Here is a 144,179-nt window from a genome sequence, read left to right as displayed (position 1 = left end):
CGCCATAACTGTTTAGATTTTCTTCCGGATTCATCGCATTGGGTTCGTTTCTGCAATCGCCATAACTGTTTAGATCTTCTTCCGGATTCATCGCATTCGGTTCGTTTCTGTGATCGCCATAACTATTTAGATTTTCTTTTGGATTCATTGCATTGGGTTCATTTCTGCGATCGCCATAACTATTTACCTCATCTTCCGGATTCATCGCATTCGGTTCGTTTCTACGATCGCCATAACTATTTAGACATTCTTCCGAATTCATCGCATTCGGTTCGTTTCTGCGATCGCCATAACTGTTTAGATCGTCTTCCGAATTCATCGCATTCAGTTCGATTCTGTGATCACCATAATTGTTTAGATCATCTTCCGGATTCATCGCATGTTTAGATATTCTTCTGGATTCATCGCATTGGGATCGTTTCTACGATCGCCAAAACTGTTTAGATCTTCCGGATTGATCGCATTGGGTTCATCTCTGCGATCGCCAAAACTGTTTAGATCTTCTTCTGGATTCATCGCATTGGGTTCGTTTCTGCGATCGCCAAAACTGTTTAGATCTTCTTCCGGATTCGTCGCATTGGGTTTGTTTCTGCAATTGCCATAACTGTTTAGATCTTCTTTCGGATTTATCGCATTCGGTTTGTTTCTGCGATCAATATAACTGTTTAGATCTTCTTCCGGATTCATTGCATTGGGTTTGTTTCTGCGATAGACATAACTGTTTAGATCTTCTTCCGGATTCATCGCATTCGGTTCGTTTCTGCTATTGCCAGAACTGTTTAGATCTTCTTCCGGATTCATCGCATTCAGTTCGTTTTTGCGATCGCCATAACTGTTTAGATCTTCTTCCCGATTCATCGCATTGGGTTCGTTTCTGCGATCACCATAATTGTTTAGATCTTCTTCCGTTTTCATCGCATTGAGTTGTTTCTACGATAGCCATAACTGTGTAGATCTTATTCTGGATTCATCGCACTACGTTCATTTCTGCGATCACCATAACTGTTTAGATCTTCTTCCAAATTCATCGCGTTCAGTTCGTTTCTGCGATCGCCATAACTGTTTAGATCTTCTTCCGAATTCATCGCGTTTGGTTCGTTTCTGCGATCGCCATAATTGTTTATATCTTCTTCCGGATTCCTCGCATTCGGTTTGTTTCTGCGATTGCCATAATTGCTTAGAACTTCTTCCGGATTCATCGTGTTCAGTTCGTTTCTGTGATCGCCATAACTGTTTAGATCTTCTTCCGAATTCATCGCAATGGGTTCGTTTCTGTGATCGCCATAACTATTTAGATCTTCTTCCGGATTCATCATATTGGGTTCATTTCTGCGATCGCCATAACTGTTTAGATCTTCTTCCGGATTCATCACATTGGGTTCGTTTCTGCGATCGCCATAACTGTCTAAATCTTCTTCCAAATTCATCGCATTGGGTTCGTTTCTGCGATCACCATAATTGTTTATATCTTCTTCTGGATTCATCGCATTGGGTTCCTTTCTGTGATCGCCATAACTGTTTAGATCTTCTTCCAGATTCATCGCATTGGGTTCATTTCTGCGATCACCATAATTGTTTATATCTTCTTCCGGATTCATCGAATTGGGTTCGTTTCTGCGATCGCCATAATTATTTAGATCTTCTTCCGGATTCATCGCATTGGGTTCGTTTCTACGATCGCCATAACTGTTTATATCTTCTTCCGTATTCTTCGCATTCGGTTGGTTTTTGCGATCCCCATAACTGTTTAGATCTTCTTCCGGATTCATCGCATTGGGTTCGTTTCTGCGATCTCCATAACTGTTTAGATCTTCTTCCGGATTCATCACATTCGGTTCGTTTTTGTGATCGCCATAGCTGTTTAGGTCATCTTCAGGTCATCGCATGTTTAGATCTTCTTCCAGATTCATCACATTGGGTTCATTTCTGTGATCGCCAAAACTATTTAGATCTTCTTCCGGATTCATCGCATTAAGTTCATTTTCACGATCGCCAAAACTGTTTAGATCTTCTTCCGAATTCATCGCATTGGGTTCGTTTCTGCGATCGCCAAAACTGTTTAGATCTTCTTCCGGATTCATCGCATTGGGTTCGTTTCTGTGATTGCCATAACTGTTTAGATCTTTTTTCGAATTCATCGCATTCGGTTTGTTTCTGCGATCAATATAACTATTTAGATCTTATTCCGTGTTCATCGCATTGGGTTCGTTTCTACAACCACCATAATTGTTTATATCTTCTTCCGGATTCATCGCATTCGGTTCATTTCTACGATCACCAGAGCTATTTAGATCTTCTTCCGGATTCATCGCATTAGGTTCGTTTCTGCGATCGACATAACTGTTTAAATCTTCTTATGGATTCATCGCATTGGGTTCATTTTTGCGATCACCATAACTTTTTAGATCTTCCTCTGGATTCATCGCATTGGGTTCGTTTCTGAGATCACCATAACTGTTTAGATATTCTTCCGGATTCATCACATTGGGTTCGTTTCTGCGATCGCCATAACTGTTTAGATCTTTTTCCGGATTCATTGCATAGGGTTCGTTTCTGCGATCACCATAACTGTTTAGATCTTCCTCCGGATTCATCGTGTTCGGTTTGTTTCTGCGATTTCCATAACTGTTTATATTTTCTTCCCGATTCATCGCGTTCGGTTCGTTTCTGCGATCGCCATAACTGTTTATATCTTCTTCTAGATTCATCGCGTTCGGTTCGATTCTGCGATCGCCATAACTGTTTAGATCTTCTTCCGGATTCATCGCGTTCGGTTCGTTTCTGAGATCGCCATAACTGTTTAGATCTTCCAGATTCATCGCATTTGGTTCGTTTCTGCGATCACCATAACTGTTTAGATCTTCTTCCAGATTCATCGCATTGGGTTCGTTTCTGCGATCGCCATAACTGTTTAGATCTTCTTCTGGATTCATCGCATTGGGTTCGTTTCTGCGATCGCCATAACTGTTTAGATCTTCTTCCGGATTCATCGCATTGGGTTCGTTTCTGCGATCGCCATAACTGTTTAGATCTTCTTCCGGATTCATCGCATTGGGTTCATTTTTGCGATCGCCATAACTGTTTAGATCTTCTTCCAGATTCATCGCATTGGGTTCGTTTCTGCGATCGCCATAACTGTTTAGATCTTCTTCCGGATTCATCGCATTGGGTTCGTTTCTGCAATCGCCATAACTATTTAGATCTTCCTCCGGATTCGTTTCTGCAATCATCATAACTCTTTATATCTTCTTCCAGATTCGTTTCTGCGATCGCCATAACTGTTTAGATCTTCTTTCGGATTCATCGCATTGGGTTCGTTTCTGCGATCGCCATAACTATTTAGATCTTCTTTCGGATTCATCGCATTGGGTTCGTTTCTGCAATCGCCATTGCTGTTTAGATCTTCTTCCGGATTCATCGCATTGGGTTCGTTTCTGTGATCACCATTGTTGTTTAGATCTTCTTCCAGATTCATCGCATTCGGTTCGTTTCTACAATCGCCATAGCTGTTTAGATCTTCTTCCGTATTCATCGCATTGGGTTCGTTTCTCCGATCGCCGTAGCAATTTAGATCTTCTTCCTGATTCATCGCGTTGGGTTCGTTTCTGCGATCGCCATAGCTGTTTAGATCTTCTTCCGGATTCATCGCATTGGGTTCTTTTTTGTGATCGCCATAGCTATTTAGATCTTCTTCTGTATTCATCGCCTTGGGTTCGTTTCTGTGATCGACATAGCTGTTTCGATCTTCTTCCGGATTCATCGCATTGGGTTCGTTTCTGCGATTGCCAAACTGTTTAGATCTTCTTCCGGATTCATCGCATTGGGTTCGTTTCTGCGATTGTCATAACTGTTTAGATCTTCTTCCGTATTCATCGCATTTGGTTCGTTTCTGCGATCGCCATAACTGTTTAGATATTCTTCCGGATTCATCGCATTGGGTTCGTTTCTGTGATCGCCATAACTGTTTAGATCTTCTTCCAGATTCATCGCATTTGGTTCATTTCTGCGATCGCCATAGCCGTTTAGATCTTCTTCCTTATTCATCACATTGGGTTCGTTTCTGCGATCACCATAACTGTTTAGATCTTCTTCCGGATTCATCGCTTTCGGTTCATTTCCGCAATCGCCATAACTGTTTAGATCTTCTTCCAAATTCATCACATCGGTTCATTTCTGCGATCGCCATAACTATTTAGATCTTCTTCCAGATTCATCGCATTTGATTCGTTTCTGAGATCGCCATAACTGTTTAGATCTTCTTCCGGATTCATCACATTCGGTTCGTTTCTGCGATCTCCATAACTGTTTAGATCTTCTTCCGGATTCATCGCATTGGGTTCGTTTCTGCGATCACCATAACTGTTTAGATCTTCTTCTGGATTCATCTCATTCAGATCATTTCTACGATCGCCATAACTGTCTAGATCTTCTTCCGGATTCATCGCATTGGGTTTGTTTCTGCGATTGCCATAACTGTTTAGATCTTCTTCGGGATTCATCGCATTGGGTTCATTTCTGCGATAGCCATAACTCTTTAGATCTTCTTACGGATTCATCGCATTCGGTTTGTTTCTGCGATAGCCATAACTGTTTAGATCTTCTTCCGGATTCATCGCATTGGGTTCGTTTCTACGATCGCCATAACTGTTTAGATCTTCTTCCGGATTCATCGCATTCGATTCGTTTCTGCGATCGCAATAACTGTGTAGATCTTCTTCCGTATTCATCGCATTGGGTTCATTTCTGTGATCACCATAACTGTTTACATCTTCTTTCGGATTCATCACATTGGGTTCATTTCTATGATTGCCATAACTGTTTAGATGTTCTTCCAGATTCAGCTCATTAGGTTCGTTTCTGCGATCGCCATAACTGCTTAGATCTTCTTCCGGATTCATTGCATTGGGTTTGTTTCTGCGATCGCCATAACTGTTTAGATCTTCTTCCAGATTCATCGCATTCGATTCGTTTCTGCGATCACCATAACTATTTAGATCTTCTTCCGGATTCATCGCATTCGGTTCGTTTCTGGGATCGCCATAACTGTTTAGATCTTCTTCCGAATTCATCGCATTGGGTCCATTTCTGCGATCGCCATAACTGTTTAGATCTTCTTACGGATTCATCGCATTCGGTTCTTTTCTGCGATCGCCATAACTATTTAGATCTTCTTCCGGATTCATCGCATTCGGTTCATTTCTATGATTGCCATAATTGTTTAGATCTTCTTCCGGATTCATCGCATTGGGTTCGTTTCTGCGATCGCCATAACTGTTTAGATATTTTTCCAGATTCATCGCATTCGGTTTGTTTCTGCGATCAACATAACTGTTAAGATCTTCTGCTGGATTCATCGCATTGGGTTCATTTCTGCGATCGCTATAACTGTTTACATCTTCTTCCAGATTCATCGCATTCGGTCGTTTCTGCGATTGCCATAACTGTTTAGATCTTCTTCAGGATTCATCGCATTCGGTTCGTTTCTGCGATTGCTATAACTGTTTAGATTTTCTTTCGGATTCATCGCATCTGGTTCGTTTATGTGATCACCATAACTGTTTAGATCATCTTCCGAATTCATCGCATTGGGTTCGTTTCTACGATCGCCAAAACTGTTTAGATCTTCTTCTGGACTCATCGCATTCGGTTCGTTTCTGCGATCACCAAAACTATTTAGATCTTCTTCCGGATTCATCGTATTGGGTTCGTTTCTGTGATCGCCATAACTGTTTAGATCTTCTTCCGGATTCATCGCATTCAGTTCATTTCTGCGATCACCATAACTGTTTAGATCTTCTTCCGGATTCACCGCATTGGGTTCGTTTCGGCGATCGCCATAACTGTTTAGATCTTCTTCCAGATTCATCGCATTGGGCTAATTTATGCGATCACCATAACTGTTTAGATCTTCTTCCAGATTCATCGCATTGGGTTTGTTTCTGCGATCACCATAACTGTTTAGATCTTCTTCCAGATTCATGGCATTGGGTTCATTTCTGCGATCGCCATAACTGTTTAGATCTTCTTCTGGATTCATCGCATTGGGTTCGTTTTTGCGATCGCCATAACTGTTTAGATATTCTTTCGGATTCATCGCGTTCGGTTCATTTCTGCGATCGCCATAACTGTTTAGATCTTCATCCAGATTCATCCCGTTGGGTTCATTTTTGCGATCGCCATAACTGTTTAGATCTTCTTCCGGATTCATCGCGTTCGGTTCGTTTCTATGATCGCCATAACTGTTTAGATCTTCTTCCGAATTAATCGCATTGGATTCATTTCTGCGATCGCCATAACTTTTTATATATTCTTCCGGATTCATCGCATTGAGTTCGTTTCTGCGATCGACATAACTGTTTAGATCTTCTTCCGGATTCATCGCATTGGGTTCGTTTCTGCGATCGTCGTAACTGTTTATATCTTCTTCCAGATTCATCGAATTAGGTTCGTTTCTGCGATCGCCATAACTGTTTAGATCTTCTTCCGGATTCATCGAATTGGATTCATTTCTGCGATCACCATAACTATTTAGATCTTCTTCCGGATTCATCGCGTTCGGTTCGTTTCTACGATCGCCATCACTGTTTAGATCTTCTTCCGGATTCATCGTGTTCAGTTCGTTTCTGCGATTGCCATAATTGTTTAGATCTTCTTCCGGATTCATCGCGTTCGGTTCGTTTCTGTGATCGCCATAATTGTTTAGATCTTCCGGATTCATCGCGTTCGGTTCGTTTCTGCGATCGCCATAACTGTTTATATTTTCTTCTGGATTCATCGTGTTCGATTCGTTTCTGCAATCACCATGACTGTTTAGATCTTCTTCCAGATTCATCGTGTTCGGTTCGTTTCTGCGATCACCATAACTTTTTAGATCTTCTGCCAGATTCATCGCATTGCATCGTTTCTGTGATCACCATAACTGTTTATATCTTCTTCTGGATTCATCGCATTGGGTTCATTTCTGCGATCACCATAACTGTTTAGATCTTCTTCCGGATTCATCACATTGGGTTCGTTTCTGCGATCGCCATAACTATTTAGATCTTCTTCCAGATTCATCGCATTGGGTTCGTTTCTGCGATCACCATAACTGTTTAGATCTTCTTCTGGATTCATCGCATTCGGTTCGTTTCTGCGATCGCCATAACTGTTTAGATCTTCTTCCAGATTCATCGCATTGGGTTCGTTTCTGCGATCACCATAACTGTTTAGATCTTCTTTTGGATTCATCGAATTGGGCTCGTTTCTGCGATCGTCATTGCTGTTTAGAGCTTCTTTCGTATTCATCCGAATTTGTCGAATTGGGTTCGTTTCTGCGATCGCCATAACTGTTTAAATCTTCTTCAGGATTCATCGCATTGTGTTCGTTTCTGCGATCTCCATTTCTGTTTAGATATTCTTCCGGATTCATCTCATTGGGTTCATTTCTGTGGTCGCCATAGCTGTTTATATCTTCTTCCAGATTCATCGCAATGGGTTCATTTCTGCGATCTCCATAACTGTTTAGATCTTCTTCCAGATTCATCGCGTTGGGTTCGTTTCTGCGATCACCATAGCTGTTTAGATCTTCTTTCGGATTCATCGCGTTGGGTTCGTTTCTGCGATCGCCATAGCTGTTTAGATCTTCTTCCAGATTCATCGCGTTGGGTTCGTTTCTGTGATCGCCATTGCTGTTTAGATCTTCTTCCAGATTCATCGCATTGGGTTTGTTTCAGCGATCCCTATAGCTGTTTAGATCTTCTTCCAGATTCATCGCATTGGGTTAGTTTCTACGATCACCATAGCTGTTTAGATCTTCTTCCGGATTCATCGCATTGGGTTCATTTCTACGATCGCCATAACTGTTTAGATCTTCTTCCGGATTCATCGCATTGGGTTCATTTGTGCGATCGCCATAACTATTTAGATCTTCTTCCGGATACATCGAATTGGGTTCGTTTATGCGATTGCCATAACTGTTTAGATCTTCTTCCGGATGGATCACATTGGGTTCGTTTCTGCGATCGCCATAACTGTTTAGATCTTCTTCCAGATTCATCGCATTGGGTTCGTTTCTACGATCGCCATAACTGTTTAGATCTTCTTCCGGATTCATCACATTGGGTTTGTTTCTGCGATCGCCATAACTGTTTAGATCTTCTTCCGGATTCATCGCATTGGGGTCATTTCTGCGATCACCATAACTGTTTAGGGTTGTTTCTGCGATCGCCATAACTGTTTAGATCTTCTTCCGGATTCATCGCATTGGGTTCGTTTCTGCGATCGCCATAGCTGTTTAGATCTTCCGGATTCATCGCATTGGGTTCGTTTCTGCGATCACCATAGCTATTTAGATCTTCTTCCGGATTCATCGCATTGGGTTCATTTCTGCGATCGCCATAGCTGTTTAGATCTTCTTCCGGATTCATCGCATTGGGTTCGTTTCTGCGATCGCCATAGCTGTTTAGATCTTCTTCCGGATTCATCGCATTGGGTTCGTTTCTGCGATCGCCATAGCTGTTTAGATCTTCTTCCGGATTCATCGCATTGGGTTCATTTCTGCGATCGCCATAACTGTTTAGATCTTCTTCCGGATTCATCGCATTGGGTTCATTTCTGCGATCGCCATAACTGTTTAGATCTTCTTCCGGATGCATCGCATTGGGTTTGTTTCTGCGATCGCCATAACTTTTTAGATCTTCTTCTGGATTCATCGCATTGGGTTCATTTCTACGATCGCCATAACTGTTTAGATCTTCTTCCAGATTCATCGCATTGGGTTCATTTTTGCGATTGCCATAACTCTTTAGATCTTCTTCTGGATTCATCGCATTGGGTTCGTTTCTACAATCACCATAACTGTTTAGATCTTCTTCCGGATTCATCGCATTGGGTTCGTTTCTGCGATCGCCATAACTGTTTAGATCTTCTTCCGGATTCATCGCATTGGGTTTGTTTCTACGATTTCCATAACTGTTTAGATCTTCTTTCGGATTCATCGCATTGGGTTCATTTCTGCGATCGCCATAACTGTTTATATCTTCTTCCGGGTTCATCGCATTGGGTTCGTTTCTGCGATCACCATAACTGTTTAGATCTTCTTCCGTATTCATCGCATTGGGTCCGTTTCCGCGATCGCCATAATTGTTTAGATCTTCTTCCATATTCATCGCATTGGGTTCGTTTCTGCGATCGTCATCACTGTTTAGATCTTCTTCCGTATTCATCGCATTGTGTTCGTTTCTGCGATCGTCATCACTATTTAGATCTTCTTCCAGATTCATCGTATTGGGTTCGTTTCTGCGATCGTCATAACTGTTTAGATCTTCTTCCGGATTCATCACATTGGGTTCATTTCTGCGGTCGTCATAACTGTTTAGATCTTCTTCCGGATTCATCGCATTGGGTTCGTTTCTACGATCGTCATAATTGTTTAGATCTTCTTCCGGATTCATCGCATTGGGTTCGTTTCTGCAATCGTCATAACTATTTAGATCTTCTTCCGGATTCATCGCGATTGTCATAATTGTTTAGATCTTCTTTCGGATTCATCGCATTATGTTTTCTTCTGCGATCGTCATAATTGTTTAGATCTTCTTCCGTATTAATCGCATTAGGTTTGTTTCTGTGATCATCATAATAGTTTAGATCTTCATCGCATTAGGTTTGTTGTTGATGGTGGATACCCTATCTAGGATTTAGCAGCATTCCAAGTGTCCTAGTATTTTCCAAGCTTAATGGACATGTTGTGCCAACTTTTGATAAGCTAGTTGGTATGTACTTGTAACTTCATTTGTTGTATAACGAAAATACCCTGATGTCCACACATTTTCTACATGTAGATCTGACTTTTAGAGTATATTCCCATGGAAATTAAGAAGTTTCTAATGTTGGGTACAAATGCTAATTTAATATAATAATGAGTAGAATTTGTTGAGTAAGATGATTGGACAATTGGATGCTTGAATCAGACAACAAGGATCCTTTCTATAAGAAGTGCTTGACATTTGGAACCCATGCTTGGAGAGTCCAACACCTGAGGATTGATCTCTTGACATGTGTACACCTTGGAGAGTGAGAGCTTGACTCTTTCTCTTGTATATTGCAATGGCCCTTGGATGTCATTCATTAGACACCCTTAGTTTAAGGCTATGGGCCACATTAGTGTTAGTGGGCGCCCACTAACAATAATGTGGTCCATAGCCTTAAACTAAGGGTGTCTAATGAATGACATCCAAGGGTCGTTGCATCCCTACATCAAGCTTTGCCAATATTTCTCCAAAAGGTAATAAGGTGGCAACAATTAGCATATCTCCATTAGGATCATATGTTAGGCAGAGCAGCCAACTCAACAACATCCACCTTAAGAATTCCTTGGCAACAAAAATAAGAAATCGCCAACACATCCACAACATTCCCCTTTAACATTCTCGTGGGGAATCAAATATGGAATTTTGGCCTAAAGGATATTTGACCAAGTAAATATTATATCGCATTGGAGCATATGCGTTGAGTAAGAGCATCCGTGCACTATATGTTCAGCTTGGACAACAAGAATCCTCATCATGTGAATTGTCTAACACTTCAAGCCCATTAATGTAGAGAGCATCACTGGAGGATTTATCTCTTTACATGTGTACAAGTTGGAAAGTGAACGCTTGAATTCGATACCTTATATTTTAGATTAGGCACATGATTCAAGAAATTAAAGAAAATTCAAAAAATTTGGCAAACATTTTGATTGTTTTACTCGTTTAATCAAATCTACTTGTAACGAAGTTTTGTAACTGTATTTAGACATACGGGCCTCCCCTTTGTAGCTCTGCTTCACTAAAAGATAACTTCTTGTACTAATTGAGGTTCCTTATTTCACATTGGACACAAACTAGCTTGCATGACTTGCCCTAAACACCTAGAATGCATCTTAGTCCCCAATTAGGCCCTGGATTATTCACGTGGATCCTTGGATCACTATGCTGGAAGAGATTTTATAATGTAAACTTAGAAAATCTCCTAGAGGACTTGGATGATATAAGTGAGAAATTAATGATGGACTTGGTGGTATTCATGCTAGTTTGGTGTGCACCCTTTGACGTGGCTACAAGTGGCTTAGTGTGATGCCTCGCTAGACCATGTTTTCTAGTTATGGTTTGTTGTTGATGGTGGATACCCTAGCTAGGGTTTGGAAGCATTCCAGGTGTCCACATTGTTCTTTTTCTTTCAACAATGGGTCATCCCCGAGTTGGGGCTTCGACACCATTGGGTAATAACTCAGCCAAATCCACGTACACATCTGGTACCATTAACATACTAAGGTGCCAAACCGTAGGAACCTCCAACCTATAGGCTCACACCCCCAATCAACCTGCACCCAAGAATGCACACCCTTCTCTGCACTTGCAATCCCTCAACCTATGCCACTACCTCCACGGAATCTTACTCAACTGGAAAGAGATGTTCTCAGAATCCTGCGGCTCAAAAAGTTGTTGCTGCTCTTTGACCTTGCCAAGTATACTCCAAGTCCTTATATCAAACCCTTGAATCCTCCAACCTCTTGGTTCACATCCCCCATCAACTTGCACATAGCCAATGTACACCCTTTTCTACACCTAAGGTTTGTCGGGCTATGCATGTGGGGAATCAAGGGTGGACTTGCAGGTATTCATGCGAGTTTGTTGTTCACTCTTTGAAGTGGCTACAAGTATCTTAGCATGATGCCTTGCTAGCCCATCTTCACTAGCTATGGTTTCTTGTTGATGGTGGATGCCCTAGCTAGTGTTTGGAAACATTTGAAGTGTCCTATCCTATGACAAGCATGAACGACATGTACCAACTTGTCATAGGCTAATTGGCCTGTACTTCTAACTTTATTGTTTGTAGAAATGAAGTACATTGCTATCCACAATTTCTGTAGTTGATGATCTAATTGTTACCATATATTCACATTGATATTAGAGTAGTTTATGGTGTTGCTCATATATGCTAATTTAGCATCTTGTGCCCATCATTGTAAATTGAATATAGGAGTCAACAAATAATTGTGTTTCGTTAATGAGACTATATTAGAGTTGTTATTGTATTGATGTGAGGGTTGAAGGAGCTAGGGTTTGTGACAACCAAAATCTAGAGAAGACATGATCTACTAGGGTTTGATATATTTGGGTGACAAGGAACTAGGATATGTGGCAAAGAGATAAGTGAGAAATTAATGTTCGGCTTGGTGGTATTCATTCTAGTTTGTTGGGCACCCTTTGAAATGGCTACAAGTGGCTTGGTGAGATGCCTTCCAATACCATGTTTGCTAGTTATTGTTTGTTGTTGATGGTGGATACCCTATCTAGGATTTAGAAGCATTCCAAGTGTCCTAGTATTTTTCAAGCTTAATGGACATGTTGTGCCAAATTTTGATAAGCTAGTTGGTATGTACTTGTAACTTCATTTGTTTTATAATGAAAGTACCCTGATGTCCACACATTGTGTACATGTAGATCTGACTTTTAGAGTATATTGCCATGGAAATTAAGAATTTTCTAATTTTGGGTACAAAGGCTAATTTAATATAATAGTGAGTAGAATTTATTCATTAAGATGATTGGATGATTGGATGCTTGAATTAGACAACAAGGATCCTTTCTATGAGAAGTGCTTGACATTTGGAACCCATGCTTGGAGAGTCCAACACCTGAGGATTGATCTCTTGACATGTGTACACCTTGGAGAGTGAGAGCCTGACTCTTTCTCTTCTATATTGCAATGGCCCTTGGATTTCATTCACTAGAAACCCTTAGTTTAAGGCTATGGGCCACATTAGTGTTAGTGGGTGCCCATTAACAATAATGTGGTCCATAGCCTTAAACTAAGGATGTCTAAAGAATGACATCCAAGGCTCGTTGCATCCCTACGTCAAGCTTTGCCAATATTTATCCAAAAGGTAATAAGGTGGAAACAATTAGCATATCTCCATTAGGATCATATGTTAGGCAAAGCAGCCAACTCAATAACATCCACCTTAAGAATTCCTTAGCAACAAAAATAAGAAATCGCCAACACATCCACAACATTCCCCTTTAACATTCTCATGGGGAATCAAATATGGAATTTTGGCCCAAAGGATATTTGACCAAGTAAATATTATATCGCATTGGAGCATATGCGTTGAGTAAGAGCATCCGTGCACTATATGTTCAGCTTGGACAACAAGAATCCTCATCATGTGAATTGTCTAACACTTCAAGCCCATTAATGTAGAGAGCATCACTAGAGGATTTATCTCTTTACATGTGTACAAGTTGGAAAGTGAACACTTGAATTCAATATCTTATCTTGTAGATTAGGCACATGATTCAAGAAATTAAAGAAAATTCAGAAAATTTGGCAAACATTTCGATTGTTTTACTCCTCTAATCAAATCTACTTGTAACGAAGTTTTGTAACTGTATTTAGACATACAGGCCTCCCCTTTGTAGCTCTGCTTAACTAAAATATAACTTCTTGTACTAATTGAGGCTCCTTATTTCACATTGGACACAAACTAGCTTGCATGACTTGCCCTAAACACCTAGAATGCATCTTAGCCCCCAATTAGGCCTTGGATTATTCACATGGATCCTTGGATCACTATGCTGGAAGAGCTTTTATAATGTAAACTTAGAAAATCTCCTAGAGGACTTGGATGATATAAGTGAGAAATTAATGATGGACTTGGTGGTATTGATGCTAGTTTGGTGTGCGCCCTTTGACATGGCTACAAGTGGCTTAGTGTGATGGCTTGCTAGACCATGTTTTATGGTTATGGTTTATTGTTGATGGTGGATACCCTAGCTAGGGTTTGGAAGCATTCCAAGTGTCCACATTGTTCTTTTTATTTCAACAATGGGTCATCCCCGAGTTGGGGCTTCGACACCATTGGGTAATAACTCAGCCAAATCCGTGTACACATCTGGTACCATTAACATACTAAGGTGCCAAACCATAGGAACCTCCAACCTATAGGCTCACACCCCCAATCAACCTGCACCCAAGAATGCACACCCTTCTCTGCACTTGCGATCCCTCAACCTATGCCACTACCTCCAAGGAATCTTACTCAACCGGAAAGAGACGTTCTCAAACTCCTGCGGCTCGAAGAGTTCTTGCTGCTCTTTGACCTTGCCAAGTATGCTCCAAGTCCTTGTATCAAATCCTTGAATCCTCCAACCTCCTGGTTCACATCCCCCATCAACCTGCACATAGGCAATGTACACCCTTTTCTGCACCTAAGTTTCGTCAGGCTATGCATGTGGAGAATCAAGGGTGGACTTGTAGGTATTCATGCGAGTTTGTTGTTCACTCTTTGAAGTGGCTACAAGTACCTTAGTGTGATGCCTTTCTAGGCCATCTTCACTAGTTATGGTTTCTTGTTGATGGTGGATGCCCTAGCTAGTGTTTGGAAACATTTGAAGTGTCCTATCCTATGACAAGCATGAACGACATGTACCAACTTGTCATAGGCTAATTGGCCTGTACTTCTAACTTTATTGTTTGTAGAAATGAAGTACATTGCTATCCACAACTTCTTTAGTTGAGGATCTAATTTTTACCATATATTCACATAGAGATTAGAGTAGTTTATGGTGTTGCTCATATATGCTAATTTAGCATCTTGTGCCCATCATTGTAAATTAAATATAGGAGTCAAAAAATAATTGTGTTTCGTTAATGAGACTATATTAGAGTCGTTATAATCGTATTGATGTGAGGGTTGAAGGAGCTAGGGTTTGTGACAAACAAAATCTAGAGAAGACATGATCTACCAAGGTTTGATATATTTGGGTGACAAGGAACTAGGATATGTGGCAAAGAGATAAGTGAGAAATTAATGGTCGGCTTGGTGGTATTCATGCTAGTTTGTTGGGCATCCTTTGAAGTGGCTACAAGTGGCTTATTGAGATGCCTTCCTATACCATGTTTGCTAGTTATTGTTTGTTGTTCATGGTGGATACCCTATCTAGGATTTAGAAGCATTCCAAGTGTCCTAGTATTTTTCAAGCTTAGTGGACATGTTGTGACAACTTTTGATAAGCTAGTTGGTATGTACTTGTAACTTCATTTGTTGTATAACGAAAGTACACTGATGTCCACACATTTTATACATGTAGATCTGACTTTTAGAGTATATTCCCATGGAAATTAAGAAGTTTCTAATGTTGGGTACAAATGCTAATTTAATATAATAGTGAGTAGAATTTGTTGAGAAAGATGATTGGAGGATTGGATGCTTGAATCAGACAACAAGGATCCTTTCTATGAGAAGTGCTTGACATTTGGAACCCATGCTTGGAGAGTCCAACACTTGAGGATTGATCTCTTGACATGTGTACACCTTGGAGAGTGAGAGACTGACTCTTTCTCTTTTATATTGCAATGGCCCTTGGATGTCATTCATTAGACACCCTTAGTTTAAGGCTATGGGCCACATTAGTGTTAGTGGGCGCCCACTAACAATAATGTGGTCCATAGCCTTAAACTAAGGGTGTCTAATGAATGACATCCAAGAGTCGTTGCATCCCAACGTCAAGCTTTGCCAATATTTCTCCAAAAGGTAATAAGGTGGCAACAATTAGCATATCTCCATTAGCATCATATGTTAGGCAGAGCAGCCAACTCAACAACATCCACCTTAAGAATTCCTTGGCAACAAAAATAAGAAATCGCCAACACATCCACAACATTCCCCTTTAACATTCTTGTGGAGAATCAAATATGGAATTTTGGCATAAAGGATATTTGACCAAGTAAATATTATATCGCATTAGAGTATATGCATTGAGTAAGAGCATCCGTGCACTATATGTTCAGCTTGGACAACAAGAATCCTCATCATGTGAATTGTCTAACACTTCAAGCCCATTAATGTAAACAACATCACTGGAGGATTTATCTCTTTACATGTGTACAAGTTGGAAAGTGAACACTTGAAATCGATACCTTACCTTGTAGATTAGGCACATGATTCAAGAAATTAAAGAAAATTCAGAAAATTTGGCAAACATTTCGATTGTTTTACTCCTCTAATCAAATCTACTTGTAACGAAGTTTTGTAACTATATTTAGACATACGGGCCTCCCCTTTGTAGCTCTGCTTCACTAAAAGATAACTTCTTGTACTAATTGAGGTTCCTTATTTCACATTGGACTCAAACTAGCTTGCATGACTTGCCCTAAACACCTAGAAAGCCTCTTCGCCAAAAATTAGGCCCTAGATTATTCATGTGGATCCTTGGATCACTATGCTGGAAGAGATTTTATAATGTAAACTTAGAAAATCTCCTAGAGGACTTGGATGATATAAGTGAGAAATTAATGATGGACTTGGTGGTATTCATGCTAGTTTGGTGTGCACCCTTTGACGTGGCTACAAGTGGTTTAGTGTGATGCCTCGCTAGACCATGTTTTCTAGTTATGGTTTGTTGTTGATGGTGGATACCCTAGCAATGGTTTGGAAGCATTCCAAGTATCCACATTGTTCTTTTTATTTCAACAATGGGTCATCCCTGAGTTGGGGTTTCGACACCATTGGGTAATAACTCAGCCAAATCCGCGTACACATCTGGTACCATTAACATACTAAGGTGCCAAACCGTAGGAACCTCCAACCCCCAATCAACCTGCACCCAAGAATGCACACCCTTCTCTGCACTTGTGATCCCTCAACCTATGCCACTACCTCCAGGGCATCTTACTCAACCGTAAAGAGACGTTCTCAGACTCATGCGGCTCGAAGAGTTCTTGCTGCTCTTTGACCTTGCCAAGTATGCTCCAAGTCCTTATATCAAACCCTTGAATCCTCCAACCTCCTGGTTCACATCCCCCATCAACCTGCACATAGGCAATGTACACCCTTTTTTGCACCTAAGGTTCGTCGGGCTATGCATGTGGGGAATCAAGGGTGGACTTGTAGGTATTCATGCGAGTTTGTTGTTCACTATTTGAAGTGGCTAAAAGTATCTTAGTGTGATGCCTTGCTAGGCCATCTTCACTAGTTATGGTTTCTTGTTGATGGTGGATGCCCTAGCTAGTGTTTGGAAACATTTGAAGTGTCCTATCCTATGACAAGCATGAACGACATGTACCAACTTGTCATAGGATAATTGGCTAGTAATTCTAACTTTATTGTTTGTAGAAATGAAGTACATTGCTATCCACAATTTCTGTAGTTGAAGATCTAATTTTTACCATATATTCACATAGAGATTAGAGTAGTTTATGGTGTTGCTCATATATGCTAATTTAGCATCTTGTGCCCATCATTGTAAATTGAATATAGGAGTCAACAAATAATTGTGTTTCGTTAATGAGACTATATTAAAGTTGTTATAATTGTATATATGTGAGGGTTGAAGGAGCTAGGATTTGTGACCAGTGTTGATAATATCGGTATCGGGAAAATATCGGCGAGGGTCCAGAAAATATCTTATTGGCAATATCGGCAAAATATCGGCAAATATCGGCAAGCATAAAAAATGCATAATATATTCATTTTTTTTTCAGATTTTTAAACATATAAAGCAATAACAACATGAAATAAACACATTGTCACATAAATATGAAGAAAATACTGATATATATGATGTCAAATAGAAATGATACATCAAAGGTGATACCAAATCCTGCTGATCCCTGATAATTGTCCATTCAAGGACTCAAATGTGGAGAACCAATAAAAAATAACATCACATATATAAAAGTATCTCATCATCATGAGTTATATGTAGCACAACAAATAAAACTAGCAGCTATCTATCTGAAATCACTACCCTCTCCCCCTTTTACAGGAAAACATGATGGGTTGTTTGCCAGGCCTGCCCCTAGTAGTAGGAGGCCCTGACCCCTCTGCACCTAATGTCAAATAATGAGTGCTAGGTGTTATCACTGAAAATGCTGTTGCCAAAAAATTTTTAGCCTAGTTTAAAGACCGGGTGTTTTCGCAGCGCCTGAATTCTGTTTAGCAGTTTCGCAGTGTATAAATTCGTTAGCAGTTTAGCAGCGCTACCTGTTTAGTGGTTTCGTAGCACGCTACAAAACTGGGAATTTGTCCGAAACCATAACTCACCCATATCACTTTTGTCTCCTATGGGTTCTGTGGGAATGTCTGGCGCAACATGTCACAGTGCAGGTTATTATCATCAATATACAAATAATACTGCTGTGTTTTTCATCTTCAAGGCTTTCTCTATAATCCCACCATATTGGTCAAAGTTCTGGTATCTAGTGGAGGTCAATATCATAGCGTGCCTATTATACAGAGTTCTGCTTTCTTTCAGAAATCTGCATCAAGTGGGAATCTCACAGGAAATGGCACAAGTATTTAGGACATAAATCCAGCTTTTGGTTACCCAACATCCAATAGGATTTGTAGCAGTGGAAAATTCTTTATATGGGATTATACCTTCTTATTTGGGGGAAGGCTGCAAACCTACGGTTTATGCCAGAGTGCCTCTGTTATATCTACCATCATATGGCATTTGAGCTGTATGGGATGTTAGCTGGCATGGTGAGTCCTACAACAGGGGAAAATGTAAAGCCAGCATTTGGAGGTGATGAGGAGTCCTCTCTCAGAAAAGCTGTGACCATCATCTATGAACTCATTGCAATGGAAGCCAAGAGAAGCAAAGATGGCACTGCAAAACATTCTCAATGGAGGAATTATGATGATCTGAATGAATATTTCTGGTTAGTGGATTGTTTTCGGCTAGGATGGCCAATGCGTGCAGATACAGATTTTGTTTTTATATGCTACCAGGAGATGGCTGTAACTCTAAAGGAAAGCTTTTAACTGATAGAAACAGATGGCTGGGCAAGATGAACTTTGTTGAAATCCGTTCCTTCTGGCACATTCTTAGAAGCTTTGATCGAATGAGGATCTTCCATATTTTGTCTTTACAGGGAATGATAATTCTTTTCTGGAATGGATCGAGCCAGCCAACTGGAATCTTTAATGAAGTTGTTTTTAGAAAAGATCTTGAGTATTGTTATCACAGCCGCAATATTAAAGCTTGTTCAAGCTATTCTAAATATAATTCTTAGCTGGAAAGCAAGGAAAGCCATGAAGTCATCAGAAATTCTAAGATATGTTTTGAAAGTTATCGTTGCTGATGCATGAGTAATCATTCTCCCAGTCTCTGTTATGTTCACGCATGGATAACCCAATTGGTCTTGGCAAAATTTTCAAGAACCGGTTTGGTGACAAGTGGGAAAGCCCTTCATTATACATTTCTGCAATCGTGTTCTAATCTGGTTCTTAATATAAATGGCGCATTGCGAATATCCTGATGTGGTGGGCACGGCCTTGACTTTATGTTGGTTGGGCAATGCACGAAAGTCAGTTTTCTCTTTGCAAATACACAATGTTCTGGATCCTACTTCTTGTAACCAAACTGGCATTCAGCTATTACGATGAGATTCATTCATTGATTGGGCCTACAAAGGCTATCGTGACAATGCATATTACTGCATTCGAATGGCATGAATTTCTCCAAACGCAAAAAACAACATTGCGGTGGTCATAAAGTGGACATAATGCACTTTTAAATAAGAACCGAAATTTCAGGTCGTTGGTTTGGCACCGACATGAGTGATAATACAGATGGCGCTGAAGGAGTTAGGTTTGGCCTTTTGGCTGATCTATATGCGTCCACATAATCGGTATCATGATAGATCGGATCCTCATGACCGTGAACGGTGTTAAGGAGCGCATAAGAAAGGGCCTGCAATTTTATTCTCCGGAGCTTACAGAATCGTATTTGTCAAATCCAAACTTTGGAGAGGGTTTACAAGTAACTGTTAGTGTGTTTGAGGGCTTTTCAATTCATATGCGGGACGCTTGAGCGTTGCTCACATCTTGAATTTGTCTGTTGCTGCGTGCCCAGGAGATAATAGATAGGAGCCCGAGTATTTTGCAAAGTTGGGTTGTATTTTTATGTACATGGAGTAGGATGGCGGAGAGTTCAGGTAGCAGACAACAAAACAAGTGAATCTCATTTGGCGATTCATTTGCAACTCGTACCCAACCTTATGATCTCTTCCAAGCAGCAAATACTCTACCTGATGTGACTTCTCAGAAAGGAAGTTCATTTGTTCATGATATATTACAGAGAAGATCGAAGTTGCTTCCAGAAGAAACAAATGGATCCTCGGGTCTACTTAATTCACCGGTTCATATCACAGCTCTGAAATTTGAGAATAAAATTAACCAAGCTCTTCATGGCCTAAAAAATAAAGTCTCAAGAAGCAGAATATAAGTTTGCCCAAGAAAAACTATATTCCTAGAAAGATTTTCTATTGTTCCTCTTTCAGGAGCTAGACATAGCAAACAATGAATTTACAAATGTTTCATCCTCATCCTCTTTGGAAAACTTTGATAATTTGCTTGTAGGTGTTTCAGATCGAGTTGGAAGACTGAGGAAAGAGAGCTGGGACTAAATACTAAACTAGTAAACTATGTTCCAGCCAAAGTATCTCCAGAAAGCAGAGGAATCCGGGCATGCTGTTTGAGTTTGTTTTAGGAAAAACTATTGACATTGAAGCCTGGCAGCTAAACAGGATTACTTGCAAATTGTTGTTCATTTGTTGGAATGAGGAGATAGTCTGCTAGATAAAAAGTGTAAAGTTGGGGTGGCTGAACTTCATGCATGTTTTCATATCTGTTGAAGCAAAAATGAGATCTTACAGAACCAGTCTTCCAGTTTCAACATTTTAGCTTCTAACTAGATGCAGTTTGGATGTTTGATGCGCGGTTTGAGCCATATTCAATCTCATTTTGTGCAATCTCATAAGATCACCATGGTTGATAGCTAAGAACAGTGTGCTTCATGGCTACAACAGTGTGCTCCATGATTTTCTTATGAAGGCTTGATTTATTTGTGGTATGTGACAAATCTATCTCCTTCAGATGTGAGGAGTATCTTGAGCAAAAGGTTATGTAAATTTAGAATCGATTCAGAGATAGTGTATATGTCCTTCAAAAATATACATCAAGAGATGGTGATGCAGGATCCAATGGCTTCAGGTAATGGTAATGAACCACTAGATTCTACTGTAAGGCATAAAGGAAGAATAGATGAACCCTAAAGGTAGGGTAGCATGTGAAATGTTTTAAGCAGTACCATCATCATGACAGAGCAAATCAAGCAAAAAACTTCACCAGCTGCCCTTGCACTAACTGTAAATGTGTTAAACGCTGTGCAGAAAGGTTGAGGCTATTAATCATGCTTATTTACAAGTTTTCCTCATAACCTTGTCCAAAGCATCAATTAGGCATAATGAATTTTTAAAGGCAGAGAGGAAGAGTGTATTTTTTAAATCACACAGCAGTTTCGTAGCGCGCTACGAAACTGCTATAGGTGATGATTTTAGGCGCAGAGCGGCTATTGTGATACTGTGAGCAGGAGTTGAGGAAAAGAAACACCTGTCTATCAATACCACCTACAGCACATCAGAAACATGGCAGCATTCCATGCCTGGGGTTATTAAAAGATTTGGGAACATGCTGCTATACTTTGGGAGAATGTGGGAGACAAAGACCGTGAAAACAGAGCATTCCTCTTGATCAATTAATAAGCATACACGTAACTAGAATCCAAAGCTAGTTCGTTCTGTGTACTCTCCTTCAAAGATACTTCAACCTAAACAGCCAAAGGACATGTGTCAAAAGCCAGAAAAGCATCATGCGACAAGGAGCAAAGATTTAGGATTTTGATTAAATGAAAACCATTTGTGATTTCAGTTTAGACATTTTGTAATTAATAAATTAGTTATGCACTAGATAGGGATAGTCAATAGCCACCTTCGAGGCTCCCCTCATGCTGGAGGAGGAAGCTCGAGGTGGTTAAGCTTGTTTGCCTATATATGGATCAATAGGAGATGTAGAAGGGGTTGGACATTATATACAAAAACAGAGTTATTTGGGCCATTGTAAGACTTGTGACAGTAATAGTAAAACAGTGTTGATTTCTTCTCAATATTCTCGATGGATTATTGTGTTCAAATATAATGGTGGTGTTTTATATTATATGTTCTTTTACAGCCTTGTTATAGTACAATCACTCAGAATTCATATCCTATGCTCTGACTTCCTGTGTATTTGGCAAGCTGTGGTTTTTATGGAATATGTTTGGACATTTAATGCAAAGAGCCTTGACTTCCATGAAATGACTATGTTTTCTTGTTTACTTAGTGTATGAGACTCCATAGCCCAATGAAGACCAGTTTGATATGTATCCAACCAGCTTTTGCTTTCATGAATGAGTAAAGAGTTAGCCATCTGTTGTAGTGAAGGATTTTTATTAAGAGTTTGTGAGAGAGCCCTCTCTGATCAAAGAGGCTAATCTTTGATCTAAAGTTAGGTTGAAAGAGTTACATGAAATCTTGCTTGGTTGCAGCCCTCAGTAGTGATTTTGTGATAACACTAGGTATGGGGCTATGCTCTCCTATATCTATAGCATATGGTGTTGACACTGATGCTCTCGTAGTGTCCTCCTCTGAGTGCTGCTGCTCCTCTGACTCTGAGTCCTCCTCTTGCTACCCCTGCTCTAATGGATCATCTGCCACTGGCTCTAACCATGAAGGTGACTCCTGCAAGAGGGGCTCCTCAGACTCCACCCTCGACGGAGACAATACATCAATATTGTCTAAGCTAAGTCACATGACACAAGGACACGAGACACAGAGGACACATAAATACGAGTATTCAATACGAAACACAACGACCTGGAAACAAGACACGGGGGACACGTTATATATATATATATATATATACCAAAATATAGTTTTTTATCCATATTAAATTGCAGGTTGCAGCTTATCTAATCAAATTAAAATATAATTACTTCTTAAAGTTCATAGTTCACTTTAAAAAAATAAATAGAACCAAAATTTACTATTTAGAAATTAGAATGTGATATGCTTGGTCTTGATTCTTGAATATTCAATGTTCATTGTTCATGTACAACTTACAAGCACATAAGACAATAACTAAAGTCTAATCCTATTGATTTCCTCTGCCCCTCTTGCGAGAAAATGCCACAGCTTTCCCTTTCCCTCTAGATGTAGATGTTGGTGCTGGTGGAGTTGGCAGTGGAGTTTGCTATGCTCTAGAAGCTGAAGAACTAGAAGTAGGAGCTATAGGAGGTAGACAACGTCCTCTACTGGTGGCAGGGGTAGCCTGGGCAGGTGGTGTCACCTAGAAACATTACAATCTCCCAATCCTGAAATCCTAAAAAACTGATAAGTCTGTTGCATTTTGAATGAAATCTAAAATTCTACTTTCTCCATATGAAATCCAATGAGGTTGGAACCACTCTCAAACATCCTGAGTCATTTCATGGTAATGTTAAAATTTAAGTAAAATGATGAAAATGAAGATTAAGGAGAATGTCACTTTTACTTTAAGAATTTAACATTACCATGAATAGCATATCAATACTAGGGCCTAGAACGCTCAAACCCTCCTTGGCAGCAACCACATAGCTCTCCCCTTCCTTCTCCAGCAATCAGAAATTAAAATGATTTAAAAAAAAACCAAAATTGGATTTCTATAGGCCGTGCAGAAATTTTTTACAGTCACCGGGCGATATTTTTGATTGTCGCGTGATATTTTCCAAAATATCGGCGATATTTCGGAAATCGTGCGATATTTTCAAAATCCGAAAATATCACGATATTTTGTCGGTGATATATCGGCTCGCCGAAAATATCGCGATATTTCCGAATATCGCTGATATCTCAGCGATATTATCAACATTGTTTCTGACAACCAAAATCTAGAGAAGACATGATCTACTAGGGCTTGATATCTTCGTGTGACAAGGAACTAGGATATGTGGCAAACAGATAAGTGAGAAATTAATGGTCGGCTTGGTGGTATTCATGCTAGTTTGTTGGGCACCCTTTGAATTGGCTACAAATGGCTTAGTGAGATGCCTTCCTATACCATGTTTGCTAGTTATTGTTTTTTGTTCATGGTGGATACCCTATCTAGGATTTAAAAGCAATCCAAGTGTCCTAGTATTTTTCAAGCTTAATGGACATGTTGTGCCAACTTTTGATAAGCTAGTTGGTATGTACTTGTAACTTCATTTGTTGTATAATGAAAGTACCTTGATGTCCACACATTTTATACATGTAGATCTAACTTTTAGAGTATATTCCCATGGAAATTAAGAAGTTTCTAATGTTGGGTACAAATGGTAATTTAATATAATAGTGAGTAGAATTTGTTGAGTAAGATGATTGGACGATTGGATGCTTGAATCAAACAACAAGGATCCTTTCTATGAGAAGTGCTTGACATTTGGAACCCATGCTTGGAGAGTCCAACACTTGAGGATTGATATTTTGACATGTGTACACCTTGGAGAGTGAGAGCCTGACTCTTTCTCTTGTATATTGCAATGGCCCTTGGATGTCATTCATTAGACACCCTTAGTTTAAGGCTATGGGCCACACTAGTGTTAGTGGGCACCCACTAACAATAATGTGGTCCATAGCCTTAAACTAAGGGTGTCTAATGAATGACATCCAAGGGTCATTGCATCCCTATGTTATGCTTCGCCAACATTTCTCCAAAAGGTAATAAGGTGGCAACAATTAGCATATCTCCATTAGGATCATATATTAGGCAGAGCAGCCAACTCAGCAACATCCACCTTAAGAATTCCTTGGCAACAAAATTAAGAAATCGCCAACACATCCATAACATTTCCCTTTAAACTTATCGTGGGGAATCAAATATGGAATTTTGGCCTAAAGGATATTTGGCCAAGTAAATATTATATCCCATTGGAGCATTTACGTTGAGCAAGAGCATTCGTGCACTATATGTTCGGCTTGGACAACAAGAATCCTTATCATGTGAATTGTCTAACACTTCAAGTCCATTAATGTAAAGAGCATCACTGGAGGATTTATCTCTTTAAATGTGCACAACTTGGAAAGTGAACGCTTGAATTGGATATCTTATCTTGTAGATTAGGCACATGATTCAAGAAATTAATGAAAATTCTGAAAAAATAGCAAACATTTCGATTGTTTTACTCCTCTAATCAAATCTAGTTGTAACGAAGTTTTGTAACTATATTTAGACATATGGACCTCCCGTGTGCAGCTCTGCTTCACTAAACGATAACTTCTTCTACTACTTCAAGTTTCTTAGTTCACATTGGACATGAACTAGATTGCATGACTTCCCCTAAACACCTAACATGCATGTTAGTCCCCACTTAGGCTTTGGATTACTCACGTGGGTACTTGGATCACTATGCTTGAAGAGATTGTATAATGTAAGCTTAGAGAATCTCCTAGAGGACTTGGATGATATAAGTGAGAAATTAATGGTGGACTTGGTGGTATTCTTGCTAGTTTGGTCACCCTTTGAGGTGGCTACAAGTGAGTTAATGTGATTCCTCGCTAGACCACGTTTTCTAGTTATGGTTTGTTGTTGATGGTGGATACCCTAGCTAGGGTTTGGAAGAATTCCAAGTGTCCACATTGTTCTTTTTCTTTCAACAACAGGTCATCCCCTAGATGGGGCTTCGACACCATTGGGTAATAGCTCAGCCAAATCCACATACACACCAGGTACCATTAACAGACTAAGGTGTTGAACCGTAGGAAAGTCCAACCTATAGGCTCACACCCCCAATCAACCTACACCCAAGAATTCACACACTTCTCTGCACTTGCGATTCGTCAACCTATGCCAATACCTCCAGGGCATCTTACTCAACCAGAAAGAGACGTTCTCAGATTCTTATGGCTCCAAGAGTTCTTGTTTCTCTTCGAGATTTCCAAGTATGCTCCAATTACTTATATTAAACCCTTGAATCCTCCAACCTCCTGGTTCGCATCCCCCATCAACTTGCACATAGGCAGTGTACACCCTTTTCTGCACCTAAGGTTCGTCCAGCTATGTATGTGGGGAATCAAGGGTGGACTTGTAGGTATTCATGCTAGTTTTTTGTTCACTCTTTGAAGTGGCTACAACTATCATAGTGTGATGCCTTGCTAGGTCATCTTCACTAGTTATGGTTTGTTGTTGATGGTGGATGCCCTAGCTAGTGTCTGGAAACATTTGAAGTGTCTTATCCAATGACAAGGATGAATGACATGTACCGAATTGTCATAGGCTAATTGGTATGTACTTATAGCTTTATTGTTTGTATAAATGAAGTACATTGCAATCCACAAGTTCTCTAGTTGAAGATTTAATTTTTACCATATACTCACATAGGGATTAGAGTAGTTTATGGTCTTGCTCATATATGCTAATTTAGCATCTTGTGCCCATCGTTGTAAATTGAATATACTAGTGATAAAATAATTGTGTTTCGTTAATGATCCTATATTAGATTCGTTGTAATTGTATTGATGTGAGGGTTGAAGGAGCTCGGGTTTGTGACAATCAAAATCTAGAGAAGACATGTTCTACTAGGGTTTGATATCTTTGGGTGACAAGGAACTAGGATATGTGGCGAAAAGACCCCATCGAAGACTTGGATCAGTATGCTTGGAGAGCTTGTATCATGTAAGCTTAGAGAGTCTCCTAGAGGAATTGAATGATATAAGTGAGAAATTAATGGCGGGCTTGGTGGTATTCATGCTAGTTTGTTGTGCACACTTTGAAGTGGCTACAAGTGGCTTAGTGTGATGCCTTGCTAGAACATATTTGCTAGTTATAGTTTGTTGTTCATGTTGGATAACCTAGCTAGGGTTTGGAAGCATTCCAAGTGTCCTAGTATTTGTCAAGCTTAATGGACATGTGCCAACTTTTGATAAGCTAGTTGGTATGTACTTGTAACTTCATTTGTTGTATAACGAAGTACCATGATGTCCACACAGTTTATACTTGTAGATTTGAATTTTAGAGTATATTCCCATGGAAATTAAGTAGTTTCTAATGTTGGGTACAAATGCTAATTTAATATACTAGTGAGTAGAATTTGTTTAGTAAGATGATTGGATGATTGAATGCTTCAATTAGACACCAAGGATCATTGCTATGAGAAGTGCTTCACATTTGGAACCCATGCTTGGAGAGTGCAACACTTGAAGATTGATCTCTTGACATGTGCACACCTTGTAAAGTGAGAGCTTGACTCTTTATCTTGTATATTTCAATGACCCTTGCATGCCATTCATTAGACACCCTTAGTTTAAGCCTATGGGCCACATTAGTGTTAGTGGGTGCCCACTAGCAATAATGTGGTCCATAGCCTTAAACTAAGGGTGTCTAATGAATGAAATCCAAGGGTCATTGCATCCCTATGTTATGCTTAGCCAACATTTCTCCAAAAGGTAATAAGGTGGAAAGACTTAGCATATCTCCATTAGGATCATATGTTAGGCAGAGCAGCCAACTCAACAACATCCACCTTAAGAATTCCTTGGCAACAAAAATAATAAATCTCCAACACATCCATAACATTCCCCTTTAAACTTATCGTGGGGAATCAAATATGGAATTTTGGCCTAAACGATATTTGAATAGGTAAATATTATATCCCATTGGAGCATATGCGTTGAGCAAGAGCATTCGTGAACTATATGTTCGGCTTGGACAACAAGAATCCTCATCATGTGAATTGTCTAACACTCCAAGCCCATTAGTGTAGAGAGAATCACTGGAGGATTTATCTCTTTAAATGTGCACAACTTTGAAAGTGAACACTTGAATTGGATACCTTATCTTGTAGATTAGGCACATGATTCAAGAAATTAATGAAAATTCAGGAAAATTGGCAAACATTTCGATTGTTTTACTCCTCTAATCAAATCTACTTGTAACGAAGTTTTGTAACTGTATTTAGACATAGGGACCTCCCCTGTGCAGCTCTGCTTCATTAAACCATAACTTCTTCCACTAATTCAAGTTTCTTAGTTCACATTGGATATGAACTAGCTTGCATGACTTTCCCTAAACACCTAACATGCATGTTAGTCCCCACTTAGGCTTTGGATTACTCACATGGGTACTTGGATCACTATGCTTGAAGAGATTGTATAATGTAAGCTTAAAGAATCTCCTAGAGCACTCGGATGATGTAAGTGAGAAATTAAGGGTGTACTTGGTGGTATTCATGCTAGTTTGGTGTGCACCCTTTGTAGTCGCTACAAGTGGCTTAGTGTGATGCCTTGCTAGACCACACTTTCTAGCTATGTTTTTTTGTTGATGACGGATACCCTAGCTAGGGTTTGGAAGCATTCCAAGTGTCCACATTGTTCTTTTTCTTTCAACAATGGGTCATCCCCTAGATGGGGCTTCGACACCATTGGGTAATAGCTTAGCCAAATCCAGGTACACACTAGGTACCATTAACAGGCTAATGTGTTGAACTGTAGGAAAGTCCAACCTATAGGCTCACACCCCTAATCAACCTGCACCCAAGAATTCACACCCTTCTCTGCACTTGCGATTCGTCAACCTATGCCAATACCTCCAGGGCATCTTACTCAACCGGAAATAGACGTTCTCAAACTCCTATGGCTCCAAGAGTTCTTGCTGCTCTTCGAGATTTCCAAGTATGCTCCAATTCCTTATATTAAACCCTTGAATCCTCCAACCTCCTGGTTCGCATCCCCCATCAACCTGCACATAGGCAGTGTACACCCTTTTCTGCACCTAAGGTTCGTCCGGCTATGTATGTGGGGAATCAAGGGTGGACTTGTAGGTATTCATGCTAGTTTGTTGTTCACTCTTTGAAGTGGCTACAACTATCTTAGTGTGATGCCTTGCTAGGCCATCTTCACTAGTTATGGTTTGTTGTTGATGGTGGATGCCCTAGCTAGTGTCTGGAAACATTTGAAGTGTCCTATCCTATGACAAGCATGAATGAAATGTACCAACTTGTCATAGGCTAATTGGTATGTACTTATAGCTTTATTGTTTGTATAAATGAAGTACATTGCAATCCAAAAGTTCTCTAGTTAAAGATTTAATTTTTACCATCTACTCACATAGAGATTAGAGTAGTTTATGGTCTTGCTCATATATGCTAATTTAGCATCTTGTGCCCATCGTTGTAAATTGAATATACTAGTGATAAAATAATTGTGTTTCGTTAATGATCCTATATTAGAGTCGTTATAATTTTATTGATGTGGGGGTTCAAGGAGCTAGGGTTTGTGACAATCAAAATCTAGAGAAGACATGTTCTGCTAGGGTTTGATATCTTTGGGTGACAAGGAACTAGGATATGTGGCGAAGAGACCCCATCGAAGACTTGGATCAGTATGCTTGGAGAGCTTGTATCATGTAAGCTTAGAGAGTCTCCTAGAGGAATTGGATAATATAAGTGAGAAATTAATGGTGAGCTTGGTGGTATTCATGCTAGTTTGTTGTGCACACTTTGAAGTGGCTACAAGTGGCTTAGTGTGAAGCCTTGATAGAACATATTTGCTAGTTATAGTTTGTTGTTCATGTTGGATAACCTAGCTAGGGTTTGGAAGCATTCCAAGTGTCCTAGTATTTGTCAATCTTAATGGACATATGCCAACCTTTGATAAGCTAGTTGGTATGCACTTGTAACTTCATTTGTTGTATAATGAAGTACCATGATTTCCACACAGTTTATACTTGTAGATTTGAATTTTAGAGTATATTCCCATGGAAATTAAGTAGTTTCTAATGTTGGGTATAAATGCTAATTTAATATACTAGTGAGTAGAATTTGTTTAGTAAGATGATTGGATGATTGAATGCTTCAATTAGACACCAACGATCATTGCAATGAGAAGTGCTTCACATTTGGAACCCATGCTTGGAGAGTGCAACACTTGAGGATTGATCTCATGACATGTACACACCTTGGAAAGTGAGCGCTTGACTCTTTATCTTGTATATTGCAATGACCCTTGCATGTCATTCATTAGACACCCTTAGTTTAAGCCTATGGGCCACATTAGTTCTTGTGGGCGCCCACTAGCAATAATGTGGTCCATAGCCTTAAACTAAGGGTCTAATGAATGACATCCAAGGGTCATTGCATCCCAATGTTATGCTTAGGCAACATTTCTCCAAAAGGTAATAAGGTGGAAAGAATTAGCATATCTCCATTAGGATCATATGTTAGGCAGAGCAGTCAACTCAACAACATCCACCTTAAGAATTCCTTGGCAACAAAAATAAGAAATTGCCAACACATCCATAACATTCGCCTTCAAACTTATCGTGGGGAATCAAATATGGAATTTTGGCCTAAACGATATTTGAACAGGTAAATATTATATCCCATTGGAGCATATGTGTTGAGCAAGAGCATTCGTGCACTATATGTTCGGCTTGGACAACAAGAATCCTCATCATGTGAATTGTCTAACACTCCAAGCCCATTAGTGTAGAGAGCATCACTGAAGGATTTATCTCTTTAAATGTGCACAACTTTGAAAGTGAACGCTTGAATTGGATACCTTATCTTGTAGATTAGGCACATGACTCAAGAAACTAATGAAAATTCAGAAAAATTGGCAAACATTTCGATTGTTTTACTCCTCTAATCAAATCTACTTGTAACGAAGTTTTGTAACTGTATTTAGACATACGGACCTCCCCTGTGCAGCTCTGCTTCATTAAACCATAACTTCTTCTACTAATCCAAGTTTCTTAGTTCACATTGGATATGAACTAGCTTGTATGACTTCCCCTAAACACCTAACATGCATGTTAGTCCTCACTTAGGCTTTGGATTACTCACGTGGGTACTTGGATCACTATGCTTGAAGAGATTGTATAATGTAAGCTTAAAGAATCTCCTAGAGCACTCGGATGATGTAAGTGAGAAATTAAGGGTGTACTTGGTGGTATTCATGCTAGTTTGGTGTGCACCCTTTGTAGTGGCTACAATTGGCTTAGTGTGATGCCTCGCTAGACCACACTTTCTAGTTATGTTTTTTTGTTGATGGCAGATACCCTAGCTAGGGTTTAGAAGCATTCCAAGTGTCCACATTGTTATTTTTCTTTCAACAACAGGTCATCCCCTAGCTGGGGCTTCAACACCATTGGGTAATAGCTCAGCCAAATCCACGTACACATCAGATACCATTGACAAACTAAGGTGTCAAACCATAGGAAAGTCCAACCTATAAGCTCACGCCCCCAATCAACCTGCACAAAGGAATTCACAACCTTCTCTGCTCTTCCGATCTGTCAACCTATTCCAGTATCTCCAAGGCATCTTACTCAACCGGTAAGAGACATTCTCAGACTCCTGTGGCTCCAAGAGTTCTTGCTACTCTTCTAGCATTCCAAGTATGCTCCAATTCCTTATACTAAACCCTTGAATCCTCCAACCTCCTGGTTTGCATCCCCCATCATCTTGCATATAAGCAGCGTACATCCTTTTCTGCACCTAAGGTTCGTCGGGCTATGTATATGGGGAATCAAGGGTGGACTTGTAGGTATTCATGCTAGTTTGTTGTTCACTCTTTGAAATGGATACAACTATCTTAGTGTGATGCCTTGCTAGGCCATCTTCACTAGTTATGGTTTGTTGTTGATGGTGGATGCCCTAGCTAGTGTCTAGAAACATTTGAAGTGTTCTATCCTATGAAAAGCATGAAAAACATGTACCAACTTGTCATAGGCTAATTGGTATGTCATTATAGCTTTATTGTTTGTATAAATGAAGTACATTGCAATCCACAAGTTTTCTAGTTGAAGATCTAATTTTTACCATATACTCACATAGAGATTAGAGTAGTTTATGGTGTTGCTCATATATGCTAATTTAGCATCTTGTGCCCATCGTTGTAAATTGAATATACTAGTGGTAAAATAATTGTGTTTCGTTAATAAACCTATATTAGAGTCGTCATAATGGTATTGATGTGAGGGTTGAAGGAGCTAGGGTTTGTGACAACCAAAATCTAGAGAAGACATGATCTACTAGGGTTTGATATCTTTGGGTGACAAGGAACTAGGATATGTGGCGAAGAGACCCCATCAAAGACTGGGATCAGTATGCTTGGAGAGCTTGTATGATGTAATCTTAGAGAGTCTAGTAGAGGATTGGATGATATAAGTGAGAAATTAATGGTGGGCAGGGTGGTATTCATGCTAGTTTGTCGTGCACCCTTTGAAGTGGCTACAAGTGGCCTAGTGTGATGCCTTGCTAGACCATATTTGCTAGTTATAGTTTTTTGTTCATGTTGGATACCATAGCTAGGGTTTGGAAGCATTCCAAGTGTCCTAGTATCTGTCAAGCTTAACGAATATGTGCCAACTTTTGATAAGCTAGTTGGTATGTACTTGTAACTTCATTTGTTGTATAACGAAGTACCCTGATGTCCACATTGTTCTTTTTCTTTCAACAACGGGTCATCCCCTAGATGGGGCTTCGACACCATTGGGTAATAGCTCAGCCAAATCCACGTACACACAAGGTACCATTAACAGACTAAGGTGTTGAACTGTAGGAAAGTCCAACCTATAGGCTCATGCCCCTAATCAACCTACACCAAAGAATTCACACCCTTCTCTGCACTTGTGATTCGTCAACCTATGCCAGTACCTCCAGGGCATCTTACTCAACAAGAAAGAGACGTTCTTAGACTCCTATGGCTCCAAGAGTTCTCATTGCTCTTCGAGATTTCCAAGTATGCTCCAATTCCTTATATTAAACCCTTGAATCCTCCAAGCTCTTGGTTCGCATCCCCCATCAACCTACACATAGGCAGTGTACACCCTTTTCTGCACCTAAGGTTCGTTCGGCTATGTATGTGGGGAATCAAGGGTGGACTTGTAGGTATTCATGCTAGTTTGTTGTTCACTCTTTGAAGTGGCTACAACTATCTTAGTGTGATGCCTTACTAGGTCATCTTCACTAGTTATGGTTTGTTGTTGATGGTGGATGCCCTAGCCAGTGTTTGGAAACATTTGAAGTGTCCTATCCTATGACAAGCACGAATGACATGTACCAACTTGTCATAGGCTAATTGGTATGTACTTATAGCTTTATTGTTTGTATAAATGAAGTACATTGCAATCCACAAGTTCTCTAGTTGAAGATTCAATTTTTACCATATACTTACATCAAGATTAGAATATTTTATGGTCTTGCTCGTATATGCTAATTTAGCATCTTATGCCCATCGTTGTAAATTGAATATACTAGTGATAAAATAATTTTGTTTCGTTAATGATCCTATATTAGAGTCATTATAATTGCAGTGATGTGGGGGTTGAAGGAGCTAGGGTTTGTGACAACCAAAATCTAGAGAAGACATGTTCTACTAGGGTTTGATATCTTTGGGTGACAAGGAACTAGGATATGTGGCGAAGAGACCTGTAATATTCCTAATTAGCCATGTCTAATTGGAATATTCGATTTTGCCCAATTTTTCCTTCTATAGTTATTTATAAATAAAAAGGTGAGGAAAAGGAGACATGACTCACTTTTAGAATAAAGTCACTCCCTAGTAGCACAACGTTGTGACTTAAAGGTGAGCCAAGGGGGCCAAAGGACCACGTAGAGATGGGGCCCACGTAGACACTTGGAGGGACTGCGCAGATGGAAAGGAACATGTGGCAAAAGAGGGATTACGTTGGAGGAAGTGAGCCTTGGGATTGAGAGAGGCCAACGCTATAAAGAAGAGAGGAGCCTCCTCATTTTGGCATTCGATTATGTGCATTTGAGCTAGTCACTTCAACTTGGAGCACGCTAGCTATTTAGCCTGTCTGCAGCACTGTTTAGTGCATTGGGTGTCTCCTTTCGGAGATCTCACCCTTAGCCCCGGGGGACTTCGAGTGCCTACTCGGGCAAGGTATTTTTCAGCAGTCTTTTGCAGTAGGATTGATCTTTGGCATTGTGGAGGAGCTGAGCATTTTAGGACTGCACAGTCATGAGAGAGAGGGACACAGTTCTTCTGGTGGGAGTTCCGGATTGGGGGTTTTGATGAGGATTCGAGCTGGGAGATTGAGCAAAGGATCAGCCCTTGCATATTGGAGGATTTTGGCTGAGTTTCAGGCAAAGTTTTGGAGGATTTTATTTAGTGGTAGTGCAGAGCCTTGAGGGATTGCGTGGGTCCTCAAGGGGGCGATTTTCGGGGTTCAGCCATTTCAGAAAAGCTTTCTGGGTTTTTCTGGGTTTCTTGAGTAAAGGCTGATTCCTGAGTTTCAGCATTTTCTGAGGAGCGGAACAACCCCAAATCCTCATTTGATTTCCAGTAGTAGCAGTAGCGCAACAGTTCTCTAGCAGCTTAGACGCAGTTTCAGAGAGAGGCCATTCTTTTACTGTTCTTAGTGTATTTCTTCACTTGCCTTGTGCAAGTCGAGGTGCCATCTTTCTGATCACCTCCTGTACTCATTCCATTACTCAGTATAATAAAATGGCTTAGCATTTCTCTCTGCATTTCTTGAGTATCTACTTATATTTCATGTTTACATTATTATATGTTGCACCACTATTATTTTTATCACTTTGAGCTTCCCGGTTACTATATCTCTTGTACGTATTTGGTTGGAGTTTGCTGGGGGTTGGGGAATATCTCTGAAACGGGATATTACAGTGGTATCAGAGCATAGATCTGGCTCAGCCTTTGGAGCTAGCAATCTATGACACCGGGGGAAAATCCCTACATCTATTATAGAGGTAGGAAATACAGAGACACTGGGCGTATATTGGAGAACACCTACGGAGAGGGAGACTGTGTTCCGGTGGTGGACACAGAACAGGAGGAGCCTGTGGTGGACATAGAACAGAAGGAGCCTGTGGTGGACGTAGAGCAGGAGGATCCGATGGCAAATGAGGACGGGAAGAGATTCACGGACATGCTCCTCAAATCAGTGCAGGATCTGTCGAGGCAGATCGAGGTGATGGGGCAGAGATTCACAGCGGTAGAGGCTAGACATCGTGAGAACCCATGGGTTTTCCAGGTTGGTGAGGGATCGGGTACCTCCCACCAGTTTCCAAAGCAGGGTGCCACTCAGCATGATACTACTCAGCAGATGGCCTCACACGCCCCTACATGCTCTACCATGGCCACTTTCCTAGGAGCAGACACAAGGGCCGGAGCCCAGCAGGAGGTAGAGCCCGGTCACATCAGCGATTATTTTGCAGAGTACCAGGCCTATGGGCAGTAGTTCAGGGACGCTCTCTCATTCAGGGACTTTGTCCAGCTCCAGCAGGATAGTAGACCCCGCGACCATCACAGAGGACACCAACATTATCACGATGGAGACACCCACCGCACAGCTAGTAGATTCCACTTGCCTACGTTTGATGGTTCATCAAACAGTTCGGCAAGGTCTTGGGTGGAGACGCTGGACATCTATTTCCAACTTAACCAGATGTCTGAGGCAGAGGCCATCAAGGTGGCGACATTACATTTGGATGGTGAGGCCCAGGATTGGTGGTTCCATGGGATGGTTACACTTGGACATTCCACAGTGACGACGTATGCTGAGTTCAACAGGAGATTGATGGAGAAGTTTGACCGGAGGGATCCGGAATAGCACTTTGTTGAGCTGACGAGGCTCAAACAGACGAGGAACCTAGAGACCTACATTGCAGAATTCTTGAGGGTTTCAGTGATGGTGCCAGATCTATCCACGGCACGGAGGATCTACATGTTTGTGTAAGGGTTAGCATAGCCACTTCGAGGTCTAGTCAGATCCACTAGACTAGACACACTCCAGGATGCTATTAGCAGGACCCGGGATTTACAGGATGCCTTACCTAGGACCCGGACACCTTACCCCCAGAGATAGGCTTTCCAGCCTAAGGGGAAGGATGTGAGGATTCCGCCTCCAAAGGGGAATCCAGGACAAGTATAGATTGATGGTGATGCCAGGAGGGAGTTGAAGAAGAAGCGGTTGTGATTTACCTATTAGGAGCCGTGGGCACTAGGACATAGATGTGCTGCTGGCAGAGCACATTTTATTGAGGTCTTCTCCGAGAGCAGTGGGGAAGAGGATGAGGAGGATGGTGTGGAGGCAGGAGATAGTCATGCAGTGCAGGGTCCTTTGCTACCTCCACCACCACCAGCAGGTGGTGCAGCTTTTGCACCTACTAGAGGGGCTCTTGCAGCATTGCGAGGAGTTCCCAAGTATTTGACATTTCGCATACGAGGGACAGTGTGTGGCCAGCGAGTATCAATTTTGGTCAACAGTGGGGCAACCCACAACTTCATCGATGCACAAATGGTTGAGCGGAGAGGTATACCGACAGAGAACTTCGATGGATTTTCAATTTTGGTCCCAGGAGATCAAACCATGGTGTGTGCTCGTTATGTCCCAGAGTTATCAGTAACGATGGGCACTTACACACTCACTGACCACTTTTTCGTGGTCAACATTCCGGACACCAATGTAGCACTGGGTGTTCAATGGCTTATCACTCTGGGGAAGGTCACTACAAATTGGAAGGCCCTAGAGATGGAGTGGGATGATGAGAAGACAGGGAGGCATGAGAAGATACGGGGACAACACACATATCCGCCTCAGAGTGTTTCGGCTCATCGGATGGAGGCAGTATTTCGAAAGGGAGACATAGAGTGGGCAGTGGAGCTGCGTGCATCAGAGGCAGGGACTACAGGGTAGACAATGCACCCGGAGATACAGTCCATCCTTGACCGGTATGCCATAGTATTTGGGGAGATTCCTCAGGGACAGCCACCAGATCGGGGGTTTGAGCACACCATTGAGCTTGAGCAAGGCATACAGGCAATGATTACTACCCCCTATAGGCATCCCAAGGCCTATCAGGATGAGATTGAGCGGGCCATTTAGGAGTTGCTGGCTCTTGGGCACATTCGGCCGAGCACGAGTCCTTTTGCTTCTTCCGTGGTGTTGGTAAAGAAGAAGGATGGCACATTGAGGATGTGCATTGACTCTAGGGCCCTGAACAAGAAGACATTGAAGAACAGGTACCCCATACCCAGGATCGATGAGTTGATGGATGAGTTTAGAGGAGCATGGTTTTTCCCAAAGATTGATTTGAGATCTGGGTACCATCAGATTCGCATGAGGGAACAGGACATTCCCAAGACCGCCTTCAGGTGTCACTATGGGCACTTTGAGTTTTTGGTGATGCCCTTCGGGCTAACCAATGCCCCAGCTACATTCCAGTCTTGCATGAATCACATCTTCTGCAGTCACTTAAGGAAGTTTGTGTTGGTGTTCTTTGATGATATCCTCATTTACAGCAAGACTTGGGAGGAGCATCTCCAACACATTGAGACAGTATTGCGCATCTTGGAGGAGCAGCAGTTCTATGCCAAGCTCTCCAAATGTGAGTTTAGGTTGACAAAGATGTTATACTTGGGACACATCATAGGGGTGGACAGAGTGAGGGTCCACAAGGAGAAGATCAGGGCCGTCGGAGATTGGCCGGAGCCGAGGAACGTGACGGAACTTCGAGGATTCATTGGCATTTGTACTTACTACCAGAAGTTCGTCAAGAGTTTCTCACAGCTGGCTGCACCCCTGACAGATTTGACGAGGAAGGGGGCATTCAGTTGGTCGGATATAGCGCAGCGAGCCTTTGACAGGCTCAAGGAGGTTATGAGCAGCTGCCCAGTGCTTGCATTGTCGGATTTTACGCAGCCATTTGTTTTGGAGTGTGATGCATCGAGAGAGGGGATCGGCGCAGTATTGATGCAAGGAGGTCACCCTATAGCTTTTGAGAGTCAGAAGCTCCTTTCACACGAGAGGTTGTATTCTATATACGACAAGGAGATGCTAGCCATCATGCATGCATTGGCCAAGTTCCAGCAGTATTTAGTGGGTAACAGGTTCAGGGTGAGGACTGATCACAACAGCCTTAGGTTCTTTTTGGAGCAAAAACAGCTACAGGAGAGGCAGCAGAAGTGGATCAGTAAGATCCAAGCATATGACTTTGACATTGAGTATGTCAAGGGTAAGAACAACGTGGTAGCAGATTCTCTTTCACGTAGACCAACCACGTTGTCTCTTATGAGCTTGGACGCAGACTGGAGGGCTCAACTTTTAGTAGAGTACTCCAAGGATAGATTTGCATGTGAGGTCCTGGATGGGAAGGTGGCAGATGACAGGTACAGGGTGGTCAATGAGATCATCTACTACATCGACCAGATCTTCTTGACTGAGGGATCTCAGCTCAAGAAGAAGATACTTCAGGCATCACATGGTTCACCATTGGCCGACCATCAGGGGTTTACCAAAACCTACAGGGCCATTAGAGAGAGGTTCTCATGGAAGGGCCTCCAGGAGGACGTACTCCAGCATGTCCGGGAGTGTGATGTTTTCCAGAGGAACAAGGGGGAGATGAGCCATCCCGCAGGATTATTGTAGCCTCTTACCATTTCGGAGGGGAAATGGGAGTGTATGTCGATGGAATTCATCACAGGGTTGCCCATGGTGCAGGGCAAGGATTGCATCTTTTTCGTCGTTGACTGACTGACAAAGTACGCAAATTTTTTTCGCCATATCCACACACTACATAGCAACGCAGGTGGCTGAGTTGTTCTTCAGAGAGGTCTTCAGGCTACATGGTCTTCCTAGGACCATCACCAGTGATAGGGACAGCCGTTTCATGGGCGGGGTTTTGGCATGAGATTTTCCGGTTGGTGGGGACGGAATTGACACTGAGTACCAGTTATCACCCACAAATGGACAGGCAGACAAAGATAGTTAACAAGTGGCTAGAGGGCTACTTGCGTAACTATGTCAGTGTGCAGCAGCGAGCATGGTTGAAGTGGCTACATCTGGGGGAGTACTGCTACAACACTACACATCACATGTCCATTGGTATGTCACCATTCTATGCTTTGTATGGATATCATTGGTGGGCTCCAGTATTGTAGCAATAATGCTACAACTCCTGGAGCTTCCTATCTCTAATTTTATCAACTCGGTAGTTCGTACAAACTTGGAAGCGACGGTGCTGTATGCACAAGTACTAGCTCTTGTCGCAGCTGTCACTTGGTCAGCTAGCACAAGTCTGCTAGGGCTCAAGCCAACTTCTATATGCTCATAGAAGAAGCTTTATGAATGATGGACGAAAGCTAACTCAAAGGAGACTAGTCTATTTGCAGAAAGAAACTGAAAGCCAACAAAGCATGAAAACCCTAGTAAACCCTAATTTGACTAGCTAGGCCCTTACAATGCAAAACGGTGAATGAAACTACTACCAATAATGCCATTACTTGCAGTGAGCTGAAATACATGCATCTAAGCTACTTGCATCTGAAAAGACATGTTTTTGTATTTTTTCATTAAGTATTTGGATTTATTGTGATGATACTTTTGATTAGGGTTTGGTTGTGTAGGAGCGGTTTGAATGGAAGGAAAGCATGGGCAAGGTCAGGATGGCTAGGGGAGGTCCCAGAGGGTCTCTAGCATCAGTCCACAGAATTCTACCACGTTCGGATGCTCAGCAACCGAGTTTGCAGGCTTCTACAGGAAGTCTACAGGGGATCCTACAGGAAACTCAGGGATTCTACAGGAAGTCTGTGCAATTCTACAGGATGTTCGACCGTGGAAGTTTTGGGAGATGGTGAAGTATTGGAGTGGTGTGGGAGGATAGGTGAGATGGAGATGGAACTGGTGATGGCTCAGGAGCAGAGAAGTCAGATGGAGGAAGAGTGCATGCAGTGGGTTGATGGCTGGAAGGATGGGATCAACGAAAGGTTAAGTAAATGGAGCTATGTGAGTAATGGGAGAGCTCGAAGGTAAACGAGCTGAGCAGAGGTTGGTTGAGTGGCTTCAAGCATGGTTGAAAAGACGAGGAAGGTAATGGAATGGTGTGGAGTAGTGTAGATGAAACAAATTGTCTATGAATGTCACCAAAAATGAGAACTCTTTAACCTATGTTAACTGTGCTATTTTGAACCAACGAACAGCAGTGCAATTTGTGAAAGAAACTCGTGCATGGAAGTGGAATGGAGAAGTAATGATCAAGACCAAATTGCATGGATGGATCTACGACTAAAGTAACTGTTGCAGCTTGCATGAACGTGAGAAGAACTGCGTTTCTTTTTGGTGGTTGATATGTACTGCACCCCAATCCCTAAGCAGAGATGGCAGTGAGCTCTAACAACCTTTTTCTGGAGCTCCTGTGTATTACAAACTTCCTATCGAATCTAAGCAACTGAAAGCAAAGTAACCATGAGCTAATCCTACTCAATCATACAAAAACTAAATCAGCAGACTGTAAATTCGAATTGCATGTCAAAGTAAAGAAACAAAGTGCTGGAACGAAAGGCAAATAACATTACAACACCGAGGAGATCTATTGCTCTCAGGTTGGGCCCTAACCTGAGAGCTATAGCTCCCTTAGAAACTCAAAATGAGATCAAAATCTGTCTGCCTTTATTCATAACCAAAAATCTGATGTCATGCTAAAACTGGCTTACAAAAAGAACCAACACCGAGCTGTAGCTCGTACTTCCAAATTACAAGATTAATGCAAAAGTTCAAAAAGATTCCATCAAAGGCTACGGCCTCAGTATTTATGCAAAATGATAGTCCAACAGGTTTCCTTGATTTGTGGAGCTCGGCTGTCCAACTGAAGGTTAAACTGCTGATCCTGTAGAACAGTTGTAACTGCTGTTCCTGTAGAATAGTTGGCTGCCTCTAAGCTCGGTGGGGAGATTGGTTGGAGCTCGGAGCTATGGTGGGAATCACGAGGAAGGTCCCCAAGATTGTGGACATCCTTTCCTAAAAACCAGCAGTGCCACCTTACTGTCTCCCTGTCTCCTTTCTCGTGGTCTTTGCTCCCTTTTAATGCCAAACCCTGAAATCATCATGTATTAGTCACGTAGATAGAATGCCTACCCTTCTTCCTACAAACAACACGAATAAACCAAGAAATGAATGCATAAGCAATAAAAAATGAATGGTTTGAGCAAAGCAAGTAGGCCAAATGAGCCCAAATTGTACCAAAAATTGGGCCTCATCATCACCCCCTAGCTAAACTATTTGCTCATCCTTGAGCAACTTTGCTCTGGCTCCTCGTCTTTGGCCGAGAACTAGAGCCCGGAGCATGCTTTTCCTTTCCTGCTTTTGGCGGCCCTGCCTTTTCTGTCGAGGGTGGCGCTTCTTCCTTTCCTGTTTTTGGCGGCCCTGCCTTTGCTGCCCCTGGTGGTGATGAAGGTGGTGCTTCTTCCCCCTTTCCTATTTCCTTGAGCCGGGCTTCGGAAGGCGATTGGCCTATTTTTCGTGTCCAGGAAGTTATTTTTGGGCTTCCCTTCTCGGGGGTGGCTGATTTTTTAGAGGGGGTTCTTGCACTAGGTGAAGTAGGGACATCCCCTAAAATGGTTTGGCTGCTGGGTGGAGGTTGTGGCTTGCCCGTGTTTATCCTCTTGCTTCTCCTGGCTTCAGATGGTAGAGGGGTCTCCCTCTCTCTCTTCTCCTTCGGCTTTGGAAGTGTGCTGAGGGCGGCCAGCGCCACTGCTGCCTCCTTTTCGAGAATACCAGCCTTCTCTTTCTTGTGTTTTGCTCTCTCAGAGCTCCTTGTAGAGGGCCCCTCCTTTTCAGATTTCGGGCTTCCTGTAGAAGACCCTGCTTTGCCCACTTCCGGGCCTCCTATAGAAGATTCTTTCTTTCCCGATTTTGGGCTTCTTGTAGAAGACCCAGTTTTAGCCACTCTCGGGCTTCCTGTAGAAGCCTTTGTCTCTGTTTTTGGGCTTCCTGTAGAAGCCTGTTTCTCAATGATTTTCGGGCTTCCTATAGAAACCTGTTTCTCAATGATTTTCGGGCTTCCTGTAAAAGCCTTTGTCTTTGTTTTCGGGCTTCCTGTAGAAGCCTGTTTCTACTTTCCTGTAGACACGGGTGTCTCCACCTTTGCTTGCTTGCCTGCCTGAGTTTTGCTTTTTGCTTTGGCTGCAGGTGCTGTTGAGGTACTTGGGCTGACGTTGACCACCTCAGCTTTGTCCATTCTGCTCTTCATCCTCTTTTCTCTTGCTGACAAGATAGGTGTGCCACCTTTTTCTTTGTCCTCCTTTTCCTCATGCTTCTTCCTTTGTTCTTTCTTCTGTACTGTTGTCGGGGTCTTCTGGCCTTCTTCTCTCTGTCCCTCGGCCACTGCTTCTTGTTCCTCACCGCTGGAGGAACCCGTTTCTTCGATCAACATTTTAATTTCCCCATCTTTTGTCAAATTCCGGAAGGATTCCCATGAGAGGGGAACCTTATATGAATGCAGCGCATCCTCCACAAGAAGCTTGATCAACCCATGGTGGGCTATCTGATCTGGTATGCCCTCTTTTAGCTTTGTGGCACACTCCATTAGAGACTGCAATAGGAAATAAGGGATGCTCAGTTTTTGTTCTACAGGAAGATCAATCCGGTGTCTCAATTCAGTGAGCAGCTGAAAGTGATATGCATATACGATGCTAAAACGGCCTTCACAAGTGATATATTTCATGATTTGCAAACTGACTTCATTCCATGGTGGCAACAGGCTCGTTCTTCGCACCCCATTTTTGTCCTCCGAGAATTCTTCCTCAGGTGGGAAGAATTCTTTCTTTGCCTGCTGGCTCAGCTTTCTTTCTTCCTTATCCCACGGCAAACCCATAGGAAGTTCTGTGATCCGACTGATATGTTGCGGGGTGAGCTTGAGGCTTAGGCCTCTGAAGTTCACCGTGGCCAGTGTCTGGGATTTCGGCTTCAGAGCCTATAAGAATTCTTCTGCCACTTCATAATCGTAACCCTGCAGCTTATCACAAAAAGACATCCATTGTGCTCGTGTGAAGAGCTCTAGCACTGCCGGGTTTTCCCTTAATTTGGTTGAATCAGTGGGTTCCCGTCTTATAAACCCACCCGGCATGATGAACACGGTTGTTTTAACTAAAGGTGGCAAATGCGAAAGAGATTTGGTCTATTGAGACAGAGCATGCACATAATCCACAAAATTCACACAGTCTAATTATACTGACATCCTGTAGAACGACAGTATAGGCACAGCAAACAACAATTTCACCGATATCTTTATGACCAGACTGTGGACGATGATCTTGCCACCCTTACTAACCAGTTGCATGAAGAGTTCAGGGTTACCTCTTTAATTGGCCACCTTTTTTCGCGAGGCACCCGCTTCCCTGTAGAAGACTCCGTTCCTGTAGAGACTGCGTTCCTATAGAGACTGCGTTCCTGTAGAGACTGCGTTCCTGTAGAAACTGTGTTCCTGTAGGAGCAGTGCGCAATTTTCGCGGAGGACTGTAGTTGGCCTACGCTCGAGGTGTGCTTCACCGGCGTTCTGGTAGCCAAGAGCTCGGCGTATCAAAGTGCAGAGGAGATCAGAATAGCCACTCGAGTTTGAAGTGGTGGTTGATAAATGCATGCGCATAATCTAGCCGATTAGATTTTGAATCGGCGCAATCCGTGGCGCGGGGGGTGAGCTGTCCCCGCCGGACCGTTGGGCGACGTCATCCATCATTCGTCTGTGTATTCACTTGCTGCCGCATCCATTCCCACAAATCTGCCGCCGCCTTTTCCTGTTAAACTCTTGCTTCCGACGGGAGTGTTCTCACGTGCGTGCCGCTCATTCTCTTTGTCGTGGCCGCCACCCAAACATCCAATTACACCATAACTAGCCGACGTGGCCAGTCGACTGGCCATACGGCCGCTCAACCATTCACGTTTATGTTGTGCAAACAATTCAAAGTAAAATTCATGCGATTTGATGGAAAGAAGGTCGAGACACTTACCTGCGTGGCTGCACACGATTTTTCCAGTTTTTTGACGATGGTGAGTGGATCTACCTGCTGCATGCGAACTTACACAGACCCAGAGGCTCGTGGTTACCGGTTGCCGACGATGGAGTGGATGCTTTGGTTGCATGCGCCCGCGTTTCATTGCAGATGGCGGTGCTGTGAATGGTATCCACTCTAGCAGGTTTAACTGCTACAGGATCCCCGCGGGGTGTCTCGTAACAGTTCTACCTCCTTGGGTGCATGCTGCACGACAGAGGATCTGGCCTTTCGATCACGTTCCCGGAGCTTCTGATGCCTGTGGTATGAGATCTCAGCACTTGTTTATCTTCGAAAATGGCTTTTCCCGCGAGAACTCATCGATCTTCTTTGTTGGTGCAGGGAACTTGGTTGCATGTCGACAAGGATGGTGGAGCAAGGTGACAGCAATGTGAAAGGGTGCCAACAGAGGCTTGCATGCATCCAAACCAATCCGTAGTCGCTAAATCTCCTTTTAAGATGAATTCTGGGCCGTCCCAAACTTCTACAGGAAGTTTCCTGTAGAACACAAAGCTTCCTGTAGAAAGTTCGGGCTTCCTGTAGAAAGTCTGCACTTTCCTGTAGAAAATCCGCGTCTTCCTGTAGAAAGACTGCATCTTCCTGTAGAAAGACTGCATCTTCCTGTAGAGGACTCAAACCATGATAAAATTGCACATACCTTGAAAAGAACATGGGTACCCTTGGAGGAGGTGCTGGTGAGGTCTCTTGACAACATGATAAGGACCCTTGGCTTTGAGTTGAAGGGCTTCCTCTCCTCCATAGAACATCTGCAACCTGCATGCAATTTTACCATATTTTGCTTATTGTTTTTTTTTTTTTTTTTTTTTTTTTTGAAAGATAACAGGGGCGCCTCAAAGATGTTTTCACCCGTGCCATCTGCCCTGAGCGCCTCAGAGAGGTTTTCACTCAAGGATCTTTTTCAAACCTTTTCTCTTTTTTTTTTGAAAGACAATAGGGGCGCCTCAATGAGGTTTTCACCCCTACCACCTACCTTGGGCGCCTCAGAGAGGTTTTCACCCAAGGATCTTTATTATTATTATTTTTTTCTTTTTATATATATATATATATATACCTCAGGGTATGCCAGAAGCAGAGGCAGAACCCCTCTCTAGGACCAATACAAATTTCTCCATAGTTTTGATGAACTCTTGTCTTGAGAGAGGTCTCCTGTAGATCTTCAATCGATGCCCATTGAAAAGCATGGGAATGGCTTCCTCATCAATGGTTCGAATGAGGATAGATCCATTGTCATGGCATTTTTCCACTGCATATGGTCCTAGCCATCTGGTTCTCAGCTTCCCCTTGAAATCTTTGTATCTGGAGTCATACAACAAAGCCCAATCTCTCGGCTGAAATTGCTTGTCATGGAGATGTTGGTCATGCCACACCTTTCTCTGAAGTTGAACTACTTCTGAGTGAAGGAGGGCCTGCATTCGGTGCTCATCCAGGCCATTCAGCTGCAGTAGCCTTTCTTGTTGTGCATGGCTGAGATCTAGGTCCAGCTGAGCTGCCATCCTCAAAGTGTTGTATTCAAACTCAATGGACAGCAAAGCTTTCTTCCCATAGACCAGCTCATACGGTGTGAAGCCGGTGGTGGTTTTCCAAGTGGTGTTGTAAGCCCATGTGGCTTCAACCAAGCGATCTGCCCAGTCCTTTCTGTTGCTGCTCACCACCTTAGTCAAGATCCCTTCTAATGCTCTATTGGTGACTTCCACCTGCCCATTTGCTTGAGGGTGATAAGGGGTGGAAGTCCTATGCTTGATCTTGTGATGGGCTAGTAGATCTTCAACCAGGTTGGAGGTGAACTGGCTCCTTTGATCGGTGACCAGCTCTCTTGGATAGCCAAACTTATAGAAGATGTTTTCTCTTAGGAACTCGGCCACCTTTTCTTCTGTTGCTGCTTTGATTGCTTTGGTCTCTGCCCACTTTGTCAAATAGTCAGTACACACAATGATGTAAGTCCTTTGCCTCGAAGAGGGGTTGATTTGGCCCACAAAGTCCATGCCCCACTTCTCAAATGGCTCAAGAGTCACTTGAGGTTGGAGAGGCATCTCATCCCTTTGGGTCAGTTTCCCCATTCTTTGGCATTGGTCACACTGACTGACATATCTTCTGACATCTTGATGAAGTGTGGGCCAATAGTAGCCTGCCTGCAGGAAAGGCAGTTCTCTTTGCTGCAAAATGTCCTCCACAAGGCCCATCATGACAAGTGAGGAGGATATCAAAGACTTTCTCCTCCCTTACACAACGCCTTAAGATCTGATCGGGGCCAAGCTTGAACAGATTTCCCCCGATCCAAGTAAATGAGGCACTTTTTCTGATGATTCTGCTCTTCTCTCTGGAAGATAGGTGCGGAGGGAACTGTGCTGAAACAAGATAGTTTGCTATATCAGCAAACCATGGAGAGAGTACTGAAATAGCAAACAGATGTTCATCGGGCATCTGGTCATCCACTGTTCCATCCTCATCTGCAGACAAATCCAATCTAGATAAAAAGTCAGCAACAACATTTTCTCTACCTGGTTTGTCAACAATGGTCAAATCAAACTGCTGCAATAAAAGTAACCATCTAATAATACGAGCATTCACATCTGGTTTATTCATTAAATATCTAATTGCAGCATGGTCAGTATGTACAAAGGTCTGGTAACCAGTAATATAATGTCGGAACTTGTTCAGTGCATGGACCACAGCCAAGAATTCTTTCTCGGTTACAGTGTAATTCAGCTCAGCATTGGACAAGTTTTTGCTAACAAAGTAAATGGCATATGGAAGCTTTTGCTCAACTTGTCCTAAAGCTGCACCTATGGCTTTGTTCGAGGCATCAGTGTGGATGTGGAAAGGTAGGGCCCAGTTTGGACCTTTCAGGATTGGGGCTGACACCAACTTGTCCTTCAATTCATTTAAAGCCCTCTGACAATCGTCAGTCCAATTAAACTCCACATCTTTTGCCAACAGGCCAAACAATGGCGAGGCTAGCTTGCTGAAATCTTTAATGAATCTCCGGTAGTATCCTGCTAATCCCAAGAAACTCCGGACATCCCTTACCTTTTGAGGAGGTGGAACCCTCTTGATGAGAGCAATTTTGTTAGGATCCACCTGCAACCCTTGGCAAGAAATGGTATGGCCTAGCATGGTCCCTTCAGTCATTAGGAATTCACATTTTTCAGGACTAAGGGACAAGTTCATCTCGGTGCATTTGGTTAGGACTTTTCCCAGGTTGGACAATGCTTCCTAGAAGTTGGCCCCATAAGGAGTAAATTCATCCATATAGATTTCTACCGCATCATGGACCAGCTCCGAGAAGATGCTCAAGACAGCTCTCTGGAAGGTAGTAGGAGCATTGCATAGCCCAAAGGGAAGGACTCGGTAGGCAAAGGTACCCCAAGGACAAGTGAAGGTGGTCTTATCTTGGTCTTCCAGGCTGATTTGGATTTGGTTGTACCCGCTAAACCCATCCAGGAAAGAGAAGAACTTCTTTCCTGCCAGTCCATCCAACACTTGATCTATGAAAGGTAGAGGGAAATGGTCCTTCTTGGTAGCTTTGTTCAGTTCTCGGTAGTCCACACAGATTCTCCATTTCCCATTTTTCTTGGGAACCAACACTAGAGGGGACACCCATTCACTATCTGAGATGGGGTAGATGAACCCGGCATCCAACAGTTTTTGCAATTCTTCCTTGACAATGTCCTTAAGGGCTGGATTCATTCTCCTCTGAGGTTGCCTAACCGGTTTACAATCCTCTTTGATGTATATATGATGGGTACAGACCGAAGGATGGACTCCTTTCATTTCCTTATAGCTCCAAGCAAAAGCATCTAGGTGGTTGGCTAACAGACTACACAGCTCTTTTTCCTGGGAAGGAGATAGGGAGGAGCTGATCTTCAATGCTTTCTCAGGGCCGAACTCCACATTCTTGACTCTGGGAGTAACAGGGTTGGTTGTACAAATATCCACTAAGGTGCTAGCTTGGGCATCCTCCACCAATTTCTCTAAGGGTAGTGCACTGGAAGGTGGATTCTGGATCAAGGTCTCGATCAAGTCATCCTCAGTTGGGGGGTCTCTTCTAGTGGTATCTAAGGTGCACAGAGGTGCTGAGTACACCTCATCTTCTTCTCCTTCTTCCAACCAGTGTGGTAAGTCATGCTCTAAGGAGGGTTGGGTAGGAGGGTATAGGACTAACTGCTTGGACATGGGACCATTTTTGATGGTCATGTTTCCTGCACGACAACTTATGTAAGCATCTGCAGTAGCTAACCAAGGCCTTCCCAAAATGAGAGGATATCCATAAGCTTTGCCTTTGGTTGCAGAACCAGGAAGTCTGCAGGGTATTCCCAAGAGTCAATAGAGACCAAGACATCCTCCACAATCCCTTCGGGAGTCACGGTGGAGCGATCTGCTAATTGCAGTACTGTCGAGGTCTTCCTCAAGGAACCCTGAAGATTAAGTTTAAGCATGTATCCCTGGTCATCACATTAATGGCAGCCCCCAAATCAATCAAAGTGTGAGGTATAATGGTGCCATTGATGTGAACATCTACTACAGGACTTCTAGGATCTAGGTACTTTGGGCAGATGACTTGTCCTAACATAAGGTCAGACAGTTGTCCTATCACATTGATAGTTGAAGCATCTTTCTTCCGTCTGTGTGGGTGTTTGAAACACTTCTCCTTAACCAGTTTGTTGTATATTGGCACATCCTTGATGGCTTGGAGAAGTGGTATTTTTACACACAACTGCTTGAGCTCACCCAGAAGCTCATCCTCCTCTGGGTTGGGTTGTGTGGTGGCTGTTAGCCTCTCAGGAAAGGGTGGAATAACCTTCGGTTCACTTTCCTGTTTACCTTCCTCATCCTCTGGGGGAGGAGGTTGGCGATCTGGTAGAGTCTTTCCAGATTGAAGATTGATCTCCTGGATCTCCACAGCATAGGTAGGGCATGAGGTTTCCCCAGTGTATACCTGCTGGGCCTGTCTATTGTTGGGGTTCGGGTCCGGTTGAGCAGCCATTTGAGGTTGCCTTGGAGGAGCAGGAGGTAATGGCTGAGGTTGAACTGGTGGTGGAGGCAAGATGGCAGGAGGAGTGTTGTATTGGGGCCTCCACCCCGACTGAGGTGCATTCCATTGAGGCTGTGGCTGGACATGTGAGTGATATGAATGAGAAGTAGGTTGAGTGGGGTACTGAGGTGGATAAGACCATGGAGGAGGCATGGACCATGAAGGATGAGCAGGGGGACCCCAGGAAGGCATAGGAGTCGATTGGTTGGGGCTGTAATAAGCTTGAGATGCCCCTTGCATCCCCTGCTGATAAGGTCTAGATCCTTGTGGCCTCCCTTGGTTGAGGTAATAGAGAGGCTCTGTGGGAGCTTCTGTCCCTTGGTACATGGCTTTAAACCCAGGTAAGGTTGGACACTGGTTTGTGGGATGGTCCTCCTCAGAAACGAAACACACTTCAACCGAATGCAATGGACATTCGTTCTTAGGGTGTCTCCTTGTGCACCTAGGGCAGAAGACAGCCAAGGCTCTCTCAACTTCTTCTTTCTTTTGCTGAATCCTAAATGTGTCAAGCTGCATAGCAATGGTCTGTCTCACCTCACTCTTAAGATCTTCTAATTGATTTGCAAGCTCATGTTTGGAGAAAGGGACACTAGTCGAGAGGTGGTTTCCTCTACCTCGTTTTCGAGCTGCCCTGGAGTGGTTTCTAAAAACAGTGTTGATGTCCTCATAAGGTAGTTGGTAAATGTCCCCCCCAGCTAACATGTGAAGGGTATCTAAGAGGTCTTCAGGGACTCCTCGGAGCAGGACCAACTTGAGGGATTCAGGGTCAAGTGTGCACCTGGCCCGCTTATAGCTTAGTTGGAACCTCTCCTCATAATCCTCTAAGGACTCATCATTTCCCATGGTCATCCGAAAGATTTCCCCCTTTGTTTCCTTGGACCTACAGTAATCCCAATACTTGGTATTGAAAGCTTGTTGCATCTGAGCCCAAGTGGTGATACTATTCCCAGGTAAGCCCATGAACCAGCGTAATGCTGCATCCTTAAGAGTGGAAGGGAAAAGTTTCAGCTTTTGCTCATCTTCAGTGTAGTCATAGGTTCTACAAAGGACAGCAAACTCAAACAGGAAGGTATCCGGATCTTCAGTAGTCAGCCCATGGAAGTGAGGTAAGGCGGAGGGGCTAATGTTCTTCATTTTCATCTCTCCATTGGTCTCTCGGATGGGGAAGGCACCTTCTATTCTCTCATCTTCTCTTCTATTGTCAGCCATAGCTTCAGATGGAGTGGTCTCTAACTCTTCTTCTACTATAGGATCTTTGTATATCTCAGGATGTTCACCTATAGGTTCTTCTAGGTCACTGTCACCAAAGAAGAGAGAAGGGTGACTCAGTGATGTGGTGGGGGTGTTTGGTAGGAATTTGCCTGATCTATCTCGGTTCCTACGAGGCATGAAATGGAAAAGACTTTCTTTTTCTTTTGATTGTTTTTGCTTTGCTTTTCTTTTGGTACCCGCAAAACTGAAACAGATTGATCTACAACTAACTATGAAAGATGCAGAATTAAACTGAAAGCAGGAAAGAACTAATCTACTTTGCTCAAATGAAATTGCAAGAATGGAAATGCTAGTCTACGTTTGCAGAAACGAAATGCTAATCTATGAAAGCAGGAAATGCTAATCTATGAAAGCAGGAAATGCTAATCTATGAAAGCAGGAAATGTCTATGCTACTTTTGCAGAATGGAAATGAAGTAAACTACTTAGCAGAAGGCAAGAGTAAGAAAGTAGAAGAAAAGCAACAATTACTAATACTCTGACGCTTCCCCGGCAACGACGCCAAAAAGATGGTGGGCTCCAGTATTGTAGCAATAATGCTACAACTCCTGGAGCTTCCTATCTCTAATTTTATCAACCCGGTAGTTCGTACAAACTTGGAAGCGACGGTGTTGTATGCACAAGTACTAGCTCTTGTCGCAGCTATCACTTGGTCAGCTGGCACAAGTCCGCTAGGGCTCAAGCCAACTTCTATATGCTCACAGAAGAAGCTTTATGAATGATGGACGAAAGCTAACTCAAAGGAGACTAGTCTATTTGTAGAAAGAAACTGAAAGCCAACAAAGCATGAAAACCCTAGTAAACCCTAATTTGACTATCTAGGCCCTTACAATGCAAAACGGTGAATGAAACTACTACCAATAATGCCATTACTTGCAGTGAGCTGAAATACATGCATCTAAGCTACTTGCATCTGAAAAGACATGTTTTTGTATTTTTTCATTAAGTAGTTGGATTTATTGTGATGATGCTTTTGATTAGGGTTTGGTTGTGCAGGAGCGGTTTGAATGGAAGGAAAGCATGGGCAAGGTCAGGATGGCTAGGGGAGGTCCCAGAGGGTCTCTAGCATCAGTCCACAGAAGTCTACCACGTTCGGATGCTCAGCAACCGAGTTTGCAGGCTTCTACAGGAAGTCTGCAGGGGATCCTACAGGAAACTCAGGGATTCTACAGGAAGTCTGTGCAATTCTACAGGATGTTCGACCGTGGAAGTTTTGGGAGATGGTGAAGTATTGGAGTGGTGTGGGAGGATAGGTGAGATGGAGATGGAACTGGTGATGGCTCAGGAGCAGAGAAGTCAGATGGAGGAAGAGTGCATGCAGTGGGTTGATGGCTGGAAGTATGGGATCAACGAAAGGTTAAGTAAATGGAGCTATTTGAGTAATGAGAGAGCTGGAAGGTAAACGAGCTGAGCAGAGGTCGGTTGAGTGGCTTCAGGCGTGGTTGAAAAGACGAGGAAGGTAATGGAATGGTGTGGAGCAGTGTAGATGAAACAAATTGTCTATGAATGTCACCAAAAACGAGAACTCTTTAACCTATGTTAACTGTGCTATTTTGAACCAACGAATAGCAGTGCAATTTGTGAAAGAAACTCGTGCATGGAAGTGGAATGGAGAAGTAATGATCAAGACCAAAGTGCATGGATGTATCTACGACTAAAGTAACTGTTGCATCTTGCATGAACGTGAGAAGAACTGCGTTTCTTTTTGGTGGTTGATATGGACTGCACCCCAATCCCTAAGCAGAGATGGCAGTGAGCTCTAACAACCTTTTTCTGGAGCTCCTGTGTATTACAAACCTCCTATCGAATCTAAGCAACTGAAAGCAAAGTAACCATGAGCTAATCCTACTCAATCATACAAAAACTAAATCAGCAGACTGTAAATTCGAATTGCATGTCAAAGTAAAGAAACAAAGTGTTGGAACGAAAGGCAAATAACATTACAACACTGAGGAGATCTATTGCTCTCAGGTTGGGCCCTAACCTGAGAGCTATAACTCCCTTAGAAACTCAAAATGAGATCAAAATCTGCCTGCCTTTATTCATAACCAAAAATCTGATGTCATGCCAAAACTGGCTTACAAAACGAACCAACACCGAGCTGTAGCTCGTACTTCCAAATTACAAGAGTAATGCAAAAGTTCAAAAAGCTTCCATCAAAGGCTACGGCCTCAGTATTTATGCAAAATGATAGTCCAACAGGTTTCCTTGATTTGTGGAGCTCGGCTGTCCAACTGAAGGTTAAACTGCTGATCCTGTAGAACAGTTGGCTGCCTCTAAGCTCGGTGGGGAGATTGGTTGGAGCTCGGAGCTATGGTGGGAATCACGAGGAAGGTCCCCAAGACCATGGACATCCTTTCCTAAAAACCAGCAGTGCCACCTTACTGTCTCCTTGTCTCCTTTCTCGTGGTCTTTGCTCCCTTTTAATGCCAAAACCTGAAATCATCATGTATTAGTCACGTAGATAGAATGCCTACCCTTCTTCCTACAAACAACACGAATAAACCAAGAAATGAATGCATAAGCAATAAAAAATGAATGGTTTGAGCAGAGCAAGTAGGCCAAATGAGCCCAAATTGTACCAAAAATTGGGGCTCATCAATCATCCCTTATCTTTTGCTGACGTGATGTTTGGTGCTAGCAAGGCTTCGAGAGCCAAGATTTGGATTCAAGAGAGTCAGGATATTCTCCGAGCTCTCAAGGATAATATGGCTATAGTGCAGAACCAACAGAAGTTGTATGCCGACAGGGGTCGGGGGGAGAGACAGTTTGAGGTAGGGGACTTGGTCTACCTACGATTACAGCCATACCGACAATCGTCACTGAAGCAAAGGGGGCTAAGAAGCTCAAGCCCCGCTTTTATGGGCCATACACGGTGATACACAGGATTGGACAGGTTGCGTATGAGTTGGAGCTGCCCCAAGGCAGAAATATTCATAACATTTTTCATGTATCATGCCTGAAAAAGGCATTGGGGTAACATGTGACAGTGACAAATGAGCTACGACCCACGGATGATGAGGGGCATTTGGTGTTGTAGCCAGAGGCTATTATTGATACCAAGGAGAGGCAGTGACGAGCAGGACGGTCTGGGAATTCTTAGTGAGGTGGAAGAATTTACCAGATGAGGATGCCACTTGGGAGAGTGAGAAAATTTTGCAGCATCCATCACTTCAGTTTCTTGAGGACAAGAAACATTTTGCCAGGGGAGACTGTAATATTCCTAATTAGCCATGGCTAATTGGAATATTCAATTTTGCCCAATTTTTCCTTCTATAGTTATTTATAAATAAAAAGGTGAGGAAAAGGGGACATGACTCACTTTTAGAATAAAGTCACTCCCTAGTAGCACAACATTGTGACTTAAAGGGGAGCCAAGGGGGCCAAAGGACCACATAGAGATGGGGCCCACACAGACACTTGGAGGGGCTGTGCAGATGGAAAGGAACATGTGGAAAGAGAGGGATTACGTTGGAGGAGGTGAGCGTTGGGATTGAGAAAGGCCAACGCTATAAAGGAGAGAGGAGCCTACTCATTTTGGTATTCGATTATGTGAATTTGAGCTAGCCACTTCGACTTGGAGCACGCTGGCTATTTAGCTTGTCAGCAGCATTGTTTAGTGAATTGAGTGTCTCTATTCGGAGATCTCACCCTTAGCCCCGGGGGACTTCAAGTGCCTACTCAGGCAAGGTAGTTTTCAGCAGTCTTTTGCAATAGGATTGATCTTTGGCATTGTGGAGGAGCTGAGCATTTGAGGACTGCACAGTCTTGAGAGAGGGACGTAGTTCTTCTGGTGGGAGTTCCGGATTGGGGGTTTTGAGGAGGATTCGAGCTGGGAGATTGAGCAAGGGATAAGCCCTTGAATATTGGAGGATTTTGGTTGAGTTTCAGGCAGAGTTTTGGAGGGTTTTATTCAGTGGCAGCGCAAAGCCTTGAGGGATTGCGTGGGTCCTCAAGGGGGCAATTTTCGGGGGTCAGCCATTTCAGAAAAGCTTTCTGGGTTTTTCTGGGTTTCTTGAGTAGAAGCTGATTCCTGAGTTTCCGCATTTTCTGAGGAGGGGAACAACCCCAAATCTTCATTTGATTTCTAGAAGTAGCAGCAGCACGACAGTTCTCAAGCAGCTTGGACGCAGTTTCAGAGAGAGGCCATTCCTTTACTGTTCTGAGTGTATTTCTTCACTTGCCTTGTGCAAGTCAAGGTGCCATCTTTCTGATCACCTCCTGTACTCATTCCATTACTCAGTAAAATAAAATGGCTTAGCATTTCTCTCTGCATTTATTGAGTATCTGCTTATATTTCATGTTTACATTATTATATGTTGCACCACTGTTATTTTTATCACTTTGAGCTTCCCGGTTACTATATCTCTTGTACGTATTTGGTTGGAGTTTTCTGGGGTTTGGGGAATATCTCTAAAACGGGATATTACAAGACCCCATCGAAGACTTGGATCAGTATGCTTGGAGAGCTTGTATCATGTAAGCTGAGAGAGTCTTCTAGAGGAATTGGATAGTGAGAAATTAATAACGGGCTTGGTGATATTCATGCTAGTTTGTTGTGCACACTTTGAAGTGGCTACAAGTGGTTTAGTGTGATGCCTTGCTAGAACATATTTGTTGGTTATAGTTTGTTGTTCATGTTGGATAACCTAGCTAGGGTTTGGAAGCATTCCAAGTGTCCTAGTATTTGTCAAGCTTAATGGACATGTGCCAACTTTTGATAAGCTAGTTGGTATGTACTTGTAACTTCATTTGTTGTATAACGAAGTACCATGATGTCCACACAATTTATACTTGTAGATTTGAATTTTAGAGTATATTCCCATGGAAATTAAGTAGTTTCTGATGTTGGGTACAAATGCTAATTTAATATACTAGTGAGTAGAATTTGTTTAGTAAGATGATTGGATGATTGAATGCTTCAATTAGACACCAACGATCATTGCTATGAGAAGTGTTTCACATTTGGAACCCATGCTTGGAGAGTGCAACACTTGAGGATTTATCTCTTGACATGTGCACACCTTGGAAAGTGAGCACTTGACTCTTTATCTTGTATATTGCAATGACCCTTGCATGTCATTCATTAGACACTCTTAGTTTAAGCCTATGGGCCACATTAGTGTTAGTGGGCGCCCACTAGCAATAATGTGGTCCATAGCCTTAAACTAAGGGTGTCTAATGAATGACATCCAAGGGTCATTGCATCCCTATGTTATGCTTAGCCAACATTTCTCCAAAAGGTAATAAGGTGGCAAGAATTAGCATATCTCCATTAGGATCATATGTTAGGCAGAGCAGTCAACTCAACAACATCCACCTTAAGAATTCCTTGGAAACAAAAATAAGAAATCGCCAACACATCCATAACATTCCCCTTTAAACTTATCGTGGGGAATCAAATATGGAATTTTGGCCTAAACGATATTTGAATAGGTAATTATTATATTCCATTGGAGCATATGCATTGAGCAAGAGAATTCGTGCACTATATGCTCGGCTTGGACAACAAGAATCCCCATCATGTGAATTGTCTAACACTCCAAGCCCATTAATGTAGAGAGCATCACTAGAGGATTTATCTCTTTAAATGTGCACAACTTTGAAAATGAACGCTTGAATTGGATACCTTATCTTGTAGATTAGGCACATGATTCAAGAAATTAATGAAAATTCAGAAAAATTGGCAAACATTTCGATTGTTTTACTCCTCTAATCAAATCTACTTGTAACGAATTTTTGTAACTGTATTTAGACATACGAACCTCCCCTGTGCATCTCTGCTTCATTAAACCATAACTTCTTCTACTAATTCAGGTTTCTTAGTTCACATTGGGTACGAACTAGCTTTCATGACTTCCCCTAAACACCTAACATGCATGTTAGTCCCCACTTAGGCTTTAGATTACTCACGTGGGTACATGGATCACTATGCTTGAAGAGATTGTATAATGTAAGCTTAGAGAATCTCCTAGAGCACTCGGATAATGTAAGTGAGAGATTAAGGGTGTACTTGGTGGTATTCATGCTAGTTTGGTGTGCACCCTTTGTAGTGGCTACAATTGGCTTATTGCGATGCCTCGCTAGACCACACTTTCTAGTTATGTTTTTTTGTTGATGGCGGATACCCTAGCTAGGGTTTGGAAGCATTCCAAGTGTCCACATTGTTATTTTTCTTTCAACAACGGGTCATCCCCTAGCTGGGGCTTCGACACCATTGGGTAATAGCTCAGCCAAATCCACGTACACATCAAGTACCATTGACAGACTAAGGTGTCGAACCGTAGGAAAGTCCAACCTATAGGCTCACGCCCCCAATCAACCTGTACAAAGGAATTCACACCCTTCTCTACTCTTGAGATCTGTCAACCTATGCCAGTACCTCCAGGGCATCTTACTCAACCGGCAAGAGATGTTCTCAGACTCCTGTGGCTCCAAGAGTTCTTGCTGCTCTTCTAACATTCCAAGTATGCTCCAATTCCTTATATTAAACCCTTGAATCCTCCAACCTCCTAGTTCGCATCCCCCATCATCTTGCACATAAGCAGCGTACACCCTTTTCTGCACCTAAGGTTCGTCGGGCTATGTATATGGGGAATCAAGGGTAGAATTGTAGGTATTCATGCTAGTTTGTTGTTCACTCTTTGAAATGGCTACAAATATCTTAGTGTGATGCCTTGCTAGGCCATCTTCACTAGTTATGGTTTGTTGTTGATGGTGGATGCCCTAGCTAGTGTCTAGAAACATTTGAAGTGTTCTATCCTATGACAAGCATGAACAACATGTAACAACTTGTCATAGGCTAATTGGTATGTACTTATAGCTTTATTGTTTGTATAAATGAAGTATATTGCAATCCACAAGTTCTCTAGTGAAGTTTTAATTTTTACCATATACTCACATAGATATTAGAGTAGTTTATGGTGTTGCTCATATATGCTAATTTAGCATCTTGTGCCCATCGTTGTAAATTGAATATACTAGTGATAAAATAATTGTGTTTCGTTAATGAACCTATATTAGAGTTGTCATAATTGTATTGATGTGAGGGTTGAAGGAGCTAGGGTTTGTGACAACCAAAATCTAGAGAAGACATGATATACTAGGGTTTGATATCTTTGGGTGACAAGGAACTAGGATATGTGGCGAAGAGACCCCATCGAAGACTGGGATCAGTATGCTTGGAGAGCTTGTATAATCTAATCTTAGAGAGTCTAATAAAGGATTGGATGATATAAGTAAGAAATTAATGGTGGGCAGGGTGGTATTCATGCTAGTTTGTCGTGCACCCTTTGAAGTGGCTACAAGTGGCTTACTGTGATGCCTTGCTAGACCATATTTGCTAGTTATAGTTTGTTGTTCATGTTGGATACCATAGCTAGGGTTTGGAAGCACTCCAAGTGTCCTAGTATCTGTCAAGCTTAACGGATATGTGCCAACTTTTGATAAGTTAGTTGGTATGTACTTGTAACTTCATTTGTTGTATAACAAAGTACCCTGATGTCCACAAATTTTATACTTGTAGATCTGACTTTTAGAGTATATTCCCATGGAAATTAAGTAGTTTCTAATGTTGGGTACAAATTCTAATTTAATATAATAGTGAGTAGAATTTGTTGAGTGAGATGATTGGAGTCTTAGACAAATGGATGCTTGAATTAGACAACAAGTATCCTTTCTATGAGAAGGGCTTCACATTTGGAACCCATGCTTGGGGAGTGCAACACGTGAGGATTGATCTCTTGACATATGCACACCTTGGAAACTGAGCGCTTGATACTTTATCTTGAATGTTGCAATGGCCCTTGGATTTCATTCATTAGACACCCTTAGTTTCATGCTATGGGCCAAATTAGTGTTAGTGGGCGCCCACTAACAATAATGTGGTCCATAGCCTTAAACTAAGGGTGACTAATCAATGACATCCAAGGGTTATTGCATCCCTAAGTCAAGCTTAGCCAACATTTCTCAAAAAGGTAATAAGGTGGCAAAAATTAGCATATCTCCATTAGGATCATATGTTAGGCTGAGCAACCAACCTAACAACATCCACCTTATGAATTCCTTGGCAACAAAAATAAGAAATCGCCAACACATCCATAACATTCCTCTTTAAACTTATCATGGGGAATCAAATATGGAATTTTGGCCTAAAGTATATTTGACCAAGTAAATATTATATCCCATTGGAGCATATGCGTTGAGCAAGAGCATTCGTGCACTATATGTTCAGTTTGGACAACAAGAATCCTCCTCATGTGAATTGTCTAACACTTCAAGCCCATTAATGTAGAAAGTATCGCTGGAGGATTTATCTCTTTACATGAGTACAACTTGGAAATTGAACACTTGAATCGGATACCTTATCTTGTAAATTAGGCACATGATTCAAGAAATTAACAAAAATTAAGAAAATTTGGCAAACATTTAGATTGTTTTACTCCTATAATCAAATCTACTTGTAACGAAGTTTGTAACTATATTTAGACATACGGACCTCCCGTGTGCAGCTCTGATTCATTAAAAGATAATTTCTTGTACTAATTCAGGTTTCTTAGTTGACATTGGATATGAACTAGCTTGAATGACTTCCCCTAAACACCTGGCACGCATGTTAGTCCACACCTAGGCCCGGGATTATTCATGTGGGTCCTTGGATCATTAGGCTTGAAGAGCTTGTATAATGTAAGCTTAGAAAATCTCCTAGAGGACTTGGATGATATAAGTTAGAAATTAATGGTGGACTTGGTGGTATTCACACTAGTTTGGTGTGCACCCTTTGAAGTTGCTATAAGTGGCTTAGTGTGATGCCTCGCTAGACCACGTTTTCTAATTATGGGTTGTTGTTGATGGTGGATACCCTAGCTAGGGTTTGGAAGCATTCCAAGTGTCCACTTTGTTCTTTTTCTTTCAACAATGGGTCACCCCCGAGCCAGGACTTCAATACCTTTGGGTAATTGCTCAGCCAAATCCACGTACACATCTGGTACCATTAACAAACTAAGGCGTCGAACCGTAGGAAAGTCCAACCTATAGGCTCACGCCCCCAATCAACTTGCACCCAAGAATTCACACCCTTCTCTACACTTCTGATCCCTCAACCTATGACACTACCTCCAAGGCATCTTACTCAACCGAAAAGAGTCGTTCTCAGACACCAATGGCTCTAAGAGTTCTTGCTACTCTTCGAGCTTGCCAAGTATACTCCTAGTCCTTATATGAAACCCTTGAATCCTCCAACCTCCTGGTTCACATCCCCCATCAACCTGCACATAGGCAGTGTACACCCTTTTCTACACCTAAGGTTCGTTGGGCTATCTATGTGGGGAATCAAGGGTGGACTTGTAGGTATCCATGCTAGTTTGTTGTCCACTCTTTGAAGTGGCTACAACTATCTTAATGTGATGCCTTGCCAAGCCAACTTCACTAGTTATGGTTTTTTGTTGATGGTGGATGCCCTAGCTAGTGTCTGGAAACATTTGAAGTGTCCTATCCTATGACAAGCATGAACGACATGTACCAATTTGTCATAGGCTAATTGGTATGTACTTCTAACTTTATTGTTTGTATAAATGAAGTACATTTCTATCCAGAATTTCTCTAGTTGAAGATCTAATTTTTAACATATACTCACATAGAGATTAGAGTAGTTTATAGTGTTGCTCATATATGCTAATTTAGCATCTTGTGCCCATCATTGTAAATTGAACATCGTAGTCATCAAATAATTGTGTTTCGTTAATGGACCTATATTAGAGTCGTTATAATTGTATAGATGTGAGGGTTGAAGGAGCTAGGGTTTATGACAACCAAAATCTAGAGAAGACATGATCTACTAGGGTTTGATATCTTTGGGTGACAAGGAACTAGGATATGTGGCAAAGAGACCCCACCGAAGACTTGGATCAATATGCTTGGAGAGCTTGTATCATGTAAGCTTAGAGAGTCTCCTAGAGGAATTGGATCATATAAGTGATAAATTAATGGCGGGCTTGGTGGTATTCGTGCTAGTTTTTTGTGCAACCTTTAAAGTGGCTACAAGTGGCTTAGTGTGATGGCTTGCTAGACCATATTTGCTACTTATCGTTTGTTGTTCATGTTGGATACCCTAGTCAAGGTTTGGAAGCATTCCAAGTGTCCTCGTATTTGTCAAGCTTAATGGACATGTGCCAACTTTTGATAAGCTAGTTGGAATGTACTTGTAACTTCATTTTTTGTATAACGAAGCAACCTGATGTCCACACATTTTATACTTGTAGATTTGACTTATATAGTATATTCCCATGGAAATTAAGTAGTTTCTAATGTTGGGTACAAATGCTAATTTAATATAAGATTGAGTAGAATTTGTTGAGTAAGATGATTGGAGTCTTGGACAATTGGATGCTTGAATTAGAAGTCAAGGATCCTTGCTATGTGAAGTGCTTCACATTTGAAACCCATGCTTGGAGAGTGCAACACGTGAGGATTGATCTCTTGACATGTGCACACCTTGGAGAGTGAGCGCTTGATGCTTTATCTTGTATATTGCAATGGCCCTTGAATGTCATTCATTAGACACCCTTAGTTTAAGGCTATGGGCCACATTAGTGTTATTGGGTGCCCATTAACAATAATGTGGTCCATAGCCTTAAACTAAGGGTGTCTAATGAATGACATCCAAGGGTCATTGAATCCCTACGTCAAGCTTAGCCAACATTTCTCCAAAAGGTAATAAGGTGGCAACAATTAGCATATCTCCATTAGGATCATATGTTAGGCAGAGCAGCCAACCCAACAACATCCACCTTAAGAATTCCTTGGCAACAAAATTAAGAAATCGCCAACACATCCATAACATTCCCCTTTAAAATTATCGTGGGGAATCAAATATGGAATTTTGGCCTAAGGATATTTGACCAAGTAAATATTATATCCCATTGGAGCATATGCGTTTATTAAGAGCATTCGTGCACTATATGTTTAGCCTGGACAATAAGAATCCTCATCATGTGAAGTGTCTAACATTTCAAGCCCATTAATGTAGAGAGAATCACTAGAGGATTTATCTCTTTACATGTGCACAACTTGGAAACTGAACGCTTGAATTGGATACCTTATCTTGTAGATTAGCACATGATTCAAGAAACTAACAAAAATTCAGAAAAATTGGCAAACATTTCGATTGTTTTACTCCCCTAATCAAATCTACTTGTAACGAAGTTTTGCAACTGTAATTAGACATACGGGCCTCCCTTGTGCCGCTCTGCTTCATTAAAAGATAACTTCTTGTACTAATTCAGGTTTCTTAGTTCACATTGGACACGAACTAGCTTGCATAACTTCCCCTAAACACCTAGCATGCATGTTAGTCCCCACTTACGCCCTGGATTTTTCACGTGGGTCCTTGGATCACTATGCTTGAAGAGATTGTACAATGTAATCTTAGAGAATCTCCTAGAGGACTTGGATGATATAAGTGAGAAATTAAAGGTGGACTTTGTGGTACATGCTAGTTTGGTGTGCACCCTTTGAAGTGGCTACAAGTGGCTTAGTGTGATACCTTGCTTAGTGGATACCCTAGCTAGGATTTGGAAGCATTCCAAGTGTCCACATTATTCTTTTTCTTTCAACAATGGGTCATCCCCGAGCTGGGGCTTCGACACCATTAGGTAATAGCTCAGCCAAATCCACGTACACATCTGGTACCATTAACAAACTAAGGTGCCAAACAGAAAAGAGACTCTTGTGGCTCCAAGAGTTCTTGCTACTCTTCGAGCTTTCCAAGTATGCTCCAAGTCCTTATATCAAACCCTCGAATCTGCCGACCTCCTAGTTCACATCCCCCGTCAACCTGCACATAGGCAGTGTACACCCTTTTCTACACCTAAGGTTCGTCAGGCTATGTATGTGGGGAATCAAGGGTGGACTTGTAGATATTCATGCTAGTTTGTTGTTCACTCTTTGAAGCGGCTACAATGTATCTTAGTGTGATGCCTTGCTAGGCCATCTTCACGAGTTATGGTTTGTTGTTGATGGTGGATGCCCTAGCTAGTGTTTGTAAACATTTGAAGTGTCTTATCCTATGACAAACATGAACGACATGTACCAAATTGTCATAGGCTAATTGGTATGTACTTCTAACATTATTGTTTGTATAAATGAAGTACATTGCTATCCACAATTTCTGTGGTTGAAGATCTAATTTTTACCATATATTTACATAGAGATTCAAGTAGTTTATGATGTTGCTCATATATGATAATTTAGCATCTTGTGCCCATCCTTGTAGATTGAAAATAGTAGTCATCAAATAATTATGTTTCGTTAATGATCCTATATTAGAGTCGTTATAATTGTATTGATGTGAGAGTTGAAGGAGCTAGCATTTGTGACAACCAAAATCTAGAGAAGACATGATCTCCTACGGTTTGATATCTTTGGGTGACAAGGAAATAGGATATGTGACAAAGAGACCCCATCGAAGACTTGGATCGGTATGCTTGGAGAGCTTGTATCATGTAAGCTTAGATAGTCTTTTAGAGGAATTGGATGATATAAGTGAAAATTAATGGTGGACTTGGCGGTATCAATACTAGTTTGTTGTGCACCCTTTGAAGTGGCTACAAGTGGCTTAGTGTAATGCCTTACTAGACCATACTTTCTAGTTATAGTTTGTTGTTATACCCTAGCTAGGGTTTGGAAGCATTTCAAGTGTCCTAGCATTTGTCAAACTTAATGGACGTGCCAACTTTTGATAAGCTAGTTAGTATGTACTTGTAACTTAATTTGTTGTATAACGAAGTACCCTGATGTCCACACATTTTATACTTGTAGATCTGACATTTAGAGAATATTCCCATGGAAATTAAGTAGTTTCTAATGTTCGCTACAAATGCTAACTTAATATAATAGTGAGTATATTTTGATGGGTAAGATGATTAGACGATTGGATGCTTGAATTAGACAACAAGGATCCTTGCTATGAGAAGTGCTTCACATTTGGAACCCATGCTTGGAGAGTGCAACACTTGAGGATTTATCTCTTGACATGTCCACACCTTGGAGAGTCAGCGCTCGACGCTTTATCTTGTATATTGCAATGGCCCTTGGATGTCATTCATTAGACACCCTTAGTTTAAGGCTATGGGCCACATTAGTGTTAGTGGGCGCCCACTAACAATAATGTGGTCCATAGCCTTAAACTAAGCATGTCTAATGAATGACATCCAAGGGTCATTGCATTCCTACGTCAAGCTTCACCAATATTTCTCCAAAAGGTAATAAGGTGGCAAAAAATAGCATATCTCCATTAAGATCATATGTTAGGCAGAGCAGCCAACTCAACAACATCCACCTTAAGAATTCCTTGGCAACAAAAATAAGAAATCGCCAACACATCCATAATATTTCCCTTTAAAATTATCGTGGAGAATCAAATATGTAATTTTGGCCTAAAAGATATTTGACCAAGTGAATAGTATATCCCATTGGATCATATGCGTTGAGTAATAGCATTCGTGCACTATATGTTCAGCTTGGACAACAAGAATCCTCATCATCTGAATTATCTAACACTTCAAGCCCATTAATGTAGAGAGCATCACTGGAGGATTTATCTCTTTAAATGTGCACAACTTGGAAAGTGAACGCTTGAATTGGATACCTTATCTTGTAGATTAGGCACATGATTCAAGAAATTAACGAAAATTCAGAAAATTTGGCAAACATTTCGATTGTTTTACTCCTCTAATCAAATATACTTGTAACGAAGTTTTGTAACTGTATTTAGACATACGGGCCTCCCTTGTGCAGCTCTACTTCATTAAAAGATAACTTCTTGTATAAATTCAAGTTTCTTAGTTCACATTGGACACGAACTAGATTGTATGACTTCCCCTAAACACCTAGCACGCATGTTAGTCCCCACTTAGGCCCTGGTTTATTCACGTGGGTCCTTGGATCATTATGCTTGAAGAGCTTGTATAATGTATGCTTAGAGAATCTCCTAGAGGACTTGGATGATATAAGTAAGAAATTAATGGTGGACTTGGTGCTATTCATGCTAGTTTGGTGTGCACCCTTTGAAGTGGCTACAATTGGCTTAGTGTGATGCCTCACTAGACCACGTTTTCTAGTTATGGTTTGTTGTTGATGGTGGATACCCTAGCTAGGGTTTGGAAGCATTCCAAGTGTCCACATTGTTCTTTTTCTTTCAACAATGGGTCATCCCCGAGCTGGGGCTTCGACACCACTGGGTAATAGCTCAGCGAAATCCACGTACACATCTGATACCATTAACAGACTAAGGTGCCAAACCGTAGGAACCTCCAACCTATAGGCTCACGCCCACAATCAACCTGCACCCAAGAATGCACACCCTTCTCTGCACTTGTGATCCCTCAACCTATGCCACTACCTCCAGGATATCTTACTCAATCGGAAAGACACGTTCTCAGACTCCTGTGGCTCCAAGAGTTCTTGCTGCTCTTCGAGCTTGCCAAGTATGCTCCAAGTCCTTATATCAAACCCTTGAATCCTCCAACCTCCTAGTTCACATCCCCCATCAACCTGGACATAGGCAGTGTACACCCTTTTCTGCACCTAAGGTTCGTCGGGCTATGTATGTGGGGAATCAAGGGTGGACTTGTAGGTATTCATGCTAGTTTTTTGTTAACTCTTCGAAGTGGCTACAAGTATCTTTGTGTGATGCCTTGCTAGGCCATCTTCACTAGTTATGGTTTGTTGTTGATGGTGGATGACCTAGCTAATGTTTGGAAACATTTGAAGTGTCTTATCCTATGACAAGCATGAACAACATGCACCAACTTGTCATAGGCTAATTGGTATGTACTTCTAACTTTATTGTTTGTATAAATGAAGTACAGTGCTATCCACAATTTCTGTAGTTGAAGATCTAATTTTAACCATATATTCACATAGAGATTAGAGTAGTTTATGGTGTTTCTCATATATGTGGATTAGCATCTTGTGCCCATCATTGTAAATTGAATATGGTAGTCATCAAATAATTATGTTTCGTTAATGAACCTATATTAGAGTCGTTATAATTGTATTGATGTTAGGGTTGAAGGACCTAGGGTTTGTCACAACCAAAATCTAGAGAAGACATGATCTACTAGGGTTTGATATCTTTGGGTGACAAGGAACTAGGATATGTGGCGAAGAGACTCCATCGAACACTTGGATTGGTATGCTTGGAGAGCTTGTATCACGTAAGCTTAGAGAGTCTCTTAGAGGAATTGGATGATATAAGTGAGAAATGAATGGTGGGATTGGTGGTATTCATGCTAGTTTGTTGTGCACCCTTTGAAGTGGCTACAAGTGGCTTAGTGTGATGCCTTGCTAGACCATATTTGCTAGTTATAGTTTTTTGTTCATGTTGGATACCCTAGCTAGGGTTTGGAAGCATTCCAAGTGTCCTAGTATTTGTCAAGCTTAATGAACATGTGCCAACTTTTGACAAGCTAGTTGGTATGTACTTGTAACTTCATTTGTTGTATGACAAAGTACCCTGATGTCCACAAATTTTGTACTTGTGGATGATAGATCTAACGGTTGTGCTCTCCCTTCATCAACGACCCATAATTTGCATCGTTCTCCAACTTGCATAGGGAATAAAATAGACTTGCACCCCCAATAGATCTAATGGCTACAATCAAGCGAGATTAATGGCCCACGTCACACCTGCAACTCCAACTTGCACAATGGATAAAGCAGAATTGCACCCCCAATAGATCTAATGGCTACAATCAAGTGATATCAATGACCCATATCGACCGTCTGAATCTAACTTGCACAGGGGATAAAACAGACTTGCACCCGAATAGATCCAATGGCTATGATCAAGCGAGATCAATAACCAAGATCACCCATCCAAATCAATTTGCACGAGATAAAATAGACTTACAACCCCAATAGATCCAACAACTATAATCAAGCGAGATCAATGACACATGTTGGGCTTCAACTTACCAGTGGTTTATCGATGCAAAGGACATCTGGTGGATCTAACGGATCGCATTATCTATGCCATGCTTGCTAGTTATGGTTTTTTTGTTGATGGTGGAATGCCTAGCTAGGGTTTGGAGACAAATTGGAGTGTCCTAGCCTTTGACAAGATTATGATTGGTATGTACTTGTAACTTCATCTGTTCTATAAATGAAGTACATTGCTTTCCGCAATTTGTGTACTTGTAAATCTGATTTTAGTGTACGTTCCCGTTGAAATTGAGTAGTTTCTAGTGATTTATATGTTAATTTAACAACTTTTGTGCATCATCATAAATTGAGGAGTAGTATTCTAATCAATACGTTTTGTCAATGATCCTATATTAAAGTACCTATAATTTTGTCAATGCAAGGGTTGAAGGTGCTAGGGTTTGTGACAGGGAAAAAATAGAGAAGACATGATTTGCTAGGGTTTGATGTCCTTAGGTGAGAAGGATCTAGGATTTGTCGCAAAGAATCCCTATCAAATACTTGTAGCACTATGCTTCGAGGCCTTGTTTAATTTGAACTTAGAGATTCTCCTAGACGACTTGTATGATGTATGCGGAAAATTAACGATGGACTTGTAGGCATTCATGCTAGTTGGTTGTTCATCCTTTGAAGTGGCTACAAGTAGCTTGGCGTGATGCCTTGCTAGGCCATCTTCGATAGTTGTGGTTTGTTGTTTATGGTGGATGCCATAGCTAGTGTTTGGAAACATTTGAAGTGTCCTACCCTATGTTAAGTTTTTGGAACATAACTCTCAATAACTATACACATAACATTTTACAACCATATAAATGGATTTTTTTAAATGTATGTCATATTATTATTATATATAATGTAGTGCTGTTAACCCGAGATTCAACATTTTTTTTTAATTTAAAATTTGCATTAAAAAGAGGAATAAATGTAAAGGACAAGTTGTGATTGGTATCCTTAGATTGCTAGTGGAGAAGCCAAACTAATGGATCATACTTTGAACACTAATTTTAAATTATAATAATTATCTCTTCTTTGCGCGGAGATTTCAACTTATAACAATAGAAAACCATTTATAACCCTTTCCGATCAAAAACTATCCATACTGGTTAAAAATGCTTTAGGCCAAACGAATTTCACAAAGTAATTTGAAATAGATTCATCCCCAGTGTCCTCCTGCTGAGTGAAAATGTCGGGAATTTCTGTACCAGAACCAGTCATTTGGGATTCAACCGACTATATGTGGAAAAGGCATGGCAGGGGCACACAGAAGGTCGAGGGAATACCAGGATTGCGTCGGCTAAGGAATCGAAGTCAAAATCACTGCAGCTTCTTTCTTATGAAGTCAAAATCACTACAGCTTCTTTCTTATGGGAACCGCCATGGCCAGGGTAAACGAAAGCTTGATCAATTATAAGAATTATCTCTTCTTTGCCCGGTGATTTCCATGACGATTTCGTCTTCTTCTGTCACTATCTTCATCTCTTGTTTTCTGCTCTTTCTTCCTATTCTTTGCCATCTACAGAATGACTCCTCAACCGTCCAATGCTCAAAATGGACAGCAAATTCAGCCCAAACAATATGCAGAGTATATTTGACTCCTCAACCGTCCAATGCTCAAAATGGACGGTTCAAATTAAACCCAAACAATATGCAGAGTATATTTGTTGCTACCATGGTGAGTAGTGTGTGAGAGGATGTAATTTTGTGTACTTTAAATTAATACTTAATTTTTCAAAATACATTATATTAAATATTCTTTTAATCCAGTAATTTAAATTAAGGTAAGAAGTTTCTTTTTGTTTTATCTAGCCATTCATTGGTGGGTTAATTTTATTTTATTGAAATTTATTTTTTTAAATATGTTTTTTTTTCCATAATATGAAACAATATTTTAAACTTATATATATTTAATATATTAAAAATTATTTATAAATTTTGATAATTTTGGTTTTTTTAATTATTTATACATTTTGATTTTATTATTTTAATTTATGTTAAAATTAAATTAATATTAATTTAAATTTTTTCTTTAAACTATTTATTTAACTATTTACTAAATAATATTATTTTTTAAATAAATATATCCATTCACATGAAAAGTATCATTCATATAATACATTTTATAATATCTCTAACTATAAGATAATCATAATAATATTTAAAATATGTTGTAATAATTTTTAATGAAATACTTATAATAATATTTATTTATTTTTTAATTGGAATGAGAATTTATGAAAAAGGGGTAACTGAAAAAGATTCATTATCACTATTATACTACATATAACTATTTCATAATAACATACATTTTATAACATCTCATGAGATAATCATAATAATATTTAAAATATATTGTAATATTTTTTAATGAAGTAATTATAATAATATTTATTTATTTTTTAATTGGAATGAGAATTTATTGAAAAGTGGTAACTTAGAAAGATCCACTATCACTATTATATTAAGACATCATATCTTTAAGGAATTACACCACATATCACTATTTTATAAAGGTCAGAAACGAACCAATTAAACATCATATATTTAAGGACTTAAACCTAGGTTAAAGAGAAAATAAATAGTTCTTCAATTTTTTAACAAATATATTCTAATATTCATAATACAAAAATATCATCAATATAATGTATAAAATATTTTTAAAATAATAATAACAATAAAATTTAAAAAACATACTATAATATTTTAAAATAATAATAATAATAAAATTTAAAAAACATATTATAATATTTTTTTATTATTATGTTTAAAAAAATATTTAATAATAATATTTTGATATTTATATTAAATTAAAAAATAAATAAATATTATAATAATAATTTAAAAAAAGAAATATTCTTTTATATCAAATTATATTTTATTTAAATACATTTAAAAATAACATTTCAATATTATTTTAATAATTAAAATTAAAATAGCAATTAAATAATAATAATAATAAAATATATATTTTATCTATTGCGATACTCTTGCCTTTTTTTCTGTCTTTGTCATGCGTTTCTTTCTATAAAATATGAAACCAGGCATGTAGTAGGCACTCTACCCTTATCTTCCCTACTCCACTAGAAGACTGAGGCACCAAGGGAAGGACAGGAGTAAGGAAGCGTGTGTGCGTGCACGTGCAACTATAATGAATGGACGGCGGGGCTCTGCGCCGCCGGGTAACCGAATCCGTACCACTATGATTTGACCCAACAATCCTAAAACCGTCAGATGATTCCCAGCAACACAATCAGATATCATCTATGGCAATTCCTGGCTGGCTATAAGCGACAATGCCCACTGGCTCCTGCTGACTGGCCATATCGAAGTGGACAGACCAATGCCGTATGGAAGTATGAGGAAGTGGGATACTTCCTCATTTGCTTCCTAGCCGGAAAAGAAGGAGCTTCTTTGAGCCAAGAAGGGCAAAAGTACCGCCCGAGAAGGAAGGTCAACCATTTCATCGAGATTCAATTTGGTCAGCCTTTACCTAGTTTTTCTCTTTTTTCTTCCGATGAGGTGCTATCCCACTCTTAGTAGAAAAGGGGGTTCAGCCCGCCTCATTATGACTTATGCTTCTGTTTTCCCGGATTTACTAGACAATGAGTATTCTTGTTGCAGACAGTTTAGATCATATCCGGAGATGGGGCCAAGTTAATTCTATCACTCTAATTCTCAACTCAAGACTCCAGGGCTATTGAATGTCAACTTCAAACTCCGCTCAATTTTATTGGTTTTGAAATTTAGTGAATCTGTTCCGTAGAATTTTATATGGTTTCGTGCTATAGAATAATAGAGTTTTCTACATTCTACCTCAGAAAGCATATCAATACTATTTAAATCTCAATGTGAGGTGGATACTTGAAATAATTTTATATGGTTTTATGCCAATGAAATGGTTTTCTACATTTTAGTTCAAGAAAATCTATAAATCGATTTATCATTTTGAAAATCTAGTAAACAGGTTTGTAGTTTTGAAATACAAAATCAAAATTTTACCAAATCTTTTTTATTTCAGATTTATTATCTTCTAGGAACAGAAAACAAAACAGGGTTGTAGTTTTAAAATACAAAATCAAAATTGCAATAAATAAATAAATATATATATATATATATATATATATATATATATATATATATATATTTTAATTTCGAATTTACATCCGGAAATAAGATATGTACCTTAATAACCTTCCTGTAACAGCAACATGTCCTTTACATCCATTGAATTACATTCTTGCACAGAAGTAACTGCCTGGCATTAAAATATATAAGTATGTTAAATAAATTATAAATTCAATTTCCCAAACAACTAATTATTTAGAATTATGAATTTAGAAATAAAAACAAATCATGAATTCAAATTTCATGGCATAAACCAAGCATTATTAAAATAAAGATTTAAACAGAAACCAAAAACATAGGTTTCAGCATCATCGCATCAAATACTGTCATAGAGATTTGAATTTTAGGTTAACTCCACCTCTTCACCTACCTAATTTTACCTGTAAAATTAATATTACAAGGCATAATACATTTCAATAAATGTATTGAAACGAAACTAATTTTTCCTTTACATAAAGAAACAAAGAAATATTAACTGGGTAAAACTTGCATCATGGTAAAGACCGATTTATCTCCAATTTCCAGAACCTCTTCATTTAGTGCACTCCACCTCTTCACCTAATTTTACCTGTACAATTAACATTTCAAGGCATAATACATTTCAATAAATGTATTAATACGAAACTAATTTTTCCTTCGCATAAAGAAACAAAGAAATATTACTTGGGTAAAACTTGCATCATGGTAGAAACCGATTTAGCTCCAATTTCCAGAACCTCTTCATTTAGTGCACTCCACCTCTTCACCTAATTTTGCCTGTAAAATTAATATTACAAGGCATAATACAGTTCAATAAATGTATTGAAACGAAACTAATTTTTCCTTAGCATAAAGAAACAAAGAAATATTACCTGGGTAAAATTTGCATCATAATAAAGACCGATTTAGCTCCAATTTCCAGAACCTCTTCATTTAGTGCACTCCAAGCTGGCCTAGGTTTTTCTCTAGCTCTGCGATGATCATGGATATGAAATCAAGAAGACAGAGACTGAAAAACAACATTGAGTGCACCCAAAAATACACAGAAATATGCCATACAAATGTAGTTAAACAGACAAAAGAAAAAAATTCTGAACAAACGAACGCAAGAAAAAAGATGATAATAATGAAAACAGATAAAATGGAGGAGGCAGGAACATGAAGCAGATATAATAAAAAAAATCTGAACAAACGAACGCAAGAAAAAAAGATGATAATAATGAAAACAGATAAAACTGAGAAGGCAGGAGCATGAAGCAGATATAATAAGGCAAAAGAATAAAAAAATTTGAACAAACTAACGCAAGGAAAAGAAATAATAATAATAAAAACAGAGAAAATGGAGGCAGGAACATGAAGCCAAATATAATAAGGCAGGCAGACAGGAGCATGAAAGCAAGGAAAATGGCAAGGTTGGAAACGAATTCAATGCATGATCAGTCTAAACAAAATAAAAAAGCAAGAAGATGGAACTATCGAAGCCTGTAGCGGCTTCCTTTTATGGATGGGGCTGTTTTTTTTAATAAATGACCCAATGAAAACAGAGAAAATGGAGGCAGGAGCATGAAGCCAGATATAATAAGGCAGGCAGACAGGAGCATGAAAGCAAGGAAAATGGCAAGGTTGGAAACAAATTCAATGCATGATCAGTCTAAACAAAATAAAAAAGCAAGAAGATGGAACTATCGAAGCCTGTAGCAGCTTCCTTTTATGGATGGGGCTGTTTTTTTTAATAAATGACCCAATGAAAACAGAGAAAATGGAGTCAGGAGCATGAAGCCAGATATAATAAGGTAGGCAGACAGGAGCATGAAAGCAAGGAAAATGGCAAGGTTGGAAACGAATTCAATGCATGATCAGTCTAAACAAAATAAAAAAGCAAGAAGATGGAACTATCGAAGCTTGTAGCAGCTTCCTTTTATGGATGGGGCCTTTTTTTTTAATAAATGACCCAATGAAAACAGAGAAAATGGAGGCAGGAGCATGAAGCCAGATATAATAAGGCAGGCAGACAAGAGCTTGAAAGCAAGGAAAATGGCAAGGTTGGAAACGAATTCAATGCATGATCAGTCTAAACAAAATAAAAAAGCAAGAAGATGGAACTATCGAAGCCTGTAGCGGCTTCCTTTTATGGATGGGGCTGTTTTTTTAATAAATGACCCAAGGCATCTAGAAGTGAGGGAATTCGTGCCGTTTTAAATAAATTGAAATGTATCTACCTACTTCGGAAGGAATATTACTTATGCTAAACAGACCTAGGGATGTGAAAAAATGATAGGACACAGCTGCTTCTCTCTTGCTACTTGCTGGCTGGTCGATGAACCAAGGGCCTGTTCTCGCTTGCTGGTTGAACCTGAGGCTTGACGAAATCACTCGAAGCTGGTCGAAAACGAGGACTGGCAGAAGAAGTGGGCTGGTCGATTAACCGAGCGAGGGCTAGTCAACCAAAGCGTAATGAAATCTCTCATATCGGTTCCTGAATGAGGGAGGATCTTTCCGGATACTTCGGAAGGATTGAACTTAGGTTAGCTTTTTGTTTCTTTTAATTTAACTTTTTGTTTTATGGGAAGGACAACTCTCTTTGGTCCTCGTCATCCCATCCCATCATTATAGTGTTGTGTTGCTTTTTGTTTTATCTAAGTGAGGGATCACTCCTTTTTATCTCATATTGACAATGACAGTCAGTCATTGGCCATTGCTATGACAATGACAGTTTTTTACCAATTTTCCCTCATCATTATCTTGAAAATGACAATTCATTACCCACTTGAAATTTATGTTATGGTTGGAAACATTGAGAAAGACAAAGAGGAAATACTTCATTATAAATAACCAAACTTGAAATTTATGTTATGGTTGGAAACATTGAGAAAGACAAAGAGGAAATACTTCATTATAAATAACCAAACAAAAAGAAACATTTCAGAGAAACCTAGATTGAAAGTGTTGAAAGAGATGTCGACGAAAGATTAGAGGTTAATGCGAATAGCAATATCAATTAAATTGAATAATGTAATATGTATTGAATAAGATTTTAATTGAATAAAGCAATATATATTGAATACGATTATTTATTAAAGAAACATTTTATTATATAAAAATAAATCTTATAATTTTAATAAATAATTTATATGTTTGTTTATCAATTTTGATTTTAAATAAATCATTTAATTTAATTTAATGTATTTTCAAATATTTATTTATATTCAATTTTTTTTATTTGAATAAATAAATAAATTTATTTTATTATTTATTATATTTTGAAGAAATAATATTTATTAAAAATAAATCATCATAAAAGGGAATAAGAATAAATGGATGAAAGTTAATATATCCACAATCTATCGTGTTTTCCTAATAAAACATATATTTTTAGTTCAATCTTATCACATGTTTATAAAGAATGTATTTGTGAGTTTATAAGTTCTCTTGCGAAAAAAAATATATACTTTAAATTGAATTTAATGGAGAAAATATTAACACTTTGGAAAAAAATAAAAAATCATCTATTCAATTGACTTTAGAGTATGGTTAAATATTACTCAATAGTACAAATTAGCTATTAATAAGTAAACTTAATATTGGCAATCAATGCGTTATGATGCATTATGTGAATTGTGAGATTCAAGTTCCAAATGTCCTTTGGGTGTTTACCAAAAAACAATAATAATAATAAAGTAATATTAAAATGACAAATAAATGGAGAATTAATCAAATAAAGTTATGGCAAATAACTAGTGAAAATGCAATTAATTAATAAAATCGGGGAAAAATAAAGACTAAAGAAGTATATAGAAAATATCTTTTTGCATAAAAATTCAAATAATTACAATTGAAATACAAATTTTAATAGTTTGATTGTGTATTATATCCTTAGGATATTATTTTCGAGTAAAATATAAACAATAAATTTAAATGGTGAATGAAGTGGATATTTAATTTTCTTCCAAGTTTATAATATACTGCTTATCTAGTAATTTGAAAAAGAACAAACATAGAACAGTGACCCTTGAATTCAAATATATCATATTTTGGTTATATTCTTTTACAATAATATGAGAGAGTAATGTGAAAATGACAAATGAATAGAAGATTAATAAAATAAAGTCACCACAATTAACTAGTGAAAATGCAATCAAGTAATAAAATTCCACAATAGAAATAGAGACCAAAGAAGTATATAGAGTCGATGTTCAATGCATGCACATAGTAAAACACTGCACATAGTCGTTAACTGCACATAGTTGATTCGCCTGGATAGTGGCCTTCCTGGGTTTTCCCCAGGATGTGCCCACTTCTATAGTTTCGGGTTGATACAACTTCCGGAGATACGAGATTCCCGTTCTAAAAGGGGCCCTTACCCTTACTTTGAAAGCGACGTGAATAAAACCATTCTAAGAGAAGGGAACTCAACTCGAATCTCCTTGTTGCCATTTGAAAGCTGAGAAGCACAGCTTATAGAATAATTGAGGATGTGAAGCATGGCTCGACCAATGTTATACAACAATTCATATAGTTACAATTGAAATAAAATAAAAAATCCCCGGATGCGGGTGCTAACTGAGATGGGACAGGCCTGGGTGGATTGCCACATGCCAGCCAATGGCCATCACGTGGCAACCGTAGACAATGCAGCTATCGGACGCAGCTAGTATAAGGTGAAGCGGCAGGGGTTAGTTAATGCTCAGCGAGGTAATTCGGCTCAAGCAACCGCAGTAGTTATGGCGGGTGAGCTCCAACGCAGGGCAGGTGAAGTCATAAGGGATATCACAGTATATGATTAGAGAATGTTGGTGGCAATGTAGTTGCCTGGCCTCTCCGTCTCTGTCGGGATATCTTCTCCGTCTGTCTGGCTCATCCCTCAGTCGGCTCTGGTTGCAGGGGGTCTGGTTGTAGGGGGTCTGGATTATCCCGTGGTCTGTTGGAATTTCTTTCCCTTGCCTCCTGTGAGAATGGTGAGACCTCAACAGCGTCTGCTTAGCCGCTGAGGCTCTTCCAGAGGGGTAATCTCTCACAGTCATGAAGCAGACAATGTTGTCCATTGCTGCCACTGCAACATTGCTCGCTCCACTGGAGCTAATCCCCTCCATTCCAGTCAATTCATGGATGCAGGGGCTTCGAGCTTGAATGTCGTGCCTGCCTTTGGCTCTGCTATCTTCAATTTTAGCAGTGCCATGAACAATCCGAGGATTAGTGCGCATGTCTCAGTCTTGTTCATCGAAAATGCCCAGGAAGATGAGGATTTCATGGAGGAACATGGGCAGAGGACGACTGATAATCAGACGCATGATGCACAGGTTACTGAAGCTAATAAGGAATAGGAGGTTAAAGGTCCGACCTCAGACCCAGAAAATGCAAAGCAAAGCAAGCACGATTAGAGGAAGGGAACCGGCGAGGAGGAAGACACCTTTCCCACCGCTGCTGAAAGAGAAGCCTATGGTTGGTGCCGGGTAGAGGAAGTGCAAATGGAAGATTGATGATGCCCGAGCACAAGGTTCCTATGGCTTTTTGTTTGGTCTTCTGGTCTCTTTTGCTGTTTGTTTTGACTCAGTTATAGCAACAATGTTTATGGTCTCTTTCGTTTTCTGGTTTGTTGTCTCTGTTTCTGAAATTTTGTCAATGATATGGGTAAGGTCAGTCTCCCCTACGTGGGATGAAATGGTTGGTGCCCCTGCGTGGGCGTGCTCTTATGAAAACTCTCGCTCTTGTGTCTGGCGCCCCTGCGTGGGCTAGTTTCCTGGCTGTCTCAACTGCTCTCAGGTGACATACCCAGAGCCTGATTCTCTCTTGTTACACCATGACGTATTTTTTTGACTCCTGTACATAATATAATAGTTTAGTTTTTTACCAAGAAAAAAGAAATAAAATAAAAAAATCAATATTTTGATTGAGTGTTGTATTTTCAAGATATTATTTTCTTACTTGGAGTGAAATCTAAACAATAAATTAAAATAGTGGATGGGGTGGATACTTAATTTTCTTCCAAATTTATCTAGAAATTTAAAAGGTACATTTCCCATGGAGGATAGAACAATAACCCCTCGATTATTATGGTAGTCGCTGGGAATGAAGTGTATCATAGGTAGAGCCTTGGTATTCAATCAACTATAACCACATGAATGAAATACAAAAAAGGAGCCATTCAGTATGAAGTATGTAAAAATGGATTGTAGTTATGCTTAAAAGACATTATAAGCCCTATAACAAACCATCCAAGTTAGTTATTATATACAAAGGGTGAAAGCATCAACATTATATTATTTCAAGTTTTTCATCTTTTATCGAATTGAAGCCCTAAAACTTCATGTAGCACTTAGAATTTTGATTCATAGTAAAAATACAAATTGTGGAGAATTATGTTGTTGTCCTAATGATATTTTTTGCAAAAATATTTAGTATCATATAATATGTCAATTTTCCATTAAATAGAATGCTTGCCCTTGAAAATTTTCACACATCTTAAGAGGTATGTGTGTGCTCACGTAGCATAACAAAATGTGTAATTTAATATATATATATATATATATATATATATATATATATATGAGCATGATCTACATAGAGAGAGCTAAGTTTTTCATATTAAAAATTTATTTTGTATGAAAAAATATATTTTTTATCATTTTTTAAACTTGGAGAAGTAATATTTCAATTTCATTTTGCAGTGTTCACCTAAAGTTTTTTTCAACTATTTGAATAAATTGAAAAACCAAAAGGGTAAAAAAGGACATAGTGGTATTGTTTGAAATTTTTTCATTTTGTATATTTTATGATATCAATTTTTTATTTAACCTCTTTAAAACATTTCAAAAAAATTTCAAACATTATGTTTAAAATAAATTAGATGAAAAATATCATATGAATTCAAAAATGTCAAACTCATATGCCATTAGATAGAGGATTCCTTCATGAATCCACCTAATCAACACCATTAGATAGAGGATTCCTTCATGAATCCACCGTGATCAACTCTCTCACCTAAGGAAAAATTTATCCCTAAGTCCATTAGGGTACAAAATGTTGTTGCATGAAATTTTGCATAAGGGTTCTTAAATTGTGGATTTTAGGACTTAAGAGGCTAGATCCAGCGCCTAAATTTACAATTCAAATAGCTCAATCAAGCTATTATGCTCAATCGAGCCTCTATAAAAATAAATGAATGATCTAAAATTAAACTTTTACCTCATTTTAAAATTCTAAATCTTATTAGAATTTTTGTTATCATGTCATGTAGAAACTCTATTAAATTTAATATTAATATTGAAACATATTATTATTATTATTATTATTAAATTAAATGATGAAATGATATTAATATTAAAAAATTAATATTAATATATTTTAATGTTAGTATTAAATTTATTAATTTTGGATTAATATAATATATATATTTTTTATATTATAATATATATTAGCACAACCACATTAATAAATGTGGTTTATGTCCGCCATATGCGTCAACAAAAGAGTCATTAATACAAAAAGATTCATACGAGTTGACTCAATATGTTAATTTTATTTTACCTATTTTTTTTTTTAAATCTAACATAATAAAATATATGATATTTTTAAAATCCTAAGTAGTCATAACTTAAAGCTACCTTTAAATAAATAAAACCTAAACAGTTTCATTTGGAAGACATGAAGCGCTCTTTGCATATTTGATGGAGGTAGTTGTAACATTAATATTTTGGAAAATTTTAGATAGTATTTCAATAGAGAAAAAAAAATTGTTGTATGACATCAAAATAAACAAAAATATATTTAAACATAATATTTTAATTGTCAAAGTATTTAAAATTTTTTGAAATATAGAGGAGAGAGAGTGGGAGACAAGGGTAAGAGATAAAGGGGAACAAAAAGATGGAGAGAGGGAGAGGGGGCGGAGTCTCCAAGAAAGAGAGGGAGCTCGAGAGATAGAGTTGGAGCAAAAGATAGGAAATGAAGAAGTTCAAGACATATAAAGAGAGAAAGGTGGAGAGAGAGAGGGAGTGACAAGGGAGAGATGAAGAGAGAGTGTGTATGTTTTGGGGTGAGATAGAAAGATAAAGAAGAAGAGATGGAGAGAAGGGGGAGAGAAAATGAGAGAGGGAAGGAGATAGTCGACAAAGTTGTAGGACAAAGCTCGAGAGAGAGAGAGAGTGAATGAGTGACGAGGGGGGGAGATAGAGGGAGGTAGGAGAGAAAGGAAGAGAGAGAGAACTTTAGAGGGAGGGAGAGAGAGAGAGATGGAGTTGGAGTGGGAGAGAGAGGGAGGGAGAGAGAAAGATGGAGTTGGAGTGGGAGAGAGAGGGAGTTAAGAAGAAAGACATATAGAGAAAGAAAGGTGGAGAGAGAGAAAGGGAGTGGCAAGGGAGATGGAGAGAGAGAGAGAGAGGGAGGGAGAGTAGGAGGGAAGAGAGATAGAAGGGGAGAGAAGGGGAAGAAAGAGAGGGAGAGGGAGAGGGAGGGAGATATAGATAGATATGGAGAAAAAGTGTGTATGTTTGTGGGGTGAAATAGATAGATGAAGAAGGGGAGACAAAGGGAGATATAGATATAGATGGAAGGGGGAGAGAAGGAAGAAGAGAGAGATAGAAGGAGGGGGGGAGAGATATATAGATATGAAGAGAGAGAGCATGTATGTCTAGGGGGTGAGATAGAGAGACAAGGAAAGAGAGATGAAGGGAGATATCGATATAGATAAGGGGGGAGAGAAAGGGAAGAAAATTTCTTGCACTAGATGCATTGATTTCAATGTACAGATGCTAATTTTTAATCCTATTTGATTTCTTGCATTAGATGCATTGATTTCTACGTAGATGTTGATTTCTAATTCTATTTCATTGTTTGCATTAGACGCATTAATTTAATTAAAGATGTTAATTTCTAATCTTGTTTGATTGAGCTTGCATTAGATGCATTGATTTCAATGTAGATGTTGATTCCTAATCATATTTGATTGCTAACACTAGATGCATTGATTTCAGTGTAGATGTTGATTTCTAATCCTATTTGATTGCTTGCAGCATTAGATGCATTGATTTCGGTGTAGATGTTGATTCTAATCCTAATTGATTGTTTTCATTAGATGCATTGATTTAAGTGTATATGTTGATTTCTCATCCTATTTTATTGCTTGCATTAGATGCATTGATTTCAGTGAAGATATTGATTTCTGATTTGATGTAACTAGATATATGGTGTACATTAATCTCAAGATAATTAGTTTAACATTATGCATTGATGTCAATCTAAGCACAAAACAATTATTGACGATGTGAATTATGAATAAGCTTTTGTAAATAACTTCAAACAAAATAAAATCGAATAAAACTTGTATTTGTAATTTTTACATCTCTACATCTTTTAAAATTGAATATATAACCTATTTCAATCATATTTGAGTTTTTAAATATTTAATAAAACATATTTCCATCATAAGGAATTTATTGAAATACTTGGATAACTACTTGTAATTTAGGAAAGTTGATAACATTATATAAAATTATAGAAATGTTGTCATATTTTTTTTTACCTATATATTAAATTTCAATACAATTGACTTATATCATGTTATGACTAAGCTCTTATAGATAATATCTTTTTTTCCCATAAGGAAAAATCGTAATTTTATTAATGATAACAAAATTACATTTTGTAGATGTTGAGGCGCATATGCATAAAGCAGATCAAAAGACTGCTGTTAAAAATAAATAAATAAATTAATTAATTAAATAAATTAAATAAATAAATAAATAAAATAATAGAAATTAGAAATTAGAAATTAGAAATTAGAAATGAGAAATAAAAAATGAGAAATGAGAAATGAGAAATCGGAAATCAGAAAATAAATAAATAAATAAATAAAATAATAATAAAATAAATAATAAATAATAATAATAATAATAATAATAATAAAAAATTAATTAATTAATTAATTAATTAAAATAAATTAATTAATTAATTAAAAAATAAATAAATAAAATAAAAAAATAAAAAAATTTATAAAGTACAAATGGGGAGGAAATCATGCTTTTCTCCCTTTTTTCTTCTCAACTTTTCACCATTCCCCTTGAGTCAGTGAGGACGAAAAAAGTATGAGAGAAGTGCCCTCCACAGGGCGAGGATTTTCCTTATCAGAATCGGAGTGATCTGGTGTATGTTGTCTTTTGGCTCCACTGGTGTCCGTTGTTTCTGGTATCTTCTCCGGCAAAGAGTCCATCAGTTCCTGTGCTACAAATTCCTCTGTTTCTGGCGCCTTGTGTGTCTGATTGTTCGCTTTGGGGATGGTTCCTATAGCTTTCTCCTCAATAGGAACATCATCATGATCTGGTGGAGGGATAGTTGCCTCCTCATCCTCTGCTACTTCATATGGGTTCATTGTGCGCTGCCAGCCTCTTGGTTTTTGCATTTGTTTCTTGTTTCAATTGGTTTTTTTTGGCTTGTGGGCAGTTACTAAGAAGGTGACCTGTTTTTTGACAGCCACGGCACCTGAAGGCCGTGTTCTCATAATCTAGTGGTTGATTCCACTGTGTGTTGTTATGGATCAGAATTATGTTTTCAGGTAAACCTTGGCTAAGATCTACTTCTACACAAATTTTGGCAAAACTATGTATACCTCTTGTAATTCTTTCCATGTCTTGCTTGAGGTATTTTCCTATCGCATTCCCCATTGCTTCGAATACTTTGGGAAGCCAGAAATGTAGTGGGTGGTTGTGTAACCTGACCCATACCGGCATCTTGGAAACCACCATAGTATTGGCGTCAAAACCTAGGAACCATGGAGTCATGAAGAGTCCTGCGTTGCCCCAGAACCATGGGCCCTCATGGAGGGCATATTCCCTTTCCGTGACCATGTTGAATCTGACAATAAAAAAACCCCTGGAGCATAAATGGATATCACAGTTTGTTGTCCATGTGGAGTAGATCCATTGTTGTAATGCATCAGTTTTGGGCCAAAAGCCATTGAATCTGCATATGACAGCCTTTGTAAACAAATCATTATAAAAAAAATTTACCTCAGGCATAGCGATTGTCAATACTAGAGTCTGCATTTTTTGCTCCACAATATAGGGTCCAGGTAGATCTTGTGGTGTTGCTGGCTTGTTGCTGGCTTCCCCCTTCCCTTTGACGGCATCCTTGAAAGAATTTGTACCCTTTGAGCTGGATCTGGAGCTTCCACCTCTTAGCCTCGTGCTTAGTATGATGGTTGAGTCTCGCACAATTTCATAGTCCTGCACTGTGTATTGGTCCTGTAAAATTTGTCCTGCATATATCAAGCTTTGCATGTTTGTTGATATGCCTGTATGTGCTTGTATTTCATACTTTATATCTTCTATCTGCTTCCCCTTCCAGGTTTGCTTGCAAATCGTTTTCCCTGACAGGGTTCTGATAAAAATTTGTATCAGTTCCTGGCCGGAGTCCTTGGTGGCTAGTGTTGTTCTTGGCCAGGATATTTTTGCTATTTGGGCCGCCGAAGCAGTGAGATGTTCATGCTCTCTGAGGTCATTTATCAGATGCTCATTCATTATGCCCAGGGTTCCTGTTTGTATCAAGGAAGCCCTAACTTCCTCATGTATGGCAGGTTTGCTGAGGAGAGTCCCAGTCATGAGTTTCACTTTCCCTTTGATGTTATCATCCCTCGTCTATTCGGAGGAGAGCAGAGGTGCAGCAAGCTGCATGACCCCTGCCCCTTTACTCGCGCCCCTTGCTTGCTTGTCGGTCTCTCCCTTATTGATTTGCCTAAGAAACGTGGATCGGTCGCCACGGGATAGTCTGAAAGGGGGTAGGGGTTCAACAGGTCGCACAGCCTTCCACCCATCACGTGGAGCCCTACCCTGTCTGATTGTTTCTCCCTCGTCGTTTTGTACAGTGGCTCGAGCAAGGGTAGGGTTCAATCTAACCCTTGCAGCTCTAATCCCTCGCAACTCATATCCATTACGACTCAGTTCCCTGGTTTTCTGTGCAGTGGTGGCGCAATACGATCCCTCTGAAACCCTAGCCATCGCGCTCCAACTCCAGATGTTGTCTATCTCTCTTATAGATAATATCAAAATAAATAATGGTGAATAAACCCTATTTGTTGTTTACATAACATCTTTGATTAAAATTGAATAAAACTTTTTTCAATCCTATTTGTGTTTTTTAATTGAAACTTGAGATAAGAAATTGATTGAAATACTTAAAAAAGTTGTCCATGTAATGATATATGGGTGGGTCACAAAAAATTATATATATAATTCAAATAATTTATTTTTTAAATTGAATTGTAATAACATACATGTTGATTGCACTAAAATACACTTTATACAAACCAATATGAAGCATGATTGAAATCATTTCCATGTTCTATATTAAATTGATACATGATATATTTTAGTTCATTTTAAGTAAGTGACTTGCATCATAACTTAAGATTGTACTTATTTTATTAGTCTATGAAATTGGAAATCAAAATTGAACATATATTTTATTAATAAAAGTTATAGTATATAGAAAAATATTAAATTAGCAAAATAATTTTAAGAGATCCATAAACTTTAAAAATTAATGAGCATCCATAAACAAGATTAATACAAATCCATAAACTAAAATAGTGAATACATGTATCAATAAACTATCCATATGAAAATATATACAAATTAGAAATATCACATGAACATACATAAACTAAAATAATAAGCATCCATAAACTAAAATAATGTCCATGATGTACATCCATAAATTGTCAATATATGAAAATATATAAAGTATGTATCACACACGTTAATGTGTCGTATGAAATGAGCTTGAAAATATACAAACTATGACACTCTAAGTACCATTGGAACACTTATGTGAGTTCCGTCGCACAAAGTAAATGTCCATGATCTAGTGCTGCAACATAACACATTCAAATTGAAACTAATTAGATCATTATTTGTATAAAATAAAGAATATGGACATAGAGTATTTTGAACCACATTTTTAATTACATATACATTAATCTATTAACCTCAGTCGAGTCCAAATGCAATTCAGATAGGATGGGGATTTGATCATGAATTTGGGTTTGGTGCTCCCTTGCCTATGACTCAATGATTGGGGCCTGCATCGATGACTCAAATCATCAGTGCCTCTAAACCCAACACCCCACTCATGTCTCCACATAACAACGACATTAACGACACTCTGTGTATGGGTCTGTGTACACAATGCCAAGGAAAAAATATAATTAATCTACAAATTAATTAGCATACATGTGTAACTTAAAAAAAAAAAACGTTGAAATCCTAGGAATAAAAAAGTTTGCCTAAACTATTGGTCCATGTTGTTGTACATAGTGACTCTCTTCCACATTAGTGAACATATAAGGTGGAGGTGGAGGTGGAGGAGAATCCATGGAACCATGCTTCGGTCAAGGATGGCCTAATTGATCAACCGGCCCCTCAAATGAACTCATAAGCTCATCATACGAACTAGAAATTTTAATATAAATAATTATGCATAATTTGATAATAAGAGTCAAAAGTTTGTATATATGTACCTAGTTTGTGTCACACAAGTCGTGCACCCTCCAAGTCTCACAAATGACATCACGATACATACATGTATATGTCAAAAGTTGGTCAAAGGGTAAAATCGCGAGAAGTGCATCATCATATAAGGGAATTTGTGGGTCACAAGGAAATGGTGTTGGTATCCTAATCTCTCCATCTAATGCAAGATGTTCACTGGCCAATGACGTTTGAATGTTGTGTGTAATAGTCTACCTGTCTCACCACCGAGTCACGACAACTCCTCTAAGTATGTCGATAATACCAAGCTCCGATACCATATTAGCAAGAATCTTGGAGGTGGTGGTACATGCCCAGGGACCCTACGAGCCCCCTCGCACTCATAGGTACGTCCCAAGTCAGGTCCATAATAATGATATTTGGTATCAATGTAATCCATCACCATATGTAACAAGAACTCTGCATATAAATGTTTGGAAAAATAAATGGCGACCTGGTCATGGGGGGGAATTGACCCCAAGCTCCAATGAATCTATCATACATAAAGGGGTTTCATTAACATTCCTAAAATATTTCATTGGAATCAGACCTCTATGTCTAGCAGGGTGATTTAGAGGGATGTCGAAAAACTCCCCACGAACATCAATCTCCTTGGTGGCCTCTTTCACCACCTCCCAAAAATATGGCCCTCTAACCTCAAGCCTCCTAATCCTTTCTATGGACTATAATATGTGGCTATTTGGGCCTGACCTTCGGTATGCCTTGATCAACCTATTGATGCTATCTAGCTTCAAAGACAATACAAGATGAGTTAGTGAATTGGTATGGATCTTCTCTATCTCTATTATGATCCATGTATGAGGGGTCATAACATCCTCTAATGTGATATGAGTTGTAGCATCATCCCACATATGGATTGATGTTGCACTCTGATCCTTAGCTTCGGCCTGTTGAGGGCCTGTAAATCATAAATATAATTTAACATATATGTAATTAACAAACTAGAATCATAATAACATATACATTAAATTCAAACACGTCAGTTTAAGGCAATTTAGAAATTAAAGACAATTACAGGACATAAACACATTAAGTTTTTTTAGGATTAAAAAGTGCAGGAGGTGTACCTGAAATAGGTGAGGAAGGTCCACTAGATGTATCATGGTCATAAACCGAGATAGAAACACTGCCTCTGACACTCCAATTGGTGTAAGAGGTAGGATCTATGACGAGAACATGCTCTCGGTGGGATACATGATCTATCACGAGCCCAACCACATATAACATAATCTCTCACACTATGATGGCATGTAATTGAGGTGCATATATGGGATGTCTCCACATATTATATATATATAATACATATAAACTAATCCAAGAAACAAATGTTGACAAAAAAAACCATTTTTAAACTCAAGCGAAATAATCTATCCTGAAGTCCTAAACTTTAGAGTCTATTTTTTTATAATTTATCAACCAAAGTATTGAGTTCCATGTAAACACAATCGAAAAGGAGTGATCAAATCTACTTTCACACTTTTTCTCATTTCTAAATAATGCATTTTATTCATAGCCCATAAATATGTGTGTATATATACATATATAAATTTGAAATAAACATATATAAAAAAACTAATAAAATTGCATGCCAGTCAAATACTACAACAAAATTTAAGTTCTTAATGTTTGACTTTGACACATGACATGTACTAGGTGCAAGCACATGAAGAGAGTGTTTCTTGTACAACACACTACATAATGATACAATATGGTACAAATTAGAAACTAGTATAAATGTTTTTATTCACTAGGCCAAATGCACTTTTCATGATGGATATATCAATGATGCATTGTTGAAACATGAACTTTTACTTATATATGTGTTATGTTTTAAATATTTATTCTATATTAAATATTATAGTTATAGTTATATTATCTTATTGTTATGCACAATATATATTACACTATGTTATTTTATGTTATGTTACTTTACTATATGTATGTGTGTTATGTCAAATAACTTTATGTTATGATAAATAGTTATATAATTATCTTTTATATATATGAAAGACTAATATTTGTGTGTGTGTGTGTGTGATGTTATAGTTATAATAGTTAATATATATATATATATTATGTTAAATAACAAGTTATGTTAAATAGTTATAGAACTATGTTATGTTATGTTATAAATTTTATATATATATATAAATGGTTATGTTATAATTTTATAATAGTTAAATATATATGGTTGTATTTCTAATTATATAGTTATATAGTTATGAAATATATATATATATAATGTTAAATAATTATAAAATTGTGTTATGTTATAAAACTTGTCCTGACAATGAACCACACTGGTTGGTTCGAAACGCGTCGACAAATGAAATATCATGTGATTTACACCAAAAAACTTTTTCTAATAAACTGTGTTATGTTATGTTAAATATTTATAGAAAATTTTATGTTATATTATAAACAATATATATATAACTACAATATATCTAGCTATGTGATATATATATATATATATATATATATATATATATATATATATATATATATATATATATATATATATATATATATGTATATATATATATATATATATATATATATATATATATATATGAAATAGTTGTGTTACATACTGTGTTATATGTGTGTTATGTTAAATAATTTAATGTTATACATTTTAAATAATGATAGGGTCCTATGTTATAACTTTATGTTATGAACGCAATAGTTTTTTTTACGCTGTTGTTCACGGACACCGTGGTCAACGGGTGCCGCTACGTCCACGAAAAAATCTAGGTTGATCGACCCCGAAGGGAATATAGCCCCGCGGCCCACTAGCAAGGCCTGACCCCAAGGGCTTCGGTGAGATTGGACCCTATGACCTCCCGATGGCGAGGCACTGATTTTGACCAACTGAGCTAACCCTTGGGGTTCTTATGAACTCAATAGTTATAGAACTATGTATATATATATATATATATATATATATATATGTTATGAACAATTGTTATGGTTTTTTTGTTTAAAGTTTGGCATTATAAAAGGATTATAATCAACATTCCTTGGTGATCGGTGCTACCCACAAGGAAATCAGCCTACGACCACTAATTTAGAGTTTTTAAATTACATATACTACTTTTGACCAGAGTATCTTTCAGGAACAGAGATTGGACTGGACCTAGTTTTCGCAAAATTGCCATGTCAATAGCTTTCGAACAGAGAACTAGCATAAACTGAGAAAAAAATTCAAGAAAAGTTGACAGAGAGATAATTGAGAAGGACAATGAACTTTCCGGAGGATGGAAGACCTTGCATTGTCCATATACCATGAATAATTTAGCGAGGGTGGTCTTCCAACAAAGAGTATCTGCTACTGACACTGCCAAGACTCCATGACATCATCACAAGCCATACTTTGACACTCCACGACCCCATGACCACAACAATTCCACAAGCCATGCTTTGACCCCAACAATGAGGCTATTGATGGTCGTGCTACAACCATAAGCCCATCTACAAGCATAGAACATGAACCACATTATGAACCTAGGCTTCAAGCCTTAAGTCGTGTTAAAAAAATTGACCATGAATTGTTGCCATAGGCTGCAACTAGTCATAAATCCAACAAACATCTTCAGACTAGGGTGAGCCTTCCCAATTTGGTTAATTCACAAATACATGACATGGTTATGAGAATCCACCCTAGTGCAGCCTATGTTGCGAAGAAAGTAATGAGCCAAAAGAATGTGATTCCTTGTTTCGAGAATTGAAGACTAGTTTGAGCTACTGAAAAACACCCAAGAGTTTGGTGCTGAACCAAGTTTAGTGGGCACAAAATTCCCAAGAATAATCATGGTGCTAGGCTTGAGTGCCAAGAGTATGACTAGAGAATTATGACTAAAACTTAATGAATTTTCCGAATTGTAAGGACACCGGCCACTGGCCAGAGACACCATACATGGAAATGAAGTCTTAGTATTGGGAACCTCTCCTATGGTGACCAAAGGAAGTCGACCAACCTTAGAATACCCCGTGACCAGTGGATAATAGATCCAATACTCCAGATGGGAGAGAAAATAAATATACCAAACATTGGTGCTAAGTCAGATTACAATAGAACGACAGTTAATTATGGCATGGCTACAAATGGCCACCATTTCCTTAACATGCAAAATTTCTTCATTGATTTGCATGTGATTGGTGCATTTTAAAGCCTTCCCATATGCACGAGAATTAAACCACCATGAATTGATCTAATTCGGGTTGATTGAATAATAATAGCAACCCATGATGAACCAAATATTGATGTGCTCATTGATTGGAGTGAAGAGAGCTTGCTACATGAGTGAATTAATACTAGTCCTTAGCAAGTCGAAGCTAAGGATCAGAGTGTGGCATCGATCCATCCATCGCATGATACTAAAACTCAAACATTAGATGATGTGACAACCCATCATACATGGATCACAATAGAGATAGAAAAGATCCTTCCAAATTCATCGACTCATCTTGCATTGTCTTTGACATTAAATAACATGACTAGGTTGATTGAGACATAATAGAGGTCAGGCCCACATAGCCACATATTGCAGCTCATAAATAGGGTCAGGAGGCATGAGGTTAGAGGTCCAGATTCGTGGGAGGTGGTGAAAGAGGTCACCAAGGACATTGATGTTTGTGGGGAGTTGTTTGACATCCCTCTGAATCTCCCTACTAGACATAAAGGTCTAATCCCACTGAAATATTTTAGTAATGTTCATGCAACCCCTTTCGTGTATGATAAATTTGTTGGAGCTTGGGGAAAGTTCCCAAACCATGACCAGGTCACCATTTATTTTGCTAAGCATTTATATGCAGAGTTTATGATACATACGAGGCTAGATTACACTGATACCATATCTCATTTTTATGGTACCGACATGGGACGTACCTATGAGCGCAAGGGGGGTCGTAAGGACCCTGGGCATGTAGCACCACCTCCAAGATTCTTGCCACTACCGTCTTGGAGCTTGGTACTACTGACAGAGCTAGAGAAGTTGTCACAATTCGGTGGTGAGACGCAGGAGACTATTACAGACATCATGCATGCGTCATTGGCTAGCGCGCATGTTGCATTGGATTGAGAGATTAGGAGACCACCACCACTGCCCTTATATGATTATGGATTTCTCGCGAGTTCACCCTTTGACTAACTTTTGACACACACATGTATGTATCGTGATGCCATTCGTGATATTTGAAGGGTGCATGACCTACATGACACAAATGAGGTACATATATATATGAAAATTTTAACTCTTATTGTCTAATTAGACATGATTATTTATATTGAAATTTCTAGTTCGTAGAAGATTGCATAATTTATATTAATAATTTCATGATAACATGTAGACATGTCCCAACTACATAGATGATCTTACGAGGTCATCCGAGGTGGGAGTTGATTAGCTAAGGCATCCTCGATCAGAGCACATTTCCATGGTTTCTCCTCCACCTCCACCTTATATGTTCACTAATGTGGAGGAGAGCCAGTGCATACAATCACATGGAACAAGAGTTGAGGTAAACTTATTTATGCCTAAGATTTCAACATTTTCTTTTTTAAGTTACATAAATATGCTAATTAATTTGTAGACTTATTGTAATTTGTCCTTGTCATTGTGTACATAGACTCATATGCAGAGTGTCGTTAATGTCACTGTTATGTGGAGACATGAGTGGGATAATGGGTTTAGAGGCACTAATGATGCAGTTCCATCGATGCAGACCCCAATTATCAGGCCACATGCTGGGGAGCACCAAACCCAGATTCATGATCATAACCCCATCCTATCAGAATTGCATTTGGACTCGACTAAGGTTAATAGATTCATGTATATATGTAATTAAAAATGTGGTTCAATATAATTTATTTCCATATTTTATTTTGTACAAATAATTATCTAATTAGTTTGAATTTGAATGTGTTATATTGCAGTACCAACTTATGGACACTTACCTTGCATGACAAAACTCACATAGGAGTTCTAGTGGTACTTAGAGAATCATAGTTTGTATATTTTCAGTCCCATTTCACATGGAATATTCACATGTGTGATGCAAACTTTATATATTTTCATACATGGATAGTTTATGGATGTACATCGTGGACATTATTTTAGTTTATGGATGCTTATTATTTCAATTTGTGGATGTTCATGTTATACTTGTAATTTGTATATATGTTTATATGGATAGTTTATTCATACATGTATTCACTATTTCAGTTTATGGATTTGTATTAATATTGTTTATGGATTCTCATTAATTTTTTAAGTTTAAATGGATTTGTTAAAATTATTTTTCTAATTTATTTTTTTTTCTACAAACTATAACTTTTATTAGTAAAATATATGTTCAATTTTGATTTCCAGTTTCGTAGACTAAGAAAATAAGTACAATCTTACAAGTTATGATGCAAGTCACTTCGATACTTAAAATGAACTAAAATATATCATGTATCGATTTAATATTGAACATGGAAATAATTCCAAACATGTTTCATATTGGCTTGTAGAAAGTTTATTTTAGTGCAGTAAACATGTATGTTATTACAATTCAATTTTAAAAATAAATTATTTGAATCATAAAGTCATTTATATATATATATATATATATATATATATATATATATATGAAAAATTTTGTGACCCACCCATATACAATTGCATGGACAAATTTTTTAAGTATTTCAATCAATTTCTTATCTTAATGTTCAATTACAAAACACAAATATGATTGAAATAAGTTTTATTCAATTTTAATATTAAAAGATGTCATGCTAACAAATAGGTTTTATTCAACATTATTTATTTTGATATTATCTACAAGAGCTTATTCAACATGATATAATTCAATCATATTGAAATTTAATATAAAGGCCAAACAACAATATATGACAACGTTTCTATAATTTTATATAATGGTATCAACTTTCCTAAATTTACAAGTATTTATCCAAGTATTTCAGTCAATTCCTTATGATGGAAATTTAAATTTTATTCAATTTTTAAAAACTCAAATATGATGGGAATTTCTCTTCTTCCCTCTCTCCCCCTTCCATCTATATCTTTGTCTATCTCTCTCTCTCTCTCTCTCTCTCTCTCTCTCTCTCTCTCTCTCTCTCTCTTCTTCCCTCTATATCACACTGCAAACATACACATTGTTTCTCCATATCCATCTATATCTCCATCCCTCTCCCTCTCCCTCTCTCTCTTCCATTTCTCTCCCTTTGTCTCCCCTTCAATCTCTCTTCCCCTTCTCTCCCCTTGTCTCCCCTTCTATCTCCCTCCCCCCTACTCCCCTCCCTCCCTCTCTCTCTCCATCTCCCTTGTCACTCCCTCTCTCTCTCTCCATCTCCCTTGCCACTCTCTCTCTCTCTCTCTCTCTCTCTCTCTCTCTCTCTCTCTCCATCTTTATCTCTATCTATGTCTTTATTCTTAAATCCCTCTCTCTCCCCTCCAACTCCATCTCTCTCTCTCCCTCCCTCTCGAGTCCTCTCTCTCTTCCTTTCCCTCCCACCTCCCTTTGTCTCTCACCCACATCACTCACTCACTCTCTCTCTCTCTCTCTTGAGTTTCGTCGTGAAAGTATGTTAACTTCCTCCCTCCTGCTTTCATTCTCTCTCCCCTTTCTCTCCATCTAGATTGCTTCTTTGTATTTTTATCTCTCCCCTAATCATACACTCTCTCTCTCCATCTCTCCCTTGTCACTCTCTCTCTCTCTCTCTCTCTCTCTCTCTCTCTCTCTCTCCACCTTTCTCTCTCTATATGTCTTGAACTTATTCCTTCCCTAAATTTTCCTCCAATTCCATCTCTCAAGTTCCCTCTCTTTCTCAGAGACTCTCTCCTCCTCTCCCTCTCTCCATATTTGTGTCTCCCTCTCTCTTTACCCTCTTTACCCTTCTCTCCCATTCACTCTCACTTTATAGTTCAAAATTTTTAAAATACTTTGACAATTAAAAAATTATGTTTATATATATAGATATAGATATAGATGTCGTACAACATTTTATCTATATATATATATATATATATATATATATATATAATACATATCTAAAATGCAAGATTTCAAATGTGTGTTGTACATTCGCTTGGAGGGAAAATGATAATTTCTTATGAAAATATTATCTAAAATTTTCCAAAATATTAATGTTCCAGCTACCTCCATGAAAGATACATAGAGTGCTTCATGTCTTCCAATTGAAACTGTTTAGGTTTTATTTCTTTAAAGGTAGATTTACGTCATGATTACCTCAAGATTTTACAAATATTATATATTTTATTATGTTAGATTTATAAAAAAAAAAATAGGTGTCATCTTGTATGACTCTTTTTGTGTTAATGACTCTTTTGTTGATGCATATCAACCATAATTATTAATGTGGTGGTCTAGTATATATTATTATATTAAAATTAATAATATTATATTAATCCAAAATTAATAAATTTAATATTAACATCAAAATGTATTAATATTTTTTTTATATCAATATAATTTTATCATTTAATTTAATATACTAAAAATAATATTCTTTTAAAATTAATATTAAATTTAATAAGGTTTTTACATGACAATATAACAAAAATTCTAATAAGATTTAGAATTTTAAAATGAGGTAAAGGTTTAATCTTATATTATTCAATTTTTTTTTTTATTTATTTAGAGGCTCGATCAAGCACTTGTTAACCATGTAAATGGCTCAAACAGGGTTTACAAAACCCTCAATTAAGCTATTTCAATTTCAAATTTAGGTGCTCGATCGAGCCTCTTAAGTCCTAAAATCAACAATTTTAGCACCCTTATACAAAATTTTCTGCAACTCCGTTTTGTACCCTAGTGGACTTAGGGATAAATTTTTCCTCTGGTGGCGGAGTTGATCACGTTGGATTCATGAAGGAATCCTCTATCAAATGGCATATGAGTTTAAATTTTCTAATTCATATGATATTTTTCATTTAATTTCTTTTAACATAATGCTTGAATGTTTTTTGAACTGCTTTTAAAGAGGTTGAATAAAAAATCAATATCGTAAAATATACACTATGAACATTTTAAATAACAAAAAAATAAAAATAAATAAAAATTGTGAATTAATTTCACAAAATTCCCCAAGAAAAACTTTAAAACCTAAAATAATTAGAAAATATGCTTTTACCATTCAAAACTAGAAAATGTGCATTTAATAAACAAAACATTGCAAGTAAGAAACAAATTTAAAACCTAAATTATAGTTTTTTTTATGTTTTCGAAGTGTTTTCTAGATTGTTTTGAAGGGATATTTTTTATGGTTTTCTAGGTTGGTTTTGTGGTTTTCTAAGTTGTTTTGAAGGTTTTTTTTAGTTTTCTTGGTTGGTTTTGTGATTTTCTTAGTTTTTTTAAGGTTTTTGTATGGTTTTTTTTTAATTAATTGGTTTTTATGGTTTTTGTATGTGACTATTTTTTTAATTAATTTATTTCATTTTGTAAAAAATAAATTAAAAAAGAAAAAATATAGAATACCTACCTTTGTTTGAGCCTCTAGGATGTTGGTGGGGTAGTTGGCGAGATTGATTTGAATCCTCCATGCTCCAATTGCTCGATCGAGCTACTCTCACACTCTCGGTCGAGCTCTTAATTTACCCATGGTCTATGAAAATGGTGTGTGCAGACCATGGGAATGGTATTTATAAAAAAAGGGCTTGATCGAGCGCTACAACTCAATCAAGGGTTTGATTTTAACCCTTGATTGATCTACCTTTTTAGTGCGCAAGGAAATCGATTGAGCGCTTAAAAAAGACTCGAATCAAACGCTTAAATGGCTTGATTGATCCATTGTTTTTTCCATCCATGCGTACCCTTTTCACAAAAAGTGTAACCTAACTCCATGCTTTCAACCTAAACTCTTTAGTGTTGAAATGATGATATAAATGAGAAGGGCTACTACATAAATAACACATGGTGATAAATCTTAACAGCATGCCTTTGTGTCTCATAATTCATGATTTATTTACATGCACACAAATATGCATCTATTACTATTAATTACATTGATCTTTCAATAATATTAATTAAACTTTAAATACAATTTTTTATTATATAATTCTAAATTTAAAATTTAAAACGATCAACACAACCTATACAACTAGTAGCAGATTTCTCTAGGCAGGATCAAAGGATGAATCAGTTCTACCTTGGGTAGCTTGGGAGAAGGTGGCAAGGCCAAAAGAATGGGGAGGATGGGGAATAAAAGATCTCACAGCTTTTGGACCTTCATTAGCAGCAAAATCAGGGTGGAGAATAATTAAAATGGGAAACCTTTGGACAAAGGTGGTGAAAAGGAAATACATTGACCCTGTCCCATTAGAAGACTGGATAAGAAACCCAATTAAGAAAAAAGGGAATGTTTCTGTTGTATGGAAGGCTACCTTAGATGCCTTCAAGATCATTGAGCAAGGTCTGTCTTGGCAGGTTGGAAACGGGGAGAATCTTCGAATAGGGAAATATCCCTAGGTAGGTTGTAATGAAACATTTGCATTATCCCCGGACCTTATCAGGCATCTCGACTCCAAAGGAATTTATTTCCTCAATCAGATCGAGAAACAAGGTCACTCAACTATTTGGGGCCAAGCGTAGCTATTAGGGGAGGAATTGGATCTTTTGCCCCAATGGTGGAATGATTGGAAGACCTATACCCTAGAACTCTCCAGGTCAAATGTGAGATTGAGAGATAGACCGGATCAATTGGTGTGGGCCCATGCAGAATCCGGGTCCTACTCCCCAAAATTTGGATATAAATTCCTTATGTCAAAGAAAGGATGGGGGAATCCGGAATGGTGGGCCAAACACTTGTGGAAGCTAAAATGCCCTGCTAAAGCCAGACTTTTCTTCTGGTGTATTCTCAAGTGAAAGGTTCCAACATGGGACATCCTTCAAGCCAGATATAAGTCAGGACCGGGGAGATGCCCGCTATGCAAAAACGATTCCGAAACAATAAGGCATCTATTTATAGATTGCCCTGTTGTTAAAAGAGTGTGGTTGGAGGTTGGGAAGCTCATCCAAAAGAATGTAGTCTGGGAAGGGGAAATATTTTCAGATGTTTGGCATAAATGGTGGCATCTATACCCGGAGGGGAACTTGTGGAATTTACCTCTCATCATAGCATGGGGCATCTGGATAGCCAGAAATAGGAGCATTTTTTTGGATAAGGACACTCCTTTTGAGGCTATTGCAATTCAATGTACTTCTATTTACGCAAATATCCCTGAACCTGATACAGAGAAGATGCCCAGACAAGTTATTGAGGAACAAATTAAGGATGGCATTCTATGGGCTTATTTCGATGGGGCATCCCAGAACAACAGATTAGGAGCAGGGTTGGTAATTCACATAAATCAAAACCGGCGCTTGAAAGCCTCTGTGGGATTAGGAACTGGCACAAATAATTTTGCGGAGTTGTCTACTCTAAAATTTCTTTTATGCTAGCTTATTCACACGAACATCTTCACAGTTCAGATCTTCGAGGACTCAATGAATGTTATTAAATGGTTGAATGGGCAAATCAGATGTCAAAACTATATCTTATTACCTTTATTAGAAGAGACAAAACAGTTAAAGCACTCCTTTAATGTTTTTTCTCTCTACCACATCTACAGGGAACGCAATGATATAGCAAACAGGCTTTCTAAAGAGGGTATGCAACAAGATATGGGTTGTTGGAGAATAGCGGATGAGGACCAAGGAGAGATCCATGTGTTGGATCAGCCTCCTTATACATAGTCAGTTTACCCTTTGGACTCTTCAGGCTCTACGCAGCCTGATTTTGTTTACAGTTGTTATCATGATGTTTATCATTTTTTGTAGATGTTGTTTATATAAACTGTACTCAGCTGTTGGCTGACTTATGCTCTATTTCCTGTTTGGGTTGTTTTCCTCAATGAGGAGACCCGGGAAGTAGATGCATTGTTTTTATCTTTCCATGGAGACGCTCAAACTTTGTGTTAAAACTGTTATAAACTATTTATCTTGAGCTAGAGACTGGGGCTTTTTTCCTCGATATGAGGAGGTCCACGTTTTCAAATCAGTGGTCTATCTTTTTCCTCATGGTTTTGGACAGGATTGGTAGTCACATCTTGTGGAGCTCTATGATTTTCAAATCATACAGCAAAATGAATGCTTCGGCATATACTATGTAACTTGTTATTTGGTTATAAAAAGTTCGATTTTTTCTTTGGAAAAAAAAACCTATACAACTATATATTAATCTACAAATTTAACATACTTTATATCATATAATTCATTATTGTTTTACATATATAACAATATACAAGTGCCAATATTATTTTATTAAACTATTGACAATGTTAATTAGTTTTTAGACTCATTTTGTTTTAATATTCTCACAACATAGATTATATTATCTTAAACTTAAAATTCAAAATAATTCACACAACCTATACAATTATGATTCCATGCATAAATGCATAAACTTGTATTGCCCTTATAATTTTATATAAAATTTGACCTCTACAATACAAAAAAAGAAGTAGGATCTCAAAAGACTTATGGAATAATTTGTGTGGATAGGATAAATATCAAAATGCTTTATTAATTTATAGTGGATAAAAAAATATATCTTATAAAATGAATCAAATATAATGTATTTATGTAAGAAAGATAATTATATTTAAATATGACCCATGTTGAACTTTCTAGATCCCTATTCAACCTCACAGTCATTAAGATCGAGGGCATTTATGAGAATTATAGGCAAAGGGAGGTGAAGAGAACTAGTGGATTTATGCTTCAGACAAGATGCCTCATCAAAACTAGTGGAAGAGGACAAGTTCATCATCACAAAATACCTCTCTCTTGGGTGTTGAGCAAACATGGTATAGTTATATTGAGTACTATTATTGGTTGGTTTCTCAGTCGATGCATTCACAATTTTTCTCTTCGGTATAAAAGTAGAGTGAAAGAGCCCACTCCAAGGGGCATAAGAGTAGAATGGGACCATATTTTAACACATCTTAAGACATAGAGAACTGACCAATCATTATGGAAGCAATTTCTAATCTCGTCTTATTTTGAGGGTAATCTCCCTTTATATAATCAATTTTATGGGTTTTGGTTTTAATTTTTGGCGAGACCTAAGAAATTGGGGGAAACAATGTTAAGAGGAGAAGGATAGAGTCAAGGAGGCAAGAAGAAACATGGTCATGGCTCGGCAGGTTGAGCTTCTTCATCCTCCCATCCACCATTCAATGAGAGCAACAAGACACACTAGGGTAGCAAAGCAATGCAACCACGAATTGATCTCAGAGGAGGCATGTCAGTTGATGATTGAAGTGGAAAAGTGGATAGTAGAAAAATGTAAAGGATTAATAGAAGGAAAGTTTTAGATGAGTTGGAAGGTTGGCTATCATAACCCCTTCACTCATGCACCAAGGACACAAAGTTTGAAAGGATTGAAAATATATTTTAGACAACCCATGTCATTTTAGCTTAAGCAATGGAGAGAGCTCAAGCTCTTCATGATGATGCTCTTCAAGAATTGAAAATTTTTCAAGGAAAAATCAAATTGATGTGTTGGGGTTAACAAAATCTACTTCAAATGGGAACCAATTTTGAGGGGAGACCTAAAGGTTGGATATGCGGAACCATTTGGGGAATACCCTACCAACCCCATCATCTTAGACAAGGTAGATTGAGTAATGGACTTGTTGTTAGCTAGCATTCCCCTTACCACCTACTAAGGAATATGGAATAATGACACTATCTCAACAATTAGATGCACTATAGCCTAGTTAAGAAAAAATTTCATTTTATCTATTGTATTTTTTGTCAATATCTTAGGCATAGGTTAATAGAAAGATGCATGGACCTATTTTGGGACCTTTGTTTCTATATATTTTTGTTTAGATTATTTCCATAATGGCCAAACTGGTGAAACTGGGAGTTGTTGAGTGGTTTCTTTCCTATAGGCTATTATTCCTCACTCTAATGCTTGTACTCTATTTTTGTTTATAATGTGAATGATTAGTACATTATAGTTTATATAGAAAAGAAAAAATATGATATACCAAAATCATAACAAAACTAAATTTAATTTAATAAAAAAGTAAAAAATAAACTCATTCAATATTTATTAAAACAATTAAAATTAAGAAAAAATATATAATATAAAATTCATTTAATAGTTATTAAATAAATTCCGTGCAATCACTATGAGCATGTGAAAATGTGAAGGATTAGACACTCAACAAAGTGGAGGTTGAGAGATCCACCCAGTTTGAAGCCAACCCATATGAGATCACATGTAAAAGGTACATTAGAGGCAATGGTTTTTGTGTCGTTCAACGCTATGAGGTCAACATGTTGCTCCACTTCATATAATCAAAGAAGATGCTAAAGATGGTATATCCCAGAACAAATGGCGAGGATAAGAAAATCAGTTCCATCATTGTGCATAGGAGATATGGGTGAGTAATCATATTACATTTGCAGGCAACAATTTAACATGATCTTAATTTGCTACATCTCTTTCAAACACAAGAGCACCATGATTTATATTACCTTCACATCATATCGATTTACTACATTTTGAGCCAAAGATTTCCTTTTGGGCATGTGATCATCGTGGAAAAAATATAGTGCATTGCCAAACACAAAACCCATAGTTTAACCAGCCCAGAAATTACAAACCAAATTAAGAAAAGGAAAAGAAGATGTTACAAACCAAGAAATAGAAAAGCATGCCATCGAGGCACATGAAAAAAAAACATTTCATATAGGCAAGAACCTGAAAGGTAAATAAATTCCAATGAAAGGAGAAACATTTCATATAGTGCAGATTTTAAATCAAAGGAGCTGTGAGTTGGCCTGGCTAAATGAATGTTACAAGGATAGAGGGAGTAGGTATTAGGTGGTTTTTTAAAAATAAATTCAAGTGGAGCTGCAAATTTCTAGAAAGTGAATTCTAACCAAATATTGGATATCCCAAAACAAATGGTGAGGATCATTGTGCATAGGAGATATGGGTGAGTAATCCTATTACACTTGCAGGCAACAATTTAACTAGCTTTTTGACACTATCTCAATTTGTTGCATTTCTTTCAAACACAGGAGCAACATGATTTATATTTCCTTCACACGATATCGATTTACTGCATTTCGAGCCCAGGATTTCTTCTTGGGCATGTGATCATTGTGGAAAAAAGATAGTGCATTGCTAAAACACATAACCCATAGTTCAACCAGACCATACATTACAAACCAAATTAATAAAAGGAAAAGAAGATGTTACAAACCAAGAAATAGAAAAGCATGCCATGCAGGCACGTGAAAAGAAAAACATTTCATATAGGCAAGAACTTGAAAGGTAAAGAAATTCCAATGAAAGGAGAAATATTTCCAATAGTGCAAATTTTAAATCAATGGAGCTGTGAGTTGGCTTGGCTAAATGAACGTTACAGGCATAGAGGGAGTAGGTATTAGGTGGCTTTTTAGAGAAATTCAAGTGTAGCCGCAACTTTCTAGAAAGTGAATTCTAACAGACTTTTATCCATAAAAAATGATAGGAATTATGGTTACATGTATCATGGATATCCACATTGGAATGTACAAAGTTTACTTTTTATATATAGTGTATATCCACATTGGAATGTATAAGGCAGCTAAAGATAATGAAATAAATAAATTATTTTGATAAATTTATAAATATAATGAATTTAGTTTTTATATATATATATATATATATATAGAGTGTTTGTTTTATTAATTTATTAATATTTATAATTTTATTTTTAGAATTCTAAGATAATTTCTCTTTCCATATTTACTACAATTTTTTCTTCATCTAATTTATAATCATCTTTCTTTTCATCTTGGATTTCTATAGCCATGAGCATGCAATCATTTGTTTTCTCTTCATCAAAAGGTTGTTCATCCTCATCCTCTGAGGAGTTGTTGTCCTCTTGGATTTAAAAACTTTTATTTTTTTAAGTTTCTTTCCTTCTTGACTCTCCTATACTTATCTTTTTCTTTATTATCATATTCATTATTTCCTTTCTTATGTGGACATTTAGATGAATAGTAACCAATTTTTCCATAATTAAAACATTTGAAAGACAACTTACCTTTGTATTTGTCAAACCCTCTCTTCAATATGATAACATATTTGGCTTTTTCTTCGTCAAATCCATAGCTTGAGTCTTATTGATCTTCTTTGATCTTATTATCAACTTTAAATATTGCTTCCTTTGATGTAGATTTGCCTTTTGTGAGTCTCTTTGCATAGGCAATTAATGTTCCATGTAGTTCATCCATTGTTAATGTGTTGAGGTCTTGCATCTCCTCAAAATTTGATACTTTTACGTTGAATTTGGCATGAAGAGATCTTAACACCTTTTGAACTACAATGGAATCATTCACAATTTCATTAAGACATCTTATAGTGTTAACTATTTCATCCACATGAAGAAATAATTTAGCTATGTCCTTGTCCTCATTCATCATCAATGATTCAAATTACATTTTATAAACTTGGAGTCTAGTCTTCTTTACCTTGCTATCGCCTCCATAACAATTTTACAACTTATCCCACATTTCTTTGGCTATCTTTTAGTGCATGAGTTTAACAAATTTAGATTAAGACAATCCACTTATGCTTGCATTCATTTCTTTAGCATTATCAGAAAACTTGATTTTTTCATCTCTTTCAACTAATACTTATGGCTTTTCATATCCATTCAACACTACATCCTAGACCTCTACACCAAGGGACATTAGGTAAGTCCTTATTTTTACTTTCCAAAATGCATAATTCATTCCAATGAACAAAGGAAATTAATCAGTGATATTTCCATCCTAGTTGGCCATGCTTCAAATCTAGGTCTAACTTCTAGTGTTAGACCATTTTTGAAGAAACCTACTCTAATGCCAATCGTTGGAAACCAACATAATACTAAGAGAGCACGTGAAACAATATTTATATAGTATTTAATAATAATTTAGCCAATCAAACACTTTCAATTAAAATAAATAAATAAATAAATAATAAAAAATAATAATAAAAAAAATTAATTAATTAATTAAATTAAAAATTAAAAATTAAAAATAAAATAAAAATAAAAATTCACCAAACATATAGAGCTTGAACATAAGATATTTATGTGGAAACTCATACAGGAGAAAACCAAAAAAAATCTTGATTACAATGTAAATGCAAGCACCAACTTCAGTTTATATCATATTTTGTAGGAACCAACCTACAAGAGGCACAAACCCCTTTTTCTTTGCAAGCACCCACTTACTAGAAGCATCAACGCCCACTTGTTTGCAGGAACCAACCTACTAAAGGAACCGAGCCCATTATTTTTACAGACACCGAGAAAAAGGAGACTCCAATCCCTTGATTTGAAAGAACTAACTTGCTTCAACCACTCAAATCCCTCTTTCATGCATTTTAAACTTAGATCCATAATATTTTTCATTAAAGTTTTAAACAGGAAACAATATTTAGTCTCTGGTCCTCTTTCTCTCTTCCTCTTACTCAGATCCGATCTTAGCCATTTAGTTCTACTTTGATCTGTCTGCATTTTTTTAGATCAACTAATTCTCTTTTCACAACAACTTCATATTTCAACCACATTGCGCACTCTACTTCTCCTTAGTGATCCTTTGAACCTCTATATCAGATCTCCTCTTCTCTTTAATGCAACAACTTGTTCCAATACTTCTTTTCTTGGTCTCCTATATATTTTTTCTATTCTCCTTGAACAATTGCCCTCTTCTCATATCCACAAGTTCAACAAAAATGTAATTGTTTTTATAAGTATTTATAGATCATGTCCTTTATTTACCATGGGTAGTGATCCATGGCATTGAACTATCTTATTGCAGCTTAACCAAGTCAGTTGACCTTCTTGGCTAGTTCATCATGTCACACTCTATTTACATGCATTACTCACCCATATATATCATGTTCACATTCTTCAACTAAACTCTTACTCAGATCTAATCGCTTATGCAACATAGCAAATTTATATTCATATCTACCATCAACACCCTGTGTGCTCTATTTACTATCTTTTACAAGCACATATTTGAGCATATATCCACTACTCACACTCGATCATCCATAGATGGCCACGTATTTCACATACAACACATGTTGATATCTACACTTTCTGCTAATAACTCATTCAATTCCCTTGAATCACTACAATCACTATAAATTTCATTTTATATGCGTTTTTTTCTTTTTAATGTGCTTGTTTCACAGTAATTTGTCACCATCCCTGTTACCCCTTCTCCCGCACATTGGAGGACTTATTCCAGGACCTGTGAAAAGTGACATAACCTGAAAACACTTGCATTGTATCCCCTTGAGTATGTACTTCATATGCCCTGAAGACACCTTCTGCAAAATACCCATAAAAATAGCCCTTTTTCCATTGGTGCGGTTCCACTATGTATTACTCATGCCAATGGGGGAAATCCTCCAAAGAGGGCGCGCCAGCTGGTGCTCTGTCTCAGAGTTGCACTCGCGCCAGCCCAGTTGGGTAAAGTTTTTAACAAACAAACTTACGAAGGTCCTTCCTAACCTATTCATGAACTGATTCCATCTTGAGTTAGTTCAGTTGGGCTTCGAATCTCCATAGAAGGGAAGTAGTTCTCCACCTCTCATGGAAGCTTCTTAGTGATAAATCCAATCCCATGAATCTTGTGGATGACCCTAGCTCCTTCTCCTCTATCTATAAAAGCTTGTCCTTTTTCCTTTGACAAGTTAGTCTCCAAGTTCCAAATTCTAAGTCTCAAAGTCTGAGAATTGCCAAGTTCATGCTACAAGGAGCCTTATTCATTCCCATGAGGCTAAATCTTAAGTGATAAGATTCTTATCCAAGTGACCAAGGATAGAGAGGTTTGTTCCCCATTCCCAACAAGCTTTGCAAGGCATGTGTTGCTGATCACCCAGCCAAAGGAGGATTTGACGTTAGAACTATGGTTGTATTCTTCTTTGTTGTTTATCAATAATAGACGACTATCATTATGGTTCCGCTCTTATTGTCTTTGTAATGATGATTGAGTTATATCCTTTCTGACTGATATATAGTTGCATCTATTGGATTTTATGCTTGTATTTGTGTCATTCTTTGCATGTGCAGGTGTCCCTTCACGAGGATCGTGGGGATTGTGACCGGCCGGACCAAAGGAACAGGAGCGACGACTCTTCTACAAATATTAGCATTGGAATCCAGGTAGGCCCTCATCATTGGTCTTTGATTTGCAATTAGGAACCTGCGTGTTAGCGTTGTTTGATTGTTGCTATACCCCATCTGGGCTAGTAGGGATCGCCTCTGTCCGCAGAGGGGATTTACCTCCACAACAATTTGGCGACTCTGCTAGGGAGTTGTCTTTTTGCCTTGTTGTTTGTTTTGTCTTGTTGTTTGATTTGTAAACTTTAGACGGAGCCTGAAGTACGGCCAGATAGCCGTCGAAATGCTATTGCTCCGCATTAGCAAAGTATATCAACGCCACTTCAGTCCATCTCCGGTTTGGTTTACGAGCTGAACAGCGTGGAACTTACCTTGTTTCTTATTTATTTCTTGGTTTCTCCTGCTTGATTAGCTTTCTGGGTTGATTCCCTGTGTTGCTTCTTGCCCCTTCATGTACCTGGGTACTGTTGACTTAGCTTTGGCTTGTTTGTTTTTTATTTTTCCATAGCAAACTTGGCTGGCGCTCTTTTATAGCGTTACAGTCGCGCCAGTTGGCACCAATTGCACATTGACAACTGCGCCAATCACTGAAATGCGATATTTTCAGCCTGACAGTCGCGCTAGGCCTGGGAACTTTTGAAGTTTGCTTGTTTCTGAGCCTCCTGAGCTTGGTTTTTGTTCTGGGTACCTTTTCTCGACTACTTGAGTGTGTTGGAGTCTTGTTTGACTGGTTTTGAGTATCTTTTTTGAGAAATCCTTAATTTGATTTCCTTTGGTCATTACTTGGAGGTTTGTCCCAGTATTTTCACAATTTTGCATATTTTTGCTTTTGTTTTTGCGAAAAAAATTCCCCCTCATTCACCGGGGGGGGGGCTAAATTGTGTATGATTGTTAATCGCCTTTGAGTGTTTTTATTTTTTGATCTTTGGAACTCTCACCCAATTTTCTTGATTTGCACTTGATTGGTTCTTGGATTACATTAGAATCATCTTGTGTTTGAGAATTCTCTTGCATAGATCACACTTGCATAATTAGAATTCTCATTTTCAGAATGTGCATAGATTACATTTGCATACTTTTCAAGTGAATTATACATAGATTACCTTTACCCTTTGGATGTTTGCCATTTTCTATCGATTTCACATTTCTAGCCCTAGGGCATCTAGTGGCTTTGTGTGTCGAGCCTTCCTCAGGTGTTTTGATCTTCTAGTGGTCCAGTCGATTCTTTGATTACTCCCTTGCACTTGTTTGGTGGTTGTAAATCGTTTTGTTGCGTTATTTGGGTGACTTGCTTTGTCTTCACTTGAATTCCGCTTCGTCTCACTTTGAGCCTAGATTACAAGGCTCATTGGTGTCTTTGGGATCTTTCTTGTTCTTTGGAGTTTTGATTAGTGATCTAGGGAACTGAATGTGCTCGTATTGAATAGAATTTGTTTGTTATCATTTCTCAAAGTTTGTTTAGTGCATCTTGCTATAAAAATAAAAATAAATAAAAAAAATAAAAATAAAATAAAAAAATAAAAAAATCTCTTTTGCTTTTCATTAGTTAATGTGAATTAGAGCTTTTCATTGTTATTAGTGATTAGTAACTTTAGAGAAAAGTTTGTTAATTGCCATTAGCTGCATTAGAGATATTGTTGATTGTTCTATGATCATTTTGTTTGTGTGAAAGCTCTCAACTCTCTCATAACTAGCATTCATCGAATGAAATGACATATTTTGGCATATAGTTTGCATTTAGGGAATTTTGAGAGATTACATACGGTAAGGCCTGAAAACTGAAACCTAATACAAGATCAACTTTAAAATGAACTGAATGAATCTAACAACGCATTGGAACATAACGCACACATTTAGAGGTCTAGGCTAGAGACGTGCTCCGGTGTCGTTAAACCTAGTCACTTTTGTTTCACTCAAGGTTGGGTGATTCCTCCTTCCGTGACGCAATAGTGGTCTAGTACGGATTTGAGCTCCCACGTACCGTCGAGTATATGGGGATACCCCACTAGGTTATCATCCTTTATCCATAGGAAGCCGTGTCTGCCACCTTACAAGCCGTAACGCACCGAACACAGAATTCGAGAAGATTGACTGTCGTACGGAAAGTCCTTGGTTTTCATATGACTGCCAAGGTGTATATGCAGTTTTACGGATTGTATGGTAACCCTTTTGCCTAGCTCTCCAGAGTAGTGACTTTCGTTCCTTTTCAGACTCCCTAAAAGAAAAGGTCCATCTGAGCATTTGTCACTTCGGGCTCATTAAACATTCGAAGGCGACTAGAGTCATCTTTTTGTCCTTTTCTCGACTCTTAAAAAATGAAAAGGTCAAGTTATGTCCCTGTGTCTTAAAATTTATTCAACCACGATTCACATTTACCCAGTTAGATCTTGTTTGCGTTAGTTTGAGTAGGGTTCTTTCTCGTTTGTGATGGCAACTTTTCCGGAGTTTACCAACCCAGGCATCCCCTCTGATGGGAATCCTGGTCATTTCCCTCCTTTTGGAAATGTTGGTTCTCCTTACATGGCAACGTTGTCCCTTCCTGGGTTAACTGTTGGGTTGCCTGTTTGGTTTTTCTCAACCTCTCTGGTCCCTACCGTCTCAACTGCTAGTCAATCAGTTCCTCCACCCGAACAACATCATGTTGATTCTAAGGTGGACCTCTCCCCTTCTTCGCCTGTTTTTGCGTCCTCATCTTCTACTTCACCTGGTGAAAGTCTGGATTCAAGTAACCAGGTGGCTAAGAAGAAGAAGAAGAAGACAAAGAAGAAGAAGTCTCCTAAGCGAGAGGTTAAAAGTACAACTCAAGTCGAGCCACCTTCTGCTCCTCCGCGGAAGGTCAAATTTCCTTGTAGATTGTGCAAGGATGACCACCTTCTTCGTGATTGTCCTGGCATTCCCAGGATCTTAGCAGTATGGTCTCGTGATCTGGCCCGCCCCTCATCGTCCTCTAAAGCTCATGGTGATGCCACCCTATCAACTGACAACATTCAGAAGAAAGTGAAGATTCGAATCCCCTGTAGACTATGTGAAGGCAATCATCCCCTTCACCTTTTTCCGCTCATGGATAAAGCTTCCGCTATTTTGGAAAGTATTACATCTTCTTCACCCCAACTTACTGTTGGTTATCAGAAGCTCTCTTCCGACCCTCTCCCCGGTGACAAAGAGATTGACTTAGATTCTTCTCTTGTCTGCCCTCCTCCTTCCGAGCCTGGCTGTGCCAAGCCTATTCCAGACCAACCATTGGTCGGAGAGAGTATCGACTTGGGTTCACAACCTGTTGATTACTCTGTTCCGGAGGAGCATCATGATTCTATTGCTCATGTTCTTCTCGTCTCATCAGATTCTCCTGAGTCTCAGAACGACCCTCCTATCCTCGCTGATCAAGAGGGTCCTTCTTCGTCTCCTATAGCACAGGGGAGCGATCATACGATTCCCCCACAAGTAGTTCAGTCGTTTCCTTCGACTGGAGTCATTTGACTACATTCCGCCTTCCATCCCATGTGCCTTTCCAGATTACAGTACATGCCTATGATAAGGCAGTACCTGACACTGTCTTGGATGAGGGTGCATATGTCAGTCTCATGCCTTTCACTACTTGGCAAGCTTTGGGTTCCCCACAGCTTGTGCCAGTCACACAGAATCTGTTGGCGTTTGACGGAGGAACCAGTCAACCATTAGGGATCCTGCCGAAGTTTCCTGTTACTTTGGGAGGCAAAACCGTTTATATAAACGTACTGGTTACCCAAGGTGCTCCAGATTTCAGTCTTCTCCTTGGCCGTGACTATGTTTATGCCATGGGGGCCCTTGTCTCTTCACTTTTCCGTGTGGTTTGTTTTCCACACGACGGAAGAATTGTCACTATAGATCAATTATCGTTCTTTAGTCCCTCGGTGCCTCCTGCGCAGCTGCCATCCCCTCCTGGTTTTTATCCACCAATTGTATTTGCCCCACCGCAGGTCAACTACGTGGCTACTTATCCTGTGCCTGTATCCAGTGATGATGCCGTCGTGCATGATGTCTTGGGGGCATTGGGTCCTGACTTCCAAGACGTTTTCCTTCCATCGGGAGTGACACTCTTGGAAGCAACGACTTCCTGTTCATTATGATGAAGTTCGTTCGGAGCATAGTTCCTTTCCTGTGTCAAGCTCCTTAAAAAATGAAACTGGGTCTGGTCGGAGCATAGTTCCTTTCCTATGTCAAGTTCCTTAAAAAATGAAACTGGGTCTGGTCGGAGCATAGTTCCTTTCCTATGTCAAGCTCCTTAAAAAATGAAACTAGGTTTGGTCGGAGCATAGTTCATTTTCCTATGTCAAGCTCCTTAACAAATGAAACTAGGAGGTTACGAGGATAGTTTGTTCCTGTGTCAACCTCATTAAAAAATGAAACAAGGAGTGCCGAGGATAGTTTTGATCTTGTGTCAACCTCGTTAAAAAAATGAAACAAGGCATCACGAGGATAGTTTTTTCCTGTCTCAACCTCGTTAAAAAATGAAACAAGGAGTCTGGAGCACAGTTCCTTGTTTTGTGTCAAGCTCGTTAAAAAATGAAACAAGGGTTATGAGGATAGTTCTTTCACTGTGTCAACCTCATTAAAAAAAGTGAAACAACAACTCCCTCTCCAATTCGAGTCTTTTGATTAAGATCTCGTAAAATCCAAGTCGAGTCTTTCCTAAATCTCGTACGTGAACCTTCATCCCATCCACTTTGTTGACTGAAATGAAGCTTGGGGGGCATGTACCTCGTTTTGCGTCATTATGTTGGGGGCATGCAAACTCATAACAAGCATAGTTTTTCGTTTCAAGCTTGTGTAAACATCATGGCGGCCTGCAAGAAGAGTATCATAGTAGAGGTCATTGCTAATCTCTTCTTTGAGCGAGTATGGGTACACTTCGGGATCCCACAATCCATTGTCTTAGATCAGGACAATAGATTCCTGAGTACATTTTGGTCAAGTCTCTGGTTGATGCTCGATACAAAACTTACAAAGTCCATGACTGTCCATCCCCAAACTGATGGCCAAACAGAAGTTGTCAATAGGATGATCGCACACATTCTGCATCCTAAGTTCATTTTTGTTTCTTTAAATTCAAAAAATAAAATTCATTCAAATAAAATATTCTAAATTTTAAGGTTGTCATGTGTGGATTAAATTGATTCTTTTATTATTAATATTTACTGAGATAGAATAAAAATAATAATCTAATTTTTTATATGAGATATAAAATATATTAATGATTATTCTAGAGAGATACTTATGACGTAAGAAAAATGAATTTATTCATTTTGATTTTAAACACTATTTAATTTTTTATTTTTATTTTTTTTAATAATAGTAGAGTGTTGATTCGTAGAAATAACTTGATAATTAAAATTCAAAAGAGATACAATATATGATTTATAAATAATATATAACTTTTATAATCAATTTTGAAAACAATAATCCTTTGATTTGTGGAACGCGTAGGTTGGATTTAATTTCCTTGTAAATGAAGATTCTGTCAACAACAATTTTTCTTATCAACCAATTTATAAATGGATGACTCCATTGGATCATTCAATAAAATGGAAAGGGAGATGACCTTAATTTTTACGTTGGCTGAAATTTTTTTATTTTATTTTATTTTATTTTTATTTATTTATTTTATTTTATTTTTTATTTTATTTTTATTTTATTTATTTATTTATTTATTTTTAGATTACGAAAACTACATGTTGAGAAAATTGTAGTTAATGTAAAACTGAGATGTAAGTCGAATTAATAACTTCATTAAAATTAAAACACCAATATAGCTAAAAGATTGGTTATATAAGGAGAATTCATTAATATTTATCTTATGGTTTCTAAGGGAATTTAGGAAACAAAATCAAAAACTAACTCTCATGAAGATACAAAGGGATACAAACAATCAAAGCAAAAGAGTGTTGGAGAGGGAAACTTATGTTGAAATAGTTTCAATACACATACTATGTGAATCAAATTTTATGACTATAACTTATTCATGCAATTTTCATATAAGTATTTTTTTTCAATAATTATTTTGTTAGTTTTATATTGTTATTTTGGTACATGGAATGGTTTAAATAAGTTGGCATGATTAGATGATAAATCATTTTAACATTATTTGATTTGGTTTCCTGATGCACGAGCATCTCCTATTTGGTATTTATTTATTTATTTTAGAACTTGCTGGAGATTAAGTAGTTAGGATAGATTTCTAGAATTGAGAGGATTTCTCTCAACTTCCACCAAATATTTAGGACATAGTTCTATCTTTGAGGATTAATGTTAATCCCAAAGAAGGATGGCAGATGGAGAATGTGTACAGAATCTCGAGCAATCAAAAAAATCACAATTTGGTACAGGTTTCCATTTTCTCATATTGATGATCTCATAAATTATTTTGGTGGTGATGCATATTTTTCTAAAATAGGTTTAAAATGTGGATATCATCAGATCAGAATCAGAGAAGGTGATGGATGGAAAACAACATTTAAAACTAATAATGGCTTATATGAATGGTTGGTAATTCCCTTCGAACTTACCAATGCTCCCAATACCTTTATGAGGTTAATGAATGATGTCCTAAAAGAATCCATTGGAAAATTTGTCATTGTTTATCTTGATGATATCCTAATTTGCTATTAGTCAAAAGAAGAGCACTTAAGTAATCTTAAGATGGTTTTGAAGAAGTTACAACAAGAAAAAATGTTAATCAATTTAAAGAAGTGTAGTTTCATGAAAATAGAATTATTGTACTTGGGTTTTGTGATTTCAAAGGAAGGCTTAAAGATGGATCAGGAGAAAGTGAAGGCCATAATCAATTGGCCAACCCCAAGAAGCATTTCAAGTTAAGAAGTTTTCATGGACTGGCAATCTTTTACAAAAAATTTATCAATAATTTCAGTGGCATATGTGCTCCAATTGTAGAAACCATCGAAGAAATCCATCAACCATTCCATTAGACAGAAGCAGCTAATAAAAGTTTCAAATTATTAAAGAAAAAGATTATAGAACAACCTATTTTAGCATTGCTAGATTTCAACAAGTTGTTTCAGGTTGAGACTGACACTAGTGGAATTGCAATAGGGGTTGTTCTAAATCAAGAAGGAAGACCAGTCACCTACTATAGCTAAAAAATCAATGAAGTCAAATAAAATTCTCTTCTTATGATAAAGAATTCTATGCCATCATACAAACTTAAAAAAAATGGAGACATTATCTTATGCCAAAAGAGTTCATCCTTTACACAGATAATCATGCTTTACAATATATCAACAATCAGACAAAATTGAGTCAAAGACATGTTAAATGAATTGAATTTTTACAAAATTTTACATTTTTTAGCAAGCATAAAAGTGGTCAACCAAATAAAAAAGTAGATGCACTAAATATGTTAGGTCCCTATACTATTAGTGTGACCCCTTACTGTTATTAGTGAAACCCCCTTATTATAGTGTTGTGCCCATGTAGTCCCCATATTGTTATTATTGTGCCCCATAGAAGCCCACTATTTTTATTGTTGTTCCCTTACATTATTATTGTTTTTGGTTCCGATTACATTATGACCCCTTAGACTCCTATATATAGAAAGGAGGTCTTGTCATTTGTATCATCGAATAATTGTTCATTTGTGTAATGTAAAGGAAGTTTCCCCTTCGAAGAGGCTAATTTCTAAGGCGCTAATCTATCTTTTCTATCTTTTGTGAGCTGGTTCCATAACATTTGGTATCAAAGCTTTGGATTCTAGGGTTTTGCTGTGCCAAATAGGCCATTGTGGAATTTTTAGTATAACTCTTTTTCTGTGACATTTCATAAGCTAAACACAAAACCCATTTGAGTCGAAATCGTTCTGAACCTCGGGTCTAAAATTTAGATCTTGTCTCGCTATATTTTGGAGATATGATCGAGGAATTAAGTATTTTTGCAATCTAGAATTACATCTCAAACAATTCATCATGGAATTTTCGCTATAATTTGCTTTCTAAGAACCTTCAGACTGTGAAATTAAAACCCATTTAAGCCGAAATGATGGTGAAGCTCGGGCTCGAATTTCAGATCTTGTTTCGCTATATGTTCGTGATATAGTCCAAGGCATTTAGGGTTTCGGAAGGATCCCAAATTACATCCCAAACAGGTGACCTGGGGAAAATCGTCATAACTATCTCTCTGAGCATCAAATTAAAATTTCATAAGAAGCTAAAGAAATAGGAAGGACTATGATGTCCAATATATTGTTTTCAGGTCTGAAGGTCGAAACAGTAATACGTGGCACTTCATACAAGTTTGCTCTACTGAAAATGTATATAAGCAGGTCATCTTGGGAGATTGGGCATAACTATTTCTTGGAGAATCTAATTTTAATAAGACTGGTGGCATTGGAAAGAGATGAAGAGGGCTACTGCAGCACACAATTTTAGACCTTAGAGATCCTAAATTACATAGTTACAATCATTTCAATATCGAGCTCCTAAAATCAAGAAAAGGCGATATGAGGAAGTTTGATGGCAAGGATCCAGTAAATTGGATACTATAGATGCAACAATATTTTGATGTACATGATGTACAACTGTTACAAAAGGTATATATTACATCTTTATATTTAGAATCAAATCAATTTTTTTGGTATAAAGGGCTTTTTTCTCATAAACCACTTGTCACTTTGTCAATTTTCATGGAGGAAATGATAGCACATTATGAGGATACAAAGAGAAACAACTTATTTAGCCAATTGATAAATCTCAAACAAAAGGATTCAATGACAGAGCACATTGAGGACTTCCAAAAATTAAATATAAGGGTAAATGATATTCTAGAGAAGCAAAGGATTGATGTCTTCATAGGGACTTTAAACGATAACATTCAACATGAGGTTCGTCTTTGGGAACCTGATTCATTATAGAAGGCATTCAGGTTGGCAAGAAAAGTTGAAAGAGGAATTATGGAAACAAAGAATCCTATCACTCACAACTATAAATATGGAAGTGTTTTTGCTCCTAGCCTTCCACAACCTACAAGGTTTACACCACAACAATTGGAAGAAAAAGAGAAAAATGGCTTTGTTACATTTGTGATAGCAAATACAGTAAAGGTCATAAGTGTGCTGAGAAGAAATTATTTTACATAGATTGTGAAGAGGAGGAAGAAAAGGATCAAGAAACATCAAAAGAAGAGGATATACACTAGGAACCAACCCTAGAGAAAGAATAAGTGAATCCGACCATATCTTGTAAAGCATTGGAAAGAATTACTACTCCTCAAACTCTCATGATAGAAGGACATATCAAGAAGAAGGAGGTTGAAGTAGTGAAAAATCAGGAAGAAAAGGATCAAGAAATGTCAAAAGAAAAGGATACTCACTAGGAACCAACCTTAGATAAAGAAGAAATGAATCTGGCCATATCATATAATGCATTGGTCAGAATTACCACACCTCAAACTATAAATATAGAAGGACATATCAAGAAGAAAAGGGTAATAGTGTTGATTGATTCGGGTAGTACCCATAATTTTATTCATTGTAAGATAGCCAAGGAATTGAATTTATTCCTATATCTAGCACCAGAGTTTCAAGTGATGGTTGCAAGTGGAGGAACCATAAATTGCTCTGGAAAGTGCCATAATATCCAACTATCCATGGGAGAATATGTTTTGAATAGTCCAATGCTTTCCATTCGAATGGGTGGTGCTAATGTTGTACTAGGATTGCAATGGATACAATCTTTGGGGAAATCAGGAAAGATATCAGCTCTAACAGCATGACAAAGCTTCTAAACGAAGAACAACGTGGCCTAATTTCACAATTATGTTCGCTAGAGGTTCCCATGTCGAAATCATCTATTTCTCCAGATATCCAAAAAGTATTGGACAATTATTCCAAGGTATTTGAGACTCCCAAAGGCATCCTATCTATTTTTGATCATGATCATGCTATTCATTTTCCAGGGAGTGTTCCTCTAAGCATCAGGCCTTACAAATATCCCTTTGCACAAAAGAGTGAAATTGAACATATGGTTGCAGAAATGCTAGAGGATGGTATAATTCAACCTAGTCAAAGTTCTTTCTCTGCTCCACTATTATTGGTGTACAATAAGGATGGATCATGGGGAATGTGTCTGGATTATAGAGATATCAACAAGCTCATTATTAAAGATAAATTTCCGATTCCTCTCATTGACGAATTATTGGATGAATTCCATCGAGAAATTTACTTCAGCAAGTTGGACCTCCATGCATGATATCATCAAATCAAAATGAAGACTGAAGACATTCCAAAAATAACATTTAGAACTCATGAGAGTCATTATGAATTTTTGGTCATGCCTTTTGGCCTTACCAATGCACCTTCTACATTACAAGGTTTGATGAATTCCATTTTCAAACCCTTAGAACATTTTTGTTAGTATTTTTTGATGATATACTAATCTACAACAATTCTTGGAAGGATCATGTTCAACATTTTGATAGAGTGCTCAGACTATTGAATGAGAAACAATTATATGCAAAAACATCCAAATGTTTCTTTGGAGTATAAGTGGAATACTTGCATCCTATTGTATCTCATGAAGGTGTTAGAGTAGATCCTCAAAAACAACAAGTTCTCCAACTCTTAAAGGATAACCTCACTTTGGCATAGAATCGAATGAAACAACAGGAAAATCAACATCGCAGCGAAAGAAGTTTTGATATAGACGACTGGGTATTTTTACAAATACAACCATACAAACAAATTTCCCTCAAGCAAGCTAAGAAGAATAATAAATTATCACCAAAGTACTACGGTCCTTACAAGGCGTTGTAAAAGATTGGTACTATGGCATACAAATTGGAGCTTCCTGCATCTTCCCGAGTGCCCCCAGTTTTCCAAGTTTCATGCTTAAAGAAGTTTATAAGTGACAAGCTCCTAGTTCAAACAATATTGTTGGAACTTGACGAGGAAGGAAAAGTAATATTGGAACCTGAAGCAATCACGGAAACAAGAAACCGACAACTACGAAATCGATCAATTTCAGAGTATCTCATCAAGTGGAAGAACTTACCCAATGAATATTCCACATGGGAGCACGAGAATTTCATACATAAGCATCCAAAACTACTAAATCATTGAGAACAACACCTTTTGAAGGAGAGGAGCATGTTAGGTCCCTATACTACTAGTGTAACCCCTTATCGTTATTAGTGAAACCCCCTTATTATATTGTTGTGCCCATGTAGTCCCTATATTGTTATTATTGTGCCCCATAGAAGCCCACTATTGTTATTGTTGTGCCCTTACATTATTATTGTTATGTCAGCTCTGATTACATTATGAACCCTTTGACTCATATATATAGAAAGGAGGTCTTGTCATTTGTATCGTTGAAGACTTTTTCATTTGTGTAATGTAAAGGAGGTTTCCCCCTCGAAGAGGCTGATTTCTAAGGTGTTGATCTATCTTTTCTATCTTTTGTGCACTGGTTCCATAACAAAGTAGGATCATGTTAATTCTGCAAGAATTCCAAGTGAATGTCTTAGGATTTGATGAGCTAAAAAGATATGTTTAAATATGATCCATATTTCAAAGAAGCTTATGTGGTTTGTGAAAATCCTTTAAGTAGAGATAAAAATCCATGGTTAGATTACATGATACAATAAAGTATTTTCTTTAAAGGAAGACAATTATGCATTTCATAATGTTCAATGAGAGAAAATTTGTTAAAAGGAAAACATAGTGGAGGCTTACCAGGTTATTTTGGATAAGATAAAACCCTAACACAGTTACAATAATTCTACTATTGTCCTCACATGCAAGAAGATGTAAGAATATTTGTTGAAAGATGAAGGATATGTCAATATGCAAAAGGAAGAAGTCAGATAACTAGACTGTATCAACCCTTACCAATACCAAATTGACCATGGGACTCTATAAGCATTGATTTTGTACTAGGATTGCCAAAAACACAAAGAGGAAGTGACTCAATATTTTTTGTTGTTGACAGATTCTAAAAAATGGCACACTTTACAGCCTGTAAAAAGAAAAATGATGCAACTAACATAACAAACTTGTTCTTCAAAGAAATAGTTAGATTTCATGGATTACCTAAAAGTATTTTCTAACAGAGACACTAGGTTTGTGGTCCATTTTTGGAGAACTTTATAGAAAAATTTAGGAACCAATCTCAACTTTAGTTCATCATCTCATCCCCAAACTGATGGTCAGACATAGGTGGTAAATAGAAGTCTTGGAAATATCCTAAGGATTTTGATTAGTGAACATCCCAAGCAATGGGATCAAGTACTTTCTCAGTCATAATTTGCATATAACGAATCACCTAATAGAAGAAAAAGATTAATTCCATTCCAAATTGTTTATGGAATGCATCCAAGAGTAATTTATGAGTTAATGAAACTTGGAAAACAATAATTTAGAAGTGTAGACGGCGAATATTTTGTAGCTAGTATGTAAGAAATATAAGTAAGACCGAGTCAAGAAAAAATCACAAGAAAGTAGCAACAAGTATAAATGAAGAGTAGATTCCAAAAGAAGAAAATTGGATTTTGAAGTTGGGGACTTGGTTATGGCACATATTCGGAAAGAAATATTTCCTAAAGGGGAATATAATAAGTTAAAACTGAAAAAGATCAAACCATGCAAAATTTCGAGGAAATTTTCCTCTAATGCTTATGAAATAGAACTACCCAAAGGCTTTGGAATCTCACCAATATTTAATGTTTCATATCTATACCCCTTTAAGGAACCAGTGAATCATCCTACATACATACCTGTTAATGATAAAATTCAGTGGGAGAAGCAACTACCTTCAGCACCAACAAAGCATATTGAATCAATCATTAATAAAAGGGTGGTTAAAAGGACCAAGAATAATGAGTATTTGCAATACTTGGTTAAATGGAAGAATCAACCAGTCAACGATGCTACTTGGATGACAACAACAAATATTTCAAAATATGGTACCACTATTGAAGAAATCCAGAAGAAAAACATATGAATGTATCTTTTCCTCCCCAGTAGTATGATGTAGGAGCATATCCTATTTTGTATTTATTTATTTATTTAATTTGGAGAATCTTATAAAATTCTAGATTTTATGTGTAGGAATTTACAAGGTAAGTTCCTCAGATAGAACACCAAAGGACACTGCTCACAAACAGATCACATATCAATACACCATTATTCTTGACGTGGTTAAAACCCTCAAAGAGGGAAACAATCCATGATCTGAGACAATGCGGCCACTTTAGGCAATTTATTAATGTAAAAGCAATAAAATTTACATAAGCTTCTCTCATGAATAGTCACCTAACAAATGACCCTCCATGCTCTTTAAATAGAGATCATGGAACAATCGTGTGTTAAGCCACAAATCAAGTGTCAGTAATACTAAGGAGAGAATGAATCATCAGATCACTTCATGTCTAGAAAATATCATGACTGTTAGATTGTAAGTTACAAAAAGTACATACTAAAGAAACACACTTTATCTAAATATACACTAGACCAAGTTATACTTAATTATTTCCTATGTGTCGGAATATCCTAACATCCCCCCTTAAGAAAAAATTTGGATAGGATTGAAGGATGTACAAAGATGACACAACAGGAGAAGGAAGGAGGCATTATATCCTATCCCCCTTAGTGACAACTTCCCGAACTCTAACCATAAACATAAGTTTATTAAACTTTTCCTCTATGACAGCCTTTGTAAAAATGTCTACAACTTGATCATCGATTAAACAATAGTGCACTTCAAGAACATGGTCATGAATGAGCTTTCTGATGAAGTGCATGTGTAGTTCAATGTGTTTGTTGCGCTAATGTTGGACTGGATCTTTGCATAGTTGAATGGCACTTTGATTATCACACCAAAGTGTAATCAGATGTTTCTACTGAAAACCAAACTCTGACAATTGTTGACGAAGCCACAGGGCTTACTTACTAGCTTCAATGGTGCCATGATACTCTGCTTCTACTGAAGAAAGAAAAATGGCACTTTGTTTCTTGCAAGCCCATGTAATAGGTCCAAAACGAAGAATGAAGATATAACGTGTAGTAGACTTCCAATCATCAGGGTCATTAGCCCAATTAGAATCAGTGAAACCAACCAATAGAGGAGATGCTTCTGCACTATAATGAATCCCAAACTAAATTGTACCTGAACATAACAATATATTTTTTTAGCTTCTTTCCAATTACTTTCATGTTGGGTTTGCATAAATCAAGCAACAGGGCCAACAACAAAGTAAAGGTCAAGACGAGTATGGGTCATATATAAAAGTTTTCCAACAAGCTGACGGTATAAGGTTGCATCAATTTTAGGAAGTACAAGTGACTAAAATTTTGGATCTAGACTGAAAGGGAGAAGGGGTTGGTTTACAGTCTTCCATGTGAAAGTAGCATAGAAGATCATAAGCATACTTTGACTGGGAAAAGGAAATACCTTCTTTGGATTTCAAGACTTGAAGACCAAGAAAATAATGCAAGTGTCCTAAGTCTATCATTTCAAACTTCTTTTTAAGGTTGGAATTCACATAGTTTATAAGGTTGGGATCACTACTAGTAAGTATAATATCATCAACATAAAGAACAAGAATGATAAGAGACTTACCCACTTTCTTTGTGTAGACAGTATTATTATAAGGACACCTAGAAAAGCTAGTATCTAAAAGAAAGTTATCCATTTCAGCATACCAAGCCCGAGGGACTTGCTTGAGATCATAAAGGGATTTCTTAAGCTGACATACAAGGTTGGAGTCTGTTTGTGTAAATCCAAGAGGTTGTTCCATATAGATTTCTTCATGCAAGTCCCCGTGCAAGAAGGCAGATTTAGCATCCATCCGATGGACTTCTGATTTGAAAGAGGCATCAAGGGAAAGAACAAGTCGGATAGAGTTCATTTTGGAAACATGGGAGAAGGTTTCAGTATAGTCAATGCCTTCAACTTATGAAAAACCCTTAGAAACAAGACGAGCTTTATGTTTATCAACTTTTCCATCTGGTCCAAAATTGGTTTTGTAAACCCATTTGCATCTAACAAGTTTTCATCCCTTTGGAAGAGGAATAAGGTCCCATGTATCATTTGCCAATAATGAAAGATATTCTTCATTCATATTTGTGTCCCAGTCTGTGTGGCCTGAAGCTTCAACAAAGGTATCAGGATCATAATTCTCTGAAGCTTGAGCCATTAAAGAAGAGGCTTTATCGAACTGAGAACGTGTACAACAATGATCTGTAGGATCACCTGCAAGAGCACTTGTTGCATCCCGAGTAGTGAGGCCACATTTTGGAAGTTGAGGAGCTGAAGGAGGATCTCGAGAAGGTTGGGTAGGAATGTCATCCTTGCTGTCATCATCTGAAGAAGGAATATTTTCAGAAGTAGAAGGGATAGAGAGAGATGGCACATCCGTCGAACTAGGCTCGTAGGTCGATATATGTTCAAAAAACTTTACATCTCTTCTAATGATAACATTTTTGGATTTAGGTTGAAGAAGTTTATATCCTTTGACATCTTATATAATTTGTTGGAGATTAAGTAGTTAGGATGAATCTATAGTATTTAGATGATTTCTCTCAACTTCCTCCAAATATCTAGGAGCGAGTTCTCTCTTTGAGGAATTCAAGAGTTTTCCTCCTCCATAATAAATAGCCATGTAATTCGTTTGTAGAACCAAGTTTTGAGATAAAATAATTTAATGAATCAACTGTTTATTTTTCCTTAAATTTAACTTTTCTAACATTTCTCTCGATACTAGATTATGAGTCCTTCCACTATAGATAACGACTTTACAACATTTTCCTCCTGATTTACAAGCAATTTTGAACAATGTTTTCCTTTGTGTATGTTACTTTACTTATTTAGGAAACTTTAATAAAGTTCTTTTCATCATTAAGGATTCACCAATTTCAGGTGCATTTTCATATGTGGAGGATTGTACGCTTTCTGTATCAGTTTGTGCTATACGTATACTACCCTAACTCGAATATCTTTCTAGATGTTCATCAGATTTATGGCCAACTTTATTACATGTATAACATCTTACCACAAAATATCTACCTCTATCTATTTGATATTGTCTCCGTCCTCAAAAATATCCTCTTGATGATGATTTTGCCTAATGTGAACTATTGCCTTCTTCTTTTTGAATGGGAAATCTTCTACTTGAATATCCTCTGCTTGATTGTCCTATGCTTGATGATCCTCTGCTTGATTGTCCTCTGCTCCTTACTATACTTAGTCCCCTTACTATAATTCTATCTTAAGGGCTATCTAGTAATCTTCAAAAAATTTCAAAGAAAAAAAATTCAATTCATCTTGTATTTCAAATCTTAGGCCATTAATATATCTAGCTAATTTTTTATCATCTGCTTCCACATGACCAGACCTTATACTTAATCTATAAAACTCTTCTGCATATTCTTTTACAGAAATGGATTTATGCTTAAGATTATACATCTATCGAAAAAGATTTAATTGATAGTCTCGAGGAAGAAATTACCTTTGAGCTTGGCTAACATTTGATCCCAAAGAGTGATCTTCCTTTTGCCTTTATTTCTCCACTCCACTTACACATTGTACCATCATAGTGCAACATGTCCTTTTAATTTGGTCACCATGAACTTAACTTTCTTATCTTCAGCTACATTTTCATAGTCAAAATATTTATCCATGGCACTAATCCAATCAAATAGTTCTTCAGGATTTAAGTTTTTGTCGTACATAGGAACCTCCAATCTCGGTTTGTTGTTTAATCCCCTGATCATCTTGAACATTTTCTCTTTTGGAGTTTCTTCTTCTACTTCAACTTCTTCTTTTGAGGTTTCTTCTACTTCGCTAATATCGCCAGTGTCGATGCCTCTTCTGCTTGTTGTCTCCAATGCATCTAATCTTGTTCAAATATGGCTTACTTCATCGAGTAAGGCTTGGTTGGCAGTTGGTCTTCTTCGACCAATTCCATCTCCCCTGGCTCCTCTGGCTCTATGTTCCATTTTTAAAAACTTATAATAATTGCTCTTAATTATTATTATATCTTCACGCTTTTAAATCTTATACAAATTCCTTAAACCTCTTATCAAATATTTTATATAAAATATTAAAACATACACTTGTTCTCTCTCATAAATGTTTTCATTAAAATAATGCGAAGTATTTTTTTATCCCTCTATGAATAAAAGAAAACTTATGACGCATTAGAAGGATTTGATTTTTGAGAATTCTGTTGATTTCCACTCCATGTCTTTACCTTTCAACGTAATTCCATGTAACCTTTATGCACAAATACCATGCAACCCACGCACACAAATGTGAGGATACAACTCCACACTCAACAACAATCTAGCTTAAATGCACTCAACTCATGAATTAGCATTTAAATATGGAATTTGAGGCTCTGGTTACAATGTATAGCTTCCATAATCGTAGCATCCCACATTTATGCTCTAACACAATCTGTATAACACACAATGCTCTATGTAATCTCACTAATATTCAACGCATAGTCTCACATTCTAACACAATCATTTTCATAACTTTTCCTCTCTAAACAAAGATAATATTTTCCACAACTCCACGTTGTTCCATGCTTGAAACAATTCACAGGTTCGACCAGATTTACAAATTGACTTTATCCACAATGGAAACAAGTTATTGCATAGTTCTCACACTTCTCACCATGCTTTGTTCGACACACAAATCCACTAGTAGTTTGATGCTCATGGTTCAAAATTTAATATATGGCATGAACAAGATTTAATTCATACAAGATTTAATTCATACACAGATTTGTCTACAAACACTTTATGCATGATTTTCCATATGTAGAGCATCGCACAACCTGCTCTGATACCAAAATATGGTGCAAATCTGAGAGGCACAAATTAACAAAAAATAAACATCTGATTCATTAAATTATTTTCTCTCAAAACTTGGTTCTACAAATGAATTACATGGCTATTTATTCTGAAGGAAGAAAAATCTAGAATTCCTTAAATAGAGAATTCCTTCCTAGATATTTGGAGGAAGTTGAAAGAAATCCTATTAATTCTAGGAATCTATCCTAACTACTTAATCTCCAGCAAATTCTAGAAGTCTCCATAAAATCTAGGAAGGAGTTCTCTATTTTAGGAATTCGAGAGTTTTCCTCGTCCAAAATAAATAGCCATGTAATTCATTTGTAGAACCAAGTTTTGAGATAAAATAATTTAATGAATCAGATGTTTATTTTTTGTTAATTTGTTCCTCTTGACTTTGTGCATTTCCATTTTATATATATACCGTTGAAGCATCCGAGTCATGATATTTAACTAATTGATTACAGATTAAATTTATTAATGCATGACATTAATGAATGCATTGCACCTTTCATGAGAAATACAATTACAAGCCAATGATATGTGTTTATTTCTTTTTTTTGTTCATGTCATTATATATTGGTACCTGAATGATTTGATAGTTGCCATGATCATCATTATTTCATTGCAACCATTACTTGAATTATTTGTCTTCAAATATATAATATATAAGGACTTTAATTCAAGATATTTACTTAATTTGTTGTAGGTCAAAATATATCAATACATGATATTGATTTATTTCATTACACTTATTATGATAAATATAATTTATTACCAATGATATATGTGTTATTTTTACTCTATTCTTATCTTTTATTTTTGTTTTTATTCTATTATGTTATTATTATTTTTTGTTACTTTATTTGAAATGTTATTTATCCTAATTGAATTCTTTGAGTTTACATTAGATTCAATGGATTGTATGTTTTGCATAAGTTTTAGTTATTAACAAAGCTTAATCATTCATGTTTTTAAAAAGACTTTTATTTACAATCTAGCCATATCTATAAGTTCTCATAGGAAATCTATATATATAATACCAAATAGAGGGAATACCTCTTGTGATTAGAGAAGGCCAGTCTCCAACCTAAAGCAGGAGGATCGTTAAATCCTCAATGGATGTTTTTAGAGTTGTTTCTTGTTTCTAGGAGCAATCTGAGAGACAACAAAAGTCTTACCTTCTTACCTCATCTAACCATGGGGAAAATAATCGTTCTCATACAAATGTGTCTTGGCTTAGGGCACTAGGTACTATCAAGTATCAAGGCAGGTAGCATAATCATACGACATCCATACTTAACTTTTTCCATAATTTCCCTTACATCTCCATTTCATTCATACAAAATTTGCATTCCTCAACTTATGAATAACTTATCAAATGTCACCAAAAGGAGTCCATATGAAGAATTTGAGGAATAAGGAAATCATGTGAACCTCAATCAAATTAAGCCAAAATAAAAATGTTGAGAGGTATAGAACATAGGAAGGAAATAAAAAAAAATCTTTCTACTTCACTAAAAAAAACCCAATTGTTAAATTCCTAGAGCTAAATATCCATCTAAATAAAAAATGGCTAAAAAAATAAAGAAAAATGTCAAAAGTGGGAAGAGAAAAGTGTCGAGGTAGTAAAAAATAATAAAAAAATGGCTCCCTCTCAAAGGTTTGTGACAATAAATGAAGATTCCTAGCAATAAAAAGCTAGTTTGACTAGATACAAACTTAACATATCATGATTTTGAAAGTTATTCTATAGGTTTTCTTTACTTCCCTTTCGTAAATCATAACACCCTTACATATTTTAACTTATAAACTACCATATATCCTACAACAAAGACACATGTAAGGGGATGAATTTGTACCATGGTTTGCTTAGGCCAGTTGGTAAGACTAACTCATGTTACTTTTTCTAACTTGGATTATCTATGTTGTCATGTCTTATATCTTTCTTGAAGTTTTATTCATCACGATAGGTTGGGAACTAAACATCGAAAATCAAACACACTACCTCAAAAATATATGATAGCACACACACCACAACATCATGGTGTCCACAGCATTTCGTGATATTGATTTCTAGCATATGTGAGAGATTTTTCCCCATTTATTATTTGGTCCATTCACATTTGAGAGTTTATTATTTATGAATTATTGAGCTAGTATGTCACACATGTGTGAATACAACTAGTTTGTTGTCAATATTCTCACATGATTCTAGAGAGTTCTAGAAAATTTTAGACGATATAGATTCTTTTAGAAAACATAGGTTTTGTTTGTAATTCATTTCTCACGCACACAAACTATTATTGTATTTATGAGAATATAAGTGATTTGACTCACTTTTGACTCTCATTTTTGGCTTCTATTAACCATTTATTAGATTAATTCACTTAGGTTTACTAGATCAAACCACTAAAGTGCTCTCACATGTGTAGAGAAAATGAAGTTAGGAGTTAGTTAGAAAACCACTTGCTCTAACACATTGTTTAGCAAAAGCACATGGTTTTTCAATGGTTTCATTTACACACCTCTCCTATAAAAGGAGGATGTCTACTTCATTTTCACTTATTGTAGATAATAAAGAAAAACCTTATACTATTTGTTCTGGAATATTAATTTCTTTTTATTTGCACATGCTTCATGGAATTAATAGAATTTGAGTTTAAATTCTAAACTTTATCAAGCAATCAAGGTCATCTTAAAGGATATTGTGAAAGAGGTATAACCCATATTTATTTCTTTGCGTTTTTTTAATATTTCTTAAGCAAATTAATAAAATATTTAAGAGAAATATACTTTCATTTTGTCTTTGTAATTCATTTTTCAATTGAAAAACACTTTTCAAGTCTGATCTGGTTATTTTTCTTTACTTAAATTTAACCACCATATGGAGTTAAGAACTTTTAAGATCTTAGATTGACGCTCTCATTCCAACCCAGAGGTGGAAAAATACTTCAATCACATTTTTGTTATAAGAAGCATCGCGAGCAAAAGAAATAAGGACTCCAAATGCCCGATCGTAGGTGGGTTCATCTTGCATTTTTTGAAGGCAAGTTATTTATTTTAGAACCATATTGATTTTAATTTTTAAAGAAATACTTATACCTTATTTTTCATAAGGAGTTAATATGATTTTTTTCCCTTTTAAGTATATTTAAGATTAGTTTAAAATTAAAATACATTTCATAATTATCTTTTGTTAATTAATCTCTAATTTGTTTAAGTAAATAAAATAATATATAATAATAAATAAGTAAATAATAAATTTAAAGGCTTTCAGTGTAGTCTAACAAAATACAATTTACATTCAAAGTTTAGCTCATTCATAAAAAGCTCCATGGCACATTTCAAGCAAAGAACTCAGGTGACACTAATTTATCTTCTTCCCATGCATCAGGTTGATATGTCTAAGTTTGTTTGTAATTTGGATAAGTTTTCATTGTATCCCATTTCTATATCATCCTTTGTCATTCCATACATCCAATAAAATAGTTTCTCGAATTTTGTGCTTTTCTTTGCCTATTAGCATTTCTTTCACAAAGTTCATTTTATTTATAGGTTCCACCTTATATTCAGAATCGTCGTGTTTTATAAAAACACGATAATGCTTACAACCTAGATACCCAAATACATTCATATCTCTGGATTTATTTAGTTTATTTCGTTTTTAGTTATCATTTTTATTTAAATAAACTTTTGTATTTCCTTTGTAAATAAATTATCTGGTATCTGGATCAAAACTATTTGGACGAAGAGTGTTTACACCTAGATGTCCTGATACCTATAATTTGAGAATTTATAAAAATAAAATTAAAAGGAAATAAAATAAAATCTTTTCAATTTAGGTTTAATAAAACATTTGAAATCTCGCGTGAGATAAACAAAATGTATCTGCAAAATAATTTGGACTTCCAAATACCAGGATCATTCAGATTTCTTCTTTGAAAGAACAAACAATTAGGCATGTAATTTAGATGTGATAGACATTAACGACTTTCCTTTGGTGCTAAAATTCTCTGCACATAGCAATTTTTTGGGGATTTTATGCATATCTTTCAAAGGACCACAATCAAACCTCCACACACTAAAAGAGATTAAGCACTTGTTAAATTTGTTGTGTTTTTTTGTATTGCAATAACTCAATTTCTTACACAATTATTGTTGATTGCAAGATATCATCCTTTCTGGTCAGTATGTTGCCTAATTTTTCTTTCATATTTTTCTTTGTTATCAGGCTATATGTTCCCTTAATAAATTATGTTGTCTCTTTTATAGAAGAACAATGGGAAAAAATGGAAATTCTAAAGCTACCAAACCTGCTATGGAAAATATCAAGACAAAGCTTAAAGGAGTGGAAGTTGAATTATCATATGAAAAGAACCATGATTCAACATTCGATTATGATATGACATTCAAAACTCACTGGAGGTCGATACAATATCTTGGGAATAAATGTATGATTTATTTAAGAATAATGAATGGATAATCTAAAAAGAAGGTACAAAGGAGGATTCATCTTCAAATTCTAAAAATTTTGAAGCCATTAAGAAGACTAAACTACATAAGATTTCTTCCGGGCCAACAATGGTTACATACTATGATATGGTAAGTTGGATAAGTTCCCGTGGTCATGTTCCAAATTTTTATGTAGTAAACCATTCATATATCATAGCTTCCATGAAACCATAAGTATTACAATCAATGTATAAGTTCAGTCCATATGATGTCTTATGGGTTCAACCAACTTCTCTTTATTTTGTTTCTCCCAGCATCATCTTAGTTAGCTCCGTCAAGCCTCACCATCACGTCAAGCCACCACATGTGCCACCATGGGTTATTTCTCCCAACTTTATGTTATTTCGTGAAGCCTCGGGGCAAGAGAGTTCAAAGTCCTATGGGAGCCTCCAGGCTCATCAACATACCAATTGGTGGCATTTCTAGTCAAGGTTTTGGAATATTCAGTGATGTTATTGGATGATCACCACAAATGGAAGGACGTCACAAGGTTTTCGAGATATTCTCTGGTATTTCCATCATGGGAATATATGAAGGTAACTTGGTGGGCATATTGGGTCAATTCATGTCATGCAAAATAGGATTATTGGTAATCTTCGCAAGTAGCACCAATAATTGTAGTTTACCCAGTCATTTACTTTGACGTTTTCTAATCCGTTGATCCCAATTGATCTTGTTTAAGAACCACCACCTCGTAAAGTATCCCTGCCAGTCCAATAGCTTGTTCGATATCCTGTTTATATCATCTAGATATAGATTCCATTTTTGGTATATCTGCTTGGAACCATTTGATTATCCTTTCTTCTTTTCCATCTCCAGAGATAGTGCTCATGCAAAGGCCTCATTAATAATCCTAGGTGAAAAAAATACCACTTGCCTCCTTAAATGATTGTGAAGACCACCCATATAGTTGAAGAGTACATTCAGGTTCTTGGGAGATATTCCCAATTCTAATGATTGGGAATGCCCATTTCGCCTGATGTTGGGAATGATCCTGGGAATTCTTGGCTACTTCTGGTTCAAATTTTGTTGTTGGGATAAAAAAGGCAAGACTGGAAAAAACCAACAGAACCACAAATAGGAACCCCCAGACCCCCCACACAAGCATTGAACCACCTGCCCCACGAACCGAACAACGACAACAAAAAAACAACAACGAGCCAGAAGGTTGAACCGCGCCCCCAAATGCAGGCAGGAGAGGGAGGGAAAAACACGCAAGAACGACAAGACAAGAACGTGCAAGTCTCAAGGATTGAAATTGATGGAAAAAGAAAATCGATTCAACTGGATGTATTAAGAAATGGGTAGATGACTTAGAGAATTTCAAAGCTAAATCAACAAAATTCTACCCATTTTCTCATTTCAATAACCCTTATAAGTTTGTGATTAAAATCCTTTCTAGGATTTATGGACAACATAATTCAAAGCATTTTAAACTTGAATAGGTTCCTTTGGTCCATGGCATAATGAAAAATTCTAAAAGGTTCAACTAGGAAGATATTTTGTCACACAATTTATCTAATGCCATTAAATTATCACAATCATCTCCACCAAGGTTTGGTCAATGTTTCTTCATGTCAACATTCTTAATAGAAAAATATAGCATTTGTTGTAGCTTAATTTTATCTATGCATTTGACTTCTCTAAAATGCTTAAGTTTTTTCAAAAAAAATAGTTAAGTTTAATTATTGCACTGTGTAATAAAATAAGCTAATTTAAATGTCACTCTTAGACTTTTAATAGGCACTAAATTATTTTATTTTATTATTTTTTGTAAATAAATGTAATTACCGCCAAAGCAAAGTTAAGTGGCAGGCACCTTTCAAACGACCAATGCTTAATTGCAGGACTCCCCTCACTCTTGATCGATAACGGGGGGGTGAAAAGTTGTTTTTGACCACCTGGTCATTCATATGTGGCACTCTCTCATCAATTGCAAGACCCCCCCATCATATACCATTTACTACCTACCACCCCCCCCCCCACAAACTGCTTCCACTTATCGTCGTCTTTCGCACCAACCCTCCTCGCTACCTCCCCTGCCAAAATAAAGATTGCCTAATCCTCTCATAAAGTTATCCAATTACCCATTATATTATTAATTACCCTCCAATGTTTGATTTATTAAATTTGACACGCCATTAAGGGTAATTCAAATAAATCATTGAAACCACGCAAATTTAATCTCCGCTACCACTCCATTATCCATTCCTTTAGTTATTCTTGCATGAAGCCCTCTAACAGACCAAAGACGATCAATTGTAGCAATTCACTGTGCCAACAACCATCATTTCACTAGTTAATTTACTCATATATCCTTTGTTCTATCATTTTGTTAAATGGCTAGTCAAAAGGTAAATTCCAAAATGATTGTAGAGAGTTTGAACCTTCCCCTTGTAATTAATCTTGATGAACTTCCATTAGTTGATACGCAATATAAAATCACTAAAACCCAATGTGAATTTGACCTTTACGAACTTCACAATTGGGCAAACCAAAAATTCCAAGATTCTAGTGATGAAGTTTTCTTTTGGGAGTCAATGTTGGCCCAATTTTGTTTTCCCCAAACCCACCATTTCCTTGAATTCGTCACCTAGTGCGAGAGTCACTATTTTCCCATCCAGAGAGCTATAATGGCCATAAATAATGAATTTTTGTTCTCAATAATCCCTGAGTCCATTTATCAAGCATTGCATATCAATCCCCAAGGCCCCCTTCATCCTTCTTCAACTGATTCCCTTATGAAGATTTATCATAAGCTTACTTTTCAGCAACGAGCTTACATTTTTAGTCCTTCCTCCCTAAAAATTCAGAATTACCAAGAACCAATCCACTATACTCTTCTGCAATTTTCCCAGAGATGTCTAGACAAGTAATTTCTATGGTTTCTTGTCTATTAGGGTACCAAAATGATTAGGGGTAGATGAAGTTATCCTAAGATTCTTATTAGTGTTTTCATTTTGAAGTAAGCCCTCAGTTATGTTTAACTTTAGGAATTTTTTATTAGATGTCATAAATGACCAATTCCTAAAAATTAGCGTTGAAGTATCTTTCAAACATCAGTATGTTCTAGTTTACTTATTTTTGTATCATCAGTGAGAGAGATTTAAATTTCCATTGTAGAATCTTGATTCACAAGCTAGACCGCAATCAATTATTGATTGAACCTCTCTAGTTAGGAGAAATACAGAGGAGTATTCTTTCAGTGATTATGTTAATCAATTTTTGCATATGATGTTATTTATTTTGAGAAGTGACGCAGTCCCTAGAGTCTCCACAAAAATTAAAAGAGCTTTACACCTCAGTGAACAATCTAAAGTTGGAGACTGGTATCTTTATAAAAACTTCATAGAAATTAGAGTTGATGGATGTGAAATTCCTCCTTATAGATTACCAATTTTTATACCTATGAGGATTTTTGCCTTCGAATTTATTAGGCAAAGAATGAATATGGATGATATACATTTTGTGTCAAGAAAACAGAAAACTCAGTATAAATTAAAGACATAAATTTGTGAATTTATTGTTAACACCAGAGCAATAGAAAAAGAAGTAGACATTCTACTTAAACAAATGAAATTCATACTCAGTTTTAGGTGGCCTTATGACCCCCTGGGAGTGATTTCAAGGATAAGGACTAAGAAAAATTTAGCACCTTATGTACACACATCAAAGCCAGAGATTGAACAATTTTCAAACAGAGAAGAGTGGGAAGAAAACATTCTGCAAGAAACTGAAGAGCATACCTATAGTCAAATAATAGTGGAGACTCTAAGATTGAAAGACAAAGAGCTTAAAATACCAAGAGAAAGTGTGTCATATACAAGTTCAACACCTAAAGCAACTAGTTTTAAATTTTTCAAAAGAAGAAAAACAATAAATATAGAATAGGAGTCATTAGAAGGCAGAAATTCAGAAGAAAAAATTGTAGTAGTGTTATTAGGCTAGCGTACTTTTGCATTCCAGCACACTGAAGAAACAACTATTGATTCTCCTAATTCTCCTGTTTCTCCATCTTCAAAACAATAAAGTATATTTTCCATAATTAGGGAGATGAATAGAAAGAATGAAGCACTCAAAACCTCCACCTATATTGAGTTTTGGAAACAATCTTCCACTACTCAACACAGACTTTTATCTACACTAGACCTTGATAAAGGGAAATTCCAGTTGGAATTCCTTGAGCCAAGAGTGCCAATTCCTAAGAGTGCAGATGATTATAAATATTATGTATTTTATTTTTATACTAAGAAGATACACCCTATAAATCAAATTTATCTCCACAAACAGGTAGGAAAGAAGATTTATTCTACATTGACAAGCACAGCCATGACAACTTCTATGTTGCAAGCCTCCTTAAATAATATCCATTCTAGCTTAAATTAGAAATAATGTCTTCCCTAGCCAAGTATACTAGAATAAAGGGTATGGAATATATGGTGATAAAGCTAGGAGTGGATCCTAGTGATGTCAATGTTGCTGAAGAAATAATCAAAAGAAGAAACTAAGATATTCAAGAACTTAGAAAGAAGTTAAACTACCTACAACAGAGAATCAACATGCAAAATAAGTAGGACAATTGGAAAAGAGAAATAAAACATGTTGAAAATGATTGTGGAGAAAAACATCCAAATTTAGAAAATGGAGGCCAACATGTTAAGCCTGCTAAAGGAAAAAGAATATCAGACAAGTATAGGGACATCTATAGTGTAAATAGAGATAGACAATAAGGAAACAAAAGAAAAATGATCAAATTCCATGGGAGATTTATCCTTAAGGAAAGTGGAGATTGAGAAGCTAAAAGCAACATTGCAGAGAATGGATGAAAATGAGATCAAATTAGATAATGCATATATATCCGAAATAAAAAATAAATTAATTAATTCTAACCAAACAACAGGAAAAGTATGAAGATGAATCATTGACAGTGCAAACATTATCTGAAGAAAAGTAAAATATATGGGTTGATATCAATTCAACCATAACATAACTCTAGACATATATTCAGATCGTCTTTGAACAAGAAGAACTGGTGACAAGATCAAAGGCAACCATAGTATAAATTAAACAAGACTTAGATCACAAGTCAGGGGAAGCAACCAAGATAATCAAAGTGTTGAATTCCAAGACTAAAGAAGAATTGGAGGAATTAGGAATTGAAGACAAGAATAATACAATATTAGAAGTAAGAAAAGTTTTGACTAAAAGAAATTTAATGTTTCAATTAGAAAATAAATGTCAAAACTTAGAAGTGCAGGTAAAGAAATTCCACATAAAATTTAATATCTTACGCCATAAGGGACTTCCACCTCTTAAAGATTCTACAGGCCAATTGACTCCACTAGAAAATTACTAGCATAGATTACATGAAATAACAATAGATAGATCAAAAATTGCTAAAGTAAAAGGAGTCATAAGTGGTAAAGAATTCATTGAAGGCCTAGAATATGGTCAATTTATCCAGCATGAAATTCAAAATTTATTTATCACTAGGCCAACTTTTGAAAAGTACATAGAGGTGGATGAAGCATACAGAAAAGTAATTAAATTTTCCATTCCAGATGACAAAATATGGGACAAATTACTCGAACTCATCGAGTAAAATTGAATGCAATTTTTCAGGGTAGCAACATAGAACAATAGGAGTTGAACGCACATTTTCAGGGCCATCACAATGAAAGAAGGATCATAAAGAGAAGAAACAAATTTTCAAGCTACAATCCAACAACATTGTTGTATAGAGTGTTGAATATGCAATCAATTTCAGAAAAGTTTATTTTTATATTGTATTTGTTTGATATATCCAAATCATTTTGGATAAAGATTGTATTTTGTAAAAAGATTGTATTAGATTTAGATATTTTTGAATTACACTCTATAAATATTCTATAATTTGAAGTAAGAAGGGTTGAACCCTTGTGATAATCCAATGAAATTATTGTACTCTTTTGAAAGTTTTTGAAGATAATTAAAGGATTATGACTTCACTCTTAACAACATTTGTGTTCATGTGAGTCTTTTTGGTTTATTCATCTATGTTTTTCATCATATATTCAAGGTAAAGTAGGAGTTAAGGCAAGGCTAGGTTAAGTATTAACTTCCCTGAAATCCCACTACAAAGTTATCATCATTATGGAGTTTAACTAATTGAATAGTCTTTTTAGATTAGTTCCTCTTCACCTTTAAATTATTTCCTTCTGTCATCTCTTGAATATATATATACATATATAGATATTTTTGTGTGTGTGTGTGTGTGTTTGGTTGTAGAATTCTTCTACACACATAAACTGTATTTGATTAATTAAGTATTCAGTACAAATGTTTGATTGTCCAATATCTTCTTCCCTTCCACTTTCAAAATTAATTCAAATATTTTATGTTGTTATGAATGAAAATAGACGCTTTGAAGTTCTTAGAAATATTTTGATTATACAAGTGTTAAAGGTTTAATGCATTGGTCATCCAACTCAATTAAAACCCTTACATAGATGCTTTGGCACAATTCCCCAGCCTAGAAATGTCTATAAAGATACAACAACATCAATTCCTTCTTCACTAATGGAGTGGTACTACTCATCCAATCAACAACTCCTTCAACAATTTTTTTCTATACTTTAGGAAAGTCATTATAAAAACCACTTCTATGACATTTGTGACAATGTCATGCTTTATTTCTATGAGTTTCTTTTTGGTAGATCTCGACCTAGAGTTAGCTAAAATATTTATTTTAGGTTACAGTACGTTGGATATTGGTTCATAGAGGAAAACATTTCTTATTTTATGATTTTTGGAGGTGATGATGGTCCCCATGTTATCCCAATGTTTGTTCTAGAAAGGCTCGCAGTTAGGGAAATAGCTAGCCAAACAACTTTCCATGGAATTACTAAATTATGACACAAGATTAAATAAGTCATGGCCCATTTTTCCTATCGAAATTGGGCAATTGACCATCAAAGGTAAAGGACATAAAGTAATAGAAGAAAATCGATTAGAAAAAGTTTGGTTTCATTCATTTCCATTGTATAAATATGATCCTTAAGACATTGTCGATGCACATTTGAAATCTATAATGTATTAAAAAAATTATGTCTAGCAACAACCATTATTTGATTATTATTTTTTTAATGCTAACTCTTTTTATCAAGTTATCTCCAAAGTACGTCATATGAGTGTTGACGATAGACATAAATTGCATGATTTTAGGAAAGACACCTACCTTTATTATCTTCAATAGAGGATCAAAGTTTTTTGTGTATCTCTTGTAAAATTACAAATGACAGAGGGGATTACTTTTTCTTTAAAATATGGCATAAAGGAATTCGAACCATAAGCATTACAAATTCAACGATCTAATTAGGAATAATATGTTCAAGATTGATCATTTAAAGTTTATTTAATTGGAGCATCATAGAGAGAAAAAATGATTTGATAACAAACAATAGGAAACATAACAAGAACCAGAGCAACCAAAAAAACTAGAACTAGAGCGTATAGAGAAAGATGACAAAGATGACAAACTTTCCCTTAAAAATGAATAATTACAGATACCGGGCATTATTTTGAAAGAGAAGGTAATAACAGATGTTGAAGAATCATCTGACCAAATGCAAAGGTATATTAATCAAAGAACTATTGTTGAAACTCATACAAAACAAGGGAAATAAGATCAATCAATTCCACAAGGAGAGAGTACAATAAACTGTAAAAATCTCAGTCTCGTACATCTAAATAATCGAGGCAACCTCTCTTGAAGTATTTATGACTCCTCTCACATAAAAAAAAATCTAGAATTTTCATCTCTATTAAAAAATGTCAACAAAGCATAATCAATGCAAGAAACAATAATGTCTCTAGGAAACTATTTTTGTAATTCTCAATCAAAATATCTTGTCAAGATATCAAGAAAGAGAAAATTCAACTTATCCATGGCTGAGACTCCATCAATAATGATTTGGCAAGCTATAGGTGATACAAAAGAAAGAGAAATTGAGACAACATCAACCCTTGGGAATTTTGTTTCATCCAATCAAGGTTCAATACAATAATTATCTATAGAGTTAGACAAAATCCAAAGCAAAACAAAAGAAATACAGATTGAGTTGGCAAACAATAGGGTTATGAATGAGAAAGACACAGGGACTTCACTAGGGTAGAAATACCATACGATGTGGGTTCATATTGGGGGATATATATTGAAGAAAAAATGACATAATATATTGAGCATATATTATGGGGTAAAGGTGTTGAAATGTGGCAACAAGAATATTCCAATTTAATTTGTCCATGAATTAAATTGTGAATTAAAATCGAATTTAGTCTTAACAACTACTTGGAAATAATTAATTAATTCATTTTGAATTAATTAGTTGGAGAAATTCAAGTTAGAAGTCTTTCTAAATTCATGCAAGAGTTATCCCTTAAATTAAGGAGATAAGATTGAGTTATATTTGAGTTGTAATTAGTTAACTTAGTTTACTGAGTTAAGTCCAGTTAAATTAGTTCCAAACTATTTGAGGAACTAATGGTGAGTTAACGGTGAGTTAATGCATGCATGCACTCAACTAGTGTACTCCATTTAACTGAAGATTCCCTCATCAAAAACTCATGCATGTCTATTCTGAGAAAGACCCAGTTGAGATTAAAGTCAAGGACAATGTACTATCAGTTGCATGTGTTTTCCTATAAAGAAAACTCATGCATGCAAAAGGAATCATTCCTTGAGCATTGCACAGTTCTGACAGTGTGTGAGATCAGAAGTGTTCCACTTGGTGAGGTGAGAATCATCCCAGAGGAACAGTGCAAGGAAATAGGAGCTTGGAGGGCAGAGAGGAAGGCTGGTGAGAAGCCAAGGTTGCCTGTGAGTATCTATGAGGATTTTACTGAGAGTTGGCTAGCTGTGAGAGCTAAGCCTTTGTATAATTACTATGTATTTCCACCTTGTATGATAATACAGATAGTGGGGTTTTTAGCTGAGGCTTTCCCCAAAGCATTTTCATGTGTATTGTGCATTGATTCTTCTTCTTCTTGTTATATTATTCAGCTTAATCTTTAAGCTTCCATAAATTGATAGTATAAGTAGGTTATCTTGTTCTGCTTTGATTTATATTGCATTATCGAGTTAACCTACATCAGATTTTCTACATGGTATCAGAGTTGGATTTGTAGAAACTTTCTACATAGTAACGGAGCTGTGAACAGTATACTAAGAAGAGATTTCGAAGTTTGTAGTTCGGGGTTACAGGTGTAAATCGAATTCTTATCATACTTCAAGGTTGGCCAATGGCATTGTAGTATACATAAGGGGGATAATATGGGGTACAAAGGGAGGTACCCAAGGGAATAATGTAATAATGGGATGTTCCATAGTAATAAATAAGGTGGTTAACCCGTATCATGTAAGGGACCACAAGTAGTTAGCAATAATGTAATAAGCCCATGCTATTAGATATATGGTATTGAGGGAACCATGTTAATGACCCATGGTATTGTATGTATGAGGCCTATATAGAGGCTAGAGACTCCCCATTGAGAGATGTCAAGGAATATTGTATGAACAGGCATATGGCTTGTGGAGTGCTCTCCTTCCTTAAGGAGTGAATGTATGGTGTTGCCCTACCTTAAGGGTTTGATATCAATAAAGATAAGAATTTTTTATCTATTCAAATCTTGTTTATTATTGGGTTTATTTGCATTCTCATATATTTTTGGGTTAGATCCATAACAAATGGTATCAGAGCACTTTCTTGGGCAAAGTGGAATTTTTTTTATTTTTTTGCAGGAATTTTTTGGGTCGGCAAGTTCGCAACTTAGATATGTACGTTTTGGTGCAAAATATATAGAATCTAATTGTAGATGTGGATTTTTTGTGAAAAAATACCCAAGTTCAAAAAAAAATCAGTGGAATCGGAGTCCGGATGAGGGAGATATCGCTGATTTAAAATTAGCGTTTTTTTTAGAAATTTTTTGTGATGGTGGGACAGTTGCAATGCGAATCGGAAATTCCAGGGCTTAGATTGGGATTTCTACCATATGGGAAGATGTAGAATGGTTGTTCCATTTCCAAAAACAGGTTATAATAAATATTCTGAGCAATATTGACTAAACTGCAACCATTTTAAATTTTTTCCAAGTAAGTAATTTTTTTTCATGCTGTTTAGCAAGATGTTTTTAACACGGAAAGATAATGGCCCTACTATTGAATAATTCATAAAAATAGAAAAGTCATTATGGCCAAAAAATTGGACAAGTTTCATATGGCTTGGTATGAAAGATGAGGCTGCCAGATGGTGGTTCTCACTTGACCGCAAGCAGTTGTCCAAACTTTCAGATGAAGAATTTGAACGAGTCCTTTTAGACAAATGGTCTCATGCTAGAAAACAGGAGAATGAGACATGTAAGGGGTTATTTTCTATGGGTATTTTCTTATTGCAGGTTCATGGAGTCATTCAAAAGGAGAAGATCGTTGTGTCCATAAATCCTAGTTGCAAGCAAAATCTCATAAATATCAATTTGGCAAAAAAATTACAAGTGCCAGCGAAACACATGGAGCACACACAGGTTAATAATGAGCAGGTGCAAGTTTATAAAGATTTGAAGATTTCTATGGACAAGTATGTATTGCATTTTGATTTTTATGTTTCAGATATGGCTAATGAGGACGTTGTTTTGGGATACCCTTGGATGGAATCGGTGGGTACTATAAATATTAATGTGCAAAAAAAATTCCTGAAACTCTGGTATAAAAAAAAGAAAATTACATTACAAGATATTTCCATCAATAAATAGGTAGAGTCCAAGGAGGCTGAAGCAGAAGATGTTCCAGCAACTGACATATCAGATGATGAGACGTTGATGGTCAACAACCAAACACAAACATCAAACCAGGTACCAGAAAAACAGGTAGAGTCCAAGGAGGCTGAAGCAAAAAATGTTACATTGGATGAGGACTCAGTGGTTGAGGTAATATTAGAAGATAAGAAAAAACAGTAGGCACCACAACATGTACTGGATACCAATCAGGCTCCATTAGGTGGTGAATTAAAGAAAGATACACCGTCAGCGTATCACCAACCACATCACCCAGTAAGAAAACAACCAACAAGATGGCAACACATTAGCTACAAGGACAACAACCCCCGCATGGCATATAAAGAGGGGTGACGATCCACCTACTATACATCAACACAGAAGAGCTACGAGGATCAACTTCCATCTCAAGCGAACGAGGCACCAGCTAGATCGAGGGTTCACCTTTCTCTTAGATGGCTAGATGCACGTGCATGGTACCAGTGGACAACTCTTTTGAGTAGATCTTATTATTTGTGTTCTTCCCATGTTTCAGGGACGAAATATGTTAAGGGGGGTGGAATGTAGTATACCTAGGGGGGATAATATGGGGTACAAAGGGAGGTACCCAAGGGAATAATGTAATAATGGGATGGGCCATAGTAATAAATAAGGTGGTTAACCCGTATCATGTAAGGGACCACAAGTAGTTAGCAATAATGTAATAAGCCCATGGTATTAGATATATGGTATTGAAGGAACCATGGTAATGACCCATAGTATTGTATGTATGAGGCCTATATAGAGGCTAGAGACTCCCCATTGAGAGATGTAAAGGAATATTGTATGAATAGGCATATGGCTTGTGGAGTGCTCTCCTTCCTTAAGGAGTGAATGTATGGTGTTGCCCTACCTTAAGAGTTTGAAATCAATAAAGATAAGCATGTCCTATATATTCAAATCTTGTTATTTATTGGGTTTATTTGTATTCCCATATATTTTTTGGGTTAGATCTGTAACAAGCATTCTATGGCTTGAAACTTGAGTATGCATTGGAAGGTAACTCAAATTACATAGCATGGAAAGATAGAATAGAGGTTGTATTAGAAGACAATGGCTTGAAGGAATTCATTAATAAAGAAATCACAAAGCCAGCTTCAACTAATGCACAAAAGTTGGCTGAGTGGAAGAAGTGTGTGGCAAAGGCGAAATGGATCATCCTTGAGGGAGTTCGAGACCATATTGTCTCAAGTATCCATGGGAAGGATACTCCATTTTCAATGTGGAAGACATTGAAGGACCTCTACTAGAACAGTAGCGACCAAAGAAAATTAGCACTCAAGAATAAGCTTCGAAGAATCAAGATGGAGAAGGGCAATACTATTTCCACATATCTGAACAAGCTCACCACCTACAGAGATGAGCTTAGTGGTGTGGGAATAACTACTGTCGATGATGATATGGTGAGCCTCGCTCTCCTTGACCTTCCAAAGACTTGGAATAGTTGCCAGGACTCTGTGAATGGAAGGGAGAAACTCTCGGATTGGGAACAACTGTGGTCAGATCTCATGCAGGAGGATATCAAGAGGAGCACACGAGATGGTTCTTCATCCAAGGATGATGATGAAGAAAATTTGGCCTTAGAAAATAAGGCAAGGAAAGGGAAGGGGAAGGCTTCCCATTCCAAACCAAATTCTTCTCATGGAGGGAAGAAAGGTGACAAGTCTAAAGTGAGATGCTTTAATTTTCACAAGATGGGGCATTATGCGACTAATTGCCCATCGAAGAAGTCTAATAAGGGATCCTCGGTAGGATCGGAAGGTGAGGCATTAGTCTCTCAGTTTAAGATGGACTTTACCCTCATCATATGCATGGTGTCATCGATGATGGGTTGTGTCTAGTATCTTGACAGTGGAGCCTCATTCCACATGACTGGTGATAAAAGTTTATTTAGTGCCTTGGAGGAGAAAGACCTCAAGATGCGCATAGAGATGGGTGATGATGGAAGGTATAGTGTTTAAGGAGTGCGCACGTTTTCTTTTCAGAGGGATCATGGATCTCTTATCACCTTGACAGATGTGAAGTATGTGCCTGGACTGAAGAAGAACTTGGTATCGATCACGATGTTGGAGGAAAAAGGCCACAATGTTGTCTTCAGTAAAGGAAAGGCGTTCCCAAGACACATAGCCATGGGTTAGACCAAGAGGATAGGGATTCGGGTGAAGAATCTATATGAACTAGAGGTAGATGATTGTGGAGCATTGAGTACGAAAGAAAAATTGGTGCAAAGCCAAGACATTGGTGAGTTGTGGCATAGGTCGTTGGGACATTTGCATCATGGGGCTTTGAAGATAATGCAATAGATATCTACAGGACTTCCCAAAGGTAAACTTGAGCAAGTTGACACATGCAAAGGTTGTACCTTGGGAAAGTACATCAAGTCTTCCTTTCGTGATTGAGACAGTCGAGCAAAGGTTATCTTAGAGTGAGTTCATACTGATGTGTGTGGACCATTCTCGACAGCATCCACATCGAAGCAAAGGTATTTTGTGATTTTCATTGATGAATATTCTTGTAAATTATGGATTTATTTCATGCAGAAGAAGGACCAAACCTTCTCAAAGTTTTTTGAGTTCAAAGATTTGGTCAAGAAAGAGTTGGGGAAGAAGATCAAGGCCTTGAGAAGTGAAAATGGTGGAGAATATGTCTCTCAAGAGTTTAAGGACTTTTGTGCAGTGGAAGGAATTAAACGAGAGTTGACGGCACCTCATCACCCACACCAGAATGGGGTGGCCGAGAGGAAGAAAAAAACTATTGTAGGGGCGACACTAGCAATGCTGCATGACCAAGGCCTACCACATCACTTGTGAGCTGAGGCATGCAACACAGCGGTCTATTTACAGAATAGAAGCCCACATCGCATACTTGGGATGAAGACACCAGAGGAAGCTTTCTCCGATAAGAGACCAGATGTGGGTCACTTAAGGATCTTTGGCTCATCGGTATATTGTTGTGGGACAAAGAATGCATGGAAGAAGCTTGAGCCGACAGTAAAGTTGGGGATATTTGTGGGGTACACTGATACACCTCACAACTATTAGGTGTACTTGCCTACTAGTGGGAGGACAGTGGTTCGCAGAGATATCAAGTTTGATGAGTAGAAGGCCATGCAAATTTCCCTTGAGAGGGAGCTCCAACTGCAAGCTATGGAGGAACTGTTGGTTCCTAAGGAGGAGGAGCCTTAGACTGATGCAGAGCAGACGCATGCAAAGGTTCTAAGAGTAGAGACATCCACTCAAGGAGAGTCTTTCAGAGATGGACGGAAGTGAACAAGAGAAGCTGACAGATTGTTAAAGGATGCGAGAGAGAATGTGGGAGCACCATCTTCTCAGTGCAGACAGAGGAGGTCACCTGAGAGGTACACTGGATACATGGCCCTTACTGGGGAATGTGTTGAGACCAAGCCATCTTCCTTTCAGGAAGCAGTGGAGCAGCTAATTTGGGTTGATGCTGTGGTGGATGAGTATGACTCCATAGTTCGTAACAGTGTTTGGGACATGGTTCTGAGACCAGAGTACAAGTCAGTTGTGAGTTCCCATTGGATTTACAAGGTAAAGCAAGCTGCTGATGATGGGAGGATCATGTTACTGCAGTATATTTCAACAGAGGAGCAAGATGCTGACATTTTGACAAAGGTATTGTCAAAGTGTAAATTTGATTTCCATAAGAGATAAGATCGGGGTGGTAGATAATCCCTTTCTTGTTGTGAGGGAGTGTTGAAATGTGGCAACAAGAATATTCCAATTTAATTTGTCCTTGAATTAAATTGTGAATTAAAATCGAATTTAGTCTTAACAACTACTTGGAAATAATTAATTCATTCATTTTGAATTAATTAGTTGGAGAAATTCAAGTTAGATGTCTTTCTAAAGTCATGCAAGAGTTATCCATTGAATTAAGGAGATAAGATTGAGTTATATTTGAGTTTTAATTAGTTAACTCAGTTTACTGAGTTAAGTCTAGTTAAATTCATTCCAAACTGTTTGAGGAACTAATGGTGAGTTAACAGTCAGTTGATGCATGCATGCACTCAACTAGTGTACTCCAGTTAACTGAATATTCCCTCATCAGAAACTCATGCATGTCTATTTTGAGAAAGACCCAATTGAGATTAAAGTCAAGGATAGTGTACTATCAGTTGCATGTGTTTTCTTATAAAGAAAACTCATGAATGCATAAGGAATCATTCCTTGATGATTTTTCAGTTCTAACATTGTGTTATATCAGAAGTGTTCCACTTGGTGAGGTGAGAATCATCCCAAAGGAACAATGCAAGGAAATAGGAGCTTGGAGGGCAGAGAGGAAGGCTGGTGAGAAGCCAAGATTTCATTGAGCATCTGTGGGGATTTTACTGAGAGCTGGCTAGCTGTGAGAGATAAGTCTTTATATAATTCCTATGTATTTCCACCTTGTATGATAATACAGATAGTGGGGTTTTGTGGAGGTAAATCCCCTCTGCAGACAGAGGCGATCCCTACTAGCCCAAACAAGGTCTATCAACAATCAAACAACGCTAACACGCAGGTTCCTAATTACAAATAAAAGACCAATGATGAAGGCCTACCTGGATTCCAACGCTAATACTTGTAGAAGAGTTGAAGCCCCCGTTCCTTTGCTCCAGCTGGTCACAATCCTCACGATCCTCGTGCACGGACACCTGCACATGCAAAGAACGATACAAACACAAGCATAAAATCTAGTAGATGTAACTATATATCAGTCAGAAAGGATATAACTCAAACATCATCATAAAGACAATTAGAGTGGAACCATAATGATAGTCGTCTATTATTAATAAACAAAGAAGAATACAACCATAGTTCTGACGTCAAATCCTTCTCAAGAGGGTCCAGCCAGCAAGTCTCTCAAGCATTCACCCTTGAAGGTAGATCTCCCAAGACAAACTCTCTCTCTCACACAAGTTTACACAAGAAAGAAACACTCCACAACCTTCCTTAAGCTCTCTAGCAATCCCACACTTGTCACACCAGCTACCTATCAAGCTCACACACTAGCAGCAACACTCCAAGCACTATGAATTCCAAAACTAGCTGCTCATGGCAATGGTAGAGGCTTAAATAGGAGGAGTCTCCATGAATGGTGGTAGGATGAGCTTATCTCCAAGGAAGGTGGCTCAAATGACGAAACAGACATGCCAGAGAAGGTAGGGCGACATTTACAAGGCCAAAAACCAGGTCTGGAGTCATCTGGAAGGCCGGCTGTTAGAACAAACTCGCCCAAACTGGATCAGCGCAGGTTCATAACTGCACTGGAGCGCTGACATCATTGCTGAATAACAAAGAAAGTCATATCAGCGCGATCATATATAAATAACAGATGCGCTGTCTCATGAAATTCGACCAGCGCGGGAACCACGTGTACTTCCATGCTGGCAGCGCATTAGGTCTATTTTGGAGCGCTCATCAGCGCGTTTATTTTAACAACAGTTGTGATGATGCAGAAACTTTGGCAAAGTGGGTCGTTTGGCAACATTATAGAGCATGAGCATGGATGATTTGGACTTATGACACAGTGGGAAGACTGGTAGGAAGACAATGACAAATTACTGTGTAACAGATGCCCCCTAAAGCATGAAGCCCAAGAGAGTGGGAGGGGTGAAATGCTTTATGAAACTGATGGAACTGGAACACCACCGGGAAGAACCTGCGTGTGAGTACAACTGATATCTCTGATAATCAATTACATGTAGTCTAGGCATGGGCGCAACCATCCAAAAGACATACGAAGGGGGTCTGTGGTATGGACGTAGCCACCCAACTAAAGAGACCATGATGATAATAAAGGTATGGTCACAGCCATCCATGAAGACTCAAGTATGGGCGCAACCATCCATCAATGAGTCATGTAATGATCATAACAATCCACAAAATCGCAACCTGGATCTCAAGAGACAAAATCCAGGGTCTTGCGCTCCATCTCGACCCGAACAAAGTACAAGTTAAAGCATGTGAATATGAGAGTTGAAGTCGAGCATGCAAGAAAATCGTCTGATTACCAGTCAATGATGAAAACTATTAACAGACGCGAGAGGTACCACCAATAATGACAATGGTCCTCAAGGTACTGTAGGTACAATCTACAGCGTGCGAATCAATGAGTTGGCATCGAACACCCGCAGAATCATTCGATCGGAGGCCAATGATGAAAACCTCACGTCGAACACGAAGAACCTACCATTGAGGCATGCAGGCTCCAAGGCACCTGAAGGGATTCTCTAGGTCAACTTCCTGGATAATGAGCTGAAGTCGACAGGAAGTGACCTTGATCGAAGGTGGGCCATAATGTTTCCCACATCATCGACACGAGACAGAGAAGGATAAGATATTTTGCGTGAGGTATTAGAGGGAGGTTGAGTATTCTCGCAGAGGTCAACTTCTCTTGAACATATCGGCGGCACGACAACGGACTTGGCAGTATTTGACATCAGATGATCAAGGGTCATGGTGACAAGGCAATGAGCAGATGAGAGGTCAAACAGGATAACCCAAACCCATGGAGGATAGTATAAAACAAGATGAGAGGTTCCCACCCAGACACGAATGTAGACAAGTGCCATGTTCAAGAGCGACATACTGCCGACACAATAATGATTATGGTTCCATTTCCCCCACCATTTATGGCGAGTACCCTGATTATTTTTGATGACAAGCTTGACGGGAATAGCATATGCTTGGAAGGCGTCATTACGACAGAATCCGATGTCATTAAGTTTTAACGAGTTTGACAAAGGAAGAACTCGGTGTCTTTTCCTATTTAGAGAGTCTGAAAAGACAGCAGAAAAGTGAACTCCAGGGGGGTCCTTTTTCGTAAAGTTGTGTCTCCCAAGCCCGAAAAAGTATAAAACGATACTCGAAAGAACCGCCTGACCAGTATGATCGAGGAGTAATTTTCGTAAATAGTGACTTCGACCCGAAAAAGTAGAAAAGCGGTCAGAAGCACATCGTTTTGGAACCAATAACGAGTTCGAAACGACAAAAACCTGGCAATGTTTTAAGTTTAAACGGTTGGAAAAGGAGCTTTAAATACGACCGCCTCTCACTTCTTTTAACGGGTCGAGAGGGGGACTCAGCTATCTTTTCTTATTTCACGTCGAAAAAGAGCTTAAAGACGATGTTTTGGGACCAAGTGTGTACGGAACTATCGTAATTCCACTGGCATGAGAATCTACACAAGGAACACCGCACGCGTAAACCTGTTCGAAATAATATGGACCACATGCATAAAAACATAGTAAAACTATATTGGAACCAAGCACATGGTAAAAATCATCATAAAAATCCCACATTTATGAAAAATAATATTTAATTATGAAATTTTACCATAAATAGGTGGGTAAACAAATTTTTTTACCATTGTTACCATTTGGAGCTTTGGAGGACGTCTTGGAGCTATGAGGTTGACGAGCCGAATTCCACTCCGTACGCGCATCAACCATCCTGTAGTTTGTTCCAGGTAGGTTCACCCTCCTCTACGCTCCATTTTGAAGTATTTTAGCTGCATTTTAACGGTGGGAAGTGATGGTTTGGGCGGATTTTTTGAAACTCATTCCGCTCTCGGTCAACGTGGATTTCCTTATCGGGTCTGCGCTGATCGAAAAAGACTTACACTGACCACCCCTGAATTAGCGTGGAAGAGTGATGTACTTCCGTGCTGACCCGGAAAAAATATCAAAGGGCACCATGATCAGCGCGACTGTTTTAAAAACAGTCGCGCTGACACCGCGCAACAAGTTTTTTAACAAATTGAACATATGAAACTTTATGGACAGGGCCCTAATGAATTTTCTGATCATGTAGGGTAAAATGGCATTCGTTTGGCAGGAGTGAGCTCATGATAACGAGGACATAGCGGCATTTGCCAATGCTGGGTGACGAAATGCAATGCAGGCGTGCGGGTTGCTCAAATTCTTCCTAACTCCGCGCCTGTGAGCACAGCCTGACCTTTTTGAATTCTTGATCACAGCCTGGAATCCCACTGATGGGAAATTTGTGATCCAAGGCCGAGATATTGAGTTTGACTATACAGATATCTATTTTTTGACCGGGTTATGACGTCAAGGTGAGATGCCCATTCTAGAGGGACAGTGACCCGGTGGTGATACATTAGACATGTTGATGGCCCAGGTGTGCCCACAGGCACGCA

This window comes from Pinus tabuliformis, chromosome 3_2, assembly GCF_031772625.1.
Source record: "Pinus tabuliformis cultivar Carrire ecotype Pingquan chromosome 3_2, CPIR1, whole genome shotgun sequence".
In the NCBI taxonomy this organism is placed as follows: Eukaryota; Viridiplantae; Streptophyta; class Pinopsida; order Pinales; family Pinaceae; genus Pinus; species Pinus tabuliformis.
The sequence above is the reverse complement of the archived record's forward strand: the minus strand, read 5'-3'. Positions refer to the sequence as shown.